Source organism: Melanaphis sacchari, unplaced genomic scaffold (assembly GCF_002803265.2).
Source record: "Melanaphis sacchari strain LSU unplaced genomic scaffold, SCAv2.0 Contig11_pilon_pilon, whole genome shotgun sequence".
Lineage (NCBI taxonomy): Eukaryota > Metazoa > Arthropoda > Insecta > Hemiptera > Aphididae > Melanaphis > Melanaphis sacchari.
Window position 1 is genome coordinate 4237555 of NW_020270469.1, and position 117117 is coordinate 4354671.

The 117117-nt window shown below is 24.9% G+C and overlaps 7 protein-coding genes, 1 long non-coding RNA gene and 2 other non-coding genes across 14 annotated transcripts in view; 7 read left to right on the top strand and 3 right to left on the bottom strand.

Moving 5' to 3' along the window:
* LOC112604413 (homeobox protein 4-like) overlaps positions 1-12764 on the top strand; it is a 13480-nt gene extending 716 nt beyond the window's left edge. The window contains exons 2-14 of one of the 2 annotated variants that reach the window (XM_025353446.1): positions 220-292; positions 407-609; positions 1268-1693; positions 3569-3755; positions 6364-6839; positions 7473-7542; positions 8480-8598; positions 8677-8835; positions 9299-9489; positions 9550-9703; positions 9775-9993; positions 11309-11394; positions 12611-12764. In XM_025353446.1, coding sequence (XP_025209231.1) covers positions 424-609; positions 1268-1693; positions 3569-3755; positions 6364-6839; positions 7473-7542; positions 8480-8598; positions 8677-8835; positions 9299-9489; positions 9550-9703; positions 9775-9993; positions 11309-11394; positions 12611-12635 — 2298 coding nt within the window. In that variant the 5' untranslated portion in view covers positions 220-292; positions 407-423 and the 3' untranslated portion in view covers positions 12636-12764. The remainder of the gene's footprint in view (positions 1-219; positions 293-406; positions 610-1267; positions 1694-3568; positions 3756-6363; positions 6840-7472; positions 7543-8479; positions 8599-8676; positions 8836-9298; positions 9490-9549; positions 9704-9774; positions 9994-11308; positions 11395-12610) is intronic. The other variant, XM_025353447.1, reaches the window with a different exon arrangement.
* On the top strand, positions 11554-11635 carry Trnal-aag. The gene has a single exon. It is a non-coding gene; the product is annotated as a tRNA-Leu (tRNA).
* A 20065-nt stretch (positions 12765-32829) lies between the features above and the next one.
* Positions 32830-33952, top strand: LOC112604294 (SCAN domain-containing protein 3-like). Its single transcript, XM_025353261.1, has 2 exons — positions 32830-33574; positions 33635-33952. Exons 1-2 carry the CDS (start codon positions 32951-32953, stop codon positions 33950-33952), a joined length of 942 nt encoding a protein of 313 aa, XP_025209046.1. The 5' UTR covers positions 32830-32950.
* Positions 33953-35482: 1530 nt separating this feature from the next.
* On the bottom strand, positions 35483-35564 carry Trnal-aag. The gene has a single exon. It is a non-coding gene; the product is annotated as a tRNA-Leu (tRNA).
* A 4420-nt stretch (positions 35565-39984) lies between these two features.
* LOC112604414 (solute carrier family 22 member 21-like) lies at positions 39985-70493 on the top strand. 2 transcript variants are annotated; one of them, XM_025353448.1, is made up of 11 exons: positions 39985-40365; positions 61483-61649; positions 65729-65975; positions 66049-66155; positions 67659-67813; positions 68141-68309; positions 68386-68548; positions 68680-68774; positions 68916-69130; positions 69914-70095; positions 70215-70493. In XM_025353448.1, the coding sequence occupies exons 1-11, from the start codon at positions 40360-40362 to the stop codon at positions 70359-70361; spliced, it is 1653 nt and encodes a 550-aa protein (XP_025209233.1). In that variant the 5' UTR covers positions 39985-40359; the 3' UTR covers positions 70362-70493. The 2 variants fall into 2 exon arrangements, with proteins under 2 accessions (XP_025209233.1, XP_025209234.1); XM_025353449.1 differs by lacking the exon at positions 39985-40365 and adding an exon at positions 49064-49161 and having other exon boundaries at positions 70215-70361.
* Positions 70494-74744: 4251 nt separating this feature from the next.
* LOC112604221 lies at positions 74745-83011 on the top strand. Its single transcript, XR_003115212.1, has 5 exons — positions 74745-74961; positions 77615-77784; positions 77891-78160; positions 78284-78431; positions 82849-83011. It is a non-coding gene; the product is annotated as an uncharacterized LOC112604221 (long non-coding RNA).
* A 335-nt stretch (positions 83012-83346) lies between these two features.
* Positions 83347-84815, bottom strand: LOC112604227 (proteasome subunit alpha type-3). The gene is made up of 6 exons (XM_025353166.1): positions 84703-84815; positions 84455-84537; positions 84265-84388; positions 83954-84202; positions 83688-83800; positions 83347-83620 (listed from the first exon to the last, which is right to left on the bottom strand). Exons 1-6 carry the CDS (start codon positions 84721-84723, stop codon positions 83449-83451), a joined length of 762 nt encoding a protein of 253 aa, XP_025208951.1. The 5' UTR covers positions 84724-84815; the 3' UTR covers positions 83347-83448.
* A 2078-nt stretch (positions 84816-86893) lies between these two features.
* Positions 86894-94641, top strand: LOC112604322 (biotin--protein ligase). 2 transcript variants are annotated; one of them, XM_025353295.1, is made up of 18 exons: positions 86894-87139; positions 87266-87483; positions 87546-87694; positions 88233-88403; positions 88496-88655; positions 88729-88821; positions 88881-88992; positions 89062-89415; positions 89493-89747; positions 91757-92086; positions 92157-92316; positions 92414-92578; positions 92649-92831; positions 93300-93432; positions 93533-93696; positions 93760-93874; positions 93945-94158; positions 94235-94406. In XM_025353295.1, the coding sequence occupies exons 2-18, from the start codon at positions 87336-87338 to the stop codon at positions 94404-94406; spliced, it is 3078 nt and encodes a 1025-aa protein (XP_025209080.1). In that variant the 5' UTR covers positions 86894-87139; positions 87266-87335. The 2 variants fall into 2 exon arrangements, with proteins under 2 accessions (XP_025209080.1, XP_025209081.1); XM_025353296.1 differs by lacking the exon at positions 86894-87139 and having other exon boundaries at positions 87336-87483; positions 94235-94641.
* Positions 94642-100111: 5470 nt separating this feature from the next.
* On the top strand, positions 100112-109849 carry LOC112604302. Of its 2 annotated transcripts, XM_025353267.1 has the most exons (24): positions 100112-100351; positions 100421-100499; positions 101651-101853; positions 101914-102054; positions 102115-102181; positions 102250-102411; positions 102556-102734; positions 102805-102978; positions 103916-104026; positions 104106-104304; positions 104376-104635; positions 104913-105157; positions 105222-105335; positions 105397-105528; positions 105735-106177; positions 106248-106324; positions 106399-106470; positions 106530-106684; positions 106764-106922; positions 107403-107565; positions 107634-107832; positions 108546-108669; positions 109538-109665; positions 109808-109849. In XM_025353267.1, exons 2-24 carry the CDS (start codon positions 100438-100440, stop codon positions 109824-109826), a joined length of 3588 nt encoding a protein of 1195 aa, XP_025209052.1. In that variant the 5' UTR covers positions 100112-100351; positions 100421-100437; the 3' UTR covers positions 109827-109849. The 2 variants fall into 2 exon arrangements, with proteins under 2 accessions (XP_025209052.1, XP_025209054.1); XM_025353269.1 differs by lacking the exon at positions 103916-104026 and having other exon boundaries at positions 100114-100499.
* Positions 109850-112204: 2355 nt separating this feature from the next.
* LOC112604127 (GTP-binding nuclear protein Ran) lies at positions 112205-114518 on the bottom strand. The gene is made up of 5 exons (XM_025353022.1): positions 114358-114518; positions 113338-113592; positions 112611-112799; positions 112383-112553; positions 112205-112321 (listed from the first exon to the last, which is right to left on the bottom strand). The coding sequence occupies exons 2-5, from the start codon at positions 113578-113580 to the stop codon at positions 112277-112279; spliced, it is 648 nt and encodes a 215-aa protein (XP_025208807.1). The 5' UTR covers positions 113581-113592; positions 114358-114518; the 3' UTR covers positions 112205-112276.
* Positions 114519-117117: the final 2599 nt, after the last annotated feature.

Consider the following 117117-nt stretch of genomic DNA (forward strand, 5'->3'; position numbering starts at 1 on the left):
TTTGATAATCGATTATTATCAAAACAATTTAAATGTTATGGCTTACGATATAAATCACTTGATTTTATTTTATTTTTTTACCTTTACATTATAGAGTATCATCTTTATGCTATACATTAGTTGCAGAATAAGTACATTACCTAATTTGTGTGTTATATTCTCATTTTATTTTTTTTTTTATTATATTAATACTTAAAAATGTTTATAATCTTTGTTAAGTTTCATGTGAAACTCATATGGGTTATATCAAAGGCAGTTACAGTTTTATCAATTGACTAAATTTTAAAATAAGGTATACTTGGTTTATATTTTATATTCTTAAAAAAATGATTTGTTATAAATTATAATGATGTCCTTCTATCCTATTTTAAAATCTTATTAACAATAAAAATGTTTTATAAAATAGATAAATTTCAAATAATCATGGCAGTAGATTTTAATGAAGTGAAAATTAATGTAAGAAGCTTGTTAACCAGTTCTCAAAAACCACTCAGTATTTTACAGCTTCAAAAAGATTACCGTGAACAAGAAGGATGCAACTTACCTTATAGAAGTTTAGGTTTTAGTTCAGTCATTGAATTGCTTCAAAATATGAATGATGTTTTAATTGTAAGAATGAAATTATAATTTTGATAATATATTATGATTTATGATAAAACCTCGATTATTCAAACTAATTGAGACCACATCTAGTTTGGATATGTGAAAGTTTGAATATTGGAAATTATTTTAATATATTGTGTACATATTACTATTATCATTATATTTGAATTTCATTATTTATTAATATATAATAACATTTGATACGTATTCATAGAATTCCTTTAACAAAAGTATTCATTTTCATTTGTAAGAATTTCCATTTTTAGGTTACGTTTAGGTTTATTAGACATTGTAGATATTTGACATTCGTAACATGTATAAATATTAAATGTGTACATGATTTGATACCAAATTAGATTGCCAAGTAAAGCAAGAGGACGTTGTTTATAATGTAAATTCATTAAATCTTTATTTTCTACAAAACATTTGTACTTTTATATGTGTGTGATGCGTAAAAATAATTAAGATAATGATAAAGTCAGTAAGTTGACCAATAATTTTGATGTTCAAATAATAGAATCTTTGGATATGCCAATTGTATTTTGGATATTATAAGGGTCACATGATGGAGGTTTAGATAATCGAGGTTGTACTATACTTTATAATTATTTTATTCACTGTAAAAATTGTAATTATTAATGTATACATTGTTTAAAATTTTTAGGTCCCTCCAAATCCAAATGAGTCATCCACATTATCTCTTATTGTTGATGATAAGACCAATCATTTAAGAATGCTTATTGTTAAACAAAAATCAAATACTAAAAAAAAGAAAGCTAAACCTAATATGAATAGACGATATGGATATCAAACAAGTTCTAATGGAAACAAAACTTTTTCTGGACATAGCTCTTATAATAAAACCAACAATTATGCAAGCAACATCTCTCAAAATAATAGAAATGGTTTTCATAGATACAATAATTCCTCTATGAGTCATAATCAATTAAATCAATCATCTTCATCAATAATTAAAAGTTATTCTAATTTGAATAGAAATGGTTTCAACCAAAATATAAATTCTAGTAATGGTTATGTAACAGATAAATTACGTTCTGACATAGAAAGATTCATACTTGAAAATCAAAAGGTAACTTTTTATACTGTAATAGTGTTAATTGTCAAATGATAGAGAAACAGTTATTTTTTAAATTAGATTTGGCTGCCTATTACATGGCATGTTAACTGATAAACTACAAACTTATAAGTTTTCTATTTTAGTATAAAAAAAATTATTATATGTGAAAGCTACACTGATTATATAAAACAGATAATTACTAAATATTATATTGGTGTAAATCAAGTTAATTTATATTCTATTCAAATTAAGAATTATACTTTGTATTTAACTTATGTAGAGTTTGCGTGTTAGCTTTATTATATAAATCTAGAAAAAACAAATAACATATAAATAAGAGGGAAAGAAGCAAATGAAAAAAATATATATACATGTATAAAAAAAAAACAATAGAGGTATAAAACACAAATTTAATGATCGAGTTGTAAAATAAAATTAATTGTATTGCTAAATAGTAACAGTTAAATTTAAAATTTAATACTAATAATTTGAATCTTATAGTGCGAGATAATATTTTGGTTGAATAATTGTTGCTAGAGTTTTGTTTTATCGGTAGGGACTTCAAATGTCAATTTTTAAGGTTCCAAATAGAAAAGTACTAATGCTTTATTAACTTAGAAAATCTGTTATTGAAATCCTTAGTTTGTTTATTTATACATTTGATGTTAAGTAATTTTATTTACTTTCATATACCTTCAAAATTTCAGATAGAAAAAAAAAGGTGGTACTATCTGCCTTTGAGTCATTATAATATAATTATGAAATTGAAATTTTTATTATAGTTCCACACTACTCATATTTGTCAATTGTTGTGCTTTAAAATTGTATTTGAATTATTTAATCGTAAATAATAAACATTATTTTCACTCTTTTAGTGATTTGTGGATTCAAATCGGTTGTCAATAAGAAGTCATGAGTTCCAATGCAAATAATAGTTAAAAAAAAAAAATTAATGACTAAAATAAAACATTTAGAGGGGAGAAAGAGGGCTAAGCTAATAAATAATCATGTATATTTTCATTGATAAAGTAAAAATATTTTGTATGGTATTTAATAAAAATCTTGACGTATTAAAAGGTTATTAAAAAGACATATGTGTCATTTGCTTTTTTTCTGTAACTTTTATTTAAATTGTTTTTTTCTCATTTCTTTACTATACTAATGGTTAACTCTGTAAAAGTGAATCAATTTACCTAACTTCATCTTGACAAACATCAGTCTGCTGCTACATGTGTTATTAATTTGAATAGAATATAGTTTATTATGATAATACATTATGAATTATAAGTTTTTGTAAATATTTTTATTTATAATAATTTTATTATATTATATGTTAGTATGTTGCAGTAAAATATAAAAATTAGTAGTATTTAGTATTAGAGATTTTGCATTTAGATATAGATATAATTAATAATGTATGCTAATTTTGGTTTCTATTAGGTTTTAATTTCTCACTATTATTATACTACATCTAGAAAAAAATAATTAATAGTTATATGTATATAAATGCAAAAATTAATTGAGTAAAAAATAAAAAATTCTACTTATATGTAATGGTATTTAGAGTTTAAAACTTAAAGTATAAATTACCACACATTACATTTTTTAGATTGTTAATAGGTTATGCCAGTGGCTCTTAACCTTTTGTAGATCATGGACTCCCTTATCAATTTTTTTCGAATACCTTTCTTTTACAATATATCATGTATGGACATATGTTATGTGTTAAAGCTGCACAGACTCCGGGTATGAGTATCACGGACCTTCTGGGGGCTGCGGACCACAGGTTAAGGACTGCTGGGTTATGCTATTTGAAATATAATATGTGAAAGAAATTATTTTTAGTTAAGTGTTTCAAAGTTTATGTTAACATGTGTTTTTTTCCAGCCAATATCTTTGTGTCAATTAGAAGAAATAGTAAAACAACATTCTGATTGTTCAATTTTGAAAATAAACTGTATGCAAGATTTAAAAAATCGATTTAAAGATTTTTTAAATATAAATGATACTAGTGTTTCTTTAAAAAATACACTACAATCTAAAACTAATATAGTTAGCTTACATCATAATACAGGTATTTATTAATTTTAATTATAAATAATTCTAATTACTATTTATAATCATCATTATTACATAATTAGTTATAAATAAGGCACAGATTTAAATGCTCTAAAAAACAAATAAAAATTTGTATGCTTTAAAAAAATTTGATTTAATACCATAATAATATATTCAAGTTTAATAAAATGCCCTTAAAAATAGTTTACTAGGCTATAAGGTATATAATACAATAATTAACACAACTGTAATACATATTATATTCTTAACAATTAAAAACCAATTACATCAAAAACAAAAAAAGATAAGGAATATAATTTTAAAATGTAAATAAGTTTAAATTTGTAAAAAGATAAATATTATTGAAAATGTTGTTTATTGTTATGGTTTTACTGCTGCCTTCCACATCTGTTTTAACATAGATAAAAATAACACATATTAAAAATAGGGATATAACCAAAATGAATACAGTAAAACCTTTTTATAACGGACCATACATTAGACGGAATCCTCCTTATAATGAAAATGTCAATAGTCTTGGTTCAAATTATATATTAAATTAACCTCTCTTAGATGGAACCAATACAAAACGAAAACAGTCCATTTTTGTGACCCAAATAGCAAAAATACTCTCTGTAAGATGGTTAATAAAATTATTTAAAGATAAAAAACATTTAATTTTATGATTATCTGAAATATCGCTCATTGGTAAAATAGCAATCTCATATTTAGAAAAATTACAAACATTTTCAGCCACAATTTCAAATTCAAATTTATTAGAACTAACAATAATAGCACAAAAAAAAAGTAATCAAATATTTTAAACTATTTTCTTAGTTATATAAAAAGTAACATATGTATACATTTTTTTTGAATTCTTAGTTTTAATTTTTTAGCTCATATAATGTATTATACACAATTATAATTTTTAAGTATAAATGTACATCTTATGTAATATTTATCTAAAATATAATTTTTTTTAACAGATTTGTATATTCTTGAAACTTGATTTTTTTTCTACCTCCCTATAATGGAAAAAAAAAATATTGGTCCTAAGCGATTCCATTATAAAGAGGTTTTACTGTATTTAACTTTTTTAAGGAATTCCATCTAAGTAGTTTTATCAAATTCTATGGATTATTTTAAAATAAATGAAAATTGATTAACTCAACAATGTCCTATAAATACCAAAAAATGCTCTAAAAATCAAAAAGTTAAAAAATATGAATTTAAAGATAAATTTTAAATTTGTTGATGTATGAAACAAATATACTTGGAAAACAATGTTTTAGATCATAATAAAAAATGCAATTTCCATTTTTATCCAAGCCTAGGTTATTAGTAGGGCCCAGATTTATATGCTCTAAAAACCTCAAAAATATGCACTATAAAATATGCATTTATGCTTTTATTTTATAGAAATATAAATATCTTATAAAATAACAAAATCGATTAAAAAAGTCTTTTATTTTCATTAAATATAAATAAATAAAAGTTATGCGTACTCAGATCACGATAAACATGACTTATGTATGATTCACTAAAACTTATTCAATTAAAGATTATTACTTGTCCTGATAGGTCTCAGATAAGATAAGAAAATGATTTCACCAAATTACATGGACCTTAAATATAACTATACGTTATTTTAATTAAAATAAGCAAAATATTACATATTATGCTTTAAAAACCATATATATGCAATCAAAAATCATAAATGCAGAAATATACAGTACATGTCAAAATATGCAAAATAAAACTACATTTCGGATCTATTGACTACAAATCAAACTTGAAGCTTACTTAGCTATTTTTTGGAGTGTTCAGAAAAAACATACAAATGCATATAAATCTAGGCCCTAGTTATTAGTATTAAATATATTTGTTTAATGTTTTGGAAATCATAGTGAATATTTTGTTTTAATGTACATGTAATGTCGATATTTTAATTTTTTTTTTTTTAATATTTTTTAAAAACTTATTTGTATATTAAACCTATCATTTTAATTATAATGGGTATGGAAATGTAGTGTCACATTAATATTTTTTTAGGATTTGATTCAGATCATCAATATTAATTGTTTTATGTAATTTAACATAGGTTCAACTATAAAACAAAAGTATTTATAAATATAAGGTGTGGCAAAACTCTCCCTAGTTTCAGCATAGCATTATATGATTATCAGAGGTTATAGAATGGTGAGTAGCGTGTTAGTTCCTGGGAATGGAAAGCTTATCTCACAACAGATTTTTGTCATAATATTGGCGTAGACTAATCAGCAATGCAGTTTTGTTGTGGAAATCATTATTTGTATCTACAAATTTATAGCTGCTGTCCTGTGCCCATTCTGTACTCGATTTATAATTTTTCATTGTCAAGCAGTTCCAAATCAAAAATCAATTAAGATGATAGCATAAAATTAAAAAAAAAAAAAACTATCTGTTATTAAAATTGGAGGTGGATAGGTGGACTAGGGAAGGTATATTGCTGCATACTATATTTCATACTTTAAAACTTATATATTTTAACGTGTAAATAAATAATATTTGTATTCATAGTTATTTTAATATTAAATGCATGTAATATATTACTATATATTAAATTAATTAATTTTAATTTACAGATGTTCAAATTAAACCTTTAAGACCATTTGATTTTAATAAATTCTCAAATAATAATACACTACCTAGTTTTTCATCTATAAATCATGATAATGACAAAGATGAAAATGTTATAAATTCAAAAGAATATGATGGTAATAAGCAAAATACAGTGTCTGATTCGTATAGACGGTTAACAGATAATGGATTAGAAGCAAATATACCTCATGATAAAAATCAAAGTCATAATTATGGAAAGAATAATAAATTAAATAGATCAATTGAATCTTCGATTGATTATATAGATATATGTAAAAATCAAAATAAGATTAAAGCACTTGAAGTTGGTTTTTATAATAAAAAAAAAAACTCTGATTTTGCTGAAATTAGTTTAAGAAAAAATATTGAATATGTAAAAAAACTATCAGAAAATAAAAAAAATAAAAAAGTTGATACAGAACTTGTAAATGGAAAGAAATCTGAATCTTGTTTTATTACTGTAAGTATAAAATGTAGTAAGACATATAAGACATACTTCATCAGTTTATTCTGAATAAAAATAATATTAAAAAAAGCTAAAGAATGTATATATTTTTAATGTCGTTAACCAAATTATTCTTTATATCAAACCTTTATATTAAAAGTATTTAACAATTTTATTATTGATTCAAACAAAAATAATTTTGTTTTTTTTTTTTTAATGATTTTTAATTTTAAGTCTGAATGAACTGTATGCTTATATAAAGAAAATATAAAATATAGATAAATAGATATATAGATTATTATTATATCTTATTATAATAATATTATATATAATATAATATATATGAAGAGAGAAGTATTAGTTCATTTTTTTTTTTTTTGTGTAGTATTTTACAAAACTTTAATTTAGTGTTGAATTGTTTTTCATTTTTCCATAATTGAAGGAGAATTAGAATTAACTAAGATTTAGAAATTAGAAATTTTTAATTCATTAATTTAAAATTTTTTCCTTCAGTATTAATAATTTCTTAGTATTTTTTATTTGCTTCAATGTTTTAATGAATTATTATGGTTACTATTGTTATTAGTTATTTTAATGTAATAATGTTTTTTAATAATTCTGCCAAATAAAAAATTTAAATATTTTCAGATAAATGGTGAAAATTCTCTAAATAATTCAAATTTATTTTTGCATTCTACTCCAAAAAAAAATAATAATGGTAAGTAGTTATTTTACTTATTTATTTAAATTTTTAAGTATTTTTTAAGTTTTAAATCCATTTCAGTACAAGAAAAGTAGCTATATCATTTTTTTTTTTTTTTTTAACTTTTGAGTTTAAAAATTGTTTAATATGCACAAGTTTAGATCATGATTACATTAGCACATACAAAACATTCTTCCACTTTGTCTCTTGCTATAGTAGTTGGTGTATGAGAGTTAAGAGAGAACTAATCAATAGCTAGTTTGTTGCAAAAAATACTAAATTATCAGTCTTCCCGTCACAATTATAATTTGTGTGGAGTATGTGTTTTTCTATTCATCTTGTTTATCAAAGATCAAGGTGAATCCTCGACAAGTCAAAAAACTAAATTTGTTATTTAGCAAATTGATTTTGTTGCATTTGTTTTTAATTTTTCAAACAGAGAATTATGTTTGATTATAAATTTCATACTATGATAATTTGGTAAAATAAATTATAGTATCAATTGTGAATAGTTATTTATTTCATTAATTATAAATATTTAAAGCTATTAGTATTCATATTAGTGATTATGTGCTACGCACTACTATTTTCATAATTAAATTAAGGGGTTGTTTAAATATTAATTTATTTAAATTATTTAAAAGTTATTTTTTAATTTGTTAGTTTGTTTTTTAGATTAATTAAATTTTATCTTATTTTACATAATGCATTGTTATAAAAATGGATTATTTTTGTGTAATCTTAGTTACCATACGTGTTTTAATAAGTGAAAAGTACTCATAACGAGCTAGCATTTTGTTCCTTAAAGAAATAGTTTTTTTATTTATTCTTAATACATAATATAAATACAAGAAAAAAAATTAAAAAGTAATAAATAATGTATAATTTTTTTGATACTTATTTTTTTATGAATAATATTTAACATTTTAATTTATTTAACTTTCAAACATAGATAAAATAATATTGAATGTAGACCAATGTATTCCCGAAGAAGTAAGGTTAAATATTGCAAGAATATTCAAAGTGTACTGTAATGGTTTGAATATTGAGAATTTTAAATTCATTTATTCTGTAAGTGTATATTTTAACAAAACTTTAATATTTTATTAGTTTGTATTTTGTTAATATAAATTTATGTTGAATTTTCAGAAATTGTACTGTACTGTTCTTGATCCAACTTATTTTGGTTTTACATCAATTAAACAATTGTTAAAAGAATTAGATCAAATGATTGAAATACGTAATAATATACTATATTCGAAAAATGAACTTATACTGTGTGAAAATATAGATTTTAAAAATAAAAACGTAAATACACAAGTTTGATTGAATATTATTAAAATTTAGAATATATAAAACAGAGGACGTAATAATCACATTTGTTCTTTTTGTTTTACACATACACTTTTTTTTTTATTATGATTTAGATTTACCTATAATAAAACTTCTGGTCAAAAATGTTGCTTAGAAATATATTCCAGCATGAGTTTTTTTTTTAATTTTAAAAATTGTAATGATTCACAATTTTAATAGTTTTATTTAATAAAAAAAAAAATCAACTGGGGATTTGATTTATGACTTACATAGTTCTATAAATATACTTATTGTACTCGGATCTGTTAATTCACTAAATAAAAAACGGTATTATTTTAATGGTATGGTTTCTTGAGTTCATTTACCTATTTTTCCTTGTTAGGTTTGTGTAAGGCAGAAGAATATTGTGGGTGATCTGAATATATTTTCCTTCAACTAAATGATTTAATATTTTCAGGATTTTATATTAACGTGCATTTGTTTAAGTAACGGAATAGAAATTTCTACAATTATAGAACAGCCAATATTGTCTTTCAATAAGAACAATTTAAAAAAAATGCTGTTGGTTGAAACATATAATCCAAGTTTATTTTATTTACAATTATGTAATGAGGTTGATGAATTTAATCGTTTAATGATGCGAATGCAGTAAATATATAAAATAATAGTGATCATTTACTATTTTATTTATCTTATAATGTTTTTCAGAAATTGTTATGAAACTGAAAATAAAAACTATCTTGTCAAACTAAATCAAATTTTACTAGGTTCATTTTATGCATCTTCCTATACTTCATTTTCAAATACAAAACAGTGGTATAGAGTTAGAGTTATAAGAGAAATTAATCCAACCACTGTTGAGGTAAGTGTTTAATTAGAAAAAAAAATATAATAATTACTTAAAATATTTATGTTGTGAACTATATTTATTAGGTTATTCATGTGGACTATGGAACTGTTGATAATATACCTAAGACTGAATTACGATTTTTGAAAAGTGAATTTTGTAATTTACCATGTCAAGCGATTCATTGTTGTTTGACTGGTTATAATGAACTTGATACAATTGCATCTGAAGTTACAAACGCATTTTTAGAAATCATAAATATTAATAAGGAGGTTTTGGTTATAGTTGATGATCATTTTATATTGGTAAATTTTATATATTTATTTACAATAATATGATATTATTAAGTTTCTATGCAGAACACGTATAGGCGTGCTGAATGCACACAGGTGCTGTATGGTGTATGCTTGGTACAGTTGATTGGCCTGAAGGGCTGTTATTTATGATGGGCTATAGGGTTGCTAGCACTATGAATTATGATGGCAACAATTTTAATTAGAAAAGAGTAGTTATATTTCAATATTAAACATACTAATATTTTTTTTTAATACTATTTAATATCCTATTTTCTACAAAAAATGAAATAAATGAAATAATTTTTATAGCACGTTGTGTATAAATTACAATAAAGCATAAAAGTTAGAAATAGATAAAAAAAAGAATCTATTAATTGAAATTGTATTGAACCAATGAATTAATAAATAAGAGTCTTAAGAAATCCACAATATACAGAACTATTCTTTTATTAAATAACACTCATTATATAAAAATGTATTAGTCTTTAAAAAATAACATTATTTTTTAAATATTTTTTATTGTTATATATTTTTTAAGTTTTTACTTTTTAAATGATAATATACATTTTTAGTTTCGTATTCTGAAACAGAATATTGTTTGGAGTATTCAGGTACATACAAAGTTTAGTTTGATAGCTTTTGAGTTATAAGTATTTTAAGTTTAGGCAAATGAAGTAGTAGACTATCATTTTACGGTGTTTTCCCACATCTCGCTATTTTGTTTTTATAAATTTTAAATACTTATAATTATTTGTCCTAATTTTCTATTTTATGCATCATAGTACTCCATAAAATATCCTTTTTTGGGAATATGAAATTATAAATGTTTGATGTCATTAAATAAAGTAAAAATTTAAAAAAATATACAAAACCTAATCATCATTCAATTTGTTTATAAGTAAACAATAAAATTATATTTTTAATTTATTGGATATACAACAACTACATAGATATATTCCATCATATAATTTGTATTTTTTTATTGAAAAAAATATTGTAATTATTTTGTCTTTAAATCCATAGTCAATCAATAATCATAGTTTTATTCATGGTATTAAATCAGTGAAATATACCCAAGATTAATAAGATCAATGAAAAATATTAACATAGTTTTACTATGAAATATAATATTTATCATATACTTTTACATTAAGATTTTAAATTATACTTAAATGGTTGGTCCTGTATACTGTTTGTATGAGGAAATGTTTGCTGCACCTGATTTAAAATTGTCCACACTTAAAATTAGATACCAGTCATAAAATACATATTATAACTAATCATTACTAATTATTTAATATTAATTATAATTGTTTATATTTAGAATAATCAGTGCCAAATCTTGCATGTCACCTTATTCCAAAACAAATCAAATGATTCAAAAAAACTAGAAAATATTAATAATGAGTTGTAAGTACCCATTTAAGTTTTTAAGTATATTACACAAATTTGATTACTATGGATAAATTAAATCAATTTATTTTAATAATTTATTTTAAAGCGTGTTCTTAGAGATATTGAATAACTAAAGATGCTAAATAACCCTCTATACTACCGCTTTCCAACTGAGGTAGCGTGGCCGAGCGGTCTAAGGCGCTGGTTTAAGGCACCAGTCTCTTCGGAGGCGTGGGTTCGAATCCCACCGCTGCCACACTATATTTTTAGATCGTTTTTGTTTTTTCGTTTTATTTTATTTTTGAAATTAACATCTAATCATGTTATATTTTATTCTAGTTAGGTCAGACTTTATTCACTTTGTTTTTTAATAATCGAATAGAAACTCGCACCGTCTTTTATTTAACAAACAACGATTGTTATTATAACGTAACAATAATTAAAAGTATTTAAAGTACAACAAAAATGTCCCATATAATCTTCTAATTCTATATAATGAAAATAATGAGTACATTGTTATAAATGTATAACTTTTTATTAAAAAAAATTATCGTTGTAATTTTAAGAATTAGTAATACAAATTTTCAATAAATTATAAAAATTATACTTATAGTTAATCAATTCTATAGTGGATGGTATGTTATATAATCTTAGTGTAATATACTGTAGTTCATTAGTTATTACTTATTAGTTATTAATATTTTTATTATTCAGTATTTTTCCCCGAAAATCAACATTTAACGTTGGTTCTGGTGTGTTTAGGTGCACAAAATCAAAATATTGGCCTCGTTAATATTATTATAGTTTTAAACTGTTACACTTAAGTTTTGTTGATATTTTGGTTAACTACGCTGAATCTTGGTACGCATATGAAATTAAAACTTCTGATAAAAGAAGGGCTTGATTTTAAGAAAAATAATTATTTAAAAACCCCCCAAAAAAATATCCCACAACATTCATTTCAGAACGGCAGCAGTCCCTAAAAAAAGTGTAATACATACTTAACGTTTACTCTGGCATTGACTTAAAGCGTTCGATTGACTAGGTATCAGAAAAAATAAACGAAACTGGTATAAAAAATAGTTAAATAATAATCCTATTAATTGTATATTATCGGTATGCTTATGACGCGTCTTGACGGTAATAATCTTGTGTCTAATATATTAATCAAATAAATCTTTTTTAATTTTAGTGATTTTTATATTTTAACGAATTTAATGTTTTTTCACAGAACTATATGGCATTTGAAACGTTAAGAATTATACATTTACAAGACAACTTTTATTGAACAGGACAATATATGATGCTACTGTAAGTTATTCATAAGTTATTCAATCTTCCGCAGTTATCTAGATGATTATATTATTCAACTTATTTGTTATAAGTATCTAATTTTATTTAATTACTTTTTTAGTTTTTGTTTTATTTCATCTTACTACTTTTTAAGGTTTTTTAAAGTTGTTGATTTTTGTCTGTATTTTATTTATTTGTTTTTTTAAGCTTTTAACGACTTAACTTGCAGTGGTATTTTAGTTGACAAATGTTTAGTGTGGTTACTTTTTTTTATATATATTTATAAATTATTACCACGCATAAATATCTGTATGCGGTACATATATCGAAAAAAACAAAATAAGGGACCCGTTTTATACTTTTTAAAAACGTAAAAAAATATAGCGGGCCCCACCCTTTCATTTACGTGTACTTATAATAATTCTCTCTCTATTCTCAAAAACTTACTATTGTTTATTATATTATTATTTTATCGTTGTATATACTGTATCTACATAATATTTATTCGCAACGTCTGCTCGTTTCTATAGCTATTGTTTGTTCGAGATTTATGTTTACGAAAAATAATACAATAACATTCGCAATGTTTTTAAAAATAAAAAGATTAGCATACAGTAAAATCGAATTTTCTTGGGTGAGTTTATATAACTAATATACTATATTGTACTGTCTCCATATGCATGCGGCATGTTAAAATATTATGTGCATTTTGTTGCTGAACATTATGTACCTGCTATTCCGTTCGATTATAAACTATCATAATATTTGCAATTATTTTGTTCGAGATTGCCATAAATCGTAATCACAAAATTTATTAATGTGAATGTGTTATTCATGTACTGCAACGACGTTATAATATTACTATTATTTTTATTAAATTGTACATAATATAATACTCGTGTTTCAGTATTGACCATATTACTATTATAAATACTGTTACTGTTGAACGGTTAACTTTATATTATTGTTTACAAAATATGACATCAAATTATTTCTGACGTTATTTGAACTAATATTTAATGATCGTATATATCAATATACTAAATGTATTTTTTTCTTAAATATTGTTTTTTGCAAATCATTGTAAAGTATAATATTTACATTGTATTTTTTTTTCATTGTATACTATCTATAATATATAATTATAACCGGTTATTTTATGCGTAAGTTTTTAAGTCATAGAAATTAAACTCGTAACAAGTGAATAAAAAATAATAGTTTCGATGGCATTTTTAGTTTTTCCATTGTATTAAGCATATCATTTAAAAAAAAATTGATTTGATTTTCTTTCGCTGGGTAGTATTTCTGTTTTTACGATTTTTATGTAGGGGTTTCTGCACCATTGTTTCCGGTGTTTCGAGACGAATCTTCGGGAACATTATTCTACCGTGTTCCATTATATTATGGATTATATAAACCCAAGTATCAAAGATCTTGGTTACATGACATCCTAATCTCCTGGACATTATTAATTATTGTTACTCATGTAATATATACTCATGAATGTTATGTATTAAGATAAATGTTTATTTTTGAATAAAATATGTTCTATTTTACCTAACGCAATCATGTTATAATTTAACTTAACCTGAGAATCATAATAGATTTTTATGTTATTCTTACGAATAAACTATTTTGCCCAAACTCCTTAGCTTCAATTCAGCTACGCCACTAGTTATAAGAATTTAACGTTTGTACCGACGGAGTGTATAGTGAATTTATATTTTGAAGAGCGCCTAAAGTGTCACTTCATTTCATTCATTTAAAATACTTCAAATATTTATAACTAATATATTAACTACACACACAAATTATTAGAATTATATTTTGTGAGGGAATATTAAAATTAAAGATCTGTCAAAAAGGTCGTTCAAAATCACGTTATAGAAAACTTAAAAATATAATTTTTTCAGATGTATATTGTTTTGTGACAAACTCGAATAGTGTAAAAACATATGTAATAAAAGTTAATACTTTTCGAAGTAATGAGGGTTTCCTGTTGAAAGAACCGTTCGGCATAATAATATAGTAATAATAACGTGTGTCGAGCACGCAAATTAAGCATATGGGCGCAATAAGAGTATAATATGTAATTGTATACATGTATCCTATTATTCGGCTATTCATTTAAACGCAGTCAGTATTTTATTTTTATTTTTGGCTTGACGTGGGTATTCGTTGTTTTTATTATTACTGTTGTTGTATTTTAGCTCAACGCCGTACCCATCGTGTGCGCACCACACGGAACGTAGGTACACATTGTACTATATTATAATAAGGACCGCCGCGTGATGCGAACACAATGCCGGTAAATTATGATCACCGCGTCTTGGACGGGTTTCCTTTAAATTCGCACGGATAACATAATATTTATGCATTCTCCATTTGTGTATTTGTGCGTGTATTATACACGTGGTGTAACATTATGGACATTAAACCTACCTCATCTCGTTAATGGTCAGGTATGTATGTCACAGTCAATGTGCCCGCTGTTGGACGCGCTCGAGACTCGCCTCCTCGCGTACACGCCAATACTATCCGCTACACGATAATGTATTTGAGCTGCGAATGTGACGCCTATCCATATCGCGTGGGCGTCGCGTGTGTGTGTAAACGTATACAATTACAATAATTTACGTGCGATTTTAATTTGAATTCGGCGTTCATAGACCGATTGCCGAAAAGTACATGGATTTTTTTTCTTTCTATTATACCTAAGTAATTATTATTACTATCGTGTGTAGGCAAGTATGATTCCGGCATGTAGTATAATGAGGGTCGCACGCGCTTTGAACGCATAATATAACGTGATGTACGCACCGCCGCGAGTTAGGTTAAGATATACTGGGCTACTCCTCAAGTTTAAGTTTTGGGCTCATGTTATCCTATTTATAGCCTATATGTTATCAATAATAATATTATATATCGATCGGATTCTAATAAGAAATCAAAAATAAAAATTACGATCTTATTAATTTATTTGTTGATTTAATAAAAATTTGTAAAAAGTTATGTAAAATAAGTAGATATTTAATTACTTAAAAACTTAATAGCATATATTTTAGATTCTTTTTATTTTCAATTATGTTTTAAGTATGCTTCAAAAGTTCAGTTGCAAAACTCATCAAAATTAAGTAGGATAGTTGTGTAATTGATATATTCGGCAGGTATGTGCGTTCCAAGTAGTTATTTTTAAGGACTATGTAAAAATATATTGTTCTTTAAATAACTCATCTGACTGTGATTGGTAAACAAATTATTGTCAGTAGGGCGAGCGCTAATTTTAATATTTTCTGGGCAGTTATTAAAATGTATTAATTGTCCAGTCCGCCCTACAATCCCTGTTTTATGAAAACATCACAGTTGTCACTCTGGGCGATTGTAAACTCTCCCGGGTCTAGTAAAAATCATAAAATACATTTAATATACATTTAAGTTGCGTTTAAAAATAGTCAATCATATATAATAATAATAATAACAATATAAATTAATGTTTTTAGCTGCTATGAACATGATATAGTTAAAATACAATAAAAAATAAAATTTCAAAAAATCCAATATACATTTAAGTTTCCTTTAAAAATAGTCATTAATAATAATAATATCAATAATATAAGTTACAAATACAAAATATACGTAAAAATGTTAAAATCATTGTTTTTGATAAGAACATACAGATACGTAACTCGTAGTGTAGCAATAAAATTTAAAACAACTCGGGAGAGCTTACATACTTCCTACAGGTAACTATAAAGTTGACCGGGAGAGTTTACACATTTACTTCAGGTAAACATAATATTAACCCGGGAGAGTTTACTATTTTTAAAAATCGGGAGAGTTTACCATAAAATCGGGAGAGTTTACCACCGCCCGTCACTCTAACAGCTAAATCAAATTGAATACATACATTATAGATGATTCACTTTTTAACCAATGATCGGTTATGCCAACTATGTTCTTGGGCAGTTTTTGTAATATTAAAAAACAGATAATGAGGTGTACCTATTGATTTTATAATAAATCAATATTTTTAACCTATAATATAAATTTGTATTTCAAAGCAGTATAATTTTTTTTTGGTTTGTTGAAATACTCTAAAACATCGAATTATATTAGGTAACAAATACTTTTTGTTAATGAAAATATGAAAATTGTAAGTCCAGTTCAGCAGAGTAAGATGGCAGAGCTAATAGGTATACGGGTATCCTCCATAATTTATTTGTGATACGCGTGATCTATCAATGTGATGCAGTGGAATTAAATTTGCGGTAATCAGTAGGTAAACTTACGAGTGGCTACGGTCTATCTATATTAAATTAATGCGACTTAGTATTTACAACATCAGGTGCAGCCAAATGACCAATCACGGAGATTTTAAAGTCGATCATGTTAAATTTATTTTTAGTAAATTTTATCAAATATCCAGCGTTGGGAAGACTCGATAACCGACGATATAACCTATTTGTATACAAAACGGCTTTTTTTCACAAGAAAATTATTAAATCTGAACGCCAAATTAAATTTTCTATAACCATTTAGAGTAGTGTCTTCATTTAGTACACAGCAACTATTCTTTAGATATGATTAACTTTTAAATTATATGCAATCATTGGCGATGTGAAGACAGTTTTTTCGGTGTTGAGATTTAAGTTGGTGAATGAGTGATTATTAGTATGGAGTACTAATAGTAGTGTAAATCAGAATAGTGCTAATGAACGATTTAGATATTCATAAATGTACATTTTAAAGAAGGGAAGATTATTTATACAGGCTATCTTTTAGTTTGCTGGGTTGGTTGTTGGGTGAAATAAAATACTTCGCACTGCCATTATGTGTAATATCACTCTTCAACGTCAATAAAATAATATATAAACTATTTAATTTTTATTTAGATTTTATAAATTAATTGTAAAATATATTTTAATTTTATTATTTATACAAGTATGTTTGTTAATAATTATAGGTAAAAGCTAAAAGGTACTTAACATGCTACTGCTACTGTATACTTAAATGAAACCAATAAATAACCATTTTTTAGGTATCATTGACTTAACACTTATTTCGAATCAACCATTGAAGCAACAGAAAGTAAGCACATTACAGTACTAACTACTAGTACTCAATAATAATTATAAAAATTTATGAAACTATGGAAGTCGATCCTCAAAGGAAAAATGTTCTTAGTAAATTTTTGATGAAAAAGTTTTGCTCTCCCTGTATTATACCTATACTGGATACTGTTTAAGTGTATAACCTCGACTAGACTATCAAAATATTAAATAGGTTGATACCGCATAGTGGGGATGGGCTACTCAAAATTAGTATAGGGCAAATTTTTAGAAAATTAAAATCTAGCGGGCCAGGACATCTAAAGCCAAAAAAAAAGGTCATTAAATACATGAATTTAAATTAGTATTTATTAATTATTTTATTTATAACGTGAATTTTTAATTTGAAAATGTAGGTCTGGCCAGATAAAAAAAGTTCGCTGGTCGCTAGTTGCCTACCCGTACAGTATAAGTGGTATAATGTCCAAAACGATTCTGTACACTATTGTACATAAAGATAAGTACAAACTTAATCTAACTTCGAAATATTATATGCGCTAAGTCGGCGTTTCTCAAACTGTGGGTCACGACCCCTTGGGGGGTTACAAGTCAATTTTTGGGGGGTCGCGAGAAGTAGTATTATATTATTACAATTATTATTATTATTATAAAGTAGTAAATAAGTAATAAAAAAAATTTGTTTTTTGAAATTACTTTTTTGATTCTGTAAATTTAAAATTATGAGGATCGCGATAGATTTTTAGAAAAAAATTTGGGTCGTGGTCCTAAAAAGATTGAGAACCACTGCGCTAAGTTATTATGGTCACAGTTAAAATATACGTAAGTACTAAAAGTACTAATTACTAAGTACGTATCTTATAAATTTTGATTAGTTAAAAAGAAATAATCAAAAAATAAAACAAAAACGAACAAAGTATCGTAAAATGTTAAAATTATATTTTTTAATTCTGTGTAAATAATTAAATTTATAATTATAGTACTGTCAGTTTTATTTACATTTTATAATAATCTACTCGTAGATGAATTATTTAAATTGCCTCGAGGCAATATAGAATTTATTGAACTATCGAATTCATCGCGAACGAATAATTAAATAACACAATAGTATAAATAAATTATCGTTGAATTTTTAAACGTTGGATCTCGAGAAGTCTTTTTTCGGTATATCATAATTTGATTTTTATTTATATACGTATAGGTACTTATTTGTTGTTGTTTTTTTAATTTAAATTTAAAATATTATAAAACTATTTAAATACTAAACATAAAGCACAAACACACAGAACAATAACATTATAACGATTATTAATAAAAAACTGGTTTACATTATTGTCACGTAAATTTCCGTGTTTAGCTATCGCAATATATTAAACTTAATACCTACATAATATGTGATATTATGTTTTATGCTACATATGGCAATGTGTTTATATTGTTTATACTTCAGTTTACCAATGAAGTAAAATTTCTATAAGTGTATTCAATATTTGAAAAAAAAGTGATTATAATGTTCACGTTACATCACATTGCTTTAGCATGTTAAGTTTGAATTTTTATACATTTAATAATATATTAAATAATATACATAATAATTTGATTAAACCTATTATAAATACTTAATCACATTACTAAAGAAAACAATCTTACGGTTTTAAAATAACTTATAGTTATTTTATCTTTACTAATATTTGAAATGGGTATGATTTTTTTTTCTTTTTATATTGTTTTTATTAAAATCACTTATTTTAGTGAACTAATATATTATTACAGTATGTTGATTAATTGATTATTCATATAATAAATATACGAGTAGTTATACCATATATTGACTAATTAATTTTATTAAAAAAAAACGTTCATCATTTCTTTGACATAAAACTGATTTTATTTTAATTCTATATATTATTTTTTTTCTAAAAAAATGTCAAATTATTACTGTAGAGTGTAGACTAAATGTCATTAAAAATTCAGATAAGAGAAATGTTTAATATTAGGTTTTAATTTTCAATTGCTATGGTATTAAAGACTTAAATTTTGGTAAAATACTTCGATGAATACTTACCGCAATTAATTGTTTATGTGTTTAGTAATTCATGGGATGGATCGTCAGGTAGCTATAATGACTATTGCAACAAATACAAATTGCTATAGGTAGAGATAATAGGTCTCGCCCATTATTTTCATGATAATATATTGTTCATACTTGATGGGTTTTAACTAGCGAGTATTAAACATGTTCAGATTTTCCGATTGTTATTTGTTTTTTTCAGGTTAAACAATATTTGTTGTAAAATGAATTTATATTATCTTGAAAGTATAAACTGTAAGCATCCTGTGATCAATAAATTGAGGATTAAAAATATAAAACTGCATGTTTTATTACAAACGATATTTGCATTTTCCATTGTTATATTGAGTTATGGTTTTTCAAAATTATTTCAACATAATGATAAATGCATTTATATAGCATTGCACGTTTTGCTGTGGTGTAAATTAAATGTATACCTAACCTATCAAATAATAATTGTTATTTAATATTTTATGCACCGATGTAAAAATGTTTTACCTTTCAAACATACATATTATACCTAAAAAATATCAAATTATGTATGTTATTTATATGTTTTAAAAATCTACGTCATATACGGAATCATTGTATAAACTTTCGTCATAACTTGCATCGGTATAGTGTGTACCTATAATATATTATACATTATACAGATACAAATTTACCAAAAATCTACCCACGGATTTAGTGAATTGCCTATTTGTAACCATCAATAGGGAAAATTCAGATTTTGGGATTTTACCGTAACATAATATTATATACTAAATTTTTATCTGATATTATATATTGTGTATTTTATTGAAGGTTATAAAGATGTTCTAAGCGCGACGTAGCAGTAAATAGTAGTTACAGGCTTACAACACCGGTCATTTAAGCGGAATGCTCTTAAATCCTGTTTTAATAATAATAGATAAAAAATGTCCTCAATTTTTTAGCATTTGTACAAACCAAATGACGTATCAAAATTAAACTAGGGCATGCAATATCACATACACAGAAATACAATGTATAATATTTTTATATGTATGTCATGAATGTTCAAGAAAGATAATAAATTAGAACAGATTAACCATGATTTTTATTTTTTTCAATTTAAAGAATTGCCAAGTGTGCAAGTATTTTATTATAATATTACATATTAAGAGAGATATAAACTTGTTCTGTGAATAAGTCATTGTTGTAGCAGTTATGTCGATTATTCATAACGTCTTCTGTAGTTGATAAACAGTAGGTATATATATTCAACGTTAATTTTTTTTCTAATATGTGGACAATTCAAAATACTGTTCATGAGACTTACCGGTGGTCTATACTCAAGAGCTCTAGACAATCCAGACTGCTACTAAACGAAATGTTAAATACGCATACATATCCGGTTCGTAAATAATCGGCTCCTTTTCTACAGAAAAAAAAAATTAATTTAATGGTTGCTAAAAATTAGTTTTTTGATCACAATGATGTGTACAACAGTGACTATAGTATTTTTTAAGTATTTAATAAATGCATAAATGGTATGTGATAATTATTGTATTCGTTGTTCATATAATTAATGTATACTCGTATATTATACCTAAATATTGTAAATGTAATTTGGCATAAAGAATTTTTTTATTTATAATTTAGTACGTGGTTAAAATAAAAAAGTTAGGAAATACTGGTTCATATACGAGGTAGGTAAATAATCAGTTTTATTTAGACTAGTCAACCCATCATGTGTTGCTATGGGATTTTTCAAATCAAAGAAAATAATATTTTATGTTTACTCGTATATATACCTACACATTTTCATATTTAATTTATTCAATGTACTACCACAAATTAAGTTTTATCTAATCTGTGGTACTACCAAAAGCTAAGTCTGTAGCTATAAGCTTAGGTTAGGTTAGGTTTTTAACAAACAGATCGTGTATATTATCTCGGTCGAATTAATTCACGAAGTGAGATATCTACACCAATGTGTTGATTTACTTATGAATTGAGATAAATTGAAATCGAGAAACATTGATGGCGTCGTATTTTGTACATTTTATTCCCGAGCAAAGCCGTTTATACAGTCTATAAGTTTATGGTATAACACATAAATTAATTTTGTATAGACGTGTAAAAAAAAATAATATTTTGAAAAAATTTTAATGGTTACGACTTAGGAGAGAGTCAATTATAACCAACCACTGTCGAAGTACCAAGATATCTATCCGGCTCGTGTTAGCAGCAACGTATAGACTATAGACGCAATACGCGTCCCAGGAAGACATACTATAATGGACAATAATACATGATATAAATATTATTATTATCGTTTTTAAATGTGAATATATGTATATATAATATATCTATAGGATATACTGCACACAAAATATGAAAGGAAACCGTCTCTTACGCGCACATATATATATATAGAGAGAGACGAGACTAGACAGGGCAACTTGGTCACCGCCAACGCTTATAAAAAAACATATAATATGCATATTATATTATGTACATTATATTTTACAGATCACAAAGGAAATTTTTCTTTTAACGAAAATATAATTTACGTTTCCTCAGACAAATTTGAATTTTTCTGCTTAGAACTATTTTTTTTATGAATTTATGATTAATAAATATAATATCTGCGAAATAATCACTGTTTATTATACACGCTAAAATTTACCATCGTTTTATTTATTTTTTTTTTTTTGCCAATGGCTTAAGTCATGTAGTGGCCGCCAATGAGTATGAGTATTGGGGACCATTATATTATTTAACATGAAATTCTGAAAATGTTCATGTACTCGTATATATAATACCGTTTACTGCTATTGTCAAGTATCGAACATATTCTTAATATCGCGTTATTCATTTTCACATTTACTTTTATTATATCTGACAATATTATTTTACAGAGTGATCTTTATAAGCTAATATTAGTTTAGATGAGCGGAGTACAGCGAAACAGGAGTGGAGAGATATCGTGTTAAAGTAGTTGGTCCATTACTCTGCTCTTTTTAATTACGTTTTATAAGTTATAAACTTATACCATTATAAGTTGTAAATAATTAATATTAAAATACGATAACGAAAAAAAAAAATATTAAACAAGTATAATTTTTTAATGACTCTCAGATTAAGTAATCAAAATATTTCTAAAAAATGTTAGATAATCATTTAATATATAATAATATTAATTATTTACATGTATTTCGTTTATATTTATAATAATACTTATATATTATAATAAAATTGTCATTATAGGCATCTACTTTCCCCAGTGGGCAGTCTTCACGTATTGATAACCGTACGAGCTATATCTCCCTTCATACACCCCACACAGAATCTGGATATACGAAACTACAAACACACGATTGTAATCCTGTATAAAAATGCTGTATAATATGCGTAATACTTCATCGTCTGTCGCCTACTCACACTTGGTCTGTGTTTACTGTAGGTATATAACTGCGCGTATTTTATATAGATTTACGTGTACATTATGTGTATAAGTACTGTGCCAAGTACAAACCGTCGACCGTTTGTTTATTTATTTTATTATTATTTACTTCTTGCTTTTCGCTGGTTTGGCAGTGCAAATGTGCGATTAAATAATTCGGCTAAAGGTCAACGTATATTTAGAAAACCGTACTTACCGTGTTCACGTCGCGGAACTTCACTCGAGCGTCAACAACACACATGTATTATAGAAGTACAGTCAATAGCCAGTGTAATAGGACATAGATTTAGTTGTACGTTATATCATATAGTGATATATCTTGTACAACATCCACACATAAAAACACACACACACATACACACGTGTTAATCGTGTTATATCTGTATTTAATACGAACGTAACGGTTATGCGAAAAAAACTCGTCGGACAAATGCGCGTAAATATCAATAAATAAATCGGCTTGGTAAGTATCGAGTCTCGAGCACTTGGCATTGTTTACCTACTCATATTTTTTATTCATAAAATGGCATATATATTTTAGTGTAGATAGTATTACATTATTATATAGCAGGTAAATATTGCACTCGCCGATCCATTGTCTCCACATATACTCTCATATTGTGGTCCGGAGACGCGAAGAATCTCGTTATATGTTTTATTACATCTTTGCTGATCTACAGAGTATACCTATATATACATATATGTGTGTGTGTGTGTGTTTAATAAACATTCTATACGTATCCTATATCGCCAGACTCACCGTGAACTGGGAAAAAAATTGACCTCCTCCTACATACGGCTCCATATTATATTATACCTATTGTACGTATACGCCTGTTGTAGTGCATGCTTACGAATATTTGTAGCTATACTGCATAAATTATAATATTATGATATCAAATATTTTTTACACTAGAAAATGAATGGTTATTAATTTGTTTATACTTCAGTACGGCTTTAAATGTATTTATACTATTTATTTACTCGTCTGCACCTATGGACTGTGACTGGTTTTTGTTTTAATGGATAGCGATTATTTTTGTATTAACACATTACGAACTATATATAATTTGAATTTACTAATTATATCAACATCACAAATGACGACTTTACGGAACAATTTAGTCTTTATAAAACGCAATTTGAAGGTAATACAATAAACTAATAATACTTAGAGTACACCGAATAGGTATAGACACTACTGTATTAGGCATAATACGCTAAGAGTGTTGGAATTCAATAAGCTTAAAAAATAATAAAAATTCACTCAGTTGTAAATTACGTTGCAAAATAAGCATAAATATGCACTTATTATGCTAATTATTCATATGATAATATTTTTCATATTAAAATACTATATATATATATAGATATGAGTATTGATAATTAACAACACTAAAAAATTTTGATAATACATTTTTATAATTGTTTAATTATGTAAGTAACTCTTAAAAATTAAAAACGTATACATTTAAATTCATAAATCGCATAATATATATGAAAAATATTAATTTAAATTTTTTATTTTATAGTTTTGTATTCTGTTTTTTAAACCTAATAATTCAATAAATTTTAAATAGTAATAATTACAAAGACATTGGTCATGTGTTTAATATTCGATATGTTTACGTAGTACACTGTGCGAAATAGTAATACAATAAATATTATTTTATTTATTAATATTTAGGTCAATAATAAATTGTCAAATATGCATAAAATATTGAAGAAAATAGAAAATGTTATTTATAATTAGAAAAATAACCACATATTATGAAAAAAATAACTAAATAATGTTGTATTTGTTCTGTTGTGAAATGCATCTTTATTCTTTATCTTATTTAGCAGTAAATTAAATATGTAAAAAACGATTTTATAAATTAATTTTAAGCTAGTATAATATTATTATGATGTATATCTACTTACAAACTTAACATAATTTGCGGAGTACGTTGTCGACCAATTATACATTATAATTGTATTATAGTCAATAGTTATACAGTTATTTTAATTTGTAAAATTATTTAACGTGACCAAGAATTTTATCTGTACAACAGGAATAGATATCATTATCCCGTGTATTTTTATAACTACATTTTATAATAAATTATCAGTAGGTAAGTAAAAAAAAAAAAAATTATCAAACATAGCGAAATTAGTTATATCGTATTCAAATGGGCTTGATAGTCAATATTGTGCAAAACAACTATCTATTAAGTAACTGAGAATTAAAGTGTATAAAGATTACATCTATAATTTAAAACTGATAAATTTCAGTATGTGTGCATTCATTGAATTTGTCAACACTAGAGAATACAAAAGATGTATTATTGATGTAAAAATGAACACGATTTAACTAAAAAGTAAATAGCTATTGAAATTAATCAAGCTACATGGTTAAAAATTCTACCGATGCTTATGAATAATTTTATTTAGTTTTTTATCTTTTAAAATATATGTTTAATTAATAGTTATTATATTCTATTGTATTGGCCCGTATAGCCGGGTAAATTTAATGAATGCAAATTTATTAATTTTTAATTATATACATCATCGCCTATGTTATGTATTAATTAGCGCCCATTATAGATTTTTTTATTCAACCCAATAGTTTGAGTATTACGCGTTGTTGATCGTTCTTTTAAAATCTTTTAAGTTTAAATCATGTTCATTTTTATTAATTTTAAATTGTATGCAGGACAACTAGGACGAGCACAATAATAATTATGGTGTATCGTATTATTAATTATTATATTAACTAAACTCATTGATTTGACTAAACGTATACGATCTTATTGACGATGGATGATCGTCGATGATTGTGTATTGAAGTTCAGGGACGCAGATAGTAAAGGATTTTTTTTTTTGAATGAATAATTTTTTATAGGAATTAGTTTTATAGTAAAAATATATTGTGTAGAAAAAACATTCAAACATTATTTCAGTAAAATGATTTTGATTAAAAAAACAATTATTGTTTTTATGTACTAATTAAATGATTCAAATATCTCGATATTTTAAGTTAGATTTTAAATTTATTTTTGTTAAATATCGATCCGCTTCTCTTAAAGTTTCAGATAACTAAACCTATTCATTGCCACGCAATATTTTCTGCCAATAGGCACCAAATATGTGCTTATGAAGTAATTTTTATTGCTTATATTTTTTGAGTAGATCATGCCTAAGAATAATATTTGAATTTTACGAAATCTTCTAACTTATCTAATACTCATTTTATATATTATTCTATACTAGATAATATATACTTGATTATTCAATCGACATATTTAATTGAAAATTGTGATAGGTATCTATAAATAATTTATAATAATTATTCCAAGAAGTAAAGTATATAGAACTGATAATATTAGTGATATCAATATGTTTTGTAATAATTATAAAAATAAGGTACAAGTAAAAAAAAAAATAAGACAGAGTTTTTAGTATAATATAGAGGTCTAGCAAGCGATGATGTAGGTATACAACAAACCAATGATCTTCTCTCGTACAAAAATGCTTCGTTCTTGGTTAGGTTAGGTGTCGCTGTATTTAGCATGATGAGAAAGGTTTATTACCTAAATATTAAAATAAAAAAAATAAGAGGTTAGGTTAATAACTATTAATATCGTAAAATATGTAGTCGTTTTATCGTTTATGTTTTTTTTTTTTTTTATCAAGTGTTTGAAATTTGAATATAATATAATAAATCATCAATTATGTGCTGCAACAAAGAGAATGATATACGTGGCCTATGTATATAAGATCCCGGGACATTTATATTTTATATTTTGTCAAAATTCATTTATTCATCATATATACGCGTTTTTTATGAATTTTTTTTTTAATATCCATTATCGCCAACGTTTATTTTATGATAATTAGTTACCTACAGTACAAGTATTAGGTATATTTGGCATGTATAATGAACCCGTAGCGTATTATATTCATGAATATAATAAATAATCCAAAATGATTCTTTTGTCAGATATTAGCCAATGGCAGTATTATATTTATACTAGCATTACGCATTAAAGAATAAATTTGCATAGTATAAATGAGTATGTTCAATCTACAAATATTTAGTTCAATATTATGGTCGATATCATACAATACGATCGATTACTGCAGCAGAAAATTGAGAGTTTATTATCCGATTTAAAAACTTATTTCAAATTTTCAAAAATAAAATATTTGACAAAAAATATAATAATAAAATAGCAATAATAATAATAATAATGGCATGGCTAATAAAAATGTGTACTAAATAACAAGCAATATTCTTCCTTGTAGGTATATATAAAAGAACAGCCCTTTTTTATGTTTCCGTTTTGTGATGACACTATTTAACATTTTTACAATTTTTTTCGCAAAGTTTTTCAAAACACCTTCTTGAGTGTTACTACGTCGCCTGATTTTTCTTTTTCTTTCCCTGATGGAAGTGGGAGGGTGAGGGAGGGAGAGAGGGATTGTATTTTGATTGTTTTCATTTTGTGATGACACTATTTAACATTTTCCAATTTTGTTTCACTGAGTTGTTCAAAATATTTTCCTGAATATTACCACATCACCCAATTTATCATTTTATTTTGCCTGAGGGGAGAGAGGATTATATTTTTATCCTTAATTATATAAAACGAACTGGCCTTTTTTATGTTCCCGTTTTATGACAATACTATTTTTTAACATATTTAAAAGGTTAGGTTGTAGCAAATACTATTATTTATAGTTGAATTTTATTCGTCATTACAGACATTTTGAGAAAATACAAACTACACATGGGCGAAGTCAGGTAATTCAGCTAGTATAATATAAAGTGGGTATAGAAAATAAAATAAACATGTTAAAAAAAAATTCAAATCATTATTATATTTAATTTTAATTTGTTATTTTTCTTATTTAATAACCTAATACTGAAGATTTTGTATGTATTATAAGCATTTTTAAAAAATATCAAAAGCCTATATCTTAATTTGCAATGGTGAATTATAGTATCTATATAGTATATACGATATAATTTTTTCAGTTTTTTCTTATATTTCCCTTACTGACGTGCCTGGCGTCACAAAAAAGTTTTTTTTCCGGCTATATCTATATGGTATTTATAATATACACGGTTTAATAATTATATGATGACAAGTTTTCCTGGAACCTAGAATTATTGTATCATGCATGTTTTTTATGAATAAAAAATATGCTTAAACTAGATAAACTAGATATAAGTGACCGTGGTATGATGACGAAATATCGAAAAAATAAATTAAAATAATGTGTACAATATTTAAATAGTATATAACGTCAGTCATAATTTTTAAAAACCTTGAATATTCACAAATACATTTGATATTAAATAAAGATACTCGTTTAATGTTTACTGACTTGACAACCTTAACAGTTAACAGTAATCTATGATTTTATTATAATGTATATTTTATCAATTTAAAATAAATATAAGATATCGATAACTAATAATATTAAAATAGGTATCATATCAAAAATTAAGCCTATAATTTAGATTTTGAATGTAATTGAAATTTTGAATAATAAATTCGTATATTTTGTTTTCAAATATGATTTCATGTTTAAACCAACTCAAATTTACAGGTTCAGTATATACTACGGGCTAAAATCGAAATAGGACAAATCTTAAAAATTTCTTGGCAAAATGTGAATTGTCTACGGAATTTTGAACCTTTACCAGGGAAAATAAAGTTGTAATCTGCATCATTTGTGAAAAACCGTAGCAATTATACATTTGAGTATTTTACAATAAGTGGTGGATACCATGTGTTTATAAATATTATTGTGTATCGTGTATAATGTTAATTTTAAAGATAAAAAAAAAAAGTCATAAAGAAATTCATAAACTAATTATTATTATTATTGATCATATAAAATAGTACATAATAATAAAAAAATATTATTAAAGTACTTATACTTATTTAATTTAATTATTTACATCAAAATAATATTATGATACATTATTTTACAATACTGTGAAATATTCAAATGTGTAGTTGCTATAGTTTTTTCAATATTATGTTTATCACAACTATGCTCTATACAGTGAGATAGCGTTATATGGCCCAACGAAAATCTTTTCTTCTGCATCTTCATATGGTACTCTACTATCGAGAGCGATTCTATTATAGCAGTGTGTCACACGGGAATACATAAAATTGGCATGTTCTCTCGTTGGATAGAGTATATGTTTGCCAGTACAAAATTTGAAGTAGGTATAATGTTTTGTCATAGTATCAAAGGAAGTTCACGTCTTACCTTGATATATCTGAGGACTTAGTTTATTTATTCGATTTAGTCTTTTTCCCGTAACATATAATTATGTAAAAATATATATCATAATAAAATATATCACATTTGCGCAAATGGCGCATACAATTCATTAATTATTGGTCTAATGACATTCAATACATCTGGATTATTTTTTTTGGCATTTAATTTGCAAAATAAAAAATTATCTATAATTAAACCAAACTTTTCTACATTTTAAGTATGAAAAGTTTTAATTCTAACAATCATGCCATTAGTTATAATATTATTTATATTCATTACAGGCATAAGGTATACGCAATAATTTTTTCATTCAGTGCGTATGAAAAATAATAATAGTTTTAATAAAGGCTTTTAAATCTTAGTACTTATAGCCTAAAAAGTATTAATATACTGCTAAATGTTTAGATTAATGTTTAAAACTTTTTAATTAACCATCTTTATGTAGAACTATAGATTTAAATTTAAGTTTTATTTATGGTCTATAATTCATAATGTTTAAAATGAATAGTGACTATTAAAAGCATAATATATTGATATGTCACTATGTCAATATAATATATAGTACCTTGATGTCTTATCACTAAATAACAAAAAGTCTACCTTGATGTCTTATCACTAAATAACAAAAAGTCAAATTAATTGTAAAAACAAAAGGATTTTGTATAATAATCATGATAATATTTAATTTGTGAATAATTATCATTTGAATATTATTTGTTATAAGAGTACACTGCTTATTTAATATTTCGTATTTTAATTTTAATTTACTAATTCAATAATAATAATATTTTGATAGTTTTATTCTTTGGAGTATGATTTTAAATTTTTGAAAAAATATATGACATAATATATAGATAGGTAGGTAAGATTTTGATTTTATTTCTAATAATTTATATTTATTATTTTAAATAAGAGTTTCCTCTATAATACATTACAATTAAAACAGTTCAACAAATGCAGATATTATAATGATAATTATAATGTAATTACAAATAAATAGGCATATAAAATATAATAATTGGTTGATAATTAAAATCAAGTAAAATATAAATATAATAATTAAAATCATTACTTTGAGTTTAATGGGACAAGATATGGAGATAATTTTTATGGAATGCTATTATTGTGTTTTTGAGACAGTGAATAGGTTTAACTGGTTATGTGAATATAAGATTTTGATATTGATATAGATGGAATTACGGTCTGGACCAACTGGGTCTTGATCTATTTGGTTAAATTTAAGATGTTGATAATATAATTGACTAGCTTATTTAATTCTTTTGTTATATTTAACTAATTGCTTATTATATTGAATGCATGTTGAATTTTTAAAGATTTAATTGCAGTAACTAATTGGAAAAAGATTACTCATTATTTAATCATTAACCAAGATTTTTTTGCCTCAATTTCAAATTTTCATTTTGGATAACATAGTCGGTAAATAAATTAGTAGGTGATACACATAAGCGGAACTACAGTCTGAGCCAACTGAGCCTTGGCTTAGCCGAATCGTGCCCCGTATTAATGTAAATACAGTATACATAATAATAATAATGGACATAATAATACTACATTATACAAAAAAATATTTTTGAAAGTAAGTAAAAATGCTTAAAAAATATTATGATTTATTGCTTAGTAAAACAATTATCAATTATAATTTAGCTGAAATTATTATTAGAAGTGTCTGAAATTCTGAATATAGTAATTTAATTTAAGAAAATTTAATATAAAGTGAAATACACAAAATATAACATTATAGTATTTTATTTATATTTTGTTATTGCTTTCGCTTAATTTAAATGGTCTCGATTATAAATAGTGTAGATACCATAGGTATATGCATGTTAAAACTAAGCTATACCACTATGACAGAAATGTCTTGGCAATTTGATACTTCCATTTATTGAGATTTACCATGGCAAAAAATATCAACATTCTTTGAAATCTTTGTTTTAAAAAAAATATTTTATTGATTTATATTTACTAAATATTAATATGTACAAACAAGTATTAACTATATGACTTTTGAAAAATATATTTTGTTGTTTGAATTTTAATAATCTTATATATTTCTATATTTTATATTATTCTAAAGATTGTTATAAAAATATAACAGCACTTAAGTAATATGTTGAATTAAAGAAGTTTGAAATTTTAACTTAAAACAAAGAAAATGATCTATTAAATTGAAAATACTTATACGTAAATATCATTACTTAATTTTTTAAATAAAAATCATAGTTGCTTAACGTTAACACAAATATACAAAAGTATAATTATAATTATATTTATATATAAATAATTTGTGTTTAATCAATAAACTAAACCTTTGTTAATTTATAATTTCTTTGAAGTCACTTTGATGTTTTTGGGGCATACGTAAACTGCACCCAAATAATCTTTTTTTTGTAAACTGCGCCCGAAATTTTATCTATGTTAAAAAGGTATAGTGTAAACTGCACCCGACTTATAAACTTATCAAAGTCTCTATGTTTGACGATTGTGTACTTTTTCAAGTATATCACAGACATTTTATTTTTGTCAAGAAATACCAACACGTTATCGAATATCTATACGAAGAAGCTCAAGTATGGGCTCAAGCATCAGCAGAGCCAACTTTAACCACAAATGCACGCGAGTCTTTTCATTCTTACTTTAATTCCAGCTTTTATACAACTCATCCAAATATTTTCATTTTTATAGAAAAATTAAAAGAAATTCAATTAGAAGTATATATTAAATTAAATAGTATAAATAAACCGTTTAAATTCCAAAACTCTAAAACCAAAAAAAAAAACGTGAAAAGTTAGAAAAATTAATCAATAAATATAATAGTAATCAAATTTCAATTGATGAATATGTATCTGTCGCATCCATATCGCGTTATTGTACGTTTCGCGAAATGGACAACGTTTGCATCCATTTCGCGAAATGAAACCGCGATTTCTCCACTTCACGTAATTACACAATATGGATAATATTTCGTGAAATGGATACCTAAACTATCGTCAACGGAACTTGTTCCGTCATTTGGATGTCCATATAGCAAAACTTAAAAAAATTTTATTTTTATATATTATATATTTTATTCCTAAAAGTTTAATTAAATTATTAATTTTAAGTAAATGTTTTACAAATATTATAATATTATAATACTTTAATACAAACTATTATTTATTTAGACATGTTTGTGAGTTATGACAACAAGAATTACATTTTAAATTACCTTTAAAACAAGCACATTTTTTAGTTTAACATTTGCCTTTACAATAACAACTAAAAAAAACCTTGACCTCCAGTTAAAGAAGAGACAATTTCTCTTAATGACATTTCTTTTGTCTTATTCACTTGCTCGATGTCAATGAAGTTTGATGTGGCTGATTGTATATTTCCAGAACCATACCAACCTTTTAGTACACCATGTTCAGTTCCTATACGGTTAAGGTCATTTTTCTGATCGGTTTTCTTACGTTTGGCGCACCAAAAATACTGCAGAGCGATAACGGTAGGGAATTTGTTAATTCTATTATAATTGAATTGAAAGAACTTTGGCCAGATTGCGTTATTGTTCACGGTCGACCTAGACACCCGCAGAGCCAGGGAAGTATTGAGAGAAGCAACCAGGACATAGAAAATATGTTAAGAGCTTGGATGAAAGGTAATAAAACAAAGAAATGGTCAATTGGACTACAATTTGTTCAATTTCAAAAAAATAGTTCTCATCATCGTGTGATTGGTAGGTCATCGTATAAGGCTTTATTTGGGAATGATCCAAAAGTTGGATTAGCAACATCCAGTTTACTAATAGAAATTTTACAAATATTGGTAACGGAAGAAGACTTAGAAGAAATCTACAAAGAAGATATTCAAAGTGAGATCGAAAAAATAACTGTTCAATGTAATGTTTGCGGAACAGAATGTCATATGGAAACGGACTCCGCCGAAGCAATTTTATGTAATTTATGTGAGAAGAATATGAAAATTAAGGAAGCACGTCATTTAGGAGCTATAGAAATAGAAAAGCAAGCCGAAAAAATGTTACAAGTAAAATCATTTTGGTTTTTATATTTACTTAAAATAATTCATTATTTCATTATGCTATAGGATAATAAGATCAAAATACCAACATTTAAAGTTGGAGACTGTATTGTAATCCCGGTTCCGAAAGTAGATAGAGGTCCTACAAACCCAGCTAACATTATTGCCGTAGTGATCGATCAGAAAAATGACCTTAACCGTATAGGAACTGAACATGGTGTACTAAAAGGTTGGTATGGTTCTGGAAATATACAATCAGCCACATCAAACTTCATTGACATCGAGCAAGTGAATAAGACAAAAGAAATGTCATTAAGAGAAATTGTCTCTTCTTTAACTGGAGGTCAAGGTTTTTTTAGTTGTTATTGTAAAGGCAAATGTTAAACTAAAAAATGTGCTTGTTTTAAAGGTAATTTAAAATGTAATTCTTGTTGTCATAACTCACAAACATGTCTAAATAAATAATAGTTTGTATTAAAGTATTATAATATTATAATATTTGTAAAACATTTACTTAAAATTAATAATTTAATTAAACTTTTAGGAATAAAATATATAATATATAAAAATAAAATTTTTTTTAAGTTTTGCAATATGGACATCCAAATGACGGAACAAGTTCCGTTGACGATAGTTTAGGTATCCATTTCACGAAATATTATCCATATTGTGTAATTACGTGAAGTGGAGAAATCGCGGTTTCATTTCGCGAAATGGATGCAAACGTTGTCCATTTCGCGAAACGTACAATAACGCGATATGGATGCGACAGATACATATCCACCATATTATGTTATTGTCTGTAATATTTATAATTATTTTAATTTCTAAAACTATATATTTTTTAATTCCTAATATGTTATAACAATATGAAGTTATTATTTGTAATATTTAAATTTATTTTAATTTTTTAAATTATATTTAATTTTTAATTATTTATATTATATATCTGTAACGAATTAAGTATTTCACCTGTAATTTATTCGGGCGCAGTTTACATGTATGATTTTGTGTTTACCTGTATCTTAGGCGCAGTTTACAATCGCCGTGTTTTTGAGTTAGGAACCCAAATATATTTTGGATAATAATACATATCATATTATTTGGCCTTATATTTTATTATTACTTAATTTTTTTTTATGTTGTTTTATATTTTCAAGCAGAAGAAATATTTAGAAAATGTTATGTAAGTTATAAATATTATATATTATACATAAGCCTAACTTTAGTCCAGCCCGGATCTGATTACCTAATTAAAGGTACCGATCTGGTCCGATTCGGAGCTATTAAATTGGCTTCCAAACTCAGGTAATCGATATTTTTACATATTAAGTTGGCTCCCTCAACATTTATTTTATAAATCCAGTAAACTACGATGGATCGTGACGAACTGCGAGAATTGAGTTTAATGATATTAGTGAAATTTCTTAAAAATAGGTAGTTAAATTGCATAAATACGACGATGGTTGTGGCCGTTTAATGCGTTATCGGATTAACGATTAGATAATTTCAAGCAGTTATCCGGGGCTCTGTGTCGTTAAAAATATTTAAGTCGTGTATTTTTTCAAAATGTTATATTATGAGAGTCGTTTGTTGAAAATAATTATACTGGAAGCAATTTCAACGTTCGGTTCAGAAAGGTCTTCACTGTTTAGTGTCTACCTATAATTGCTAATGCAATAAATATTATTTTAATAATAATTATTTATGGCAGCGATTCTCAAACTGTGGTACGCGTACCACTAGTGGTACGCGAAAGACTACATGATGGTATGCGGAACTGTGGAAGGCCGCATGGTGGTAGGATTTTTAATCATCAGTGGTACGCGACTGATTGATAATATACTTAAGTGGTACGCGAAATAAAAAGTTTGAGAACCGCTGATCTATGGTGTAAAACATAAAAAATTCTACTGGCAGCGGTGGGATTCGAACCCACGCCTCCGAGGAGACTGGTGCCTTAAACCAGCGCCTTAGACCGCTCGGCCACGCTACCTCGGTGAGAAATCCCTGTGAAACAGAGGTACTTTCGATATGGGTAAAATATTCCTAATTCGTCTTAGAACTGATCATAATATAAAGCTCTCATGATTTTTTTTTAAAGAAAATCTTCCAATATATACCACATGTGGAATACTTAAATACGTATCACTATCTAACATATTTTAATTGAATACTAAACTTCTCATAAAATGTAACATTTAAATCAATTTATATTTTCTAGACTCGACCGCTTAAATATTAAAGAACCATCCGAAATAAATTTCTATCACTATTAAACTTATATTCACCATCTAACAGGAAAACCAAATTAAAAATTTTTTCCTTATTTTATTTTTATATAAATATGTAAAAAAAGATGTTTGCCCAATAACCTATGACACTGAGGGTTTAAAATAATAATAAAAAATCAAGTATAGGCATCATTCATATATATTAAATTCTTATACAGTTATTGATCAAATTAAGTTTACATGCATGTAGATCATTACATAATAGAGTTAACTATAGGTTTTAGTGAAATTAAAATACCCATATATCAAGGAAAATTATAGATTAATTGTAAAAGTACAAAAATTAGAAGAATAATTTACAGAAGTACAATATTACAATTAGATTATTATACTATTTTATTATTGTAACTTTTTAACTATATCAAAATATGATTAAAATAAATTTAGTGAGTTATTGCACTACATGAACCAGATCAAAATTATATAAGTAGATTTATTTGATGATAAATTAATTATGCTGGATTTTCAAAAAAAAATTAAAAAGATTAATTTTAAAATTTTAATTTATATAGAATGCATATGAAATGTTTAGATTATTTATTTTAGGAATTTGAAAAAAATACCAGTGATGCACTAATTAAATAATATAGATAACTAATCTTAAACAAAATAAAATGTTATAGGAATATAGAATCCTACAGATAAATATTTCAAATAAAAATTAGGAATTCATTTTCACGGGTAAAAAAAAGTTTAACTATGATTTTTGTAATTAATAGCTTACACAATTGAGTGCATTAGTCAATTACCATGGTCACCTTGCTTTTATGGCTGTATATTAAATGCATTTACACATGTACTTAAATAACACGAACTCCAACACATATAATACATATGAATTAAAAATACTCGTGAAACTTTAATGTCATGAACACGTATAAAAAATTATACGAATTCCACGTATAATAGGGACCTCTACATTATCAGTAATATAAATATAACAAGAAAAATAAAAGAACAAATGTCATAGAAAATATTTAAATTTAAAAAAGAAAAAATACAAAGTGAAATAAAAACAAGATATTGATTATATCTACTTCAAGTTATTTGTTATGTATTTCTTAAGACATTTGCTATAAAAAAATTAAAGATTTAAAAAAAAATTAATATTCTTATTAGTTACCTGCAAACATTTTGAATTTAATTTGTAATTGAAAGTTTTGTGTAAAATATATTAAAATATTGTCAGTTTATTGGCATTATTTTAAAATTTATATTTTTCAATAATTCAAGACAATCAGTTTAGGACAGCGGTTTCCAACGCATGAGCTGTGGCCTATACTTATGGGCCTCGAGTAGCGTGGTACTGGCCCGCGAACCATATAATATTAACATTATTAACATCTATATTTAAAATAATGTTATTAAATATTTTTTTACACAATTTACGTTATCAAAGTTTGAATGTAGTTTTATCTCGTGAAGTTCGTTTATCATTTATAGGTACCTGTTATTTGTCATTTTTATCATGCACGGTGTGAAGCGTGTGTCGGCTGCGCTAAAATTACACTAAGAAACTTGATGGGCTTTTCGAAAACCTATCTGTATGAACGAGTTTTATCTCTTAATTTTTTTTTTTTTTAAACATGGTAATAAACTGAATGTTGAGAGTTATTTAAGACTAAGACTATCTAGTTTTAATCCAGATTTTAAACATCCTCGTGGAGGACAAGCAATGTCAAAAATCACATTAAACTGTTTAACTTGTGATAAAGTTAAATATTTATTTTTTTTTTTTGAACAAATAATTGTTTTTAATAATTCTTCTATTTCTAATAAATATCACATATATATATATAAATATATATATACATACGTTTATAGATGTACTATTAGTGGGCCTAAAAGATTTTTTTATAAAATTGATGGTCCGCAATCGGCACAACTAAAAAGGTTGGGACTTGGGAACCGTTGGTTTAGGACAATTAATAATTTATTTAAAAATTTCAATTTAATTTGCGTGAATCGCTATTTTAATGACTGTATAATGTATATAGAAAAATTAATTGTAACGTCTTAATCAGAATAACGTACGCTATAAACAAAATATTGATCGTATAAAAATATGATAAAATTATTTTGAATTTTGTTTAAATATAAATGCTAGATTATAGAAGGGCATAATCAAAATGTAAATGGATTAAAGAGTAACATAATATTTTTAATATAGATTCATCTCTAAAATTTCAAAAGGTGCGTTTTAAAAAACCTAACTTTACAGATGCTTATATGGTCGTTAAAAGATGTAAAACAATTTGTTATTGCTAAAACTATTATTTGTCAATAGCTAATCCATTGATAATCTAAAATGACTTGTTAAAATTTGGTAAACAAAAATCTGAATATCTCAATTTTAGTTTGTAATTTTGTACCACAAATTGTGTAACTCATTGCAGTAATTAATTATTTTAATCATGATGTATACAATTACAATTTTAAATTTACAACAATAATAATAAATAGTTGATTTTGTTTTGTTTCAATCATTACTCAAAAGAAAATTAGTGTCACTTTTTTCTTTTTTTCATCTTGACTTTATTTGAAAATTAAACAAATAACTCTATGATTTTTAAACGTAATTCAAACCAAATACCTATTAATAAAATTTAAAAAACTTACATTCACAAAATCATGTTTTTTTTTAAAATTAATCATGCTAAACGCTTTTATAAAAAATTTCACAACTGTCTATCCTCTCATTCAAATCCACTCATTAAAAACTTATCATCCCTCACAATCCCAGGTAGCCCTCCAAGGCGACTTAAACGTAAATGGTGCAGAGATTTATTACTTTAAATAATAACATATAAGATATAAGTGATATAACTAAATATATAATTTATAATATAAATACTAATATATAACTAAATCGCATACGACTAAACCAAGTCGAAAGTGTCATAAGTGGGTAGCTTCTTTCCTCAAATTTATGTATATCACCTATCACCCTATTTGTTTGTCTCCCTTATCGCACATATACTTATTATGTCTAAGATTATATATTTTTTTCTAAAAATAAAAAAGAAAAAATTAATCATAATTCCTATAAAAGTTGACGTTGACATACACATTTTTTTTTAAAAATAATTATTATATTAATTAAAGGTAAAAAAAAGTATTAGATATCTGGTACAATGACGATAATTATTGAAAGGTTGGTTGATTTTGTATTTTAAACATGTCATAAAAAAATTTAAAATGTGCCATTATTGTGTGTCATTATAATGTTATAGTCACTATGTGTGATTCAGTCATTAAGAGCCTACCGAAATGCCAAAGTATTTAATCCGGGTGTGATCTAATTTTAAACCGTGGACTCTGGACTACCGCCCGTCACCGGAAGCGCACAAACCGAAACCTGAAAAACGACGACGCGTGCTCCGTGAACGGGCGGCGCGGAAGTTCCATAACTCGGATAACTCGCGCGGTCGTCTGTACACTGGTAGCGCGTCGAACTTTTGCTCACGACGTACGCGTGCGCGTATTATACGTGTACTGCGTTGTAAAAAAATTGCATTTATTCAGTCGCCTTGTTAACGTTTTTTACGCGTTGACCAATACTGACGATATCGACACCCAGAAGCCGGCGCAGTGGCGTGCAATGTGTATAATGCATAGGAAATAGGAATAAGATAAAAACAATATACAATTTCCGTAAAGGTACAAAAATAATAGGATATACCTATAGGTAAACGCAATGGGCGGAGCGGCGTCGGTTACAGCGGATGGCCGCCAGACGCCGCCAGCGGCAGCAGTAGCAGCAGCTGCAGCTGTGGCGAGACAGTGTAAAAACTAAAATGTAAAAAAACCACCGCACTGAATGCAGCGAGGTTTCTACGATTATATAAACGCGCAGAGGGAGACACTGTGACGTGAGCGCGAAGCGGAAACGGGGAAAAAAAAAATCACAAAATATTATTGCTAACGAAAAACAATAATAATAATATAATTTACGACGACCGCCACCTTCACCAGTCGACCACCATCAGGTCTGTCGGCGGGTGGGCGGCGAACTCAGTACGTCACACCATTATGTATATAAAGATGTGTACCTTTAATGTACATGATGTTATGTATTGCGCGGCAGACGACGATATACACACGATATCTGCACATTCAAATATATGTAATATTTATTTGCACGGACCGCCGGCGTGGCACACGCGAACTCTCCAGCGCGCTGTCAGTGTTGTCTGCGGCGTCTTTGGCGCACGTCCATGCACGGTGACCCCACGACGCTAGCAGTGCACAGCCCCCGCGAAACTCGCGACTAGACTGTTATCGTCATCCTCGTCGTTTTCAGTGGTAGTCGCGCACCCGCTCGCAGTCTTCACAGTTGACGCCGACGACAGTCGTGCATGCGCGCACGTTGCCGCCGCGGTCTCGTCGCACGTGCCTTTTTTTTCTCCGATCAACCCGCAGAAACTGTGATAGTAATACAAATAATTACTCTGATTTAATCGTTGTAACACCAGAACCAGATAGATCATCGCCAAGATGTTGGTAAGTGATCGTCGTGTATTCTATTATTTGTATGTATTTATTTGTTACGCCCTAACGTCAACCGTGGTTTAAAATAAATAATAATATACCAGAGCCCAGAATGATACTATTATTGTGATATTAACCATGTAGGTATTCTAAACTGCCATATGTGTGTATTTTTTCACTACTCGCTACGTCGCGCTGAGAATCGCATCCCTGCATATTGTATGCTAGTCTGGCGCGAATCGTCCATAATATCTCTTGAACCGCGGTATTCTTATTATTTAGCATATTAATAAAATATTCTATAAACCCTTTGTAGTTTAAAAAAAAAAGATCGTTTAATAAACTGCATTATAGTACACACAAGTTGTAAATAGAAAGTCAGAAGTCTACGTTGCAATGTGCGCTATAGGAATGGTACCCTGACGGAATGAAAAATTACGAGACTCGTGTTGAACAAAATATTAAATCGTCCGCAAAATAAGGGAAACGATTTTAAAGTAATTGCAATCACTACAATAATTATTAACGCATGTTTATTAGTTATTATATATTTATGTCGTGACAAACTGACCGATTTGCGTCAAAATTATACACCCTGTACGCGTTCGATAATGAACGAGAAACTAGAGTCACACGGATTGTTTTCCAGAATAGGTTTATATATAATTTACTGATGAAATAACAGTTGTTCGTCACACAATTGGTCTCTTTTCTCGTACTTAAAATACTCAAAATACTTATTATATTTTATTTATGTCGAACTATTAATTCATTTAGTAATATTAATCACTATATTTAAACGTACATATCAATAAATGTTTATTTTATCGTTCATTTAAATTTTATTACGATAGAGACAAAATCGAACGTTGCTCGAACACTTTTACGGCTAGTAAGTAGTAATGCTAATATAACATTATAATGTGAGTAGTGACCCGCGCTACCATCGCGACGTCACGCGTAAGAAACCGCGTTTATTGCGTCATCGTTTTTCCCGCCACTGCCGTAGTCGTCATCGGCCTAAGTTACGAGCACCCCCCAAATTTGACACGCTCGCCAGAAAGCGACATGTTTGTTTAATAATTTTTTTTTTTTTGGCACCAACTTCTCGTTTCACTGAAATGAGCGCTGCCGACGCAGACGTCAACCCGTTACCGTTGCTGCACTAGAAAATTGCTTTTTATGTACCAGTCCGCCATCCGTTTGTCGGGCAGACGAACTTCATTATGTTTCAGTTCTCATTTATACTTATCCGTCATCTGTACTGCAGTATGGGTACGTCTGCGGTCATAACCGGGTTATTTAGTGGTTATAGATCACAATGTAAAATGCATTATTGGATAGTCATTAAATCGTATTGCTTGTTGTTAATTTACTATCGCGACGAAAATATACGGCTGATTAAAATATGGGTTTTTATCATTTTATAATATAAATTATAATATTTATATTATTGTATTAATGCATAAAAGTCGTTTATAAAGATTTCTTATAAACCTTTGATAATTATTTAGACGGTGCTTTTTGTCTGTAATAACTAATGAGTAACAACAGTTTAAATTTTTAGACGTTGTGATGTGGGTAATGTTTAATTTGACTTTGATAAATTTGTGTTTCTTAGAATCCGTGTCTTTGTAGAATATAATATAATGTTTGGTTAATTTAGTTGATGATTTAAATCTTACATTGTTATTTAATTATTTAAGCGTTGGTTAATATCTCTAATTTGGAGTGAAATTTGAATATTATCCATATTTAAATTACAAGTTTTTAAGACAATTACTTATTTTTCTACACGGATGAAGTACAGAATAATATTTATAGAAATGAAAAATGTGTATATTTGTAAATAATTTGTAATAATATAAATAGGTTACCTAGTAAACCCATTACTTATTAGTCATAACTCATCATTGTATATTTCTACTTTTTATAGTTTATACAATCAAAGACTTCTTTTGTAACAATAGGATTATAGCTAGCTGTGAAATTTACGATCTATAAATCATGTTTAATTTAATATTCTATCAAATGTTGGACACTTTAAGAAAAACTAAATTAATGAACTAATATTTGTAGATGCGGCCAAAAGACAATAAATGTTTAGAAGACTATTAGAATTATTTATAAATGTTAAAAAATATAGTCAGAAATTAAATAATTCAAACACTACTAAATTATGATTTTAAACTAATGGAATTTTATTTTTTACCAAAGATATTTAATGTTATTTTTAATTATAAATTGTACATTATCTAATATCTATGCAGTATAAAATGTACAATAAGCGAATGTGATGAGAGTAAAATTAAGAATAAATTATTATTACATATTTATACGAGAAAGAAATCATATTAGCAACAGTTATATTGATTCTTTTTTTTTTAACTATTATTTATTTTGAAACGATTATTAAGGATTTGGGTTACATTTATTGTAAGTCACAAAAATATATTTTCATTGTACATTTTATTTTTTTTTTTACGAACTGGCTTTTAATTTTTTGTAATGATTATTGCTTTTCTTAAATATTGTTATTCATTCAAATTTCCATAAAAATCTACGTATCTATTCTCATATTCTTGAAAACTTTTTAATATTTTCTAATAAGCGGACATTGTTTTTTCAATTTAGATTTCGTATAATAATTTAATAATATTTAATAACATTAAAAAAATTACCCGATGGATGAATTATTAATTTCAGAAACTTTATACCTTAATATTTTTTTATGGATATTATTTTTTACCTTACTTAAATAGATAATATTGTAATAAAATATTAACAATTATTATTATACGATTATAATTACATATTAATAGTTACTATATAATAAATTATTTATATCTATGAAAAAAGTTATAATAGTAAGTATACTCAGACTGTGTAGATTAAAATAAAACAATTTACTTTAATGACTTAAGCATTTCTGCTTAAGTTAATCTGTTATCCATGTAATACATTTTATACGAGTAAAATTAAATTGTGTTATTTTTTTGTTGCCACTTAAATTTACTGTAAACAATAAACCGTGTACTTCAACTACCACGTGGAGTATCTACACCTATATCTGTAATACATAGTACATATTATTGCCTATACAATTATAAATAAATGTTAATTTTTATTATCATTTAGTAGATGACATTTGTACTCAAAATAAATATAGGTAATGAATATTATTTTAGAAAACGTATAAGTATAATTATCAATATTCAAAAATGGATGAGTTAAATAACTAGGAAGTAAATAATTTGTAACCTCTGAAAAGAAAACAATTATTTTATATTCATTTAACTCTAAAATTTTTAAATAATTGCAGTGAAATATTACGAGAGGTGATTCGAATAATATATTATCCAAAGGACTTCTAAATTCTGCGTGTTACTTTTATAATACTAAGTTGAACATTATCACCTTTTATATAGTTAAAATGCTAGAATTTTCAACTTTGAACATGATTTCTGGTAGTAAATGAAATTTAGTTAGTACCTTGGGGTGGTTAGATTTTTTTGATAATTGGAGAATAAACTAAGGAAAGATGGGCTAAACTACTTTTTGAAAATATTAATATCTTAATTTTTCTATAATTTAAAAATAACTGTAGAAACTTGAGATTGTTATTGAATATATTTACTATTATTATTATTATTATTATTATTATTTTTTTTAATGTCGATAAAAACCTATTTATTGGGTCAAAATTCATGAAAATTTAATACAAGATTCCAAAGTCCACATAAGTTGATTTTATTTATTATAATGTTGAGACATTAATATTATTTAATTTTTTTGTATGCATTTGAAGTTTAAACTTTGACAAAATTCGTCAAAAATTTTTTTTTATTTTTTATTTTTATAAGAAATATACAATCTGTACCCTGAAACGCAATAAGAATATGGGCTGATTTACAATGGCATGAAGGAGTTGTCGGAACAAGTATTTTGTGCAAAACAATTTATAAAATCTTCAATTATTTTTAGCTTTGATTTGAAAATAAAATACAATATTCTTCATAAGTAGTTAATACTAAAAAATGATTGTTTTTATATATTTTTTTAGATTTTTTTCTAAAAATATCAAAAAATAAAATTTTTTTAATATTGAATACCAAAATCCTTCATAATTTATTCTTATATCTGTGTTAATTATTAAAAATACATTGGAAATATTTTGTTTTATACGCATTTACAGTTTAAATGTTTATAAAATTTTTCAAAATCACAAAATTATATAATTTACAAGTGTTTTGAAGTGAATAATTTATAAAATCTTTAATTTTTGTAAATAAGGTTTGAAAACGTAATATAATATATTCTACATGAGCGTTTTATATTAGAACTTAAAAAAATGTATATGAAAACACTGCTATTTTTTATAGACGTTCGAAAAAGTTCAAATTTGAACAAAATTACGTATTTTAATGATATTAAATATTTTGTTATAAATCAAAAATGTTATTCGTGGAAAGTTCAAACATTTTACATTTCATATTATTATGAACTTTACATAACGTAATGATATTTTTGATTTATTTTCAGATATTGTTACTGTTGTATGTTATGTACAGAAATATATTAATAAATGTTGATATAATATGGTATAAATATATATTATTATAGTAACAAAGTATTAATTATTTATAAATGTAATATTTTCGCAAAGAATAAATATCAGCCAACCGTGATATTAAAAGTAAAATAAATGTCTTTGATATTTATATCAAAAAACCATATTTAATTTAATATACTTTGAGGTGTAGGTTGATAAACGGTTCCTATTCAGAATCGTTTTTCGTGTACAATGATATACCTTTTGATTCACTTTGAACACACCTATAACAGTAACCCACTTGACTTTTAATTAATAGTAGAGTGGTACTCACTTGCCTACTTTAGTATACAAATAGCTAGTGCAATTAAATTAGCTTGTAATTATTAATAACTAAAAATCTACATAATTTACATGTGCTCTAAAAGGATAATATTTACCTTCATACTGTATAAAATGCTTTCTTTTTTTTTCAAAGGCAGTAGTTCTTTATCATTTATTAGTTAAATTCAAGGTTGAGATAAAAATCAAATTAATTATTATTTATTATCATTTCCAAACCCATATCTTAAAACAAAACTAGTTATTTTTAAAATATGTTGAATAAATTATTTAACGAGTTAATTGTCATATTAACCAAATTATTTGGAAAATGTTATCATTTACTATAATTTTATCATTTAACAAATACCATGCTTATAATTTTTAATGATTTTACTAATAGTTATTTATAGTATAAATACCTATTTATAAATTTTCAATTTTAACTGTTGATTTTTATATTTAAAATGTTTTTAGTAATTGTCTGTTTAATTGAGTTTTGATAAAATGGTGAATAATTATCCTTATAGAATTGATTTTTAATTTACATCATAAAATTACAGAAATTTGTTAAAAAAATAATTAACTGGACCAGTCCATGGTTATATTACAAAAATACAGTTCCTTAGAAATATTTATTTAAATATATATATATATATATATATATATATACATATTTATAAATATTAAAAATGTAGAATGTGACAAGTTACAAATAGACCATCCAGACCATAGTTGATTGCTTATCTATATTATGACGGATTGTTCGATTGTCATACATACACGTTTTATTATGTATTAGTTTATAACTTATAATTTTTTATAACAAAATATAAAGTAGTTATCTAATATCAATATCACCGTTCTTATTTACAAACTTAATTTTTTTGATGTATATATCATGTTAATCTATGTATTTTTATTTTTATTTATTCTACATTTTGACAGCTTGTTAACATTTGGTCTATGATATATATTATTATTAGTTCATACGTGGAGCACCAACCTAATCTTGACATGCTTAATATATATCTTTATCATTCCGTCTTTGCCCACTTCCAATTTTTGAAAATGTTTTTTATCAATATTGAATATGTATAATTTGTATAAATTTGAACGACAATTTTCAAAATTTGTACAATCTATAAGTTTTCCAGTAACCGAAGAATAATAGTGGGTGGGGTTAGAGTGATGTAATTTCAACCCCACCCATACTTAAAAATTATATATTCATAGATTTAACACTTTAACTGCACTATAATTTAGTTCGTAATTTGTATAAATTTATATGACCATTTTTATAATTTGCACGATCATTTTTCGGCTATTATTTTAGTTACTCAAAAAAAAAACGGCATTCTGGCCCCACCCGCAAGACATTTTAGTCTTTTTGTTTATTTTCTCATGTCATATTTTAGTACGTAATTTTTATAAATTTGTACGACCGTTTTTATAGTTTGTACGATCGTTGTTTGATTATTATGTTCTGGCCCGCTAGATTTTAATTTTCTAAAAACTGGCCCTCTAGTAATTTTGATTTGCCCATCCCTGATATTCATCATATATATAGGTATATGTCGTATGCCGGGCGATTGTAAATTCCACCAATTTATAAGTAGTCGATTTTTGGGTTGAATTTAAACATGTAAATTCCACTGGTACGTATTTTTGATCTGAAAACTTGTTAACTCCACCGATGGTAAAATAAGTAACTACTAATTAATAATCATTATTAAATATTACATAGTATTTTTAAATTTGTTTAAAAAATGATAAAAGTATCTAAATTTTAAATATATTACCTATGTATAAATAAGAAATCTGTACATAAGTTATGTACCTATTATCTATTATAACTTATTATTATTATTGCTTACCATTGTTTTATTGTTATTGCGTTTTTAATAATTTCATATTATACATATACTCTAATACTAATTAATTTATCACAAATGTAAAAGGGGAAATCCCTAATATCTAAATAAAAATAAAAATTTACCGGTGGAATTTGAATGAAAAACGGTCTAAAAAGGTTACAATCGGTGGAATTTACATGCGCCCCGTATACCTTATGGAAAATTAGTTTTTTTGCGAAAAGTCTATAGGCTCTTTGCAATGAGATAGCCCGTTTGCGAACTACTTATTATTTTTCCAAACAGCTTGCTATTTTTCAGACTCATTGCATATAGACTAACAGCAGCTAGGTTTTGTAAGAACTACAATCATTTTATGGTAATAACTATTTGACTATTTCATTACTAGTTTTATTTTATATTACTAACCATATTATGTAACATGTAAACTGAACTATTATATTATTATATTTTAGGCACATTACTTTCTTTTTACTTGCAATTTTGCCAATATAATATTTTGAGTTTCTAATGGTCCACAATCTGCCTTTGGAATATTGACTAAAACATAACTTCCAACTTCAATTATAACTAATTACTTATCGCTAGGTTTAAAATGTCTAATGTGTTTAAACAAAGTAAAATTTCTTGTAAGAAGCAGAAAATTTATTTGTAAATCTAAAAATTTCAGTAGATTTTTCAATATTTGAATAAATCGGATTAAATAAATAGCTAATACATGAAGAGGAAATACTCTTTCAATATAAGTTTATGACAAAATGTTTTTGTTTTTTTTTTAATTTACAAAAGAATAAATGTAGGCAGTTATTTAAAAATTTTAAAATATTTTGCTTTTTTGAGGTACCTATTTGTACAGACATTTAAAACTTTTTTTAGTTGTATAAGTATCTAAAGTTCAAATATTTACAAAATTGGTTATTTTAACGGAATTTAATTATTTTTCCTTTAAAGCTTTTAGTTATTCTATTATTGTTTTAAATACATTAAATGTAGAAACTATATAAATCGTTCAACGTTACGTATTAAAATTTTCAAAATGTTTGAAGTATTTAAATTAATTTTATGTTGCTCATATCATGAGCCTATTGATACCATTATACCGTATATCGATAAAAAATTATGAGTTTAATGTAATATTTTTGACAAAAGTTAAATCATCTTACTGAATTGAGAAATAATAATAATAATAATAATAAAAAAATAATTTAACATAAACTATCCTTCAATATTATAGTACTAATCCACCCGTCACTTTTGTTGCTCAGAATCAGTCATTTGTGTAGGTACAAATGTACAATGATTTATCATTGAATTTAAATATAACATATCCATTATAATGTCACAATGATCTACTCTATGTAGATAAAAACCTACTTAAAACCTCCTATACAGCAAAGCTAATTTCACGATTTTCTTAATTTAACTAGAATTAAGATTTCTGCTTCTCTATTCAGTTCCTAAACCTTAACAAGTCTAATAAATTATAATTATATATCAAAATTGTATTGACAAATTTCACATATAATGTATAACAATATTGTTATGTGTTTATGACAATAGTGATCAGTGATCACATTTTGCGCATAAATTATTATTTAGGTATTCGTCATGTAAATATTATTAGTACAATTATGGTTAAAACAGCTTCGCTGACTATCATCTTATTAATTGTTCAATAAAAAAATAACGTATACAACATAATTTATGAATATATGCATTTACAACTTAACATTTTAATTGGGTTTCATGGTGTGTATACTGAATGTTAAATTAATGACAAAAAAACAAATATGATTTACGAAAGGCGAAAGTAGGATAATAGGTATAACGGTTCCTATATATAAATTAAGTATATACATACTCTATTTGTGATCAATAATAAATTATAGTAGGGATACTCTAGTGGGGATCTAATGTAGAGATGTTCATAAATTGCAATAGGATTATACTAGATGTAGTAGCATCGAGTATCGAGAACTGTCAACATCGAAGCTATTTTTTTTTATTTAATATTTATCCACCGCTTCAAACTTACAGTCTCATTCAAAACAATAACTTCAGGTGACGTATATTGTTGAATATGAATTGATATGTATTATTATTATTTTTATTATTATTATCGTGTTAACGAAATCGCTAATATATTATTTTTTTGATAGATATAAATTCTATAATATATAAGTGATGCACGAATCCACTGCCATTCTTGTTTGTATTTATTTTTAGTCGGAAAAATAATGTAAACAATGTTTCTTTAATATTAAAATAAAGTATAAAAGCGCATATTAATGAAACATTGTGTTTAGATTTCTAATGCAGTTTTGAATATTTTGTTGTTTTTCTAGGTATATGTATAAGATTAGAATAAATTAGCTATCTACTATACATATCTCGTACGTCTTGCTCGTACAGGTGTTCTTTTTTTTTGCAAAGACAAAGAAACCTTTTTTTCAATGCGGAATATTTTTTAAATATATACTATAGTATATTATGTATTTATGTTTGAAAATATTTGAATATAGTATTACTTTTGAATTTTAATCACTATCACTTTAAAAAAAAAAAATTATTTTTCTAAATTTCTTACAAATTTTCATTGTTAAAATTTAAAATTTTGAAATTTAATTTCAATCCCAACTATTAATCGTCTTTTGTAATTATTTTAATTGTACAAAATTGTTATTTCATAGGTACCTATATCAATATATCACAGCTATTACTCTTGACATATTTCAAGATAAGAATAAGCAAAACGGTGTATTGAATAAATGCTTTGACAAAAATATCAATTATGATAAAAAGTAAAATACTTATTATAATTGTGGTTGACCCAGAATTAATAAATAAATATACATATGTAAATTAATATAAAAATAAAAATGATAAACATATAATTAAATATTAATATCAAATAAAATAAATTTAATTTACCTTTAATAATAAATAAGGTATATAAAATTATGTAGACGTCATTATAATAATTGTAATACATTAGACTATTATAAAACCAGTTACTTATAACTTTACAACAATAATTTCAATAATAGAAGATGTAAGTTAGGTATAAGTATTTTATCGTATATTTTTATAGTCGGTGTAAAATATATTTTTAATTATATTTATTTACTTGTCTTTAAAATAGATCATATTTTGTATTCCATGTATCTTTATATTTACATACGTTTTATTAACAGTGACAAATGCTGAATCAATTATTAAAAGACAAAATAACATTAATATTATTGACTATAAATGAGCATCGTACACATTTTAATACACGCGTAAAAAGAATATTAAAAATTATGATTTGTGGATTGGCATTTTTCTTGATTTTCGTATATCACAACGACGTAAATAAAATCGTACTTTATATAAATTAAAAATCTAATACAATTAATTACATTGTTATAAATAATAATTTTTAGCATGTTTTATAAATTATAATTAAACGTTTGTATGCTAACATTACTCACACTATTTTCAATTACTAATCTATGAACATCTAATCTAATCTAGTATTTGGGGTTTAGAATATACAATGAATTACGCATTAATCTGATTTTACAATATTTACTTACATGATGATTCAAATCAACAAATATTTTAGCTGTTTTTTGTTTCATAATAATACATTTATGTAATTATTCAATAATTTATAAACTATTTATCTTAAATTAATTGATATAGGTAAAAGCTACACTAAAAGTACAATGCGATTTTATATATATAACTATATATTTCACTATTTAAATTTCAACGATGTTATTCATATATTGTGTAACATAAAATTTAAAAATATATTTCGACATTCACTTTTTTTTTAAATAAATACTCACAGATCATAATAACATCAATAATTTATTATGTATGTAACATTACTTTAAACTAATAGATATCGAACTTAATATCATTTCTCGTTCTCCCAAGACAAAATCAAATGAATTAGGTAGGTATTTCATATAATCATAGTCTATATACTTAATACTCATGCTTTTAGATTTATCATGATGCAATGAGTGTGTGCTACATTACATGATTTGTTTTGAAAAGAAATCGAATATCCATTATAATCAATACAATTTAAAGTCGTATCAATAAGTGCATACGATAAAACATTTCGATTTATTCTGGAAAATTGAATTTATATATGTTAGAAATCGATAAAACATATTTAAGTCCAGATTTGTCAACTATATACCAGTCTTATCCATTTATATAAACTCATATATTTATAAAAATACCTTGTAAATCATTGTGTATGAAACGAGTTGCTTGGGAAATGTTAAAAAAATTACATTCAAAATAACAATTAATACAAACGTAAATGAAAAACAATTCTTGGCTTTCATACCTTCATTTAAAGTTGTTTGTGTATAACGATGAACATATTTATAAGCAATGGAGTTAGAATTTAATTGGAATTTTTATTAGGTGGGATATGATAAATTAAACGAGTTTGTCAAACTTTAAAAATCTTAATTGATTTTTGAGAAATATATTCTATATAATATAGTGAAAAAGTGTTTATTTCGGCTTGAAAAATTTTCAATATTTTTTAGTTATAAATATTAATAAATAAATGTTTTGCACTAAAGTATATCTCAGACTTAAAATTAAGTTAAAACAATTTAACTTTAGAATAGTTAGAATTTTAAACCTATGTGTATTGTTGCATTTTTATTAATTTTAAAGCTATTGCAATTTTATAAATTAATAACACATGGTAAAAACATTTATTTTTTTATGTTAAACTTCTTAAAAACATTCTTAAGAACAAGTTTAAAACCAATAATATCATCATCAAGGTTCATTTTGTACCAGAATAATTTATTTAATCGTTATACATTTAATTCGTTTAATTTTAAATATTGTACGTGTTGATAACCGTGTAAATGATTATATTTTTAATGATAATTGATATTAATTTTAATTCATTTTAAATACTATCTTTGTGTGTTATTATTGCATTATCATAATTCAATAGTAGAAAGGCCAATTGATATAACCCTCCCTTTCTTTGAAATTAGGGTAAAAAAAAAACGAATCACAAAGACTCTTATTATATTTATAGTATCGTGTAAATAATTGTTTTCTTTAACTACTAGATTAATGTTTCGTAAATGAGATATAACAACCAATCCTAACAAAAGTTTGATTAGGTACCGTATTATTTAGGTTATATAGTGATTGTGAAATCATATTTTTGAAAAATAAATTATATTGTAAAATTTAATTTTATGAAATATTGTAAAATATATGTCAACATTTCCAACATTTATCACCCGACCTTTTTAAATCATAAAAAAAAATACTACTAAACTAGTATATGAGTATTTGGTGAACGTCCTCCAAATATTTATATAATAGTGCGAGTTTTTTAGTATACTATACGGAACATCCAAATATAAAATATATGATCACCAAAGAAGATAGATCTAAGTTCAAATTCCCCACTTTTGAACTTTTCAAATGTCAAGTTATTCAAAAATTAAAATTTTAATTCTATCGATTACATTTTTTTTTATAGGTAAAATAATTGGAATATTAAAGTGGACATTTTCATACCAAAAGTGAGAGTATTTTTCTAGATTTGCATCTTGTAATTGGTTTTTGAACTATAATATAAAGATTTTTTTCTTGTATTGCGGTGATAATAGATTAATAGTTTTTTTTATATTCCCCTTGTGAAAAATTCTAGTTGCTGCGCCACGTGGTTTATTTTGTATTGAATACTCGTATAACGCATTTAATGTCATAATACGCCTGCAGAAAAACAGCATTTGTGCAGAAGATAGTGAAACTATTAAAAATATATGTTTCAAAACTAGTAATGTAAAAAAATATTTCATGTGGCTATTGAACTCAATATATCATCATACCTGATACGAATAAGTAAAATCTCGAAACTTATAACGCTATCGATTATACTGTAATATTTTCATAAATATTCCTGACCTTGGCCCTCTGCATAAATACACTATAAACAGTATCATTCATTATTTTTTTTTCAAAAATGAATTATTCATAAATAGCCATAACATTTCTTCATCTTAATTAATTTTTTATTTATGAAAAATGTTATATGTCTATTCAAAATTATTTTCTACTTGATTAGTGAATAGAAAACGTGTTTTTATAGCTGTAATATTCATAGAAATATTATTACATGTAGATAGTAGTTTTTGTAGATAGATTTATACATTAAGCACCTACCGAATTTTGAATGTATTTAAACTCGTTTTTCGAAAAGCAAAACCTATTCGCATGATATTAGTGGAATAATAAAAGCACTCTCTTAATTCAAAAATATGTACGCAGATCACTCAACAAACGATACATTGCGTTCTTTCATAATATATTAATTTTACTTAAATATTTATTGTACAATTATATAATAGTAATATTATTATTAAATATTTTACATTTTTACAATAAATATGTAAATATGTAAATATGTATTATTGAACAATACATTGAAAATATACCAGTTTCAAACAATAAATAATAATGAAAAAATATTAAAAATTAAAAGAAATTTTAATGTCGAATTGGATTTTGATCACTAAATAGGTACAGAAGTAATCTTGCCGCAATTTATATTGTTTTATTTTTAAATAATTTATAATTATTTTCACAGTATCAATTATTATAATTTTTATACAATTAAATAATTTCAATTTATTTAATTTATTAACTAAACAGAAATGAATATACTTTAAATTTTACAATTAAATTCCACACAAACGACGGATATGTTCGCCATGCGCTTAGTAGAATAATATATAATATTAAACTAAATAAATTATTCAAAAAATTTTAAGTTTATATGTTCATATTTATTATAATATAATAGTCTCTACTCTCTATACGTATAATTCGTTTGTTTTTTTTTATCAAAATATACACTTTTGAATTTTTTAATAGTACCATTGATTAAAAACAGTAGTATTTACAACCAATGCTATAGTACTCATTAAATTAACCTAAAAATAAAAAAGCGCACAAATCATTACCATTGCATTAACAAGTAATCGGAAAATTAATCCTATTGCTATTGATATTTATTACGATATTCAAACACTCAACTTGAGTACTAGATAGTTGATGAATCTTACATGTTTACATAAGATATGTGTATGCCTTCAGAATTGTATTAATGAGAAACTAATTGAGCTAAATTATACGTTTCTTAATTTTTTTAAATGTATGGTTATAATAAAATTAATTAAACGCATGTAGTTTTTTTACTTAGGATTTTGTGAACCTAAGCTGATTCCACAACTATTGTATTTCAATTTAACGGTCTGTGAAACATAACACACAGGCGCCAAAATAATTAACAAATGACCCCGAATTTCCATCCACTCAAGCTACTAGTGCTTTATTTCCACATTATTATTATTATTATTATTTATTTTTTGAAATTTAACGAATTTCAAACAACTTAGGTGTGACATGATTACAAATATTTATATACTGCCAGTATAATTTACACCTTAATACAACAATTGCTTTGTATTCAACTCGTTTATATATACTTATAGTTTTTGAATCATAATTTAGGTTAAATTATAATATTATAATATTAATATAACCATACCTACTTCGAGGATGCATATCATTATTATTATGTCGTATAGGCTCATAGGTATAATTTAATTATAACAATGAATAAATAAAACTTGTTTTAAGATTGTTTAAAATACATAATATATTATGATTTCTCATACAATAAGTGTGTAAAAAGTCAAATTTTATAGTATAATAGTATATTAATAGTAATGAATCATTTCCCATGTAGGTAAATACATATATATTTATACATGATCTTATATTTCTTCGTTATTATTATTTTAAACATTAGCCGGTATCCATTTTATACATATTATGATTAGGCAATAGTTCGATCAAATTTTCTTATAGACCTGTAGTCTGTACAATTTATAGTATACATGCCATTACGTATAGCAATATTCTACTATTCGACACATTTTACACGATATATATTATTGTTATTAGAGTACGATAATTCAATATTCGAACAGAATATTGAGACTTAACACCGTTTTTTGTATATATCCTAGTATTAAAAAACATTTTAATTTCAGTTGATAAACAATATAATACTTAAACGATTCTGAATGGGATTAAGTCAAAAATTTAATATTTTATAAAAGAATAAGTAAAAAATATATAATTATCTTGAATTATTATTTAGAACTCACATACATAGAACACTTAAATGTGATAAAAAATTTAATGTTTTTTGTATATCGCCATTCTAATAGCAATGAGCAAGAGTTTCGAGCCTCTATAACGTTGATAATTTTTAAATTAAATAGGTAGATATATAAAAAACAGATATATCTTAGATTTGAAATTATTTCGTAAGGTATCTATACGTATTAATGCATCATGTAGAGTGAAAATATGCATCGAAATCAAAAAACTTATTAATCTCTGAAGCGCACAATCTAAATTAAATTTAGTTTGTATATTATACCAGTCACAGAGCGCAAGCATGGTTCGTTTGTAACCATTTATCACTTAATTACTGCAAATGTAAAAAAAATCATATTATATCGTTAAATTACCAATTTAATAATATATCACTATTATTTTAATACACATATATTCTCGGAAGATTTTTTATTCTTCAAAATCTAAGATCTAAAATGTAGAGAAAAAAGCATAGACGGCTCTATAATTTAAAGCGTAAATAAAATAATATTAAAGTACATTATATTTGGCAGTGATTTTTTTCAAGTGCGATTCAAACAAACATTGATAAATAATAATAATATAATAAGACGTTAAGCCGATCATCTCTAAGAATCGTCCTTGAGCCGTGCTGCGCTTCAATATAATAATTACATGTCATGTCGTCGCAGATGTAAGTCTGCCGTAGCTAAAGAACACGCACTGAGTAGCACATTCGTTCTCGATGGGTGGCGGTCGTTCGCTGATCGGTCGGTCGAAACAAAACATTAACCCGGAGATTCACAGTCTATGAACTATGATAATATGTATACTATTATATATTTTATATACTCTACTAGATCCATCACTCTATAGTATGCACAGTATAAATAATATCGCAACATCGGTAAATATTTGGTCCGGAGGATGGGAAGGACTTGATATTTTTATTCATTATTAAATTTACGCAGGCTGTCGATCTTCGACTAACAACATCAATTTTACCTCCCACACATAGAGTATAGATATACCATATATATATATATATATATATATATATATATAAATGTAAATAAACAAATAACAAATGATAATATATTTATATTTTAATTCCACTTTCAAATTCATGTAAATTTAAAGCTCGGATTTTAAAGGTACATGCTTTTTTGGCGATGATTATGATGAAAAAATAATTCCTAAACTAAAATAATTATATTTATTAATGTACAAATTCGTTTCGTATTATTCTCATTGTAATGACGTAAAATTTACTTATTTTTTTCCTTAGTTGTACTTTTTTTGATAATTACTGAATCATTTTTACAAAAATCGATAATGCCATGTATTTCTTTGTTTGTATTAAATTATCCATTATTATATGTTATCGTCAGACATAAGTAAAATTTTTGACTAAAAAAAATTAAAAATTAAAGTATCATAAAAACCAACAAGAGAACACAGATAATGTTTTTACCTTAAAGTTTGATAATAGATCATTTCACTCTAATAATATTTAAGCTAAACACAGAATATTGGTTTTATCTACTGAATGAAAATTTGTCATGTTTTGCGTTTGTAAGACAGAAACAATAACATTAGGGTGTGGCATCACCTTAATATTAAAATTTATAAGTGTTTTTGACAGAATAAACTATTTATTTATTTATTTTTGGTAAGGGTTTAAAAACTTCTAGCGTAACAAAGGACTTCAGCTCTCCCCCTTACCATAGTATCTGTTTATTGATCTCAGTTTAATATAAATAGAGATTTTTCGCTGATATTCTGATAATGTTTTTTCGAGCGACCGCGTAGTAGATGGAAAAAAACCTATGTTTGTACCGTAACGAGTGAGGTGCGTGGTAAAAAATGCACTTAAGATTTATATTACGTCGCACAATGCAGTATTATGTTTCACTATTACTAAATCGTCATTGCAAAACAATACTACCTATCTTCAAAATGATAACCCAGAGATAGGATGTATTTTGACAATAATATTGATAATAGATATTCGTGATAATATTTCAACGTTTATATTCTCTTTGAATTTTGTGTATTATACGCGGTATTTTCACTATATTATGTGTTCTTTTTCTGTAAAATTTGATGTATAAAACTCATTTTTTTTTTCGGAGATAAGTTATAATATTTTGACAGCGATGAAACATACATCTATGCGATATTTGTATACAATATGATGGCTAAACAGCAATCGCAATTTTTCTTTTATTATTTTGATTATTTAAGATACTTCCTTTAACTGCGGTTTTTAAGACCAAATACGTGAAACGCATACTTATTTTACGAGCGAGTGTTGTAAGAAAATCAAGGTCAACATCGTTGTTCTATAAATATCTAACAATTGACAAGTAAAATAACATTTACACGCATTATGCACAGAGTGTATACTGTATATTGTGGATATATAAATTCCAAAAAAATTTGAAAAATAACCTAAAACTTATTTTGCACTCTGCTAGAAGTGTGGAATTTCTTAGGTTACAGGTTACTTAGCGTTTGATCTAACTTGTTTTTATGATTTTTTTTTCAAGATAATTATTTAGTCAAACTTATTTATCTTGATACAAATTCGTTTAGGATGACACTAAAATAATTATAACACATAATATTATATCAATGTGTACAGTGTATACTGCGTGGAAAAATTATCTGTATTGTTATAGTAGAAATTTATATTATTGTAATGTTGCTTATCGTGTTTATATAACTGTTTAAGATTTAACACTTAGAGTTAATGTAATTTTATTTTAGAGTAGGTAACTGCCTAACAAAAAAAGTTATCATTATAATAGTATGTAAAACTTGCAGAAGATATAACACATAATTGTTATTTGTTTGCCAAACGACAAAATACCTAGGCGTTTTTTCAACAGTATAATTAACAAAAACGTATGCTAAAAAATATGTCATAGTCATGTATAAATTATTTCTTAATACTTGTTTGACATTATTGTTTTATTTTATTCTTAGCTTCCCTCCGAAAACTACTAAATCTACACCATTGTATCTATATTTTAAGTAATTGTAACGATGTAGTACAGTTATTGTTAGATAGATAATACTGATCAAATATAACTTTAACATTTTCTTTAAGTTTGGAATATTAGATAACAAATGTTAAAAATGTCTTTATTTTAATAATTTTATTGCACCAAATAATCATGTTTCAGTTATATAACTATCATAATAAATGTATATTATAGAATTTATATTTTGGCAAATCAATCTTCGAAAAATCAAATTTTTACGTTAATTGTAAATTGTTTGGACAATTTCATGATTTACATATAAATTGAGTGGCTGCACACTAGTTACTATCTGATATTGACAAAGTTAAGTCACTCTCATTCCTTGTTCTTAAATGAGTAACCACCAAATCAATTAAATAGCCTGCCATGCCATGTTTTATTCTCATAATTAAGTAATGTAATTATTAGCTTTCCTCTCACCCTTAACTGACAAAAAAGGCCTTGATAAATGTTATTCTTATAAATTATAAATTTTAAAACGCATTAAATTTAGATATTTAACTTTCCATTGTCCACTGTCACAAATGACTAACTTTTTTTCTGACTGTTATTTTACTAGTAAAATTTTCTGATCGATTTAGTTAAATGTTATATAAACTATTTTTAATAAAACTCCTGTAAGTATAAATGTCAAAATATAATAGCCATTGTTAAAAATTTTAATGTTAAATAAATACGACAATTTGCACAGCTTTATAAATTATACGTATTATACAAATTAGATTACGTAAAAATGATCACAAAAAATATGAAATATATAATAAAAGTGATTTTCACTTCAGAAATGTGTGTATTATGCAGAAATACGCTCTGCCGATTCATTGGCGCTGGAAATTATATACATTAAATTAAATATTACATAATATTTGAATATGTTAACTCGAGAAAAAAAACTAATTGATCTACTTGTAAAATGATCATGTTTATTTTTAATTATCTATCGTTTTATTTAGTGAGAGTTCAAACGTGAATTCCATCGGAGGACTATATAGTATATATACTATGTAGGTAGGTCAAATAGTAAAATCTGCCAACATCAACAGAGTTAATGATAGATTTTTTATAACTCTATCCAATATGCGCGTAATATGTGATCATGTAGCTACTTGATAAAATGTCAATAATGATTAATCATACATGTTATATTAATGTAAACTTTAAAAATATATTCTAAACATTTTATTTGAAAAGTCATAATCATTACATCTTATAATCCATATTAAGTGATTAATTGTAAGTTAAATGATAAGGTGATTGGAGTGGTAGGAAAATAGTTTTACATTCTTTAATTGTTTATCATGATATATACTAATGCCTAATGAAATAAATAATAATGGATATATATATTTTTATTAATATTCTTTAAAAACTTAAATTATTTATCTAAGATTATTAGTTTATAAATTGCACCAAAAAAAAAAAAGTCAAAATCAATTTCGTTAAAAACTGGTTTTGCAATTTTTCTTTAATTTGTTTGTTTGTTTTTTTATTTATTTTGTGAAATATTGGGAATTTTTATTTTTGACTTTTTAATATTATTTATCCCATTTTTATTATAAAATATAATTTATAAATATTATACGTAATACATATAGATGCAATATATTTTTAATTCAACTTTTCAAATTAATTGATTGTTTTATTTACTCATTAGTATTATTTTTATACGTTTTAATTTGTCAATTTTCATACATATAAATATGTTTACATATATAATAACATATTATACATTTTAAATTTAATTTGTTTGCGTTTTCAACACATTATTATACATATTATTTTCACTTTTGTTCAACAATGAACGTACAACGTACAGGCGTACTACACAAACTTTAAAATTTTTTTTTAACGCATTTCAATACACACTTTTTTAGTCTAATGTAATCTACCTAGTATCTGAATAATATTGTATTATATCATCGAATATTAGTATGAAATAAATCAACGATGATATATTACCTATATTTTAATCCTTAATATTATATTTAGGTACTTACCACCAGCGGCGTTGCTGTATTATAATTTCTATCTCATATCGTTAAATAATATATAATTTTAACAGTGTAAAACAAAATAAATCATTTCATTGAAATCTCTACAGCATATTGTTCACCGATTATTTTTATTTAGTTATCATTATTTCTATTGTATATAAGTATATAATCATTAATCATAAACTATATTATTACTATACCTATTATACAACAGTACTACAGTATGAATGAGAGTGTAACGGTTCTGATAATAAAATAAAGTGATATCGCACGTCGTGTTTAAGTGCATAATATAAATTATAATTTAATATATATTATGTTATATCTAAAGATATTGAAGTTTCTTCTTTAGCATTTTAGTTGATTAAAATTTAATAGTGTATATAAGCTTTTATTTACAATAATTATACATAGTCACATATTCATAAATAGAATTATCTTTTTGTGGTGAATAAGTTATCAAATGTAATATCTTATGTTATATTTTTACACAAGTTTAAAAAACTAAAAAAATATATAAAATCTTCTATGCCATATGCCCATATGTATTGATAAGATAGTGGCTAGCTTACTAAAAAAAAAATTATTTTAAATTATACGTTTTAAAATTTACTCAATATACAATTACCTAATTGTAAAATGACTGGTTTGAAAAAATTGAAAATAAATGTGAATAATAATAAAATATTGGGTACTTACTTTGTGAATTTTGAATTGTATCTACTGTGTGAAATTTTCTTTAAGTACACTGAATACAATATGGTTTACAGTAACTTAAATCTAGAGTATTGTCCGTTTCAAATCATTTTTATTGGTATTTATTTCGAGAAAATATATTTTGACAATCAATATCGTCTGTCATATTGTTTACGTATATTAAATAATATATATAAAATCTTTGTTCTACCTATAATCAATTTTTCTCTTTTTAGTCAATTACTATTATTAACTATTATTATTTTTTATTTTTTAACTGAAATCTATATCCAACTAAAAATAATTATTTTTTATTTAAATCATCTATTTAATTTTATGACAGGCCTTTCTACATACTATTATTTAAACGCTTGACTATTTTTTAAGTGCATAATCTTTAATGATTGTAAAAATTTTTTTAATTTTTTTTTTTTCGTGTATAGTATCAAGAAGTGAACACCGGAGAAATAATGGATTTAGACGAAATCTTAAGCAACTTTGGATTGGGCTCATATCAAGTGACTGTCTGTGCTCTGATGGGGCTCGTGCTCATGTACTCAAACATATCACCGCTTAGTTACGCTATTACAGCTAGTGACCTTAAATACAGGTAAACTTAAAAGATTTTTTCTTATTGTACTTTTTCTCATTATTTTTATTATTCAATTTGACTATGATCGGGTCAAAATAATACTACGAATTATCTTTAAATTATAACATGTTTCTACCTTAGTACGTAATCATTTAATAATTTATATATTATAATATTATATAAATGTTTAGTTTTAATATAATATTATTGATTTTATAGATTTTATAGATAAATATCTAATAAATTTAAACTAAAAATCAAAAAAAAAAAAAAAATCACTCATCAGTATGAATTATAATAGATTATAATGTATAATGGAACTGTTAAGTTTCATTGAAATATTAATCTATTTTGTCTTTACTGTAGTCTGTAATGCATATTATCATCAAAAATCAAAGCCATATTTGCTAGACAAAGTACTTTGTGCATAGCTAAGTTTTAATCAGTAAGAAGGGGGGGCAAAATTGTTTGAAGATAAGACAAAAATAAATTACACAAATTATACACTTTTTTTTATTTATTTATCATACTTATTACTATTTATAACAAAGCCAACTGTCTAGATTCTTCACTAAATTTGTTTAGCATTTTTTGTAACAATTCTTCCTTTTTTTTTTAGAATTATCTTTACATGCATACAATTAAATAATGCAAATCTGAAATAATTTACATTTTGTGTAACTAATATCATTTGAATTAATATCAAAAATATATTTTAACTTACCACCCAAACAATTCTTCATCATTATTGATCACAATCTAGTCTTTACATTTCTTGATGTACTGAATTACCTCTAAATAGTGCTTGTTATACCTATGTTAAACTATCGCTGATTTTGAGAATTATACACAGCTTGCTTTTTTTTTGGAATAAGCAAGTGCCTTTCTATCACATCCTCGCTACGCACATACGAACTAATGTTACATTATTATAAAATACTTGAATAATAACAGAATTATAACTGTCAAATGAATTAATAAATAATTTAATAGCTACATAATAATATTATATGATTGAAATTAATTGAATAGCACAGTGATATACATAAATTGTTTAACGCAGTGCTACTGGCTACTGCTACTACTCTTATAGAACAGTACTGTTATAAGTAAACAAGTGATAACTAAGAATAAATAATCTGTATAATTTCATTTTTAGTTATTTTATTTTATTTCACTTCAGTTTAAGCATTTAATACTAAAATGTATTATATATTTAAATGTTATGGTGAGCATTAAATCGTTTGATTCGTTAAAAAATTACTAAGTAGAAATATAAAGAGGACCTAATATCTACCTATTTATATTTGAAAACCAAATGTTTAAAATATTCAATAATTACCAAAACTATTATTTGCATATAGAATAAAAGATAAAAGATAAAACACGTACATTTTCTCATTTTTTTGTGTCTTAACTTTATCCAAAAATGTTAAGATTTTGAGTTTACAAAAGTATGCATTTTTAGCAAAAATACAACTGTTTGTAATTTCTTAAAGAAATTCTAGAAAATTTTGAAAGTAACATTTAAAAAAGTACTATCAGGGTTTAATTAAAAATATATATTGAAAGCCAAACTTTTATTGTAAAACCAATATATTCCTTCAGAAATAAAACCTTCGTATACATACAAACGAATTTTTTTTTCATTTTGTTGACAGTATACTTTTTATAATCGAATTTCATCGTTACATTGCAAAGAAAATAAATTAAATTAAAATCTATATGAAAAAATTTAAATTTTTTTAAATTAAAAATTACCAACTTACCTTTTTTATTACATAAATAAATCAAATAATTTAATAAAATATAATAGATAGAATAAATAATTTTATTTTAAATGCAAAAGTTTACAAATTTTGGGTAATTTAGTGATAAACTAATGATATATAAATCCTTAAATAAAAATAAATCATTTTTTACTTCCGAAATTATTTAAATTGATTTTCATACGAAAATTATTATATTGTATTCTTGTAAGTTGTATTGAATATATTTCATTTGCTTTATTATTTTATTATTCCTGATTTCGTTTCTATTATTTCTTTTTAGTATTATATATATAATATATTATAGAATATTTGAAATTAGTTGAATGCTAACAAAACAATTTTTAAAAATCATAAATTATCTCGAAACAACATAAATTTTAATTTATTAAAAAGTTTTTTAGGAAATGCACTACAACAAAACGAATTTTCTATAACCTAATACAAGGTATTATTTTGTCATATAATGCAACAATGAATTAATTTTTACATTCACTCAGACTTTTTTCAATTAAACTATTTACCAAATGTAGTACCTACACTACTACTGTATAGATATATTATTTCTTTAGTTTTTCTTGTAAAAACAAAATAAATAAAATAAATTGATTAAAAAAAAACATATCACATTATAAATTATTAAGTCAAATAGTAAATTTACATCCATAATGAATATTAAATTAATATAAGGATATATTACATTAGTATTAGTTACTTCATTATTACCTAATAACTATCAATAAAAAAACTATATTTAAAAAACACAACAGAAATGATGCATTTGAATAACGTAACAATCATTAAATAATTTAACTTCATATACTTAATTAATGTGCAAGGTTAGAAATGATTAATTTGTCAATCTTGATGCGTTTTTATAAATGTTCCAAACAAAATACGCATTAGTAAATATTACCAATTGTATTGTAATTATAATGCATTTGAATATCTTCTTGAAGAGTTAGATTTTTGGACTACTTAATTAGGTATACACAATATAATATAATATTCTAAAAAAAACATGTTTGACAACGTAATGGTCATTATGTGAAATTACAAATGTTAAATATAAAAAATAATATATTATATTTATTATTTTGTAACCAGGCGCATTGAATAGGCATTTTTAGTACCTTCATGCAATTCAACTTTAAATAATTCTTAAAAAAGCATTTTAAGTAGCTAAAAAAGCAAAATAAAAGCATTTATTAAATTTAATTCTAAAAAACAAAGTTAACTTATGCATTAAATTAAATATTAAAAAAGGAATTAACGATCATATATTTGATCAAGTTACTTTCATTAAAACTCATCCTATTGGGTGTTAATAACGATTATAGTAAAATTAATTAGAACACCATACCTCACTGATTGATATGCAGATATAATTCAGATAATTTTAAAGCTATAAAATTTCGGCACAATAGCGATAGTTATTTTATCATTCATGCATTTATTACTGATTTTTTCATCGGTTTTATAATTTCTAAAAATAATAATATAGTATTTTTAATTTTTATTCTATAACTTATAAATATGTTAAATTTTCAAGAAAAATAAGTAAAAATTAAGAAAAAAGAAGCAAATAGGAGAAAAAGCAAAAAATGTTTACCTTATTGAAATCAAAACGATTCAAAACGTATTTATATATAATAATTATCTTTCTATTACACTCCCCTAAAAAAAAAACATTTGCTACAAAACTCGAGCTCTAATTATGATAAAGTACTAGGTATAATTTATAGTTTTATATTATGAGCAACAATTCGATATGCAAACGTAGATTAAAATTTACAATTTATTAATAATAGAGATTATATTTTTTTTTCTAGATTAGAACTAAAAAAGCAATAATATAATTATTTACAAATTAGAAAGCTTTATGCAGCTTATCTATTAACACTTTGTGGACTAATAGAGCGATGCTCCAAAAAGCAGAATCTACAGTATTGATTGAAAATATGAGTAAAACCTTATCAATATTTACTAATAAGAGGAAATGTTTTTAATTCTCTTATGATAGTAAAATTATAGAGAATATCGTATTGGATCTCTCATAATATTCGAACAATAGTGTAGTTGTAATTTTTTTCACCCTAACATACGTTTAAAGAATACAATGAATTGTCATTGATGGTTATTTTAAATTTAAATTAGCGCTATAGTACCTATATATATATATATATATAATGTTTTGCAAAATTTCTGTTATAACTCTATATATTTAGATAATAAACGTAACACAAATAGTAATTCGTATAACTTTTTTTTAGAAACCAAAAAATAAATAAATAATATATTATTATTTTAACTGTAATATTATTCTAGATGCGAAATCCCGCAGTGTGATATCGAAAATCCAGTATACAAACCGGTCTGGTTAGAGCGGGTAGTACCTTTTAACGAAAAGACCATAGAGCCGTACAAATGTCTAAAGTATCACTACCAGCCAACTACAAATGGAACTGTCTCCTCTACTAATGACACTTGTAATTTCGAAGCATTCGATGTAAATTCCAAAGAGAAGTGCAACAAATGGGTATTTGATGAAACGGAAAGAACGATATTAAACGACGTAAGTTAATGATCTTAATCGTATAATTTTTCGTTAAAACTCTCAATTTCTCAATACTGTTTTGTCTACACAGTTTGGCCTTATGTGTGAAGACAATAAATGGAAACTCAGCATGGTGGGAACCGTCAACAGCATTGGTCAGTTTATCGGAATTCCTTTAGCAGGATTTATTTCAGACAAGTGAGAATAACATTATTATTTATAAAGTACCTATATATAATCATTATAAACATGAAAAGTATTCATGCATTTCATAAAACTTTTAAATTTAAAAAATTTTAAATCACATTTCACTCAACTGATTTATTTAACGGTTATATTATATGCCAAGGGTGGCCAGCAAGAAGAAACTTTCGTGCTGCCCAATATATAAATAAATATGGAAGAATTAAAATGAAAAAAAAAGTTCATATTAATGTGTGTATATTATTATCCTAAATAAGATAATTAGATATCAATTATAATAAAATATATAAAATGCAAAACAATATATGATATAAATTAATAATTAAAAATAAAAATAAATACATATTTAAATATTACATCAAAAACACTATTTTTTTGTAAATTTTTTCTGTAAATTGAAATTTAATAAAATATTATAATTCTTCAAATACATAAATTTATATTTAAAATATTTTTTTTATATAATAATGACTATATCCCATTATATAATACGAACCATATGAGCCTATGAAGGGAGCCGCAGTTTGACCACCCCTGTTATATGTTTTCGTCGCGTCACTCTTCAGAACACGATAGTACTATAATTGTTTTGGAAATTTTTGTAGACAAATCTGTTATTGCAGTCTTTGTTTATCTTTAAATATTATGTGTATTATTTGTCTGGATCAAGTTCATATCACTGATTCTCCGTATGGAATAAATGGATAAATGTATTAAAATGATAATACTACTTAAACTTAATTTATTATAAAAAAAAAAAATAAAAAAATCATGATGTATTTATACAATCTCGCGAAAATCATTGTCCGGGAAATTAGCCTTCCGGCTTGTCAGATCAATTTGATTATTGTACTATAATATTTTAAAAATTTATTTTGAGAATTCACAAATAAGTTATTAAAATATTATTAGTTTAAAACTATTGTGGGGGTCTACTTCACGTAGCCTCACAACTTTTTCCTATTGATTGAAAAAATAGAGACACGCAAGCAACTATACGTTTATAGAATGTTTTTATAACTAATAAATAATTTATTTTTTCTATTCATTGACGCCATGATAGTCATTGATTTTGGTACAGGTGGAATATGTACTAAAAATAAAAACTTAAAACAAAATTGACATTATTTGTAAATTCTAAAATCCGATAATCAATATTTGATCGGACAAAATTAGAGGGCTACGTGAAGTACTCTCCCATGCCCGAAATTATTTTTAGCTTATAATATTATAATGATTTATTGGCAAATTTTAAAAATCAATTTTCAGTTGTATATAATTAATTTTCAAAATACTTGTTAATACAATTTTCGAATCAGTTGGACAGTCAGTGGCAAAATGTAGGTACTTACATTATAAATTGAAATCATGCATAAGAAAAAAAAACTATATTATAATTAGGATGTATTTTATGTGTATTTATTTTTCATATTGTTTCTATTGAGGTGTATTTTCTATAATATTAAATTATATAATTTTTTTTTTATAAATATAAAGGTATGGACGCAAGTTTATCTTAATTATAGGATCAGTTACATCGGCCATACTTGGCACCGCCCGGTCCTTCACTGCCGATTATTACTCATTCCTCCTTTTTGAACTTTTGGATTCCATGGCTTCCAGTGGAGTGTATGCAGCCACATTTGTATTAGGTAAGAAATAAAATCCTCGTAATTATAAAATATTTTCTAAAATAAATACATATCTTTAATTACTAAATTAGATTTGTGTGACCATACACTGTAAATATGCATATATAATATTTAATGTATTTTATTAATTATTATTTATAGTCACTAGATTGACTGTAATTAAAATATAAGTTTATATATATAATTAGTGTTGCTATGAATTGTTGCCTACTAAAAATTGAAAATATTTGAACCTAACGAAGCTATTAAACTTTTGGTTTAGTTAGAAAAAATCAAACTTCTCAACATCAAAAAGTATACACTAAAATATCAACATTTATATTTAAGGTCTAGAATTAGTGAGCCCAAAATCGCGGGTTACCGTCAGTACTTTGATGGGCTGTTTCTATCCCATGGGTGCGGTTATCATGGGCTTTGCAGCATACATGATTCTCGATTGGCGAATAATGCTTAGAGTACTTTACTTACCTGGATTACTTATTTTAGGATATGCTTGGTAAGTTTAAATATCTATACATATTCAATTAAATGTAACGTTTTAAACACATTTGTTTGTATGCCGTTGTATATAGGTATGTACCAGAGTCTATGCGATGGCTTCAAACCCAAAATCGAATCGAAGATATGGCTAACGTACTGTCCAAAATTGCCAAATCCAATGGCAAAACACTACCATCTAGCGTTAAAGAAGCACTGATCGCCAACACCTTAGCCAATGCCGAAGCAACAAACACAGTAATGATAATTTATATAATATTTATATCCCCGCACAATAATTTATAAATTGTAATTACATTAAAATATTAAAATGCTCGGCCGTATTAAAATAATAAATTAACATGATATGTTTATCGATGTCGTTTCAGCCCGACGAAAGCCAATTGTCTTGTGTTAAATTAATAAGTAAAATATTTAGTTCAAAAGAGATTTTCCTGCGACTGATCAACTGTTCGTTTTGCTGGTTGGTAGAGTATCTATAAATATATAATATATAATATATACGAATAAATTATACAAATATTTACGTTATAAATTATTTAATGCTTTAAACTTTATCGTTTTTATGAGATTAAATATCTTGGTATAATTTTTATGACTTCAGGACAACGATTACGTTAGTTTATTACGGCCTCTCATTAACTTCTGTAGAGTTCTCCGGTAACAAATACTTGAACTTTATGCTTGTAAACGCTGTAGAAGTACCAGCGTTTTTGACATCGTGGTACTTCATGGAACACTATTCCAGACGAAATACCCAAGCGCTTTCATTCATCTTCAGTGGCATCGGGTGTATTGCGGTTAACATGGTAAACAACGGTAAGCAATCACTTAATTTTAAACAGTTTCTTGTTCTACTTTATTTTATAAATACCTCTGCATGTTATCTGTAATAAATAATATATAAATGTGATGCACGTGGGCCGACGCACAAGTAAAAATGTTATCTTATTGAAACGTATAAGAATTTAAGTTAATATTATAATTTTTAACTAACCCTTATGCAAATAATATGAAAATATATAAATACATTATTTATTATAAATTAAAATTCATTTTATTGAAGTAAGTTTATTTTTAATCTTATAACATTGTATAATATATTTTCTTTATTTAAAAAAGCAAATGCATTTTATGTTATATTTTAAATTTAGTAACTTCGTAAAAAAAATGTCAGTTGTTCAATTAATGTCTATTTTTATAAAATTGTTTATTCAAAAAACAATTAAGTACCTATCTAAGGCTTATATAAATAAAATTGTCGTTTATACACTCATCATTTTAAAAATCATTAATGAATATTAAATATATTAATTGGTAAAATAAGTTTATTATCATTCGACTATAAATGAAGTTAAAGAGCTAGAACAATTAAATGATACTGCAAAAAAAATATTAATTTTAATATTCTCTGATTTTATTAAACAATAAAATGTTTATTTCAATAATAGAACTTAAAATATCGTGTAACTACGTTAATAAGGTTCCAATAAACTTAGTTGTTTCATCGTACCTACACATACTCAGATTTATAAAAATACGCTTATCTGATTTATGTTTGTATGGCCTTTGCTATGAAATACATGTATCATAAATTTATAGATTATGTGTGGGTGAAACTGATATTGTTCTTGAGCAGCAAGTACGCCATCACCATGTCATTTAACACCATGTACGTATTCACCGCAGAGATGTTTCCCACCGAACTACGTATGTCACTATTTGGCATAGCTTCTATGTTTGGTCGAATGGGTTCTATGTTCGCTCCACAGATGACACTGTTGGTATGTATTTAACAATTTTTTTTCAATAGTCAAGTTTAATGAAAAAAAAAACATACATATATGATATTATTAACATTGTAACATCAGAAAATAATAATTATTTAAATATTGTTTCGCAGAGTGCCTATTTTGGAACATACGTGCCGATTATGTTGTTCGGAATCATATCGTTTATGGCAGGGGCGTTAGCTTTCTTGTTCCCTGAAACAAAAGATCAAAAATTACCCGACACAGTAAAACAAGCTGAATTCGTTGGAGAGGTCTAAAAAATTCTAAATGGTTTATAATTCCAACAAGAATACACAGCGAGGAAATACATATTGCAGTCGTGCCTTATGATTTGTACATTAGTTTTTATTTTTAAAAGTGATTCCATGTGTCTCATAAGGTATTGATTTATTTTTTTAATCGTTTAACACTAAGCAATAGTATTTTATAAACTTTAAGATAAAGAAACAAGTTTCTATAATCATTAAGTCTACATCATTCATGTGAACTAACTCCACTAACTATATATGTATGTATTCATATATATATACACACACATTATACAATACTGGATTATTTTTAATGTATATAGGTACAGTATAATGTAATGGTAAATAATATTTTATCAAATTCCATTTTATCACCCTATTTCGGGTACTCGTTTTTATATTTCTGAAATTTCTGTGATATTAAATATGTATTAATTACACGATTTTAAAATTTAAAAAAAAATTGTATGTTGTATTACTATATAGTATATAATATTATCTATTATTTATAGTTAATATATACATATATATTTATTCAAGTTCTAATATAGTGTACCAACACTGTAAACATAATATGTACTGTTAACCTTAGCAATAATGTTGATTAATGATTATTATCAAAATATGTTAAATTAGAAAATATTTATACGAATGTATATTAGCATAAATAAATTTAAGGAAATAAAGACATCATATTATTATAATATTTTAGTCAAATTTCTATAATATAATTTAATATTTTTATTTTAAAAATAAATCATTGTTTATATTTAAATTTTTATTATAAAAATTAATAAAACACTTATATTACCAATTTTTTTTTTATTAAGTAACTAGAAATAAATCTAGTTTTAGTCAATATTGTCTTGTTGAAAAATTAATAGATATTGTATAAAATATACAGGACAATTTACCAAGTATGCTCATTCTCCTCCCTGTTTTCAAATTCTTACAATTTTTATAGTATTTAAGGAGTGTTATGATTATTCAAATTCATATTTTTGAAATTTTTAAATGTACCTACTTAAATACTATGTTCTTTAAGTTACAATAAATCTCAAAAATTTTAAAATATTATCTTCAAGTATACCGTAATTTCAAAAATCAGTATTTTAAGAACTAAATTATTGAAGAAAAAAATAAATGTATTAGCAAATTCTATTTATATATATATGTATACATTTTACATACCATGTATAATGTATAATATCGGATCTTCAATATTTTTATGTTTCGTGGTTCTTCGACAATCGAATCATATGAGTCACTAAATGCTGTTAGATATTTGTAATTTATTATTTTAATCACGTTATAAATATTTCATTTTCATCCTCATTCCGCTCACTCTTTCCGCAAAATCTACTAAAACCATTAAGTGCACCAGACACAAATTGAAAGACACCGGTTTTAAATAATTTTACAGCTAAGCTGAGCCAACAACTTAAAATACACAACAGTTGGTTCGAAAATCATTTTTTCTCTAAACAAAATAAATTACATACCTATTAATATTTTAGTGTATAAAATATTTAAAAAAATATGGGCGTTCCGTTAATCATATCGTACCTTTTTAATAGCCCAACTGCATTCGCGATTTATCGCAAATAACTTTGGTATATCCCGTGTGCGTCTGCTATATTATTGCTAAAAATATTATTATTTAACAATATTGATAACTTATAAAAATATTACACTGTGTTAGTTTGCGTTTACACTTTAATTCATACGTAGAAACCTACTATTCGTAACTAGTCTTTGACAATTGACTACCACGTGCAGTATGACGTGTAGTAACACTGACGTGTAAGCAATTAACAGTTTTATTTAAATATATTTAATTATGTACAATACACTTGAAAGATGTCGATTTCGTTTCTGTCAAGTATGATCAGCTAACACGGTAAGGAACTTAAAATTATTGATGGATATAAAATGATATTTCATAAAATGTTGAATGGTGATGTAAAACGATGGTGCTATGGAAACAAAATGTGTGCTACTTATATGAAAACAGATATGAGTGAGAAGACAATTATTGATAGTAATTTAGATCCTAGTCATGAAATAGAATCTGAAGGAAAAATAATGAGACAAGTAACAAGGAACTCTGTAAAACGAGAAGCTCAAGAAGAACTTTGTGAACGTCCACTCAAATTAATTCATTTGGAACTAAAAAATAAAAAAAACAGATTTCTTAACGATGACTGACATATCTTGTATTCGAAAAGGGATTTATGCTGCTCGCCGTTTAATACTACCCAAAAAATCAACTGATATTCAAGACGCACACAATTCACTAAATTCATTAGAAATTAAAACATTTGATAATGAAACATTTATTTCGGTGAATGACAGCAATAAAAACTTTGTTATGTTCTCATGTAAAAAGAATTTAACCACTTTATGTGCCGTAAAAACAATATATGTAGATGATACATTTAAGAACTGTCCAAAATTTTTTTTACAAATTTTCACCATTCAAGGTTTAAATAATGGTAATTAATAATTATATACCATTAGTATTTTTTTTTTTATTGAATAATAAACAAACAGAATCGTATTCTTCGTATTTTTGGCATTAAAAAATGAATATACAAAATTAAATTTATGTTTTAACCTCGAAATTTTATACGCAGATTTTGAAAAATCTATTCATATGGGTGCAAAAAATGTTTGACCAGATATCATTACAAAAAGTTTTCGGTTTCATCTGAGACAAGCATGGTGGCGTAAAGTACAGAATTTTGATTTAGGTATTGATTATTGTTATGAATTTATGATGTATCAGAAATAGAACAGTTTTTAAAGAATATATTTAGATTACCCGTGCTAAATGAACACAATATTTAAATAAGTTTTACTGAGAATTTTATGTCTACCAAGCCTGATGATAAAAAACTAAATCAGTTTATGGATTATCTCGCAGACAATTATATTGATCCCACATTCAGACTTCCCTCCTCAAACATGGGTAAAAATGAACAGTAGCAGTGAACAAACAACAAATGCGTGTGAAAGCTTCCATTTTAAATTTAATTCATGTTTTTACACACCTCATCCGGACATCATATATTCCTTCTTAGAAATATTTAAAAAATGCAAATAGACACATAAGTTTTAATACAAACATCTATCAATACCTAAAAAACTGAGATCAGTTAATGATAAAAATATTAAATTCGTTGAAGAAAATATACGAAAATACAAAACTAAACAAATCTCTAGATATGATTATGTGAAAATGGTGGCGTTAAAAAGTTAACCAAAAAAATAGTTTAAATATTAACCCAACATTTTAAAAATGGAAGTAACCCTAAAAAATTAAATAAACTTATATAATAATAAACTTTTAAAATAAATATTATAATATTATAATCAAATAACCAAATATTTTTAGCATGTAAACCAATTCACCTCCTCATGATGCACCCTGGGTAACCCTAAATGAACTGAGACGCACTTGGGCTACGTCAGAGTAGTGACCTTTTTCTCTTGGGACGCTCTCGAGCAAGATCTTATTCCGAACGCATTCGGGACATTAATTAAGGGACATTTTGGGATGCACTCAGGAGTTGCCCAAAAAATATAAGTACCTATCTCTACCAGGTATGTAAAAAAAATAAACATATTATGTATACAAATTTTGTAATTGTTATGCTGTAATGTTTCAAATATAAGTACTAAATAAAAAAAAAAAAAAAAAAATGTATACATTTGTGTTTATAGTGTGGTAGTGGAGTGAGACGTCATCGCCACACCGGTGCCCTAATGATTATTAATTGCAAACATATGGTCTTTAGTTATTACAATATTGTAGGTATTATTTGTATATTGACATTCACCATCATTTTCCGTCGACGATATGCAATTGGCCGTATGAATTTATTTTTCTCAAATGTTATGATTAAGACATTGGTATCCGAGAAATTATCATTTTATTTTAGGACAATTTATTTAACACTAGATCAATGTCATACGGACAAAAATCGGAATACCTAAGCACTAAACAATGATTCTGAATCTTTAAATTAAATATTTTTTTTTTTTTTATAGAACTATCTAAAACCAATTTTGGAACTTATCAAAAGTTTTACTAACTAAAACCAAAATGTTGTTAATATTAGAGAGCAAACGTTCAGCTGCAATCACCAGGCCAAATGCTAGTATAATAAGAGGTCGAATCTCGAGCATAGTCTTCACACTATATTCTCCCATTGTCTCCTAGCCACCATACTCTCATATTTATTTAATAACATAATATGTGTGTACAGCTGTTTGTATCTATACCATCGCATACACTTGCGTTATATACTTATATAGCACGCACGTCGCACGTGGTCGTATGCACGGACTATTGAACGTATGTTGCGCCAAACATGGAACAAATATGAGAAGGGGAGCTTTATAGACCCAAAAAATAAGAATTCTAAGTAATTATGATATTACAAACTGCGTTTTTAGTATGTTAACATTTCCAACAAGCTTCCAAATCTGTACGACTATTGAGAGAGCTAAAGCTATGTTTTAGTAACCAAGTCCATATTATAATCGCAGCTCTAGTGCTATCACAAAGTGTATCAGATATGATGCTTTACCGAATTCAGTGCAAGTGAGCAATGTATTTTAATTATTAATTAGTAATTATTACATGTATATTATATACATATCATAATATGTATTGCAACGTTATGCAAAGCCGTAGCCGTATTTATTTCTCAAATTTAATTTTAAACATTTCTTTTTTTATTATTATTTATTATATCTGTCAATAAAAAAAAAATATAGTTACTTACCATCTAAAGTAGAGTTAAATTATAAAAAAAAAGTATTTATTTATAAATACAAAAAATTTGTTCGTTTTTTTTTTCGAGTGATTTATTATTTTCAATATATTTTATTTATTTTTGATTGAATATTATTGTAAAATGTAGGACATACATAATTATTTGTATTTAAAAAAATAGCATAATAACATGTCTTTGAAAATAAAAAGTTTTCATTTCAATACATTACGTGTTGGATCTAAAAATATTATTTTTTAATTTTCAAAGTAATGTTTATTCATTGTCGATTGCTTCTAAAATTGTATTTTTATTTTGTATTAATTAGGAAAACATAATGTTTACGAAAAAACCATCAGGATCGTGGTTTGCCAAACAAAGACTTTAAAAATAAAAGCAAATAAAAAATTAGCAAAAGATATTATCTAAATGGTTAATTCCCGAAGCCATTAATACTATAATAATGTTGTAGTTGTACTACCTGAACTAGAACTATTTAGTGTGTTTTTAAACCATTAAATCATTTTAAAAATAGACAATTTAGTAGGTATAATTGTTGAAAATAACCAAATAGATATTGACAGTAATTTTAATTTTAAAGACAGGAATTTAGTCATCAATTACTTCATCTATTAGAACACTATAGGTAGATAAGGGGTCACAATATTATGAACTAAAAAATGTACCAAGTAATGAAAAAGGTCAGTACTTTAAAAAAATTTGTCAAACCAAGAGAAATGGCTCATACACAATGAAATAAAAAATCCTGTATTTTGTTTTTTTATGTTTATTATTTTCTAAAGACAATAAAATGTATCTTTTTTAAATAATGGTTTTAATGACTAGTAGCATTTGAGTATATATTATATTTCGGATCACGAACAATCTAAAAGTCAATTAAATAATTCTACATCCTGGAAAGAACTGGAAAAAAGAATACATATGGAAATAACAATAAACTATGAATTTGAAAAGTCTTTTGCGAAATAAAAAGAAAATTGGAGTATCATATTATGAATAAAATTGATGCTATACTTTTTTGCTCAAAAATAATTTGGCCCGTAAAGGATTGATTACTGAAAAAAATTGATGCTTTGAACTGTGATATTTTCTTACAGTTAATAGACCTTATAATTGGGAGGGGGGTTAAAAACAATTTTTTTATAAGAGCGGAAATATGTTAAATGGCAAGGAGCGCTAGTGAACATTACTACGGCTCTGACGCTATGTATTATATTGGTGAGGAGTTTTGTCTACACTTATACTAAATATAGGTACTTGTAGAAACTATATTATCTCAAGTTTAATTTGTATTTGAAGTCTTCGCGGTGTGTGTAGGTATTGTGTACATATTACATACTAATATAGTGCATTTCTCACGCATTTATTGACTTAAGAGCACCATAAACCTAACCTAAGGTACATATGCACACATCGTGAATATATTCGTTTACATAAGTGTTCTTTTATATAATTATATCTACAGGTGTAATGATAATTATTAAACGGAGCACATAGTAATAATTAGTTGAAAGAACAATAATAATTGATATATATATTAACTACATTATCATCATGTGTATTGAATAATGTACCTATATTAAAAGTTACAACAAGCATATAGTTTGCAAAATTTTCATCCACACAGTAGTCAGTAAGTGTAATAGGTACTACTTTTCAAGTCGATGTGTCTTTGGAAAAATAGTTTTTTTTTATATAGTTTTTGAATATTCGTGACTCTGCATTAGATACTACTTTTTAAGTCGATGTGTCTTTGGAAAATAGTTTTTTCTTATATAGTTTCTGAGTATTCGTGACTCAGCATTTTTACAAAAATAATCTAATCTGTTATTATTATTTTATTTTTATCATATCGGTTTTTAGATTGTTTAACGACAGAACATAATTGTATTTTTATGATCAAAATTAGAATTATACTTTACTAAAATTCTCATTGTGTACACAATACTGTGACAAATTACTTAACACTGAATAAGTAGGGAAAAATTATTTTATTTTATATAAATACACGTTTTAGGTGTTGACGAGCTGACTATTTAACCACAACTTTTACTTGGTATCCGGTATCCCCTTGTTATCTTATACGAACCGCCAATCCCAATAGTTTGTACCTTTTAAAATTTTTACCAATGGTAGGTACAAAAAAATATTTGTTCAATAGTATTTATTCTAGGTTCTTGTATCAACTGCAATGTATCGAAAAAAAATATTGACGGCAGACGCAACGTTGACGTGTTATGTCACACACAAAAAGTACCTAATCGTAACTTCCCTCTATAAAAGTGTTTTTTTTTTTTTTTTTAATTTTTTTAGATCATTGTATTTAGTAAAATTTCAAATTCATAAAATTATTTTTAATCATCAAATTATATTTTACGATAAAACGTCTGTAATAATGAAATTCTGATCTATATGTATAATAAATTACCACGTGTTAATATCCTTCGATCACTCTTCTAGGCATTCTCACAATCGGTACAATCCCACCACGATAATTCTATGATAATAAAAGTATCGTTATAAACGTATTATTTTAACGTTAATACTGCGATATGTCATCATTTGAACTGTAACACACGTCTCCTGCGCACGCGTATACAGTGTACGACAACGTTCATTATATTATTCAGGTAGGTACCTATTTGTAAATATTGTTTTTTATCAATGGACAATAATTACATATCATATACCTACATAATATATTACATGTGTATTCTATATACCTTCTTATTTTAGACCACGAAACACAATCAAAATGTTCAAATACGTCTATCTGATCGTATGCGTATTATGTCTGTTCTACGTGCTTGCTGCTGTCTATGTGCTGTTTACCGATTTAATATTGGATCCGTTGTACGGTTATTTGTTCGCCAGAAGTTAGGGTATTTCTATCGCAAACGCCGACATATTCAAACCGTCCATATAACGTTCTGTATTATTATTAGAACGTAGGTACCAGACTTGTACTACTCCCGATGGACGTTACTATTATAATATCACGACCAAGTAAATTTATCATATTTTTATTGTTAATTGTTATGACCATACACGACTGCAGTATGGCAGACGGTCGTCTGCAGTCACCAATCGTCGTCCAACATCAAAATATTAATTTTATTTTTATACTAGGTAATAGGTATTCATATCTCATATTATGACCAGATGGACCGCGCACCAACACAATGGACAAAGGGACTATACTGTCACTATCATTTAAACTATTTGTTTATGGCTTATTAATAAAATCGCTAAAAACCGTTGAGGGCTTCCTATATAAGTAAGTATTATGCAGTATATACGAAACGATGTAATAATTATATGACTCGATATTTCAGAAAATAATGTTTTTAAAGTTATTATTTCTTTTATATTTTTTTAAGTCGTTACTTATAAAACAACATTTTTGAAAAAACACTATTCTTTTTATAATTTTTTAAATCGTTTTAATGTCAATATGCATTTTTAATTTATTCTTCTTTAATTTATATTCCAAAGCAGAGAATTATTCGAAATGTATCTATTTCGATCAATAAAAAACAAATTTTAGACAAGTAGTTTATTAATTATAAATATTTAAAGTTTAGACTAATTCATATAATTGTGGATTAACATTTTGTGGTACCCTTATACTATTCCACTCCATTCCGCTCATTAAAACTTTAAATACTTTTAAGTTATGACTTATTTTATATATTGAAGTACTCAAAAAAACATTAGCATAAGGAATAAAAGTATGCAAATATTAAAATAAATAAAAAAAGATAAAAATATGTATTTTTATTAGAAAAATATTATTATTTTTGACTTATAATTGTATCAATTAAAATTTCGAAAAATATAAAAAGATTTTGAAATATTTAGTGTATAGTAACTGTGGGCTTTGACAAATCATGCATTTTGTTTCTGTCCTAATCGTTGGTACCTAGTCGTTTGTGATAATAACGACTATAATATAGATACTAGACCTTTTTTTTAATTGAACCGCAAAAATTAATGGGAATTGCTTTTACTAGTTTTGTATTGTACATGACCCCCACATAATTTATATAACCTGAATACTAAGTATAGCTTTTGCCTCTTTGGTCTCTATAGGTTTAACCACATTGAAGCTACAATAGGTATTTAACCTATATATTTTTATATGTTACTCCACTTAAAAGTGCAGCCTAAATTTTTTATTTTCATACTGGAAAAATTAAATATAACTTTAATAAGTGAATCATTTATAGTGATGTACATAATGGATACAATGCCATTGGACCATCTATCCCCCCTTTCCGATGACCAACATGTTTATTTATAGTCGTAAATGAAACACTAAACAATAATATTTTTTTTTTCTTTATGCCCTCCATTCAATGTCAGGTGCAAGTGGCTTGCGGGAAAATTTCTTTTGAAATCATTATCCCATACCGATCATTACATATTTGATACTTTTTACTCACTATATCTCAATTGGCGCTACGTTCCTAAGACTATGCCTGTTTTGTCTGATATTGCTAATATATTATCTGTTTTCCACCATTACGTCATGAGATCTGACAAACCCCCAATTTATGAACAATCCTACGATTCTCTTCTTTATTTTCCTCCCGTTCATTTGTGTAATCTATTTTCCGATTTGTCCTCCAATGACTTTAAAAAAATGTCACACTGTATGGTAAATGCAGCTTTTTCGAATCATCTTTTTGTTAACTTCCCCAATTTTATTGTTGTCTATACTGATGGTTCTGTCTCTCCTTTTTCTGCTGGTTATGCATTTTATATTCCAGAGTTACGTGTTTCTTTTTCAAATAATCTCCCCTCTTCGTCTTCCTCCTTTACAGCCGAGTGCTACGCCATCTTTGATGCTTTAACACTCATTTTTAACTTTGCTCCTAACAAATATCTAATAGCTTCCGACTCCATGTCATGTCTTCAAGCCCTAAACTCAAACCCTCTACGCTCTAAATTATCCCCACTTGTTCTACGTATAAAATCACTTATTTTCAATCTTAATTCTTTAAACTATACTATACATTTCATATGGATTCCCGGTCATACCGGCATTCATGGATTCATGGCAATGAGTTTGTCGACAATCTTGCTAAATCCACATCTAACATTATCCCCCCATCTGTTACTCTACTTCCGCACTCTGACTTTACTCCTTTTATTAAACGTTACACAACCAATCTATGGTCTTCATACTGGAATAATTTACCTGGTAACTTTGCGTCTAGGTATAGAGACATTACTCCTAATATTCTTAACAATATCTGATTCAGCAAGTTAGACCTACACAGATCACATATTATACAATTTAACAGATTACGTATTGGACATTCTCTATTACCCAATCATTCGTTCAAACTCGGCTTAAACGACTCCCCTTTTTGTACACTGCATCTCGATGAACATATTTGCGATTTATCTCATATATTATTCGATTGTCCTGCTCTGATAACCGAACGTCTAGACTTAATTAATTCTCTAAATTCTTTCAATTGTCCTTTTAATCTCCATTCTATCCTCAATACTAATTGCATCTTTACGATTAAATGTATTATCAAGTTTATTTTGGATGCTGGCTTTATTATATAAAATCTATGTTTAAATTGTAGTAATATTGTAATGTTTTATTTTTTATTTGTACCTTGCTTATATAATTGTTGAGCTATATTAGTTGTAAACTTGAAGCTATAATAAAAAAAAAAAAAAAAAAAAAAATATTTTTTTTATGTGGAACCCCTGTGATATTAAAATATAATATTTTATAACTGTTTTTCCCACTATCCATATTTTGATAAAAACACTTTCGCGGAACCCTTTAGTTTATATCATAAACTATAAATAACTTAAAAATTAAAATTAATCAAAATATTTTGAAAACTTGTACATGAAAAAATAATAATATACGTAATACAAGAGGTTTTAAGCCCCTGATGAACTGTTTGGATAATATTTTTTTAAATCGTTTATTTTATTTTAAATACACATCAAATGTTGTCAAGATTTAAATTTGATATTTATAAAAACAACTATACGATGTACATATTATGTAATTTTTAGGATTCTGTAAGAACAACTTATGAAGAACCTTGTATTAAAATTTTAAACATTTTTACTTTCTTTTTTTTTTTGTATTTGATGATACTAGATTTACCATTTTTGTTATTTTGTGATATTAAAAAAATACTAATCGTAGTACTCAAAACTTTCCACTATTTTTTTGTTAATTTAAAATTTTTAATAGGTAGTTAATGTTTTCAAATATTGTTTTTGATATGATTAAAAGTTTATTTAACAATCTTGAAAATATGATACAATATCCCACATAAACTTTTCTTATAAAAGTTTAAAAATATGGAAAATAAATAAGCAGGATTTTTTACATTATTATTAAAAGTCCAAATTTTTAAATAATTATTATAATAATTACAACAATTTTTAATATTGTTTGTGGTTAAAATATAAAACATTGAAAAAAAACTTTTTAAAATTCTTAAAAAAAAAGTATAACATTTCTCCATCATAAGTTTTTATTACAAAAACAACCTTCAAATTTCTGAGATTCGCATGTACAATATTTTTATATTTTGTTCATATCAATTACAAATTTTGATATAATTATTAAAAGGAAAATTATAATTTTACTTATGTTGAAAACTCAAAAATATAAAATACTAGATAACCAATAACCAACAAATTACTTGAAACTTTTCACCGTTATGTATACCTATCCTATAGTACCTAAATAATTATTAATTATGTACAATGAAAATTTAAAAATATTTAGATTAATTTGATAAGCAGGGCTTAGAAGTTTTAGGAGCTAAAAAAGGCAAAATATGCACAAAAATAAATTACAAAATATGCCTTAAAATGATGTTAAATATATTAAAACATTATTCTGAATTCCAAAAAAAAAAAATACATAAGATGTTGTTAATAAAATATTAATATACACAAACTGTTTATAACTGGTAGGTATTTTGACATCTTATTGAGCTAAAAATATAATTAAAAATATTTTTTCAGTATTTTTGAAATTATGATAAATACTTTCATTTAAATTTTTGGGTTTTATATTCAATATTAATTGAAATATACAGGTTGAGAAAAATTTTTTTAGAAAAATATGAAATATGCACAATATGCGTATAGCATATAAAATCAATGAAATATGCACTTTTTTTTAGCTAAAATTGAAAAAATATGCAAAATGTGAATTTTCAATTTCTTAACTCTCCATTGTAGAGATCAGATTTCTAACTAGGTCTGTTATAAATTGAGAACATACAGAATAACATGCAATCCCAACAACTTCTGAGCCCTATTGATAAGTTATTAATACCAGCAAATTTTACAGTTTCTTAATACATATTGACATAAGTTTATAAAAAATAAACCATTAATAATATTATAATAATTACTATTTAATATAAGGATTCTGTTTTATGAAAAATTAACACAATCTACCATTTTAATATTAGGATATACATTACTGATAGAAAAAAAAAACTAAGTTACTAAATTAAACATTTTTTATTAATATCAAGTTCAATAACTTAAGGTAAAATTGAATGGTAAAATTAACTCAAAATTAAAAAATGGTTATTGGTATTTCACTTCTAAACCAACATATTTAAGAAAATAAAAATCTTAGTAAAAATGCTTTGCAAAATAATCTTCTTTGAATGTTCAAAAAATAGTTTTGCATATTTAATGGACTGAAACTAAATTTGGAATGATTCAAAAAGAAGAAAATCAGCTGGTTAACAAAAATGGTATCAAACAGTTATGCAGTTACATATATGATATATCAAAATATGAAAATTGGTAATTTAACATATAATTTATATTATTACTTTTATTTTTGTGTTACTGTAAAATTAACATATAACTATTACTTTAAGTTTTTTATTAATGTTATAATTATAAAAATTATTATAATAGTTTATTTTAAGTAAACCAAATTTTATAATTTTATATTAATTCTTGTGATATATTTGCAAGTTGTAAATACACCAAAAATGGAATTTTAATTTTCTTTATTGTATTGTTATAAATAAATATTTGTAAAACACTTGACAATATATTTTTTACATCAGATATCAGAGTAGGTAATTAAGAAAATAATAATTTAAAGTTAAAATTTTTCACTAATTATTATATCTATTAAAATTCAAAAGGTAAAAAAATAAATCAAATTCAAAAATGTTATTGTTTTTTATTAAATAAAAAAAATATTTTTATACTTATATACCGTAATTTGATGAACCATCAATTTTCCTTAAATTATTAACAATAGTTTACTCTCCATCTGAACCAGAATCATCATCTAGAGACGCCTTAGCGTATTTCAAAGCATCATCAAATACATCTTTTGAAACTTCTTCATGTTTTCCATTAGTATGGCTACCAACCCAGCTAAGTTCAAGTTCAAATTGCTTATCTTTCAACTCATCGTGTACCATGTAAATTCTAAAAAAAAAAAAAATTAAAAAATGTTCAAACCCATAGCAGCAGAAAATAATAAATATTTTTATACATCTTAGCAGCTTCTTTAATCAATTCTTTACATGTCATTGTTTTCAAATTCAATTTTTCTATTTCAGTTTTTGCTGTTTGCTTAGCTTTACCAATAGCACATCCAAAATAACCCTAAATTTACAAAAAATTAAGAAATGTGAAAAATTTAATTTTTAGTTTTTAGTATGATATATTGTTAGAACGATTCTAAAAGTTTTATATGAAATTCTGATAAATTTGTATACAACCAATATATAGGTATTAAATTCATAAAGAAAAACATACAAATGATACTCCAGCTGGATCAATCATATACATTTGAGGACCATCCTTAGGATCATAAGAGCCAATAATAACAGCACATCCAAAAGGCCTAATAGCACTGTACAATGTATGAGCGTGTATGTACATGGATACTCGTTCATTTAAATATTTCAATGAAATGGGCATATTGTATGACTGACGATATGATCTTGCTTCCTCACGTGCAACATCTAATATAGCACTAGCATCAGCAGTTAATCCTCCAACAGCCTAAATAGTTAAGTATTTTATTAGTTGATTGGACAACAATATGTATATATTTTAGGACTTACCATTCCAATATGATCTTCTACGCTGAACAATCTTTTTCCTGTACAATCTTCATGAAGTTTTGACGTGACCAATTTTTCCACGGCAAAGACAACACCATCAGAACCGCGTAAAGCTATGGCAGTTCTAACAAATACAAATCATGGATTAAATTAAAATAACATAACAATTAAATAGCTAAATGCCATTTACCCGCTATTTTCAACTGCTTTAAAGGCATATTCAACTTGAAATACTCTACCATCGGGTGAAAATTGAGATGCTGATAAATCATACTGTACAAAAAATACTTTAAATGTATATTTAACAAAATCCAAAAATGTGGTCAAATAATTTAAATGATTGTTAATTACGAATTTTGATTTAAACTTAATAAATGACGGTAAATTTTCCGAAATACAAAATGAACAATGCTATTGAAAAAATCAAAACATACTTACACCAGTTCCAATTGAACTCATTTTGAATGTTTTATAATTAATTTAATTTAAACAAACTAAAACACTCTCTAAATACTTATATTATAAAATGAATAAAAAGATAAAGTGTAAACTAATGATAGAATATTTAACAAACTTTTTTATAATTTATAATAAGACTGAAATTTTGCAAACTAACACTGATAATGCAAATAAATTTGATTATAAAAACATAACCTAACAAAACCAGCTTGACCATTTGTAATAATTTATCTGTCTTCTAAATATCCCTATTTTTAAAAAATATACACCGAACGCGGTTAATAGTTATTAGTTAGATCATAAACCTACAATGTTTATAAAAATAGGATAAAACGTTTCAAATATTTAGTCATTCAACTCATTCATTAATATCATAATTTATGGCATAGGCGTGTGCACGGTTAGGGCTTATTAGGCTTTAGCCCCACCTTAGCCTTTTTTTTATACAGGTGGGTACTTGGTACCTAAGAAAGTAATAAAACGTTAAAGCCGTAGATAATTGATAACAAAATCAATCAAAATCAATAATAATAATCATAGATATTTACACGATTAAAGATAAATATAAAAACTATAATAATTACATTTTTTTTGTTTAACAGCATAATTGTATGTAAATATGTAATGTATACATACAAGTTACATAATGAATAGTTTATAATAATAAATAATATTAATGTTATTGACAATTGTTAATATTAGATATATATTATGTTTTGAACGTTTTTAAATTGTTTTATTAGATTATATAATTGGTTAAAATTGTAAATCAATATTGATGAATTGTATGTGTGAAACAATGAAAAATGATTGTTTACATTTTTCAGTCTTCGACAAAAGAGTCACTTCAAAGTTTGTATTAAAAAATGTTATACTTTTTTTTCTTGTGTGACCGTGACAGGGGAGATGGTGATCAGATTGAATTTAGCTATACCTAATTCAGAAGTCTGTGCACGCTTATGATTTATGGCCTCATTGCCCTTAGTTCAAAGGTAGGTACTTATATAGGCTATCAATCGGATTTCGGTATAATTATTCTCTAATTCATGGACAATATGAGCGCCATTACATTCAAAAACTACAATATTTTGTTCAAGGAATTCAAGTATTAAATAGTAAGTAATCTGGTTATTGTAATTTGTAGTTCAATACATTATTCAAAATATGTCCTTACTCCTTATCATTACCTAATTAAAATTCCACTCATTCTTGGAAAAAAATTTTTAAAAAAACATTAATCAAGTATATGTATTGTACTGATAGTACAATTATAAGTATATACTGTGTATTATTGATTTATTGTATGCAAAAAAACAGCCAATAAGTACCTACTGATATAAATAAAAGAACATACAAAACTAAATAAACATACCAATAAAAATAATCTTTAGTGTTTACTACAATTTCAACAATACCATTGAACAGAGAGCACAATTCAATTCATTAAAAATACTAAATAAATACTTTTATAAATGAACTAAATTATTAGTTATTAATTATTACTTATTACTTAAATCTAATCATATTGATTGATTATTAAATATTTATATTAACCAAAATAATTTACATATGTATCATATATTCTTAAAATATACGAATGTTGAACAAGACTAAATGAATAATTAAGAAGTTAAAATTATTATAATAATTTACGATGTAATATAAAACTATAACGTATACTCTATGTATATAACAACACCTATCAAATACAATTTATAAAAATAAAATATGTTATTATGTTATAAATCAATAAAAAATTTAAAATTCCAAAATTGACTTATCAGTTATCACCACGTAAATTACCAAAATAAGATATCTAAGCCATGATCTAAGGTACTTTCTAACTTATTATACTAAATAGTAATTTATCAAGAAAAAATTTAGGTACAAACACTACAAACCATTTCTAGCGAATATCTAGTTTTTACTCAAAAGTTAAATCAAGGACCAAAGTGGATTAATTCGCATTAATTAAATTATATATGTAAAATAAAATATCAAAAAGACAAAAATAAATTATAATAATTAATAAAATACAGCATCTGTGCTGCTATCTAGGTATTTTCTACATACTTATCAAAAGTAGTAGATTATATTATCACAGATTATTTTTTAGTACTTACAATTGATAATATATTATATAAATAATTAATGTTAAAAAACAGGACTATAGAAGTTAAATAATAAATATGTAATTTTTCTCATATCAATAACGATCTACGACTATCGTATATTACATCCCTATAATTCCTAATCTGGTTAGTGATTATGTCAGTTTTCGGTTAAAAGTCAGTTGAATGTCATTCTGGCTTTGCAATTGTATTGAATCTAATATGAAATGTAATTTTTTGAGTTTAATTTAATAAATTATACTTATTTATCACAATCGTAATTTTTAATTATCGTCTAGATGAAAGTAAGTGTACGGATGACCTTCTACAAATCTAATTCTTTATTGTAAACATAGAACATAATTATCATAATGGTATTCATCAAATTACAAGTTATGTTGTAATTTACAATTATTTTATATTTTGAATAGTTATTGTTGGTAAACACTAATGTTACCAATTTAAATTTACGAGTTCTGTTGATGGTATCCTAAAGATAAAATGCTGCTGACGCTCTATTATATGGCTACAAATTGGTTTCAATCATATAGATTATCAAATATAAAATCAAACTTAAAAAAATACCTGACTAATAATTTGACTCTTGTGTTTTACAAAGAAAAGGATTTTGTAGGATTAGACAACGAAAGTATGTATATTGTTAAATATCTAATTTTTTAGTGAAAAATTGTTATGAAATTGTAATTTTAGACTTATTCAATAAAGAAAATGGTGATATATTTCTCTCTCTAAGACCTCGAGGTATTACTTCAGACAGTTGTAAAAATGCTAAGTCGGCTCAGCTTGATCAGATTCTATCATTTGTTGGGCACAAAAGGTCATGTTCAATTTTACCTGAGGTAAAATATTCATGTATATTTAAATTATATTACATAATTAAAGTTATAAATGTTTCCATATATTAGTACCTAATGCTTGATTTAGATTTGAAAAATATTAAAATGCAACTTTAAATTAATAATAATTTATAATTTTTAATATTTATATAAAAAACTTATGTCATAGTATGAAAGTTCAGTGAAAGGTATGAAAAAATAATGATAAAGACTATGAGTAAATGTAGAGCAATGTTAATTATGAAACCAATATTCAATATGAGGCAGTTTGTATAAGAGAAAACATGTTTATAATGTATAGTATTTATAAATTTGGTGAAAATAATATAACAAAGTTCAATGGGAGACATTGTAGTGGGGAAGAAAAGAGTACTGATAGTAAATGTGATATAAACAGGGTCCTATAGAGATATTGAACAAGGATGGCTGACCCTAAATAGTTGAGAATAAAGAAGAATTTATAAAACAATTACATTATTGATAAATTTAAAATATTTACTTAAATTATACCATTTTTAACCAAATTATTTTATTTTATTAGCAAATATTAAATGTGGATAGTTGGATTCTTATTCCAAATAACCCAATTACATTTCCTGCACTCATGAATACACACAAACCGATCACTTTAAGTCTAGAAACAAAACTTCATTTATTGGTTGAAACCACTTACAGAATATTCAACGTTCATCAAAACATAGACAAATGTTTAGTATGTTAAATATAACTTTTGATTATTTTATTTTTTTTCTTATTTGTATGTTGTGATTTTATATTAATAATATTATATTTTGTTTATTTTAGATCGAAGATTATGGTGTGCCTAAAGCTTGGAATGCTGGTGAAAATTTTGGTCTATTATTGGAAACTGATCTGGATCATTTTGCTAAACTTACTAGTAATTTTATGGCAAATTCGAAATCATTGTATTTGGGAAACCATATGGAATTACTACGAATACAAAGTCTGTTATAAATTATTTTTAAAATAAATTGCTAATAATTGTTTAAAGTTGTATTATTTTTTTTTTTTTGTAGCTGTAAAAGTTGAAGGTCAGCCATGTGATATTGAAAATAATGAATCAATTGCTTCTAATATTGACTTTATGTATAGCTTACATGATAATTATGGTAAATTGTAATTTATTTTTATGAGGACATTTAATATTATAGAATTATTTTCCATGTAGGTATTAACAATAATGTTACAACTGTTCAATGGAAAAACTACTGTGACACACTTTATGCTGTATCTGTTGCTGCAACAAATGTGTTAAAATCTGGAAAACCCATTAATTTTTGGTAACATTTATTAACCAGCTTTAAATTTTTTTTTCATAGTTCTTTAATGAATTATCTCAATATTTTTAGTTCAGCAGTGTTGTCAAAGAAAATAGACAATGAAATAAGTATGGACGATTATGTTATTATTGAAAATGTACAAGATGAAGTTGACAGTACTATTGTTAAAAGTGTTGAATCAAAATGTTTTACTGAAAGCAAAATTCATAATAAAACTCTTCCTGAACTTGAAATTCTGAAAGAAAATCACTTAAAATATGTTCAATTTGATAACGAATGTGAATTAAATAATGAATTAAATGGAAAATCAAATAGTGAATATGATTATGAAAGTACTTCAAATACTAGTTCCAGTGAGTCTGTTAGTTTTCGAAAAATAGTTCTCTCTCCGATTGAAGAAAATGATATAAAATTATCAAACGGGTATAAAGATTTTAACTGTGAACCAAATATCAATAAAAATATTTCTATTAATGATTTATATTTACTTTATTTTTCAGAATGAAACCAATTAAAAGTAGTCCAGATGTATTTGGGATATATAGTAACTCCTTAAATAGTTCATTGATGAGAAGTCATCGATCATTTTCAGATTTTAGTAACAATATGGAAGCAAGACCTCGATGTCATACACCTGTACAACATAGTGGTGAATCAAAAACTGGAAAACCACCAAATATTATTATATTTAGTGAAAGTGCTTCCAGTGCACAACAAATTCAGCTTTTATTGGAGTCTGTCTTACACAGATACAGGTAAAATTATTTTCAAATGACTTAATTTAGTCTTGTCATCAGTTTCAGTGTTAGCATTTCCCTATCAATATAATTTTATTGGGAATTATTGGTTTTATAATTATTACTGATTGTTTTTAAACTTTATGTACTTCTTATCAGCATGATAAAGTACTGGTTTTACTAAAAAAACAGTATTTAATGATGTCAATACCATAATGTTACATTAGATCTAAGTCTGCAGTATTGGTAGTATTAGCGTTGGTCTCATTAAGAAATAATAATATATTTTTTTTTATTTTTTTTTTGCTTATTTAGTGTATTAAGTAAATGATCAATTATAGTGGTTTTTTTTTAAGTAAATAATTAAAAAATGTAATTTTATCTTAAATTTGTTTTAAAAATCAATTTTTAATGACATAATGTTAATGCATAGCTAATAAAATACCAATCATGGAACAAAACATAATGATACCTACATTGGGTTAATGATTTATGATAATATTTAGGTAATTAATTCTAATTAAATATTTTATTGTTATTAATAATAAATTGTTAATATAGTAGTTTATAATGAGTTCTAATAATAATAATCAATACAAACATAATAATTTAAAATACATTAATATAATTAATTTACAAATGATCATTGCTTAATATTTCGTTTAAAGATTAAAGTTAATATTCATGATTTATAATTTGCCCAATTAATAATAGAAAAATATCTTGTTACAAATTTAAAACTATTTTCTGGTTCAACAAAAAGTATTCAGAATACGTATTTGAATACTTTTTCAAAAATGTATTTAAAATTTTTAATTAGTATTCGAATACAAAAAAGTATTCAAATAGTTTTATTTGAATACATTTGTCCGATACCTACTGTACTGCTGAGTGGTATTCACTTGCCCACATTTTTTTTATAATAACCACATATATATCTAAATTGTCTAAAAATGTTGCTACCAACTATGTTGTCATTGTGATGGATATATTAAATTTAAATTCAAATAATTGAGTGGTATACCATTGTAAACGAAAAACGATTCTGAATTTCTGAGCAATGATGGTCTATCAAACTATATTAATATATGCAAGAGTTCATTAACTCTACAAATGATTTTTTTGAATCATAACAAAATTAATGAATATCTTTATTCATTATTTAAATATATTATTTTATCTAAATTTGAATTTAAAATGTATAAAAGAAGATTATGCTAATATTTAAAATTTTTGTTTTCAGTATGAACTATGTATAAAGAACTTAATGTTAAATAAATTAAACCTTTTAAAGTTATAAAGAACCTTTTACTACATTTTCAAATATTATTTTTAAGAAGAAAATATTTTTATGAATTTCTAACTACAAAATTACTTTTAATTTTAAATTTAACACTTATAAAAATTATTATGACTATAAATTTTTGATATTTTTTAAATGATAAATGAACAATTTATAAGAAACCTTGTATTACATTTTCAAGTAAACAAATTTAATAGAATTTATGAGAAAAAAAAAATAATAAAAATGGAACATTTTAAATATATAAAATTATTCATTTTTAAATTATAGCAAAATTTAAACAAAAAATGATTTTGTTAAAAGCTGGTTTCGTTTAAAAATTATTATTTTTTCTTAATTTTTTTTTTCTGGTTATTTTGAAAAGTACTAGGAATTTTCAATTTTAACATTTTTAAAGTACAAACTTGATGCAATTTTTCACCTAAAGCAAGATTAAGTTAGGTTAAATAAAATATGTCAGTATTTTGTTAACTACTTGTTGTGATTCACAAATAAAAAAAAAAAAACCTTATTGTAACTAAAATAAATTTTCATGTAATATTTTAAATAATTACAAATATTTTTAATGCTCCCTAGTCAGAGTTAAGAGGGTGCTTCATTATTATGAATCATTTTAAATTGTTACGTATATTAATCATTATTGTTCCAAAATATAAATATTATTCTTATTATTGATGTAAGGTTTTAAAATATTAAATGACTATATTTTTTAATATTGATTTAGGTACACAATCTACATATTGAGTTTAGATAAAATGCTTCATTCGCCATGGACGTCTCAGGCCACAATGGTAGTTGTTTATGGTGCTGTACCTGATGAACTTTATCCATTACTTGAACAATACCTTTTAACAGAAGGAGGTCGAATTTTTTGCTTGTGTTCCGATTTTCTTGGTACACTGTTACCAACTGCTTTTAGTACAGCTGAAGTATGTTCTGATGACATAGTTAGCTTCACATACCGTCCATTATCCATGCGAACATCTCTTTTACACCACATTCTCTGTTACCAACCCAGTACACCCAATAATGATCATTTTCCATCTGAAAATGGGTAAAGACTAATAACTTAATTCAATAATTATTTAAGTTGCAATAAAAAATTATATATGTTAATTCATTAGCATTAAAGAAGATAAGAATTTAGACATTGTGGACATGTTCGATACAAACAACAAGCATCATGCTATTAACATTGAAGTTCTAGCTGCTGAAGATACCTGGGAAACACCAAGTTTAATTTTAGCAACAGCTCCATCCGGAGGAAAAGTTATTTTCTCTCAAGTAAATATCAATATTGACTTTCTCATAAAATCCTTAAAGTACTTAAAAAGTTTATATAATATTATAGATAAATATATTAACATTATAACTAATTTAGGTACATTTAGAAATTGATCCTCATAAAAACGGAGAATATTGTTCAACTACTGAGGATAGATACTTATTAATCAAAGATTTGTTGAGCAACCATTTAGGACTGGATTGTGTGTCATGTGATCAAGAACCAAAACATACGCCTGCTTATTTGCTGGGAACTGAAAATGTACATTATAATTTAACCTATCATTATTATATAAATACATTAATATTTAATTTTTTTCATTAATTTTTAGGATAAAGTTAAATTTTTAACTTCTTTAAATGGAAAAGTATCTAAAAATAATGTTTTATTATTAAAAGATTTAAAAGTTCAATTTTGTACAAAAGATGAAATGTGTATTGGAGCCAGTGAATACTCCTTACCTGTAATTTGTAATGATTTCCCAATGGACTTCAGTGAAGAAGATTATTTCAAAGTAAGCTATACATATAATTACTATAAATACAAATAACACATTTTATATAAATGTTTAAATCAATACATTCTACTTACACATTTAATAATTTATTAATTAAAAGAAATGAGCTAAGTAATATCTTGAAATGATATTTTGTTTAACATACATTTTTAAAGAAAAATTGAATGAATATTTCTACAAAAAATACATTTTACACTTTAAATTGTTTTTAAATTTATAAAACTATTTCTATTTCAATCTATTAAATCTTAATGTGTAAATATGCTAAATAAATATGTTCCATACGTAAGTTAACTATAAAAAATTGAAATACTTAAAGAAAAATTAAATTAATTGGTGTAAAAAAACAAAATAAATCCAACAGCTTTTAATTCCTTCGATTACACTGAAAAATGTATACAAACATTCTATTATATTTCCAAGTATTTTGTTATTATACTTTATTACATAATTTAATGTTTATAGAATCTCCATACTGAAGAATTAGGGCGCTTAGTAATATTTGGAGAAGTCATGTCATCTTCCATGAAGCTGTTAAATGATCCAATATCTCGACATGGGCTTGTAGTCATTCCAAAACAACAAATTACTGGAATCGGTAAAACGATTTTGTGTATTGTAGTTTTTATTAAAATAACTAAAAATAAAAACCATTAAATACTTGCATTAATAATTATGTTATAATTTATTATGAATAGGTAGAGGCGGTAATAAATGGTTGAGTCCAAGTGGCTGTGCCATGTTTTCTGTACAGTTACACATTCCATTTGATTCTCAACTTGGTCAAAGACTAGCATTGCTACAACATGTTGTTGCATTGTCAGTTGTGTCAGCTATATGTTCACTGCCTGGCGGCTATAATGTAAACATTGGAATTATTTAATTTATTGTACTTTATATGGGTTAATATTTCAATTGTTTATAGAAACTTGATCTCGGTCTAAAATGGCCAAATGATATATATGCAGGAGGAAACGCAAAAATTGGTGGATTAGTCATCAGCAGTTCTGCAGCAGGAAACACAGCCATCTGTTCGATTGGTATTATAATACAAATGATACGATTATATTTTAATGCATTTTTGCTAATTTATTAATATTCACTTTGCAGGATGTGGTGTAAATTTAAATAACAATTTACCTACCACTTGTATAAATGATATAATAGTTGAACATAATGCTAACACTCATGATCAACTCAATACATTGACTTATGAGCAATATTTTGCCACTGTATTTACTGAACTCGAAAGGTTATTGAATCAAGTTCAGAATGGCAATGTAGATATAATATTTGATCTTTACTACAAATACTGGCTGCACAGGTAAAAATATTTATTTTTTAGTTACTACATTAACGTTCTTCATATAATATCTATTTATTGTATATTTTTCTATTAGTAATACTGTTGTAACAGTGCTTCGACCAAACAAATCATCATTCAAAGCCACAGTGATAGGACTTGATGACCATGGATTTCTTAGAGTTCGATCAGAAGATGGAGACATTATAGATGTCAGACCGGATGGAAATTCGTTTGATATGCTTGCTGGTCTCATAGCCCCAAAATAAATTACGATCTGATATCACTGTTTTCCATATGTGGTTAAGGGAATTTTATTATTTATCAATAATTCTTGGCCTAGTAATTCATGATAATTATTTTATCATAATATTAATTAGAACAATGCACTATCTTTTTTTATTTTTGATAACTTATGATCAATCTTATATGTATCTTATATATACAAAATCATAATAATGATTTTATTTAAATTACCTAGTTGCTTTACAATTTTAACAAAATCTCGTGTTTCATTACATTTTAAAACTTTCATTCGATAAATAATAATAATTGGATTATTTTTTAGAATTAAAAATAATTTATAGCATATTTAAAAATATTTCATAATAACTTACTAATTAATATTATTAATCAATAGACAAATGTTTTCAAGTAAACATTTTTTGTTTCTATTAAGACTGGGTCGACTTATAAACTAAATACTTAATTACTTGGCGTTTCAAATATATAAGACTAATGTTTATCTAATTATTTTTGATTTTTTTTTTCTAGTTGGTTTAGGGGCTTATAATATGTATGTATGTGTGTATTTTAAAAACCAAATATTGTTACCAAAAAAATTATGTTTAAGTACTGGCTTGTTATACTTTTGCATTATTCACTATATTGTATAAATGAATAAATAATTAAATATTAAAAAGGAAGTATTTTTCTAATAAACAATGCTTTATAGATACCTCAGCAAATACTAAATAATATGATTAAAATAAAATGTATTGTTATTCTTCTTATTGTATAAATGCTCATTTCTTGTTATCAGAACTAAGAAATTTTATCTTTTGTAAATTTGAATATAGTATATCCATTGGTATTATGTAATATTGTGTGTGTACCTATGCATAACACTAGTATAGCATAACTCATTTTGCAATTATTTTTAATGTAATATGCATAGTATAACATTTTTTGATAGTTATTTACTTGTTTTGTTTAAAATTTTTATTATAATATTACTTATATTATATTATAATTTATAAAGTATATATAAAAATAAATGTCTTTAATATTTTAATAGTTTATCATACTGTTATATGTTTAATAGACTGATTATCTGGTTTTTTTTTTTATATAAATAGGTACTTAATCGTTCAATTTATATGATCTTTGGTTATAGGTGTATGATACTGTAATTTGTTTATGTTCATTTATTTTTAATGTAATAAAATGTTTAATATACTGTACTAATTATTAAGCGCAATCTTTTTCAATAGTTTTTGGACCACTTATTAAAATTTGTTTTATTCGTTTTACACAATATAGGTATTTACATTAGCTCATGTAATTGTTTCGACATATAAAAATGATACTGTGCAATTAACACATATTAATGGTTATTTTTATTTCAGACTTCTGCCAGTTATATAATATATTGAAACTTGAAAGATGACCTGATTAAGTTTTTAATGGTTCAAGAATCTATAATTTTTTGATCTATACTTGAACACACAATTCTAATCTAACAGTTAATCTGCAAATGTGAATCCCACGATCATAAATGTTCCTATCAATCACTAACTAAGAGATGATTTTTTTTTTCTTGATGTATTTTGTGGATAACATTTTAAAGGCAGGATAAGAAAATAAAAGAAACAGTCCATTAGGTATTCATTAGTGACATTAGATAATATTTAATAGGCAGATATGGATACGATTTTTGAAAGAAAAAAATTCAAGATGTTTTAGATATAACAATGTGCCTTTAGACGTAAAAAAAATGTTTCCTATCACTTTGTCCCCAATGATAATTAAAATTGACATCTAGGTACCTTCCATCTGCATCTTCCCCTTCCAGGAATTGACTCTACCCAATTTTTTGGGAATTATTATTTATTAATTTATTTACTCATATTTATTCAAGTTTATTAATTCATTAACAATTCATTTATTTATTTTTAATGAGCAGTTTAATATTTTAGTGACAATAATGCAAGAACACAATTAAAAGAAAAAAAAAATGTCTAAAAAATCAACTGATATGGGTAGTGTAGATAAGTATAGCTAGGTAATAAAGATTTGATGTGTATTTCTGTATTTGCTAATCAGATAGACATGTGAACTGAATTTCAATTTTAAGTTAATAATAGTATCTCTCTAAAAGTCCAATTTACTACAACTTACAAGTACCTACATAAAAATACAACATTAAATCATTGATTAAAGAATAGGTAATCAATGATTGAACATAATAATCTACACCTTTGATTCCATCACCAGACACCAGGACAGGTGTCATCCTTACTCATACCTTTGACCAAGTATAAAATTTTGTTTATTTTGTTTATGTTCATACTATTTTTGTAAAAATTTGTACATATTATTTTATTATACTATAAATGTAACTAAGCATAGGTTGTTAATTTTCTAAATAAAAAATTAATTCTATAAATATATGATGGAGTTTTCAAATAGGTAAGTACCTATAGGTAAAATGCCTTAATAATGTATAGATATATAGATAATTATTATCTAGGCTCTCTAGGTATAGGTAATAATAGACAATGGTAATATGTTATATCAAAAGTTAGGAATTTTTATCGTATGCGGTTTACCGCACGTTTCTTCATGTCATTGTCACATGCAATTTATGCCTACCACAAATTGCTATTATGTATATACGTCGTTTATGGTTTTCCACATACTTTTTACACTGAATTAATACATAAATCTAAAATTATAGTAAACTTAATAACACACAACTATAATAATAAATCAATAATATATGTCACAATCTAATCCAAATTAAAAAAATATATATAAATATAGAAAAATATGTTAAATTAAAATTTTTTTTTATTTCTATTATTTAAATTAGGTATAATATAATTTAACGTCTCTTAAAAACATTCAAATGTGTTACAACACGAACTAAACTGATTATCTTATAGATTTACGAGGGTGACTGAAAATTACGTCTCAATTTACCTTTTTAGTGTAAATTGCGTCTCGTGTATTTTTGGAATTAAAATTAAAATTTTATAATACAAATTTACAACTAATATTTTCTTTGAAAATTAAGGTAACTTTGAATATCGAATATCTGAATATGGATATTCCTTTTTTTTTTTTTTAATAAAACGTTCCTCAAAAAACTAGTTAATTTTCGTAAATATTTTTTCGGAAAACTGGACATGAAACTTTTCTTTTAAATTAATTATAAAAGAATTAATGTATGGTATCGATATGGTACTTTTATAGTAATTTCAGGTTGAATCGTCTTACCTTCAGAAAATATATTTGCTCGATTTGCCTATTTCTTAATTATGCGTTTGATAAAAATATTAATACCTACCCAAAATGTTTGCCATTTTCTAATTATATTTTATAAATTAGTATACTCTATAATAGATTAAATATATTTTATCTATGATTATATCTACTCCTATAACTCAACAATTATTTTGTCATCGGTATAATGACTATAAATATTGAGTATGTATATTGTATACTCAATACCGGTGTAAATGAGTTGCGGCCCGGGTTTATAAGTGGTACGTACGAATTGCGGCCATACATTAATGTATACCTATGTACATATACATATAGGTACTCTCAACAAAATCAAATTAAAAGTGCTATAAAAATACATGAATATATGTTTAATCATGAGGCTCCTACAACTTGAGCACGAGTACGATAGTACAGCATAAGAAACCGATCAGACATATGATGGTTTTAACGTGACCGTACAGACTTAGCGCGATAAAAGAAGATAACGAAGCCGAGTCTGCGGCAACAACGTGAAGACGGATTTGTTCACAAATAAAAGTCACATGGGTAACTGCTCTACATCTTATTTTATTAATCTGAGATATCGTATTATATAAAAATATAACTTCTCAAACGTATAGAACATTTCATTTACCGTCATTCGTTTATCGCTATGTATATCCAACTTGGGTAATGATAATTCACTTGAGCCACAACTAACCTACACCTAAAATGTTATCGGGCCGCAAATTACCGGTCTCCAACACTGGAAACGACACGTCGGACCGCAACTCACCCACAACTCTCAATGCTATAATGGATAAAGTATAAAATATATAAATAAAAAAAAATCATGGAGGAATCCATCCCCTTCGTCATCTAAATCGTACATTTATAAAATTTGCTTATTGTATATTAACAATGTATACAAATTGTAAGAATGGGATAGGGTCGGTCGTCCAATAGTTGGAAAACAAGCAATAAGCAGATAAAGAAGAGTATGTATCAATGTATGAGTATATAAATCACGAACTAACATATATACCTATATCTTAGTTTGTGGTATAAACTAAAATAATCCAAAATAGCTGTTCAACTTTAATGATGACGATTCCCGGTGCAGGACAAGCCGGTTATATCCCTCATTTCGATGTTAATGCCTCATGGATTCCGTTCCGGAGGACTAACCATCAAAAAAGTTGATTGATTCCTAGCAATTTAATTAAATAAATTTGTGTATTAAATTTGTAAATACTTTATTGTGAGTAGTTATGACTGCATCATGTATTTAAATTGAAAAGTATACAGTATACACTAAATTTAAAGTAAGACTGATTTATTCATTATAATATTTATTTACGTATTTGTAAAATAAATATTATTTATTAGCTTGTGTACATTTTTTGTTTTTATTTATCTAGGGAAAAATACTATAAATTATTGATTATTTATACAACTGTAAAAACTTACTGCAAGCATCATGTGTCACACCTGATTATCTCTTGCCTACGTATAGTATGGTATTTTAATTATTATAAATATTTTGAAAATGTAATTAAATGCAGACGATAATTTATAACTAGGTAACCACGGTCAATATTTTTATTGTACCAAAATAAACGGAAATCGAACGATGAAAAATTATTGTTCTTTTTACATATAAATATATAATTTAATTAATATTTAATTTTTCAATAGCCAAAAATCAATCCGCTTAAATAAACCGGGAAAAATAAAATAAAGCAACGGAAATACTATTATAGTTTAAATTTACATCATACGTCAGCAGTTTTCAATTAAATCGTTTCTTTTTTTTTGAAAACTTAAATGAGTATGTATTAATTAACTTCAACAAATTAGGGACGTGAAGTGTAGCAGTGTAATAGTGTCAGACTGAACACTGAAATGATCATTGCAAAATTGCTAAAATGAAATAATGCCAATGCTATATTCACCATCCGACCTTGATGTCGGAAAATACTAATCACTATAGTCTACCTGTGTTTATTCCAACTATCAATTGTAGCAATAAACATTAGTTCATTTAGTTATAACTTTATAAGTTCCTAACTTCGAAAATATAATATTGCGTAATGTAATGCTGAATGCACTAATGCGTAATAAAAATACTTGATTGTACAAACGCGATTTAAATTCATCGGATTAAATAAAACTTGGAACAATGAGCCTTAGAATAAAAAAATACATTATTGTACAATTAATCGTTGAAACACTTGGAACATAAGATAGTGATTCATTTTGCGTTTTTAGTGTTTTCTTTTTATGTTTAAATTGAATATTTTAATTTTAGGCGCATGCATATGCATTTGATGATTTTATATCTATATAATGTGGTTTCAGATTGTAAAAATTACAATCATTAATAACATGTTTTTTAAAATTTATAATTCAAATTATTAGTGATAAGTGATACAGCCTCTTTATAATCACGGTTATAGTATCTATAGCCATGGTATTGTGTTTGTTATCTTAATCCGTTTTTCATAGTTAACGATCTTCGTTTGTTTTGAATTCTCGACCGTTCGGAATTCAAATATCTTTCCAGACGTCCCCCATATAGTTCTTAATTCTTAAGTCAGTTTAGTTGTTACTATTTAATGTTTATATTGTGCTCAATGTTAATGGTAAACAGTGTTTTGTCATTTGTCAAGTGACAAGTATAGACGACTTTACTGCACGTTTTACATACTTATTAATTAGAATGGTGTTTTATCAATTACAGTGTTTTAATTTTCACAATATATTTTAGTAATTATTGTTATTGTTACTTTAGTAGATGAGTTTATAATCATGTCCAAATCAGGCATAGAACCTAAAGCTTCGTCTACTGCTGTCAAATCTCAAGATCAACGGTATGTTGCAAATTATAAATCATAATTTTGTTACATTACTATGGAGTACAGGTTTTATAAGATTTTACAATAAAAATCTTTCACTTAAGAGAACATTGTTCTAACATATTTTGTCTCCATTTGGCAATTATACAACATATCAAAATAATGTTAAGAATAATGTATTTTAGTACTTTTTATAGTACATTGTTGCAGTACTAAAGTAAAGTTAATAATTTACAACCATATTTATTTACGGTAGCCAACATTCATATAGCATGGTAGTTATGATCAATTGTGGCCACTAGTGGTCACATGGCAATTAACATGTTAATTAGTTTTTAAATGGACTCAAATATGTATCAAAACTGTTTATATACATACCAATATACCATGCCATTAAATCTATGGAAATGGGATAAAACACTACAACATATTTATTTAAAAACTTTAATATATTTTATACTATTAAGTATACAATTTTTATTAGAATATTTGGTTAATTATATATAGAACTGTAATAGGTAGTAACTAAGGCAATGAAGTAATTGCATTAAAAAACACATTCAGTTTGCATAATTTCTTTTAAATATTTAAAAAAGTATATATAAATATTGTTTACCTTATTACATTATACAACAAGAGATTTTTAAGTTTTTTAAGGAAACAGATTGTTAGTTATAGCACAATATATATTATAATTTCTGAAGAAACTCTTTTCAATTTTAAAAGTTATAATAGAAACATTAGAAGTAAACTAGATCATTGCTTCGAACAACAATCTTCTGAAATCATTTTACTTACTTTATTTTTAAATTCAAAAATAAAAATATTTCAACAGATATAATAGAAACGTGTACTGCACTGTTATGTTTAATTAATTTTTACATTATGTATCATTGACTTAAATATTTAAAAATTGTATTAAAATTGCACGAAAATAAAAAAAAGTATTTTATTGTAATAATAATAAAAAAAGTATCGATTAGTGATGAATATGAGCATGCGAAAAAAAAGACGCAAATGCAATAATTTCATGTTCTATTCATAATTAATAGCTATTAAAACAAAGTTGACATTTAAAATCAATTAAAAAATAGATTGTATTAAATTTCAACAATTAAATGCAATTAGTTATTAAATTACTTAAAACTATATTTTATATTTTCTAGGTCTCTAAGAAATTACCTTAGAAATACTAGAAGTGATGAAACATTTGGTTCAGCGTTTTCTGATGAATTGACTGATAGTAATTTAGGAACAAAAACCTTATCAGAAATGTCAAGTAATAAAAAAAATGCACAGATGGAAAGTATGTATTCATCATTTGGTGGACAATCTTCTTTGGGAATTCTTGAATTAGATAATATGTCTGGTAATAATAATAAAAGTTACTTAGTAGTTTGACATTTGTTAATATTTCTATAACTTCTAGATATTGGTCATTCATACAAAAGAGAATCATTTCAATATAATATTCATAATAATCAAACTGCTCTGCAACGTCGTTTAAGTCAAGCTACTCAAGCTAGAAACACTCTTGCTAGAGCAAGTTCCATAAGAAATATTATTAATAGTAAATATATATTTTTCCCGGTTTCAATTCCATTGTAATATATTAATTTTTTGTTTAAAGAAAATGAAGTCAGTGAGCAGAATGCCAGGACATCTTTAACAAATGTAACCAATGCATTCAATGATATGTTAGTTATAAATTAGACATTATTTTTAAATGTATCCATTAAATTACAAATAAATTAAATTGATTTAGGTTGAGAGGAGATTTTATTAATTCCAATAGTTCATTTTCTAGTGATGATTTTATATGTGGTAGTGACTTTAAAGAAAAATTAGCTGAAACTGAAGAAATTAATCGTAGAGAATTTGGATCATTATCTGAAAGTCGTTTTGATTTTTCTTTGGAAGGAGAAAAGTAATGAGTATTTATAATTATAAAATTGAATTTTTTTTTTTTTAGATATATTGTTGACTTATTACTGTGATAATGCTTATCAGAAGTTCAGTAATAACGTATTGCTAATTATATAAATATATATATAATACATTAATATTATAGGCAGTCAAATGAAAATGCATCGTTTGCAGCTAATTACTTTGCTGCTAAAAGTATACCTGTTGAAGACTTATCTGCAATTTTTCCTAAACAAAAAAACTGCAATGAAACATTTAAAAAAGAGTTAAAAGGAAATCATTGTTCGTTTTTAGTTCCTAGTAATGTCAAAAATAACCCAGAAGGTAATTTATAATTACATTTTGTAATCAACTATCTTTCCTAAATAATTTATACTATTTATTGACTATTCAGATCAACAAGCAAACATAGGCTACAAAACAATGTCCTCAATTACTTCTTGGACTGACAGTCATGTATCCAATAATTTGTTAAATTTAACAAGTTTGTCTGATATTTCTGAAGTATTAACATCTAAAACAAATTCAGCTAATCCAAAAGAATTAACTGAAGCATTGCTATCAGGAGGTTTGAAAATTGCTTTAATAATTTATGTACTTTAGAAATATTGCTTACTAATTCTTCTGTAGATTATAAAATAATATTATATATTATGCTTTTATTTTATTCTTATTGCTTTGCAACTTTGGAATGTATTATTTATATGTTAGAGGAAAGTTATAATTTAATAATATGAAAATTATCAACTTAATATAATTGATAATTTTGTTGTTTTATATATAGAAAAATAGGAATGCTTTTTATAAAATTTAAATATCACGAGAGTTATAAATTTGAAGACTTAACAATTGTTAATTTTTAAATTTTTAATTCAAAATTTTTTTAAAGGAAAATAATGTCTATTAATAATAAATATTGATTTCATGATAATTTAATTGTTTCACTTTCTGTTTTTCAAAGTTATAGAATCAAACACAAACAATGTTAATTCACCATAAATAAAAAATCATTTTTATGTACTTAGCTTATCTTAAATGTCTAGTTGTATTGTAATTTTTTTATAATTTCAATCTTAATTGTAAATTGATACATTTGTTAATAGTCTTAAGACTGAAGATTTCTTGCTCATAATTTACTAATACTAATATTTATAGATTGAATAAACATAACAAAAATCCATTTTCAACAAATTTTATTTTTAATTAAAATTATGTAATTAATTCATCATAATTCATAATTAAGCCTATCTAAAAAATAGTAAATTATTTGTTTAAAAATATATTATAAAACATTTTTAGTAAATTCCTAAAAATTACAAGTGGTTTTTATTATTAACTTATAATTATTAGCATTTTTTTTTTTATAGTTTAAGCTTAACTAATGATCGAGCTTTGAAGGTAACATATATTTATATTTTATACACATAAAATATATGTTAAAAATGTAAATAATGCATTTAAAAAAAAAAAAATTAACTTAAATATCTCATTTCTTGTAAATTTAGATTTGTCTGATGATAGACAGTTGAATGAATCTTATAAGTTTCCTCAAAGACGATTATCTACTTCCACTAGATTTTCTTATGCTTCGCAAAATCTTGAGCATGCAGAACTATGTAAATTTCTATTTAATTTTCTCTTTGATGTATTTTTTTTTTTTTTACATAACATATAGATTATGTTTTAATTTTTTAGGTTTTCAATCTTTAGACAATTTAAGTTTTATTTCTCCTCAAAAAAATATTACTAATACCCATGAAACAACTATAGAATTGAATAAAAGTATTAATTCGGAAACAAATTTTGAAGATAATAACGGAAAAAATGAAGTATGCATTAATACTTCAAATCAGTATACATCAAACAAGTTTAATTTATCCAATAATCTTAACAAGTAAATTTACTGCACAAATAAGTACTATCTTAAGTGTAACATTTAATTTGTAATTTATTTAAATGTTTTAGGAAACAGACAAAGACACAAATAAATAATAGCTGTAAATTTTTTTTAACATCTAAAAGTGGATATTTTGAAGATTGCACTTTGGGAACATCAGAAATATCTGAAAACAATATTGATCTTTCAAATTTTTCTATTTTAACTAATAATCATGAAGTTCTGACTGATATGTCTTTTAATAAATCTACTAATATTTCTAAAGTTGTCTTTTGCAATGAAGCTATACATCAAGATAAATTGAATCAGTCAAATGTTCAAGATTACAGTTAGTTAAATTATTTTTTTTCATTAAAATACAATTAAAAAAATATATTTTTACAATGATAAATCATATTTAAAAATTATTATAATTATAATTTAAATGATAGATAAATTTGTATTTAACAGTCATTTTAAATAATACTGATAATTATCATTTTTTTTTGGTCTGGATTTTCCATTTCACAAAAAATATTCTTTAGTAAAACATACATTTTTAGGATAAAGAAAATTAATTTTTGTGTTATTATTTTATGTCATACCTTTTTTTTTTTAATTCTAAGGGAAAATTAGTAAAATACTTGAAATTGGTGATGTATGTATTGGAACTTATTCTCAAGCTGTAATTACATTGGAAAATCGATTAACCATTGATGCGAAATATACTTTACATTTATTGGACATGTCACTTAACCATATTAATAATTCTAAATTTGTTGATAATAAACCGATTGGATCAAATGTGGCAACTGTATTTTGTTCAGATAAAACTTGCATTATACCTCCATTGTCTGAAGCTTCATTTACTGTATGGACACTAAAAACTATAATAGTTGTACATATATATATATTTATGTGTTTATTTTTTTTAGATTGGGATAATTCCTTTAATTTCTGGAAGTATAAATATTTATATACAACTTAAAAGTAATGATGTAACTCAAGAAATTTATCGTAATATTCAAATTAATTCTATTGAACCACAGGTATTTTGTTATTAGGCTGAAGTTTGAATCAAATCATTAAAATAAATATTTTTATTTTTAGGTTGCATGGATAAATAACAGTTTTGGATCTATGGACTTTGGCTTATTACCAGAGTTGTCTCAAAAGTCTTTACCAATCAAATTATTAAATAAGGGAACATACCAAGTTCCTATTAAATTAATTTTAAGCCAGGTTTGTTTAAATTTATTTAAGTCATACATTATAACTTACCTATACATCATAATAATGGTATAAAAATAAATAATTGTTTTTTGATTAAAGTTAAAGAATATTATTGGCTTGTAAAATTGTATAAGATAACAATGAGAAATATAGACACCAAAACTATAAAGAATAATTACTAATTTTTAGATAATAATACATTGTAATTGTTTCAGGATAACTGTGATGTTATTCAGGCCAAAGCCATTCTAAATCCATCTGAATTATGGCAGTGTTATGTGAACATTCTCACAGCAGATTTTTCAAAATCTAATTGCAAACTAACTGGTCGTCTTCAAGTAGTTTTAGATTCTGTTGAAGAATTGTCTACTAATTATTCGCCATTATTATTCTGTTCCAATTTAACAGGATGTGTTTGTCTTACATCTATCTCTTTTGATCAAAATCCTTTATTATTGCAAAAAACTGGGCAGTTTTTGTTGAATGGCACTATAGAAATAACCAACAATAGTGAAATTCCAATTAGTTTGGTTGTACAGCAAAATAATAAACAATGTGCAGAATTTACAATTCAGCCTGATGAATTCAAATTAGCAGTTAATGAAAAAGTAAAATTGAAAGTAGTATTTTTCCCATCCAAGACAATTAATTCTTTCAAGTAATATAATTTTTCAACATTTTAATATTTTATTAATAATTAATTATGAATTATTTTACTTTATTTTTAGTGAAACAAGTATTTGTTTACAAGTTGTGTCTTCACAGAAACAATTTTTTTTTAAAGTCAATTATATTGAATCCAATTGTAATAATCTATATTCTTATATTTACATTATACAAAATTGAAAGTATATTTAATGTTATTTTGTTATATTTTAGTTGAGTTTCAACAAATAGCTTCACCATCTTCAAGACCTATATCTCCTTGGAGTACAAGTTCATCCAGTGCAGGTATATATAGTGTAGGTATAATTATTAAATTTATTTATCAACTGATTTTATTTTAATAGTTGGAAGGTTGGAATTGGAATCTACATGTTCAAGTTTAATATGGGGAAGTGTACCTTCAAATACTAAATCAGTGCAAATATTTACCTTACGTAACCGTGGTTCACATAAAGAAAAATTGCATTTAAGAATAAAAGATAATAAAAATTGTTTTAAAGTATGTAATTTTGTTTTTATATAATATTTAATTTATTTTTATTTTTTATATAAGATGTTTGATTATTTTTACTTTTAAGCTGATATCCTCTGGTGAAAATCAAGTGTCAGAAATGAAATTGTTATTAGAACCAATGGAAAGTCAAAAACTCAGTGTTGCACTTATATCCACATCAAATGAAGGCCAGGCTTACGGTCAATTAATTTTACAAAGACAACATAGCGATGAGAAACGTGTGGTTAGTTTGTAAATTATTTAATTCTTAAAAAAAAAAATCTAGGTTGTATAAAAAAGAATAAGTTAGCTCAGTTTTCTGTTAATTTTCATTAAGTATAATTTTTTCCTCTTTTATAATTATTTTAATTTTAAAACGATATGTAGAATAAAAAATAAATTAGATCGATAAAGAATACTGTAATACTAGACTGAATACTTTTAATTATCTTTTATCTTTTTCTTTATATTAATAACTTTTAAAAAAAAAAAAACCGTTGATTTTCACATTGATAAATTAATAGTCAATCTCTGTATTGTAAAAAACTATAAGATAGAGTAAATTACATTTTTAAAATTTATTTTATATAAAAACAGACTTTCATTATTTCAATTTTAATTTTCTTCATTTTGCTGTTGTTCACTCTTAGAGGTTTCTTTTTAATTTATTTTGTATAACTCTTAAACTTTGTAACTGTTATAATATATTATTTTTAAATTTCAGATTTCATTATATGGCTATTGTGGTCATTCAGTTATTGTAATTCGTGGTCCATTTGAGGACAACTTTGGTAACATGTGGCTATATCCAAATCCACAACTTATGACATCTCAATTGTCTATAACAAACTCTGGAAATACTGCTGCATTTGTAAAAATTATTCAAGGTGTCATATTATTTAAATTATTATATTTTTTTAAGTACTTGCAATAAAAATAAAAATTAATGTTATAGAAAATGCATCAGAAGATATAATTCACCCTCACGAGTTTATATTAAAAAAAGGAGAAACTACTAATGTTGAAATAACAATAATTATGAGTCCTGAACGGTTAGAAATGTTAATTGGACAAAATTGTAGCTCAAAAGTCATTAATATAAATAAAATAACAGTGATTTATGGTGATGAAGCATCGAGAATGCGTGTATCAAGGTTAGTATAATATATTGATGTACAATTTATAAATATAAATACTTAATATACATTTAATATTTATTATTTATTATATTTTTGAAATTAAATTTATGATTAATTTATTATAATGAAATTTGAGATTAATTATTTTTTCATTACCTACCTGTCATATTTACATGAATGATCACTGATGTAATACACTTTGTTACAGTCTATATTAATTATAATATAGCCAGTGGGTATTGTGTATACAATTAGGGTAATAATGTTTTTCGGAGTCAAAAAAATATCTATAAAAATAAACAAGTGTAAAATATAATATAGCTTTAAAATGGGAGCTTTTAATATTATATTATAAATTTCTTCCTTAAAAAATGAAAATTCAACGGTGCTTAAAATTAATTAATTTCTGTATTAAGTATGATACTACTATATACTTTATTTAAATATTTCATGCCAAGCATAAAAATATTTATTTTATCTTTTGAAACACAGTGAAATGATTTTTCCAATTTCACTATTGTATTTACAATTTTATTAGATTATTATTATAATGATTTAGAAGAGATTATTATTGCTTACTTAAAAAATAATTTTGAAGTATTATTTTTGTCAATTTTTTGAAAAACTAAAAACAATGAATAGTTTATTTTATTCTCATACTGTATTTAAAATCATATGTTATTTAATTAAAAAATGTTAATAATAGATAAAAATATGTATTTTTATAGAATCTGGAAAAAAAATAATGATAAAAAAAAAACTGTATACCTAAACCAACAACGTTTAGATGAAATATCAAACATGTTCAATGATGTTAATCTTGTTGATGTGGGTCATCTTGTAGACACCGAGGTAAATTTTAACATTTATTTATATTACTTAAAATAAAAATCATTTAAAAATATAAAAATAATATTATTGTAATAGATAAATTCCCTATGATCATTTATTTCTTAAATGATAAAAAAGTATTTACTATTTTAAGTATGATCCCTTTTATAACTTGTATTTCATTGTTATATTATGTTTAGCTAAATTAAAAATAGGCATTTATCTTTTTAGATTTTGTTCTTAGCTTTTTTTATTGCTGTTTGTATATATCATAATATTATATTACTGAAAAATGAGCTTAATCCTTATCTTGAAAAAAACAACAATTTTTTGTTTATAAATGCTTAAATTAAAGTTTTATATTATTTAATTTTATTAAGTGATCTAATTACTAATGTATGAGTAAAATAATTTAATATTTTCTTATCTAGTCAATATTGATAATCTCAAGAACAAAAAGGCATTAATTATTAATTACAATTCCAACATATAATATAATTAATTTAAATGTATTGTATTTATTATCTTTAAACTATTTTGTAAAAATGTAGGTTTTTATTATTTTTATCAAAAATACAATTGTATTAAATGCCATAGATTTCAAAGTTATAAAAATTAATTAATTAAATATTATTATTAATACTCATTTATTTTATATTATCCCTTAATATTTTTTGAAATTAACATAAAAACTTACTCTTTTATGTTACTTATTTTAACTAACAAGATCATTTTAATAATGAAAATTTTTAAATCTCTATTTTTATAATTTTATACTATAAATATCTTAGCTTAGCCTTAATTATTTCCATACAAAAAATAAGTTCCCATCTCCAATACAATCATACACATCATCTAATAAGAATCATAACTTCATGTTTGTTCATAGAAATCATTATCTAAAATATGGAAAACGGGCATAAGTGAAGATAATATTGTTGTTTTGATGGAAACAAGTAATTTAGAGTCATTATTATGTGACACAACAACAGTTTTTAGTGAACTAGAGACAACTGTGTAAGTTTATGGATGTTTAAATTTCTGGTACAATAAATAAATTTCATGATACCTTGTTTATGAATATTTTATGTATTATATTAAAAATTATAATGATTTAAAATTATTAAAAAAAGTTTTAATGTATTTATTATTTTTTCAGAATCAGCAGACTACCTTAGCAACTGGCGATTTTCTCATAAAATATTATTCATTTTTTTTTTTATCAGAGAAGTAGTAAATTGTATTGAGTATGAATATATTATTTTATTTTTTTTATTTTTTTACATTTAAAATTATTATTAATCATATCTGGTATACCGTTTTAATACTTTGATGATCTCTTATATCTCTATTATTTATGTTTTATGTACAATGAAAGATGTGTAATAACTAATAAATATTCATGCTTTTAAATAAATATAAATCGAAACATTTTTCTTCAGAAAATAAGTATAGCCAACATTTTTATAAGACAGTAAATACAATGTAATGTTATTATCTGTCATACTGATGATGCAGCAATAATTAAATGAGTAATGGAATAAACACTGGAAAGAATGGCGGCAGTCACTGTTGAAGGTAGATCAATGTTATTTGAAAGTTAAATTGCTAAAATGTTTCTCTAATTGTAGGAGTCTGATAGTTTATTCAGGTGAGGCTTAATCAGGGGCAGTTATCCTTGAACAATGTAAGGTTCATACTATCCTAACTATTGAAAAACTTTATTTTGGCAGAGTTGCTAATGCTTGTATTCATATTTTAATAATCCAACATTTCTTCCTAACAATAAAAATTATATTGAAATGTAGGGTAGAGCCAATTTTGATTTAACTAGAATTAATCAAATTGTTATGTTGAAAGTATGAAAATAAATCATTATACTACTTTAGCAGTAACCTTTATACATTTGTTAAAATATCCACAGAATACTGAAAATATTTTAAATTTTGTGAAAGTTTCAAAGCTGTCAATTTTTTCTACTAGTTAAAATTAAGTTTTAAGTAAACTAAATTTAAATATAATTCTTGAAACTTCCTTTTGAATCTAACTTAATTGTTAAAATAATAAGTATTTCATTAAATGAAAAATTAGATACTAATTACATATTTTTAATATAGAAGAGATAGGTGGTTTTAAATAAACTAAAAGGAATTGACAAGAAATATTAGAAATGTATCCTAATGTATAATCAAATACTATTTAATAATTATTCAACATGTTTGTTTAGTTTTTATGTGTGGATGACACCTCAAGGCATCTCATTTTTACAAAATTTTCAAATATTTTTAATTTGGCTAGTGTTGCGTTTTTAATCGTCAGTTATTCAGTATATATTACTGTATATGTAAGTGCAATATCTCAAATTTTTTATTTTTATAATGGGCGTCATAAACAAAAAAACAATAAATATGATCAACACCGGGGTATGTTTACAAAATTGAGCTTCAGCGAACATTAATCTAGTCACTTGTAGTAATACATTTTGCAGGACACTAAGATTTTTAATGATACATCGTTTTGTTTTAAATAAGTAATTTATATTGTTAATGTGTAAAATATATTTTAACTATCAATTTGAAAATTACATTTTAACAAATTTTAATTTTCTTAACAGTTAGTGTACACCCCACAGTATTAAGAGGGTTATATTCCCTCACACACAATATTTACACTTCTGGATGTTATAGAAAAAGATAGAAGAAAAATTGTTGTTAAATAATTTGAAAGAGAAATAGATTAGAAACCAAGTAGATGTTTCAGAAAGGAATAATAAAAATTAGGCAATAAATCTAAAATGTGATAAACTTATCTAATTTAATAGTAAGTATATTATTTTTACCTGTAAATCTAATTAAGATTATTCAATAGAAAATCAAAACATTTTATTTCATATGACACATTTCCAACAGCATTCTAACATAGAATCATTCTAATTGAGGTTATTTTAAAGTCTGTTCTACCTGACCTTTGTAAATACTTAAAAATAAAGTTTCTATTTATAATAAAATAAATATATTTATAATAGATATGACTTAAAAAAGGTTAAATTTGAAAATGATATTGTAAATCATATTATTTATTAAATAATTTCAAATATATTTTTGAGTAGACTTGGATTTTCAAGGAATATTAAATAACATTAGAAAAATGTAAATATATAATAGATGTAATACCATATTATATTATTTGGATAATTGATTTTAATGTAAAAAAAAATAATAAGAATTATAACTAACTTTAATTTAAAATACGTAGTTTTGGTTTGTCCCCTTTACAAAACTGTTGAATTTTTAAGAATTATTATTTCAATTTAAATAAAAATGTGTAAACATAATTCTGTAGATATTTACTGAATGTAATTAAATGTTCATAATAAGCCACACATACTATGACATAATTACAAAATACAATAAAAAAATTAATAAATAAACTGTACATTAGATTGATTATCTGATTTTCTGAGTTAAATAATATTAACTATTTTTAGTTTTTTTTGTATGTTGGAAAAATACAGGCCATGTTTATTATTAAGTATATATATAAAAAAAGATTCAACTTAATGTGCAAGATAATCAATTAATTGAGACAATTCAGACAGACAAATCATTGAATTATGGGGATTAATAAATTACAAGTCTTCATCCTCGTCGGGCAATGCAGTTTCTTGAGCCTCCTAAAATAATTATTTTTTTGTAAGTTTTTGTTAACATACGTATAAATTATTAAATTTTTACCTTGAGGTCTTGTTCAATTTGATCTTGCCATTGAGGGTCCATCTTAATTTCAGGAGGTACAAGAGCAGGCATTGCAACAAATTCAAGGTTGGGATCACCAATTAATTTTCTGGCCATCCACAAAAATGGTTTTTCAAAATTGTAATTACTCTTTGCACTAATGTCGTAATACTATAAAAACAATATGATTAATCAATTGTTATTATTAAAATGAGTATTTAAAAGAACCTGTAAATTCTTCTTGCGGTGGAAAACAATTGTTTTAGCTTTAACTTTTCTATCCTTGATATCCACTTTGTTACCACAAAGCACAATTGGAATGCCTTCACATACTCTCACTAAATCTCGATGCCAATTAGGTACATTTTTGTAAGTAATGCGGCTAGTAACATCAAACATGATGATAGCACATTGACCCTAAAAAACATTTAATAAGAATCTTAGCATCAAATGTGATTTTTTATCATGAAATAAATTTATTATTTAAAGTTGATAAACAGTAATAATATTGGAAAAAGTCTTATACATTATATACTTAATTATCTATATTTTTTTATTTTTAACAATTAAATTAAAATTCCAAATGATCTAACTTATACAATTATAAAAGAATTGCATATCATAATGATAAATGGTTTTTATAGTAACACATAACACCTATAAAATAAAAACATACCAATAAATTACCAACATTTATCAATTGAACATATCCCAATATTTTTCCAACTAGTAACTGTACTATGATAATTAATTATAAGACTTTTATTGTAGTAATTATTACTTATTGTTATTTTATTAAATTTTTTTTGTTTTACATGAATGAAATATTCTATATTCATGTGTAGCAATATAATCTTTTTTTATATTTACAGCAGGATATATAGTAGGTATAGGTAGTTATTAAAAAACTAGGTACCTAATAAGTTTTTAGAATATAAGCAATACATATAATTACTTGAATATAGTATCCATCTCTGAGACCTCCAAATTTCTCTTGACCAGCTGTATCCCAAACATTGAATCGGATGACACCACGAGTAGTATGGAATACCAACGGATGTACTTCTACTCCCAACGTGGCCACATACTTTTTTTCAAATTCACCCGTCAAATGACGTTTAACGAATGTTGTCTTTCCAGTACCTCCATCACCAACCAATACACATTTGAATGTAGGAACATCATCGGGTACATTCATTATTACTGTTTTCTATATAAAATCGATGTATATTTAAAATGAAAATATATATATTTTTAATAGTTAAAATTAGATATAATGGGTTAAATAAGAAATAATACTTTGAAAGATATTGAATTTATATTTTTGTTTTTTTAGTTATAAGATATTTTTATTATACAATCTATAGATCAGTTAACAATAAACTTGAGTGATGTATTTTTTTTTTATTAAAGATATTAAACAAATATATTATTTTAATTAACTCCCATATCAGTAAAATGTTACCATAAAATTCATATTTTATTCTGTGACTAAAAAAAAAAAAATTAATTACTTTGATAAGGACACCTAACCTAATAGACAAATAAATAAGTACTCAGTAGCCAGTACAAGTGTTTGAAAGGATTATTAAGATGATTTTTGAAACTATATCTTAAAATGTAGATTTGAAAAATGTTAGTGGCAATATTCAGTCAATACTAGTAGAATTATTTATTTTAATTTTCAATTGATACTTGCCGCCTATGTAACTAAAATAAATCACATGGTTCACAGAAAAATATTTTGAAGGAATGTTTCGTCTAATAGAAGTATGCAAGCTAAAATAGATCAGATGATTAATAAGCGTTTTGGGAGTTGAATAGTAATTTGTTCAAGAGAAATTATAAATTATAACCTAAGATTTTATGAATTATAGTTTAGGGATAGATGCTCAGTAAAATGTACTAAGCTAGAAGCGATAATAATTGTATACTCCTTCAATATTAGTAATGTCAAAATAATGTGATTACTTACGTGTTTAATAAATTTGTGTAAGCAATATCGGTGAAAATAAATAAAGTAATGACAATGCCGTACAGCACAACTGTAACGGATTCCAACGGCTTCGTCGGATACGTGAAAAAACGCGCTCGCGAGTCGTGATTGCAAACAAGGAATGATGGCGTCAGGAGAGTAGGAGACCGCCTTTGATGCCGCTATCACGTCACAACCCGCCACAGAAACTGTCAATATATATACAGTGTCGCCAAAATATAAGTGTAGTAGTGAATGCGATTTGTATTATTAAGCGCCATTATTTGAACATTCATACTGTTATTTAAACTCTAAGCAGAGTGATGAATGAATTAAGAAATGAATGAGTTTTGAAAATGAGTGTGGTTTTGAATATCAAATTTCATCTAGTTTGTACTTAAGAGAGGTCAAACCTAAAAATGCCTAGTATCTACTTATTTTCATAATTGGAAAAAAAGAAATAAAAAAGAAAGAGAAAATAGGATTTTTTACACAAATCAAATTTTGTGACAACATAAATTTGTTCATTTTGATGAAACTTACAAACGAAAAAATATAGATACTTGAAATTTTTATCAAATGATTATATAATTGTTTACTACTTACAATAGAATTTTTAAAATATTTCTACTTTTAAAATATTTATAAGCATAAGAAATTTTAATTTTTTTTTTTTTTTTATAAATGTTGATTAAATATTATTTGCTAGGTAGAAATGCTTGAAAATTTAAAACAAAGCTCCTTATAAGTTAAAAAAATCTATTATTACAATTTTTTTTATAAAAGTTAAAATTCCAACAAAATTTATAGAAATTGTGTAATTAGTAAATTATTTGTAGTTAAAAATTCATTAAATTTTTTTTGTATACCTACCTAAACTTAATATTATATTTAATACAAGGTTATTTACTAGTTCAACCTATATATGTGAAAACAGCCAAATTAATTTTTAATGATTATTTATTAAAAATATTTCCAACATTCGAAATTTATCCGTAAAATAATTATTTGACCTCAAACAATTTTTGATATTTTATTGTATTTCAAAAAAAAAAAAAAAAAAAAAAAAACAATAGATACTTAAAATTTTTGTTAAATATTTATATATAATTTCTTTTATATGATAAAATTTATAAAGTTTTTTTAAATTTTTTTTCAGTTATTTCAGGCATGAGAAGCTTTCAATTTGTTTTTTTTTTTCAATTAATGTCAATAAAAAATTATTTACAGGGTTAAAATTCTTGAAAATTTAATTTAAAATTCCGTGTAAATAGTTCATATAGATATGGGGACTATTTAAATTTCAATTTGAATGAAATTACTTTTTTAAATGATATAAATAACGATATGTTAACTATTTTACTATATAATTTGTGAAAACATAAAATTTAAAAAATATAACATATAGTGTTTTAAATAAATTTATTTTTTGTATAACTGTAAACGATGATTAGACAGCAAATTAATTTTTTTATTTTTAAGACCAGAATAAATGTCTTTTTATGCATAATTAAGAGAAACATTAGAAAACCTACCTGATATATAGATGGAACGATTTTTTTTATATTTCTCGTACCTGTTACCAGCAGAGAAAGATCTATTGCATATATTAGAAGAAATCAGTACCTATAACAAGAGGCATTAGAGACAGACAAAAAAATATATAAATTTGGATATATTTAATATCTACAATTAATTTTATTTTCTCTAAATTAAAGTTCGATATTGAACATGACAAATAGTTTTTTTGCAGTTAATATTAACAAATTATCTATACGTTTGCTGTTATAATACAACTGTATCATATTATCAAATCATAGTTTCTATTGGTATGAATGTTCTAAAAATGTTCAAGTACAATAATAATTATAATTGATTATATATTTTATTATACATTAATATTAATTTTTAGAAAATATGTTTGTATATTTAATGTTTATTACAATATATCAATTTCAAATTATTTTTTTAAAATTCTAACCATTTTTTATTAGGTAATTAAATATTGATTTAAGAATGATTATCTAAAAAAAATGAGAGGGGCTTTTTTCAACACACATTGAAATAGTTAATATTAATAGACTTTTTCTTTTAAATCTCGAACCTCACAGATCACTATTTTCAAATTAATATTTCATATCGAATAATTTGTTTTTTTTTTTTTTTGAAATAGCAGAAAATAATTTTTTTTATTCTTACAACTATCATTCCTTAGTGCTTACTTATAGAAAATGTACTTAAAATGTAGGTATCTATTTATTCAATTATACAAGCTTTAAGTATAAATTATTATATGCTCACATGTTATTATTAATATTATTTAATGATTTTGAAGTTTGGTATTTTTCTATTTAAGTATAAACTTATTTTTAAATTTCATTAGGTATTACTTATTTGGATTGAATTTTAGTCAGGTAGGTAGGTATTTCCTAGTTTCCTACATAGTATACAGTATACATGTAGGTATACCTATTTAAGTATTTGTTTAGACTTAAATATACTTTATAGCATAACAGTTATAATATATATTGCAGATAAACTCGTTTTTGTTGTTGTTGGTATTCTATATTTATTGAAGTTAATTAATTTAAAAATATAGGTAGATACACACTACCTATATACACTATAAATTTTATAGTAACAGACAACGGATATAGTGCTGTAAAATTACAGTATAAAATGACCTGACGGTTTTAACTTTCAACTTTTAACACGTTGTTGTGTGTTTTATGTTCTATTAAAAGTAACAACGTATATTTA

Coding starts and splice junctions, on each gene's coding strand:
- LOC112604294 (XM_025353261.1), top strand. CDS start 32,951: ATGTTCAGTTCCTATACGGTTAAGGTCATTTTTCTGATCGGTTTTCTT. Junction 33,575..33,634: donor AAGCCGAAAAAATGTTACAA/GTAAAATCATTT, acceptor ATTATGCTATAG/GATAATAAGATCAAAATACC.
- LOC112604127 (XM_025353022.1), bottom strand. CDS start 113,580: ATGAATGTACCCGATGATGTTCCTACATTCAAATGTGTATTGGTTGGT. Junction 112,554..112,610: donor ACCGCAAGAAGAATTTACAG/GTTCTTTTAAAT, acceptor TTGTTTTTATAG/TATTACGACATTAGTGCAAA. Junction 112,322..112,382: donor AAATTGAACAAGACCTCAAG/GTAAAAATTTAA, acceptor TAATTATTTTAG/GAGGCTCAAGAAACTGCATT.
- LOC112604414 (XM_025353448.1), top strand. Junction 68,310..68,385: donor CTTATTTTAGGATATGCTTG/GTAAGTTTAAAT, acceptor CGTTGTATATAG/GTATGTACCAGAGTCTATGC. Junction 68,549..68,679: donor ATGCCGAAGCAACAAACACA/GTAATGATAATT, acceptor ATGTCGTTTCAG/CCCGACGAAAGCCAATTGTC.
- LOC112604302 (XM_025353267.1), top strand. CDS start 100,438: ATGTCCAAATCAGGCATAGAACCTAAAGCTTCGTCTACTGCTGTCAAA. Junction 106,923..107,402: donor ATAGCGATGAGAAACGTGTG/GTTAGTTTGTAA, acceptor TTTAAATTTCAG/ATTTCATTATATGGCTATTG. Junction 107,566..107,633: donor ATTTGTAAAAATTATTCAAG/GTGTCATATTAT, acceptor TTAATGTTATAG/AAAATGCATCAGAAGATATA.
- LOC112604322 (XM_025353295.1), top strand. CDS start 87,336: ATGCTGCTGACGCTCTATTATATGGCTACAAATTGGTTTCAATCATAT. Junction 89,748..91,756: donor TCTGTCTTACACAGATACAG/GTAAAATTATTT, acceptor ATATTGATTTAG/GTACACAATCTACATATTGA. Junction 93,875..93,944: donor CACAGCCATCTGTTCGATTG/GTATTATAATAC, acceptor TTCACTTTGCAG/GATGTGGTGTAAATTTAAAT.
- LOC112604227 (XM_025353166.1), bottom strand. CDS start 84,723: ATGAGTTCAATTGGAACTGGT. Junction 84,538..84,702: donor TGAGTTCAATTGGAACTGGT/GTAAGTATGTTT, acceptor TTTTTTGTACAG/TATGATTTATCAGCATCTCA. Junction 84,389..84,454: donor AAAGCAGTTGAAAATAGCGG/GTAAATGGCATT, acceptor TGTATTTGTTAG/AACTGCCATAGCTTTACGCG.